Below are 121,896 nucleotides of genomic sequence, written 5' to 3'. Positions count from 1 at the left end.
CCCTAAAGTCGTTCGCTAATCCTACCACAATTGTGTTGGTATACGGCGAGCGGGTTACCGCGATATTTTCCGTTGGTCATCTAACCTATCGATATCCATATGTACATATTATGTTCCTCGTACCTGCAGAATCTCAACCACTGTTGCCAAAATTATATTGTATACCTCCATATAACCATTATAGTAAATATTATTGTATATTGTTTAATACAATATAATATATATAATAACTAATAATTAATAATGAGTAATAATCATTAAATAATATTGTGCTCAGACCTTCAGACTTAAAGTTTGGAGGTTTATATAGAAACCAAATAAGCGAATACATGCAATAGTAACAATCATACATATATATTATATTTCCTTGGTGGCTTTTGTACTGAGCGCGTTGCAAAATTGTTTGAAATATCAAATAATGAAATACAGTAGAATCTGCTTATTTGGGACACCATATAAAGGGGATAACCGCTTAATAGGGACAGATTGGCATAGTCCCGAACGAATGTATCGGTTTATTAGTGGTTAATCGGTTAATCGGGACAGTCGGATAATGGGGACGAATAGGTCACCACCCAATGTGTGCCAATTAAGCGGATTCTAAATCAAAATTATGGTTGATAAAAATTATGATGAGTGATATCGGACATTGGTAAGAAATGTGATTCTTCTGTTGACTATTGTGAATTCGTATACAATTTGATGTCTCTTGCCCGTCTCGTAACCCCTCCCCTCCAATGAACGCTCACGGGTACTGTTGAGTACTTTGTATACCTCTACTCATATATAAATGAATAAAAAGCAATGTTTGTATGCGTGTAACTGTGTAAGTGATCAACAGACAACAGTCAAGTATATCGCACTCGTGGTTCTGATATTTGGTACAAGCCACATGGGTAATCTTATAAACTGACGAAAATGTGACTTGAAGATAATTTTTTAAATCGTGCATTTTAAAGAGGAGCTCACACCACAGAGATTCATAGTCTCAAGAAAAATGAATATTTTTTTGATTGTATAGGTGCTTGCTATTAGCTAAATAAATCAAAAAAGTGATTATAATTATATATAATTTTTGAATTTTATTTTAATACTTGGTCGAAAAAACCCCAATAACTGTGTTAAAAATGTTTATAGTTTGTAATTAACGGAATTTAAGAGGATGTTAAATAACTGTTATATCTATATGGGCAACGTCTCATTCTGAATCAACTATAGTATTTAATGAAATTTTTAAATACTTGTTTTCTTTAATTTTAATCTAAAACGATATATTAATTATTTTTAAGTCCTATATTATAAATTGTTAAAAACGCACGGTAAGCTGCGACATTAATACATATCACAACAGTATATACAACATATTACATAATATATGAAATTATGCATATTAATATATATATATATTATATATAGTTACAAATATAATATACATAATACATTGAATAATTTATAGGTGAATGGAAAAAACAATATTAAAATAAAAAAAATAAATAAAATACGTATCACAAGTAGTAAATTTAATAATACAATAATATATAAATAAATCAACAAATTACAATAATATATCATAAAATAATAATTATACATAAGTAATATAAAGAAGTATGATAATTTTGATTTTCTAAGTTAATAGTACACACACTCACGGGACAACGGGTGCGTACAAAACGTATATTATAATTAATAGTAAGTACCTATACGGTTATACAATACAACATTATATTATAAGGAAAAGAAAACGATGAGATACGTCGGAATGCGTGCGCAGAGGAATAGTTTGGCGCGCGCTAATGCGGAAGAACGAAAAAGGCGAACGGATTTCCAAACCGTTTCAACGATCGCTCGCTCGATCAAGTAATACATAATATAATACGATATTATAATCAATTAATGGTGCATTGATTTGTAATGTTTGTTGAGCGTACAATAGTATTAATTATGTTTTGTAAATATATTATGATACACGCAGCAGGTTGTGGCTGAAGGGATTTACGACGCTCTGTAGTGGAAGAAGACGTCTACGAAGGATTTTCCTATACCTCGCTTGGGGTTTAGAGTTTAATGATATTGATTTCACAAATCATTTTATTTTGAATTTTTGCGACAAAAATTAAATCTCTTTAGTCAAAACGACGGTTAAGCCGGTAAATGATAACAAAGAGTCAACTTAAAAGTCTGGGATTAAAATGACGACAAATTTCAGAGTGGTCATCGTTTTAAAACAATTACAGCTCTAAATTCATCATTCTTCCCGATGACATTAATTTTTTTTTAAATTATCAATTACAGGCCAGCGTAACAATTTTTTCACTAGGAGCCAAGTATAAAAAAATTTCTTCATAGTTATTCTGAAATAGTTTATTACAATACGATTTGTCATGATTAAGTAAAAGCTATTTAGCTATATGATTATACAATTTAAAATGTACAAAAAATGTCTAAAAACCTTCATAAAAAATTGTAAAATTCAGAGCAATTTAATGTTTTTTTTAGATAATGTTTAAAATGATCTCACTTAAGGGCCAAAAGACGTCTTCGGAAAAGTCGCATTACATCATATAATCGTACAAAATAAAATGTCGTTCTGCGCGGGTTATCCACTCGCTAACCAATACACCGTTGACAGTAAAATGATAAAAATAGTTATAAAAATAATAATAATGATAATGATAATATTAATAGGTTCAGCGCCACCAAATTGACCACTGTAAATCGGTATGAAAATATACACAGTCGTAAAGTCAACATCGTATTATAAAATAACATTATAATTACATAGGACCTGCGCCGCTTTAGATCTATCGTATAGCATCTGATTTGTACATAATATTATATAATAATCGTCTGGTCATAGAAGCAATGAAAATAAGCGGCGACGCAGCCGATCAGTAGGGCCTCCAGACGGCCAAGTCGGTGTGCTGTTGCTGCTGTTGCTGTCGGTCGCTGTACCGGCCACCGATGGTTATGATGTCGCTCGCTTGGTGGTGTTCGTCGAGCGATACGGCGGGCGGTGGCGGTAACAGGCCGATTTCGATGCCACGCGCGTTCGGTCCTACGTTGCCGGCCGCGCTGATTGCCAACTGCGCAGCCGGATTACCGGCGGCCGCTACAGCCGCCAGCGCAGCCACGTCGTCCACGACGTACTGGTGGTGATGGTGGTCGGCCGCGGCCGGGTCCTTGATGCTGTTGTTGTTGTTGTTGTTGTTGATGTGCAACTGCTGCAATTGGTGTTCGGCCGCGGACGACGGCGCGTGCAGGTGCAGGTGTATCTGGTTCTGGTTCACCGTCGAGTACAGGTGCGGGTACAGCACCATCGTGGTGGGCGGCGGCACGGGCGGCGGTTCGGCGGTCATCTGCACCGGGTGATGCGGCGGAGGCGGCGGCGGTGGCGGTGGGACCACTGCTGCGTTGTACTGATACGCGACCGCGGCCGGATGGTGATGGTGATGATGGTACGACGACGGATGATGGTGGTGGTGGTGTTCCGCGGTCGGCCAAGACGACGGGTAATAGCCTCCACCGCCGCCAACGCCTGCTTCCACTGAATCCTGATGATGGAGCACCGGTTTTAAGAGGTCCTGTTGGTGTTGTTGTTGTTGATGGTGCTCGTGTTGTTGTTGTGGGTGGTGGTGTTGGTGTTGTTGGTGCGTGCCGCAAAAGTCTGTCATGTGATTGTTGTGCTGGACTTCCTGATGACCACCTCCGTACACTGCAGCACAGACGAACAAGAAAAAACGTTTTTTATTAATAACGGGCGAATACAATGTACATAGTTTTATTAAAAATGTTTAAAATAATTGATAAAATAGTTATTAGAATTTACACGATGAATGAAAATAATACGACTGTAATATCATCATAAGTGCAGCAGAAATATATCTACAGCAGTCGTAGCAATATTGATTGACGATTGTCGAGTATATGGGTATGTAGTAAATAAAAAAAATAATATTATTTAGTAACTTATATGTATGATTGATTTTATTTACCTATCTATACTTCAATAAAATAATATTTCAATAATATTTACTTTGGTATTTGAATATAATACGTAAAAGAATTTTTTTTTAATTAATAATGTATGATACTATAATTTCAAAGGATGTGGTGCGTTGTGAAAACAATCTCGGTGCGCGTGTTAAAGCCCCGAGGCCCACGCACAGCCTGGGTATCAAAGAGCTCTTCAATAGTTTGGATAGTACATATATATAGTTACATCGTAATTGCATGGCCGTAGGCGCCGAACAATTAATATGGGCAAATTGAAAAACACGAATTAAATAAAATAAACGAAGCTATGAGAAAAATTTAGTCTAAATACTAAATGTTCTGTTATTATTTTGTAGTTCTTTCCGTTGTCTATAAAATAAATTATTATTCTGATATATTTGATTTCTTTTAAATCAACCGATTTTTTGGATACGAGAGTTTCAAGTTTAATAAACATAAATATTGTATTATTTCAATACTTTAAAACATGCTTATTATGCAATTAACTATTCTACAGCCTAAAAATAAAAAGCTTTGAAGTGCCGAAGACATAGAGCTCTAAAAATTAATTAAAAGTACAAAGATATAAAAAAAAAAAATTTAGTGTGAATTTCGCAAAAAAATTATACTATTATAGTATTTGAAGACATACAATTTTTTTACCGAAGAATATAAATTATACAATGTGGCAAGTGTAATACACACGGTAATAAACCAAACTTCCCTCTCATATTTTACTTTAACCATAAACAACAAACTTTGATTATTTTAATTTTTAAGAATAATTAAAGACCATATTTTTAATATTCAAGGAATTATTTCTGAGAACTTCTTTCAATTTTCTCATTTTTATATAACATAATATATTAAATATGCACCTAATATGTATATATAAAATTATTTAAATTAAATTTTGTTAATAATTGTATCTAATTTCAAAATGAGACTTTTGTCACCCTCGTCATACTATGTTTTTTCTTTTAGGAAATACTGACACAGCCGTATGTCATTGAATAAATGCACACATAAAAAAATGTACGTACATCATCAATATCGTGGTCATACAATACCAATTTATATGATTGATGGATCGTCAATGAACAGCGTTACAATGGATAAACTCCATATTTATATATAAATTACTGATCTAAAGACATAGGCATATATCTTGTTAGAGAATGCATAATATTTTATAAAATAGGTAAATTAGGTAGAATCTATTCCGTTCGCACATACTTATAATATATTAAATAGCTATAGCTATGTAGGAGACGATACCAAAACATTATTATTGCTCGTAATGATATACGCGTGTAGGTTAGGTATAAGGGTCCTTTGGGACAAACGTATATATAATAAATGACGTTGACGTACTTATGTCTTATTATATTGTATATTATAATAAACCACATATATATGATATGGGTAATAATTTAACGCGTTAACGTACGAGTCTCTCGGCAAGTTTTAATTCCATCACCGATAATGTTCCCTTTTTTTTTTTTACAGGGACTCGAGTAACTATCAGGTACATGTGGGGTCGCAGATAACGACGAAGACAATCTCATTAAAATTTATAGGACGCTTTCGGTTTGTGTACCTACAGATACACGTTACACGCGGTCGTAATAGATGGTTTATATAATAATAACGTATTATTATATCATACGAAAACGACGTAAAATATATTAATGACAGTAATGACACCCTTCGATTTCGATAATGTACCACACACGGAAATTGTATTCCAGGTATACAGGCATCAAATACCAATCGCGTTGGTAGTAGTAGAAATCTGGCGGTCGATTATATGATTTCTTAACGTAAAATATTATAATATATTTTATTATATATGCCACCGGATACTTATAATTGGTTATTATCAAGGCTATGGATTTAATAAAAAAATAAAAAGGTTTATTCGGGTTAATTCAAATTTTGAGTGTGCCGTAATTGCAGAGTAAAAAAAAAATTAACAGATATAATATTATATGCCAATTTTAAAATTATATAATCATCGTAAACGTCTTAAACCCGAGACTATTATCAGATATTATTTATTCGTATACGACTATACGAGTATTATTTGCAAGCGAAGTAAATACCGACAATAAACCGACCTAACCTAAACGACTTTTTGTCTATGGTAGATACTGTACAATATAACATTTTCGTATTTTCGTATACGTCCATACTGCCCAATAACTCCAACACTAACTATCCAGTGCCCACGATGATGGATTGAGCAAATAATAAACATTTGAAATAACGAGCCACGCGTCGAGCACGTCAGCGTGTCAAAACCGTATACTAAGATCTACGCCCAAATATTTTTTTTAATAGTGAAATACACCTACATTGTTATTACAAACCATTCAAATCCATTCGACAACAGAAAAGTATCTAAACTAAATGTATATTACTGTTCAATTAAGATATTATATTCATAACAAATGTTGTGTGGGGGAGCAGAGTAGGACATTAATTGGCTACATATTTTGTAATTATTCGAATGAAAATATGTTCAACGTTTTTAAATACAAATTTGTCAAGTTGTGGGTGGAAGGAAGTGTTAGATATATTTATAGTTATTATCTATACTATATCTTAATGACTGAATCAAAAACTAGTATAATCGATCAAAAATCGGTTCATATGTACAAATCATTCAATCATACAAGAACTCATTTAGAAAAACAATCGATTTGCGACAAACCATGTTTAAACGATATCTATACAACTTGAAGCATTTTTGTGGTTTGTGAAATAATATGTATACGAATACATAAGGCTATTTAAAAAGTAATCAAATTTTTTAATAAAGAAACAAATCAAAATTGTCGAAATTATTGACACCGATACTTCACAAAACAAGTAGGTACATAAATGCACATATTTATATTAATTTACGCGGAGATAATCTTACAAACTCTGTATGATTCATAATTATAGAAATTCAAAAACCGAAATAATTATGACTTATGTTATGACATTTAAACACTTTGACCTACTTATCTTGATTCTGAACTAATTTATTATAAAATATATTAAATAGGTTTAGGTAGAAATTAAATTACTCTAGATTTTTAGTTCTTTTCATTGTAAAAACCTAAGTTAATTCGTTATGATTTATATTTAGATGAAGAATCATAAGTAAATTTAAATTAGTTATGAATTATGATGCATTTTATGAGTTAATACATTAGATATCAATGAAGTATTAGAATAAGAAAAAAATAAGTTTGTCTATACAAATGTATTACAATTGGATAACCATGAATTCATTTTGCATTAAAAATATTAATAAATTTGTTGTAAAAGTTATAGAAATGCATAGATTTGATATTTGTAGTTAATGAGTCAACAAGTTCACATGTGTTTTTTTTTTGTTTTTTTTGAACGATTTAATTAAGATTTTCAAAGATTTATAGAACAAAAAATGATAAATTTTCGAAATTTGTAAATTAATAATTTATGTACCTATCTGTAGAAGTTTATCATGTAGACACCTATGTAATTTTACACTAAAGTAGTCAATTGCGATGTGTTGTCACAATTTTCGTGTATACATTTCAATCAAGTCTACATTACAAAGTATAAGCATCCACCATCTACCTACCTGCAGTGTATAATCCAATATTATATCATTTGATTCGAACGACTGATCCGAGTTTTAGGGTGAACTCAGAGGATTTTTGCAATTTGAGAGCTTCTGAAGGTATACATGTATACATATAAACATATATGTATATATAAAGACCTGGTGTATATATGTGCGGATACACGTAACCATCGCGTGACGAACACACACGACGTCGATCTTCCTCAAGTATACGTATAATAATAAATATGATCTTTTCGAACGCTAATTCGCAGTAATCGATGCGCCCGTCCACATTTTATATATTGTTTATCATTATAATATCTATATTATATATATGGTGCATAATAATTGTGTCATAATATTATGATATATATATATTATATATATATACATATAGATAATATAACATATTTTTACTGATCTCATACGTTCATATACGGCTATAATACACCCATATTAATATTATTTGTAATTTTTCCGAGTGAACGAAAATCGTATGTTATAGTTATTATATAACATCACTGAGAATATATTCACGATTAACATAGTCTTGAACGCAGTGGAACCTACTAAAATATACTCCTCTACTCGTTTCGTGTCTATAGAATATGTAAGGGTACAATATTCATTTCAAATCAAAATAATTTGACTTTTAAGATAATCACACCATTGAACAATAGTTTTGCAGTATGCTAACTAACTACGTGTAAATTTATCTCAGATTCAGTATATGAAAAGCTAAAATCAAAATTGGTTGATTCTAAATCCATTATGATTTAACAAGATCGTCCAGGTTTGGTGTGTGTACATCGTACAAAGATAATACTAACAGTAATAAATTGAAAATTAGGTAGATACTATTGATATTTTTGTAGTCAAATGACCAAAACTGCATTAACGCACCCCGAAAACAGAAAAACAAAACACTTCGCAATAAGTAAAATATATTAATATATTATTTAATAATATAACTTTTAGTTGTCTAGTATACCGCCTAACTATATACAAAGTAGAAAAACTCCATACTTAACAACCGTTCAGATTTTGATTCAAAAATTAAAAAAAAAAAACAAAAATAATATATTTAATAAGAAAATAATTTGTACCGTTACATCCTGGCAGTACGTATATAAGACCTTACCTCTATTTATGTCGTAAAAAATCAGAGTTTGAATAAATTCATTGTTTAAAAGTGAAAATAGAGTGAGCAATTACTACACATAAGAAGTCACGCCAAATATATATTTTACAACATTATTATCGTTTATTATATTTTTATATAAGACATATACTCACTGGTTGAGGGAGCTTCCATTGCCATGGTGGCGGCAGGTCCTGTGGCGTCCGGATACGCGACATATGCAGCTCCTCCGAGTGGAGCGGCACTTGGCGAATACGACGACGTCGAATAGCTGCACCAGTTGCTCGACTCAGTTACGCCAACAGGTATATCTGAATGTTCATCTGAAAATTTTATAAAAAATTAAAATCATATCCATCGAGATAACACATGTAAAACCATGTATTTATATATTTATAATAATTATGTTTAATATGAATTATAACAATTCTTATCATAAAAGTGTATAATATGCACGTAGATACAAAAAAAAAATGCATTCTTGACTTTACTCATATGTTATTTCAGGGGTGCAGTAGTCCTGGGCCAGTGGGTAAATGTAGATGGTGGCCAGGAAAACAAACAAAAATTAGCGGTCGCTACAATATCGCAATAATTCTTTTACAAATCGCAGTCATTCGAATTATTTAAAGAACATAATAATATTATAACAGCAATAATCTTTAAATTAACTATTTGTAACCCTAATTCCCGTATAAAGTGATGACTAGTGTTATAATATACCTAAGTACCCTTGATAGTGGGTCTTAACTCTTAAAGTTCAAGTATTTTATATAATGTACGTAGTTTTTTAGACAGTTAAACACCTATACGATATTAATCATATTTCGGTAAATTTTAGAGCTGAACCTTTGACATTTTAAAATGCTTAAAGTTATTAAAACTAAAAATAATTAAGAAGTGTATCAATTAGGTTGTAAAGTAATTATAAGTACTCCGGTACTCGAAATAACTTCTTTTACAATTTTCTTATAATATAATGTACCTATACATAATTAAATCAACATACAAATTAATGATTTATATTTCAATGATTACTTGTGATATATAGATAATTTATTATAATACAACTGTTATAATCGCGAATAACGTGCCCATATTACTGTGAAATATGAATGTCCGTAATTGGTGAATGCTGACATATTGATTAAATTTGTACTGTTAGTGAATGTCGATATTTATATAAAAATGTTGGTGAATGTTGGTAATGCTGATATTATTTAATCTAATTTAGGGATAACGAAAAAGTCGCAATAATAATACAGTATCTTATACTATCTAGTACCTATGCAGTTTTAATTTTTCAACATTCATCAATTTATTAGGTGCGTCGTGTAGGTAGACATTCACGGTAACGTACTATAAAATACTATTAAATACTGTCAAAACCCAAATACTAGAAGCGTCCCAGTGGGGCATTCGACATAATATTATATGCCCACCTGGTCAACAGTCTGTTAGTTCATCCCTGGATGGGACGCAATACGCGTTAACTACACTTTAGACTATAAGTGGTGTAACTATATTATACTGTATATATGCGTTGAAATCACGGTGGCGCTGCGGGGGTGATTCTGTGACGAAGGCGCGCGTATAATATCATCAATCTCATATATTGTGATGGTAATAATGATGTTAATATAGTATAAATATATAATTCACACGAAACGGGCGCATTATATTATTATGATAATCGTACGCGTTCGTTAAAAAGGCGTCTCGCCCGAAAAAGAAGACGGACGACAAATTGAACGAGACTCGAGTGAGTACATTATAATAATTATTATTGTTATAAGTATGAGACGTAGTACCTACTTGAAAACACAATTGTGATAAAGTCGTCGGAGCGTGTGGCGGCATCCACGGGGGCAGGAGAAATGTTCGCGCGAGCATATTAAAATATATTTGTAATAGTATAATAGCTCATTAGTCATTGTCATCAAATCGGAATGATGCACAGGCACAGGCGGAGAAGAAAAGAGAACATGTTAATAACAAAATATATTTTTATAAAAAATTAATATAATCACTGACTGCAGTAACAAGGCGACGAGAACCCGTTGAAGTCGGTACACACACACACACACGCGAGAGTATAGTCTCATTCATTGTGCGCCATAATATAATGCGTATATGTATATTGTATACAATAAAGTAGGTACACAGGTATAGACCATGTATACGCGTGGTAGATATTTTTTCGGCGGTAAATTAATGGCCGACTGTGCTAAGGACATGCGATATTTCACGCGTCGAATGGATCTTCGTCGTCGTCGCAGTCGTCGACGTCGTCCTCTCTTCATACATCGTGTGTGTGTGTGTGTGTGTGTGTGTGTACGAGGGCGCACGCGAGCGTGAGGACAATGCCTCAGGGCGAAAACGAAACAATATAATAATAATTTAATATAATAAAACGTTTGGAGAATAACACGCACGCTTGTCGGCCGCTCGTGTACTTATTATTATATTGAAGGCATTCTATATATGTAGTGTATACATACCTAATATATTATAACATAATATTATAGAGTCGTTTTGGGAGAAAAATAATTTACGAAAATAAATCCTAATATAATAATGGAAATCGTTGAGTTTGTGACCGACGGGCCCCGCGGAGATGTGCGCATACTATTATTGTTGTACGCATATATGTGTGTGGTTGAAAAATCGACGGATGTATCTTAATATAGTCCGCACCGTGATGATGAAGTTGCGTCCGTAATACATAATAGAATACGACGTGTTACAAGTGTTCGTGTATACTACACCTATTTAATATGTGTACGTTTTTTTTTTTTTAGTTAGTTAAAAGTGTGCGACCTGTGAACAGTCGTTCAATATCCACGAGTCGAAGACCAGCGAGAAGTTTTTTACTGAGATTTATGATACCACTTTCGATTTTTCTAATACTTCGAAAACGACTATAGGTATAACTACACGTGAAAAGCATTCGTCAAAAAGTTTAAATACCGTATATTCATAATAATATATTATATTATAGGTGTACTAGGTGATCATTAATCGAAGCGCGAACGATATATTATAATATCTTTTATACGTATACGGTATACACTATACACTGCGTTTATGTATACCTACATTGAATATTCGTACATGATATATTATAATGTACAAACAACAAGCGTTCAATAATATACTGACTTTAACACCTACGATTTAACAATATAATTTATACCCTGGTACATACACAATAATACACATGTGTATTAACATGTTTAGAAAAATGTGTACTTAAATTTTAATATACTGATTTGCAATTTTTCAACAAGTTGGTTTCGTATTTCAAAGAGGAAAAATTTAAAATAAAGACACAGTTGAAATCTTATTTCCTAAATGTTGAGCTTTTACTATTTAAAATATCGATTTCAGAATCATTTGGTACATCAGTTTATAATAATGATATATTAGCTACTAGAATTGTTCATCTTCGACCAAATAAAACGGTATACTCTTAAAATGACAATAGACCAATATAGAAGACAGTCAGAAGAAAATATATAAAATTATTTTTTCAGACGTGCATATAGCATATTGTAGTAAAACTTATAATAATCCGCATACATGATAAAAAAAACTATCCTTCTTGGCGCCATATTTATTTTTTTAAACTCAAACTTACGTCGCCTGCGGATAAATTCGCAATACGCATATACCTTTATTAGAACCTATATCCAAATATTACAAACTAAATCGGCTACAAAACAGTACATTAAAAAGTTAAGACGTATATTTGACCTTAAAAATAAGAACCAGAACTACTACCCGTATAATATATATTTACAAAGGTAGCACGTAGTTACATAGCCCGTAATTGGTCAGACTACATGACGATCTGTATAATATGTAGTGTTGCAAATAATACTTACACGAAAACCACAATAATATAATGTGTTATGACATTATGTATAACATATTGTATTGCATAGCAAATGAATAATTCTGTGTAAACAAAAATAATGATTTTCAATATGTATTCAAACTCTGCTCAATCGCTCTCGTACATATAGGTATAATACTATGCATAGTATGTGAGATAAAAATATAATATATTATTATATTGTGATCAGTTTGTTGATGGTGACCATTTTTAGAAAAGCTGGTTAATTAAACTATAATTCGTATTTCATATTTTTTACTCATTATGAATGCCGATATATTCAATTTTAACAAGCATTAAAAATTTAAAAAATTTAACAAGTTTAAAAATGAATGATACTGTGGTATCACTCTTCATTCTAACGATAGATATAATAATCAACGATTAGTAAATGATTATATGTTGTAATATAATGAAAAAGTTGAATAAAATATTCGATAAACATATATCGACATTTTCAAAAAACTACCTTTAAGTCCAGAATATCAAAGTAAAAACAAATGAGTAAAGTTATAATGTTATAGAAAAAAAAAATAAAAATAAAATGAAAAAAATTAAATGCACCTGTCATACACTTCTGAATCACGATGTATGACTTACTGTATTTTTGCAGCCCACCCAGCCCGTTGAACTACGTTACTATACATTACATAGTACCCGTAGTAGGTATATTATATTATAAAGTATACGATTTTATTGCACCAAAAAAAAAGACACCCGATAGTGTGGCATAGAAAAAGCAATATTAAAAAAAAAAACATCACAGCGTAAAATATACGTCGTATAATATTATACCTCATATAGGTACTACTTAAAAATACATACTTGTATGAGGTATAATATTGTACACCGTCTTTGGATGTCCGGAAATCGATCACAAGGGATGTGGTTTCTCGCGTGTATACACATAAACATAATTTGTTTATTATCATTATATTATATAGTGTTGGGTACCTACCTATACGTTTTATTACTCGCAGTACCGACGAGTCGCACGTACCTCATCGGGGACCTATATTGTTTTTTAATCCACACTGCACCGGCGCGTGCATAGGTTGCATTTTACCGCAAGAGTGCAGGACATAATATACCTTTGTGTATATTATAATATACTCCAATATATAGCTGTATACCACGTGCACTTCAAGGGTAATGTTTCATTAACCCGCTGTACAACAATACGAATAATACAATTTATTACATCCTATATACCTACTTAGTATATTATTATTATATTGTATTAACTAAATAATAATTACACGCACTTGTAAATTTTTATCTCAAAAATGGCCCCACGGATTTCGTCAGAATTTCTTAACTAGGGTTTTTTGTTTAAGTTCAAGGTTTCATCTTCGGGGAAATTCACGTTTTTGAGTTATGCTAGAACTTTGAAAAATTTACAAAAATTTGAAATACTAATTATTCGAATATTACAAATAAGATAAAATATTCGAAACACGTATTTCTAAAAATACAAAAAGATACAATTACAAAATGATCAATTTTGAAAATAGAGTTTATTACGCGGTACTGTCGTGACAGTCGCGATGTACAAAGAAGTAAAATAAATAATTATAAAATAGTAATTTTGATGATTTCCCTTTATTTCTCGTAAAATTTTTAATTTTTTAAGTTAATATTTATTTTTATGTTTAGCTAATTGCACTTTGTAATTCATATAGTTGTATTTATATGTATTTGTCAACTACGCTTGATTGTAATCTTATTATAGCATGTTCAATTAGCTATCTCTAGTTATAAGGATTGTACACTCGTACCCGTTTACAATTTATAAAATAAATAAATAAATAATCGGTTGACAAGTATAATAATTATTATACTATTTTGCGCCCGACAATGTCTTCTGCCGAGGAACACCTGTTATAATAATCTCCATTATACCTATTGTTCTTAATCTCACGCGGGACTAGTTATATTTGAAAAACGATAATTCCGAATATCACTCACTCCGTCAATTAGACGTTACAATATATATATAACACAGTTCGATGAATCACTATAAACTATGGATCATTTATTTTTTTATTTTCTTCCTCACAGTTCGGGTAATTGGCCTCAGCTATATAATAATATTTTATCCGTGACCCGTAATTAACCGAGATTATACCTCTGACGAAAAACATATAATAAGGTACATATGTATTAGGTATATACGGTAATAAGAAAAAAATATACATCTAAATATGTTATTTGTAAAATGTAAAATATTATTTTGGGCTGAACGTACAATTACAATTACCTACGTGGCTACGTGTACCCAAAAACATTTGACACTAATAGTTAAAAATATGTACTCTTATTATACGGTAGTGAATAATCATATTATATAACAGTGTTCAATATACAAGTATTTTATCATATTATATCATAATATGTTAAACTGCACATATAAGCGAACATTATATTTCATGATATAGTTAACTATACTATCCGGTAAGATTCATCAAAATATAACAGATAAATAATTTAAACAGCTTATTTTGAAACAAGTTGGCAATAAATAAATAAAAAATATATTCTACAAATTATGACTAAAACAACAGCTTAGAACCTTTCTATAAAAGTTAAAATATAAACTGTTATTTATTAGTCTCACAAATTATTAATTACATTAACAATCAATAAATAATTGTGAATAGTGTTACGAATGGTACATTTAACTAGTAGGTTAATACATACTAGAAAAATTTGTCTTACTTTACCATGACTTTTTTTCCTATATTACCAGCTACTATTATACTCACTTAATATTTTGATTAAAAACCTACTCTAAAAAACGTTATCGACAAAATATCAGATATACTATTTAGATGTTGAGTTTATCATGTTTAGTTTAATAATACGAAACTATATTTACACATCACCTATATTATAATATAAATAATAATATATTTAATATTAAAATAAAAAATATTTCGTACGAATAGAAAAACGAATTTGTTTGACCAGAGTTCCGGAACAATACACGAGCGGTTGATTGATACGTATATACTGTATAAATTACACATAGTATAATAATATTATATTTACATACAGCAGGTTTAATACTATCATTCATTATTTCGTTGGACGGAAAAAAAATTTTAAAAAGAGACTGTCGTTTCATTATTTTCTTCGATTCATTGGGTTTAAACCGAGTCGAGCCTTGAATGAAAAAGCTTAAAAAAAAAATACTATACACTCACGTGTCGCATAGTGTTTACTACAGATATTATACACCGCGCGCCGCAATAATAATATATGTACACCTACAGGCTGTAGGTATATAGAAAGTCATCAAAATCGTTCGGATTTCGTAAACTGCGCCACCTCTATAATACATACACATTAAAATTTACAACGATTATCTGTAGCCTACTTGCAATATTCACCACATAAATATTCATTATATCCAGTTGACGAATATTATACCGTATACACCTGTATAATGTGTGTGCACCGTTCTCATATTCCACGCGTGCCTGTCTCCCTCCGTCTCTGTCGGGTTCACTAGCCACTGCTATAGCTATATAATATATTATATTATAAGGTTGTTTTTTTTTCTATCGTATTATATCAAATAATATATTCCATCGCGTTAATTAATTCGTACGTATCTCCAACGCGCTGGAAGTTGAATGTTAGAGGGGGAGGACATTAAACGCGACGACGGTGGTCGTTGGAGACTGCGAGTGACTGACGCGGACCAAGTGTGCGTACACCATACACCTATTACGGGTTGCGTAACGTCCGCATGTGCATGTAAATGTATACACGATAATAATAATATTATTATTATTGTGTGTAATATAGTCGTCAGCGCCGGGATGACTCAAAAACAAAAACAAAAAAGTAAAACTGGTTTTATTCATTTTTTTTTGTACGTCACCCATTCATCCGTCTTGCGGGGTTTTCGCGTGACGAAGGACCCTCTTGACCTCAATATAATAATAATGTGTATCCATAAATAGGTATCTTATAAGTTATAAGTTATAATATATGAATACTATAACAGTCGATACAGATCATAAAGAATATGTGGGTAAGTAAATATATCATGGATATATGCCGTACAGGTATGTGGGTAATAATTTATTAATATATTGTGTTTTAATTTCTAACGATTTATGATTTATTGCTGCAGTTTGACACACATATGCCGTCTGTACACAATATTTTAAGTATATAGGGTTATTCACTAAATATGCTAACATCCCTTTTTTTTTAATAATATAGTAATTTAAATTCTGATTTTTGACCTAAAGACCATATTTTCGAATTCTTGTAACTTTTTTGTGTTACTTAAGAAATGGCTCATGGAGATACAAACTCCCCCTCTCCCCATCTTTTTTATCTACTATAAATTATTTTACAGACGAATTTTCAAATTTTTACATATCAAGATCAAAATTCGAACAAGTAATTTTTAAATTATTATTATTTTTACATAATACTATAAGAATAAAAAAAGTTCAGGAAATATGGTGGCTATGATAATTTAAAAATGCTGGTAGATAATTACCTAATGTTAATCTATCAACATTTATAATTTGTAAATATGGTTCAAGGGTCCAAGTAAATAAATACTAGATCCTAACATGATTAAAATTATTATTGTATTTTTACCGTATACTTAGGCCTCAAAGAATGCATTATTTCCATGCAAAAACTAGCTGCATCACCAGCGCTGACTTCTAGCCTCTAGGTGCAATACTGCAATATCTGAACAGGCTGAACATAATAATATTGTTACAGTCTTACAAAATGTATAGCAATAGACATACCTATAGATGTTTACTATTATATACTATATATAAATGCATGTATCATACATTATAATACTACACACAAGGCGTGTATAAAATATACAATCGATTTCCGGTCAACAGACGCATGTATATCATTTCTGGTGCGCATTATTATTCCAACAGAAAAGAAATATAATAATAAAAATTGTTATTATTATTATACCTATAGTATAAAATGAACGTACTGTATTATAATATATACCTATAGGTGAGGTAGACTTACTACCAGCAGCTACTCTACGTTCTACCCATATATACACGTATATTATATACTATATAATCGTATGCGTTATAGTACACCTAGTGTGATAATATAATAATAATATTGGAAGCAGTCGATTGGTCCGTAACGGTTGATGGGCGCCCAACCGCAATGTAAAGGGCCACTTTCTAGACGGAACGTGATCGTTCTGCCGATGAACACGCGGGAAAACGCAGCGACGGCAAACATGATAATAATATACATATAAGTTTAATCATCTACCACCGATCTATATATATATATATATATATATACTGTATTTCACGGTGGTTCGAGAAAAAAAATCGGCAATACGACAACCCTTATTACTTTTATTCATAATTATCTTATTGTGTTTATATCTACGACACGTCTATACCACGCAAACAACAATATTTAAGATCCATTCATATTGATAAATGATACATATACTCGTATTTAGTATACAGTTAAAGTTAATGATAAGTATTTATCTAGGATTATAATATATTTACTCAATTACTCTCTTGGTATGCCAAAATCGGAAAATACAAAATATTTAAAATGTATCATGCCACGTATACAAACGTCAAACAAACGCAGTGAGCAAGTGAGCTTTCGGGTTTGTATGAATTTATTACTACAATATATTATATTATACATAATAAAATATGGACCAATATGATATTTAAGTTGTATTGCAGCCATTGCAGGTTGATTTCAAATAAACGTGTGACTTTTAGCATTTCTATTAACTATTATTAAACAAAATCATATTTTGCGATTTATAATTTCATTAATGTAAAACAAAATGTGAATTAAAAATCAAACTTCCCGATATCCTCTTAGCAGAAAGGGTTATAAATTTATAATAATAATATCAATACAATATTTGAAAATTAAAGCATAAAGTCATTATGTAATATGAGATACAAAATCGTATTTTTAACAAAATGTATAATTAACTGCGGTCAAACTTGTTTTGTGTGTCCGATTCTAATTTATATAATATACACAATAATGTTCCACTACAATATAACGAATTTTCCGTGACATAAACATACAGTCAATTATATAATATAGGACATAAAAAATATAATTTTTATTGATATGTGCTATACGTGATACGTATCTATGTACTTATTTAATAATAAACAATAGATTTAATGTTATGATTAATATTAATTTAATATCATAAATTAAAATTGTATGACACGTACACGATGAAGATTAAAATCAAGTGCAATGAAAAAAATTGAAGATAGACTCGATATAAAGTATACTGTATAACATAGTAAGAAATATGGGTATATGGTATTATGATATATGTTTTATACTTAATTTATAATAAATTGTATTGACCGAATATTGGTGTGCACACTAACTCATATTCTAAAAAATATTTATAATGAACACATTTAATTAACATTTAATATCTTGATACCTATTTCAATATTTTAATATAAATATATAATATCTGAGTAGAGCTTTCAGAGCTTTTTCATAAAATCAATAATGTTAAATCTCCTAAAACTATTTATTTTATGATAATTAAAAAAAAATATTAATCGTTAAAAATTGAAACAATTAAATATTACTAAAATATCAAAATGTTGAGATTTGAGATTAACTTTAATTTTAATTCATAAGCATTTAAAATGTTATGATTTTTTTTATAAACATTATTCATTTATTCTTATGTTAATAATAAATGATGAAAATCTGGCATTTGCCAACGACCATACCACGTTGAATACACCAGTTCTCGTCCGATCACTGAAGTTAAGCAACGTCGGGCGTAGTTAGTACTTGGATGGGTGACCGCTTGGGAACACTACGTGCCGTTGGCATTTGTTTTTTTTATTTACCATCCCTTAAAACTTAAAATAATCATATTTTATTGCATCTTAAATCTAGATGAAGATGCAAACCTAAGTAGTAAGTTTTGCATTACACATACTATACAGCACAACAAATGTCTGGTTTTTATTTACTTTGAAAGTATGAACAACATTATAATTATATAAGTGATACACGTTTGCAGAAAATGAAGTATAATATAGTGAAGTAAAAATATTTAATAGTGATGTTAGTAGGAAGTTAGTAATTACCAAAAGAAATAATTCATAGCAAAAATATTTTATTGATTGTTCATGTATACGTATATATTTTGTTAATTTATGATTAAATAAAGAATAGTTTATTTAAAAAAAATAATACATATACAGTAGTGTGAGATTAAAGATGCTCTTTTAAAGATTATTAATTAATTTTTTTTTATTATTTATCTTATATACATTGGCAACCAAAGCCATTAACAAAATAAAAATTAATTTAATTTTAATTTTTATGTTATTTTTATTAATAGTATATCAATCCTATATTCCTATAAAGGATTATTTAATATTGAGAATGAAGTCGAACTAATAAAATGTACTTCTAAATTTAATTAATAAATATTTCAAATTATTAAAATATCAATGAACTATTACGACTTTACGGTTGTACTTAAAATAAAAAAATTATATTTCCGAAATTTAATTTAAATATAATATTACATTATTGCGTATTAGTTAATGAATACGCGCAAGTAGGTAGATACATATGTATATACAATGCAAATGTGCGTATATAAAATGTAAGTGAACACGTTATTCCACCGTTTAATCGATACGATTAAATTTCACGGTCCCCATAAAAGTTTAATAAGACGTAAAAAACGGCAGAAACATATTATTATATTATTATTATTATTACTGTTAATATTAAAATATTATTACGGCGAAAATCCAAAGTTTCGTAAACGCGCGCCCTTTTGACACTTCGGGGGACGTTGCGCCCCCTATAATATCCGACGGGCGGACCGGGCAAATCGAAAAGTTATTAATAAGTTTCGGTTGTTGACAGTGCTGTTAATTTACGCGACGCCGCCGTCGAAACGTCAGGAGCCGCACACGCACGCACACATGACGCGTTACGTGAGCGGCAGCGGGCGATTGTCACAGGTTGTGCGCGACCATGTGATACGCGCGGCGACCGATTCTCGCAATTCCCACCCCCGAGGCCGCCGCTGCCGCCGGCACGAAGCGATACTGTGCCACCTCCCCTTCAACCACCGACCACCGCCGAAAGGAGTATGTGTGTCTCTGACAACGTTATTAATTAATACTGCTCCGGCTACTATATTATATATATATATCAAAACTGTGTGATTCAGGATATTGTGTGTATATATAATATATTATATATATATACCTATACATAATATATATATATTCCACCGCCGACAACCCTTAGTAGTCCGGCCCTTATACATATATATATATATATATATATGTATGTATACATATCACACGATGTGACTGCACGCGTCACACAAACTGGTCACCGTTCGAACGCCTTTTAATTTTCTGGATTTTATATTATTATTAGTTGTTTTCGAAACGTCCGATGACACCGCGTGACGAGCGACGACGATACGATATTATATTAGATATGACGGAGACAGCACGGCTCTATAGTCTATATATGCAGCGCAGTTCGTACATTATTACGTTATAAAATGCATGATAATAATATATAATATTATATTATTAATACATAAATAGTGGCGTAGCCAAGGGATACTTTGTGTTAAAACGGTCGTATTAATGCCAAAAATATAAGTAGGTATACTAAATATGATTCAGATTTCTATACAAAATTTTTTGCCGTGTGGTTCTATTTCACGCTTGATATTATTAATATCTAGATCAATAACTACAGTAGAGAGAATGTAAAGCCGAGATCCTCTACTAGGGAACGGATTTTATTGCAAATATATATTTTTATCGGAATGAGATATTTTAAATCTGATAAAAAATGTATATGATTTAGATCATTCTAATTGAAAAAATCCAAATTTATTTTACATATTTGGTGAATAAGTACCTACATATTTTCATCATTTTTTAATTTTCAAACCTACAACAATATGTTGTTTCTTATTGCCTTGTTCCAGAATAATATTATACATAATTGTTTATACCTACATCATTTGTATTACTTTTATTTAATATTTATAATTATAAAATATTTATTTTTTTGTAATTTTCAATATTAATACATTTTTTTCAATATTTACATATTTTTGATTTATTATTCGATATTTTAAAAATAATTGGTACATATATATGTAAATATAATAAATCAGTGTAATAATTTGTATATACATTAAAAAATCTCGGACTACAATTCAGTAGACATTTTTACCACGAGACGCAACTATACTGCAGTAGTTAGTTGCTACCCGTGTATGGTGTATAATGTATATACCTAGCTCTCACGTATACTATAATCATATAACTACATGAAAACCATTTTAGATAATCTATAATAGCAAGATAATATTCTATGAGTTTAATATAAATATAAACTTTACTTTTTAAAATAAAACTTTAATCCAAATTTAATTGATTAAAATAATATTTGAGTTCATGCTAGATTGTATATATTGCAAACAAAATATAGATAGTAGTATAAATAAAGAAGCAGAACTTTTACTCAGTCTAATAAAAAAAAATAAAACCAAACAATAAATAATATTACTATATACTTGCCTATGATTTATAAAATAATTTCTTCTTGATATATTAGACTTTGTTACAGTATGAATATTTGTATAAAATCATTTAAGCAAAGGTAATTTATTTAACTAATAAATCGAGACTAAAAATCAGATCTTAGGATTTATGTAGAACAATGCTTAATGCTTATGTAATAAAATTGCATTACAAAATATACATTAAATCATCTATTCAAAGAAATATTCACCAATTCCGTGTATGCTAAGGATTTATATTCTGAAATATTCTCCATTCCCAGGAATGTTCATATAAATACATAGCTAAAATCCCTTCGGTGTCATAATATCACAATGATTTGAATATGGTATATATATAAGTATATTATACTACTCCAAATAAAATAATCATGTTTACATTTTTATTCTCAGTACGTTTAAAATCTACATTTCCATATTCCTATACATGCAGTAGTATAGATATACTAGCACTACGGCAGTCTGGAACCCTCGACAATTCGGCACATTCTTACCTCATCTAGCTACAGTTTTATTTTTGGATTATCACTTTATAATTAAACAAAAATCATAAGCTTGTTGATGATATTAATTATATCTACACAAATAATTAATTTAAAGTATTTAATGAAAATAAATAATTTTAATTTTTGCCCGATTTCTGTTTAAATATCTAGTTTTTTTGATAATCCAGCCATACTATGATCTATATGTGTCAAATTAAGAAGTCTCGACTACACTATTGATAATATAATACATATATTTGTGTTTAATGATTAACAAATACATTTAAAAAGTAGAAAAAGTGATAAGATTACACAGGATAAACTACATTAAATAATTAAAATATTTTATATATTATATTTTTGTAACGTATTAGATTTTAAACAAATATGCAGGAAAAAGAAGAAATTAAATTATTAAAATAAATATATGCATTAAATTATTCTAAAATAACGATAATATCTCTCAATAACGGAAATTATTGTTTGTGGTCTGGCTAATTTAACTATAAATTCATCGTAGACGGTTTACATAAATACTCAGTGTATAGTGAAAAGTCACTTTAGTGATATATAATATTAAATAGTAGATATTCGTTAAAATGTGGTATTGTATTTCAATATAAACTTACAAACTAAATGGTCTAATTATATAGTAATTAAAACATGTATCTACTTCCTATCTATACGTATATAGTAACAAAACCACTAATTACTATAATTGAGAATAATTTTTTTTTACAAATTATTTAATCATTTTAATAATAATAAAATATGTATTAAACTGGCCATTTTCGATAAATTCACAACATTAATAACTTGTATATTTGTAATCATCTAGATTAATTTAAAAAGAAAAATACAATAGAAAAATCCTTACATCTATTAAAACATTACTTGAAGAATAAATAAATATAAACGACCAAATAAGTCACACTGCAATATAGTCATCATTAAAACACACTGTTACAATAAAAATTATAAAATAAATATTATAAGACAAAAACGCACAGCATTGATACTTGGCGTCCTTAATTTTTCTTAACTTCTATATTGTATTAATATACGTGCATATAAACTATATACTGTCGTCTGTTACAGTGTAACATTAACATTTAAATTCAGAGATGATTAGAGGTGTTATGGATAGATGATAGTATTTACAGTTAGATTGTTATTCAAATTTTTAATTATACAATTTTTTTAAAAATGCGATGCCTGTAATATAGTTGGCGACAATATTTAAATGCTATTATAAAGAATAAAGATGCATTTTAACAATTTACACAAATTAAAATTACATCACTAGTAAAATACAATACATAGAATATTTACACTGACGAAATAAATATTGTCACTGTATGATGATAGTGCAGATTGAATTTTTGTCACTATTCTATCCATTTTGGTCGATTATTATTTTAATTAAATTACCTCGATAATTTTATTTCGTTTCATCGTAAGTTGCAAATTATAATACAGGTCAATTTTACTCGATGATTGTCGTTAAATGAAACGTGGAAATTTACGACATTTATTTTAATAATATCCTGTCAATAGTCCATAAGACACCGTAATCAATGGGATATTTAAACGTCGTTTTTGTACACGTTATATATATTAACCTATATCATATTAATAATAATGATGATATTCTAAATTTCTAACAGTCAAGTAGAATAATAGAATATCACTGTATTTTCGTCCGTTAGTCGATACCCTTTATAGTTTATATATAATACCGCGGTCACGGTGCAACGATACCACTGAAGACAGCAATGACGTTATAATATAGTTTAGTGACAATAATAATAACAATCTACTGTACAAGGTACAACTATTAATTACTTTGAAATTTATATATATATATATATATATATTTATTTTGATAACACGTAAACGATAAAATGTGAAAATGGACAAAAAAATAATAGTAATATGGCATAATATAACTTTATATGGATCTTTGTAAGGTTTGGAAGGGCAAGAAAAGTGGAATATGCTTATTTAAAGTAAAATTATCCTCATCTAATAAAGTTTTTGTTGCATATTATAGAAAAAAGGATTAATGGACTCGGTACATTTTAATTTTTTCAATACAGTTATTTTAACTGAATTAAATGTTAATAATAAAATAAATTTCAAAAATAAAGATTTTTGTATTGTAATAGCACACCTATATGCCTACCAATTATTGCAAATTTTTATTATCAAGCATTATGAACTTCACTATAATTTAGCATGACATAAAATACGCAAACGTATACCTACGTATAAGACGTATAGGTATTGTTTATTAGCTGTAAATATACGACGACGTAGCCCACATTATATACATGTAATACCTACGCATTCCAAAGAAAATTATTATTATTTCCGGGGGAGTGCGAACTGAGGGTTAAGTATTGTTGTACGTCGGAAAACGTTATTAAATCGGCGGAAAAGCAGCGTTCTCGCCCGGCCACCCACACCCAGCTATAACATATTATATATACTCATCCCCTACAACACCCCTTTACCATGGATGAGTTAGCGTATGTATAAAATACGTCAACTTTTTGTCAAAGACACACTCGCGCGTGCAACAATTAATTGTTATTTAATTATAAACGGATCCTACAGAGATTGGATGTATCTACTGTTTGTACAGAATCACCGTGTTTTCATTAATACGAGAATTCCAGAAAGTTTATCAATCGGTATATCGTACATAAGTCAATGATTTTATTTTTGATCACTCATAAAATTATTATAAACCATAACAGTATTATACCATACTTATATAATATTTATACTTTTTATTAATATAGTGTTGTCTTTAAAATAATCGAAACGCAATATATTATTATCTGCAATTTTAAAGAACAACGCAAATAATAAGCTCCAAGGTTAAAAAAATAAAACATTAATCAAATTTACTCAAATGATGATTTGCTTAAGCTTTTAAGTTACTTATATATTCTTACAAAACTTCGGGATTAATATTAGGTCATTACTTTGTTTATCCAGGTAATATGTGTTTTAAACTAAAAATGAATAGTCATTACTGATTAGTAATAGTAGGTAATATTATATAATACGAGAATTTATATGTAAATAAAAATATAATAGTTGAAACATTGACTCATAAAATCCATACATATATTTGATAGATCAATAAATACATAGTATCTCAGCGTTTTTTTTTTTTTTTATGACAATATACAATATAAATATAACCAAGCTAATCAACAAACCATAGTTGAGATTAAGAATTTTTTAGTCACAATATAATCGTCATATAATAATAGGCATAAAATATAATAATAGGGACTATTTTTTTTAAGTGGCTAACATTTTATTTTTATATTAAACGTAGACTTATTGCCTCCAGGTAATTAATGGAAGATCGATATTCAGTTTGTGGGTTACTGTACAAGTTTTCTAAGGCGAACTATCAAAGTCCTTATCTATGACTTCGAATGTAAACCGGCGATATTTTAAGTTGAACATAAAAAATATTTAAATGACATTTTGCAGACGATGAGAATATAACATTATTACCAATTACCATCACTACAACGGTGACGACGGTATGCGCATCAGAATAGGCATCTATACATCACATGATTTATACGGACGGTGGAGATTTGGAACGCGCGAACACCCCGCAGTTCCCCGTAGCTAGTGTATAATATATTATTATAATAATAATGTGTACAGTTTACAGACTACGACGAGACACATTACCGGAAGTGCCTACTTTACAGCCGGTCGGTGGAAGTCGAATCGACATTGGAAATAAAAAAACCGAACGAACGAAAAAAAAGGACGCGTTTTGTTTCTGATAACCGTTGATCCGTAAACGAACGGTTAGGGAGGCGAGAAGGGGTGGGGAATCCATAACGCGTTCACGGTTCGTCGAGATCCATAGAAGCAAGACAGCCAGAAATCACGGAGCAAAATTATAAGACGAAGAAAAAAAAACATCGAATAATAATAATACACCCAGCACTACTGCTGCAGTATAGTACGAAGAGAAACAAAAACGAATCGGAGAGAGCGCGAAGATACACATACATATGATATATACTTAGTCGAGTATATATACATTTATATTGCAGGTACCCAGTACATGCGATGCTGCAGAAGACGTGCCCGCCGGATCTTATTAGACTACCATCGTCCAAACCGGCAATCACACACGAATCTCGGCGGACCATCGTCGGAGTCATTTGTATATATACGAGATCACAAATTATCGCTACACATAATCACGCGTCTGTTATTTGAATATAATATAATATTATCATTATATACACGACGGATCAGCGTATATACGCGTATTATATTCGGACGCGGAGCAGACGGAAAAATACCTATGTATATGTATATATATGATGGGCATATACAGGTATATAGGTATTATAAGGCGCAATGACTCCTCTCCGCGCCGTTGATTGCTTCACGACTTCACGACCGAATATCACATTTATATAATATTATGTATCGTATATATATATATATATATATATATATATGTATATAAGTACGGACGAATTATACGTTTCGAGGAAAACGATTTATGATTTCGTAAAAAAAATACAAAGTATATATGTATAGTAATGTATTACATATAAGTATATATATACACGCGGACACGTGTGCGCTGCACGCTGCACGCTGCAATTTATCGAGCTCATTGCTGCAGTGCGTTATTGTATATTTATATAATGTAAGTACATATAATACTGTAGCTGATATCATATTTCATTATAATAGGTGTACCGTGTGCCTATATACGTACGTTGTTATAAGTAGAATAGAACTGACCCGTGATACGAACAAAATAGCTGTACTGCATTTTGTAGGTAAATATATATATTGATATATATAGTTTATTTAAAATACCTTTATGTAGATATACATCCGAAACGAATTATTGCTTACTGAGAGGATTTATAACTAAATTCGATCGAAACGTCAGCGAAAATCGCATACTTTGAGATTTAATTTTATATTATGTATTTATATAAAATGTATGAAATTTAATGTTCTGAGTTCTGACGTAAAGGATAAGAAAAACCAAATATACAGTATACACTGATAAATTTTATTTACATTAGATTACAATTATTATTTAAAGTCTTAATATATTGATATAAGAAATCTAAAAAGTATATTTAATTACCTAAATAATAATTTCAACCACCAATACATAGAACTATAGAAGTATAATAATTATATTATAATATTGTTATGGTGTTTCTCACCATTACAGTATTTATATTTTACTATGTATTATATGTATAGGTACTAATATATTTTCTAGACGCACGTATCATCTTACTTTCATTCTTTATTATCAATTATCACAGAGCCTCACCATATCGGTATTCGGTATAACTATTTTAAATTACTTTAAAAAATACTAATAATAATCGTTTTATACGGTATCAGAGATAGATAACATTTTAATTATTGTTAACGCGTAAACCACATAATAATAATGTGCACTTTACTTGAGGTACGCCGGTACGCGTACCTAGGCTGAACTGCCATTATATGTTCCTCCTCATATGATTGGTTCTGGGTATATAAGAGTTTCATTAAAAAAGTTTTATAAATGTATCGATATAATTAGTAGGTAGTTATGATGTTATATACATATTCAAATAAAATCCCATTGATAACTAATTTTGACGTTTGTCACATAAAATATTGAAAACTAATTCAAATGTTGATTTTTTAGGTACCTATGAGAACTGACAACCGTGATTTACAGCTATATAGTCAATGCTCAATTGTCATAATATTATATATGTGACATACGTAGGTACATATAGTTTTACGTAACAATTGTGTATCATGTATAGCAATTTCGACGTGTTGTGCAAAAACTAAGAAATCCCGGTGAGTCGCTATACAGCGGAATCAAGAACTAGAGAAGGTTAATTGAAAATAAATGTTTTATCACAAAATATAAAGATACTTTCCCTCTCGGAGCTAGTGTGAATGTGTGATAATAAAATGCAAAAAAAAATCCATAAATTATAAACTCTTGTTGTCCTTATATACATTGCACAGTGACCTTGTGGTTTTTACCGTTATAATATAAGTACTCTATAGTTTAGCAAATAGAAAAAAAACAAAACAAAAATCACAGGTCCCTATAGAGTATAAACTATATACTTTGATATCGGAACGCACACACGTTTTTATTTTTTTATTTTACCACGCTACTGCAATGATGATAATAGGAATTAGATATATTATATGGATTAGAGAAACCGACCGCAAACAATTGCGCGAATGACTATTACATTATATATTAGCACAGTAAATTCATAATGATATCTAATAATATATAGCTTGGTGAACATGCACAGGATTTTTTTTTTATTATTGCTCAAAATTGTATCAAACGTTACGAACTCAATTTATAAAATGCTTTCATAAATATAATGTATCAAATATTATGTTATGTTGACTTGTCATTGAAATGCTATTGTTTATATTATTATACATATTTCAATACCCACCAATACCCTATGCAAGCCTATATATAACATGCAAAAATATAATATTAAATTCAATGAAATTAATTTCTCACTTTAGTGGTCGTATCTATTGTTTTATATTCATGTACATTAATATCATAATAAAATTTAAATTTAAATAAAATTAAAATATTTTAACTGGAAATAACTGAACATTTTATTTTGAGTAAATTAATTCTATACATTTTTTGTTTAAACAATTATATTAATAAATTACTCGTATCAACGATGACCGATAATGAAACATGAGATTAATAATATTTTAAAATAAAGTAGGTAGGTTTTATAGGTATAATCTAAAATATTAATGATTAATTATTTAATTATTATAGTATGCAAGGAACTCATTTAAATAAGAATAATGATACAATTTTTAGCCTATAGAATGAAAATTTACTTATTATTGTCAACAAATATATGTATAACAAATATAATATACATTTTAGTGCACTTGTCAGCGACATTTTTGACGTGTTGCACAATTGAAGTTTACAAATAATTACCCAGGTAGAACGGCGACACGTAGATTTAACCACTTTTCACGGTTTATTTAATTCTATGCAGTTGAACAATATGGAAATTCATCCACGTGATAAAAAATAATAATAATTTTGTCAATCTAGCTTTCATTTCTTTCCTCGCTATTATAATAGTTATACTAACTATACAATCACAATAGTTATACAATAGTATATTATAGTATAGTAAGACATTCAACGAACTATTATTGCAGATATTTCAGACGGAGATATCATGAAAATTTAAATAAATATATTATTATAAATCAAATAAAATATTATAATGAATGTTTTGTTCTCATATACGTGTGTATCAGATGTAGAAAAAAACCAAATCTGTATAATATAGTGAGAACATATAATACATATCGGTAGCATAGTCACGATTCTATCACCGTTTCCAACACATGATTTATGTCTACTGCAGTAACGTATGATTATAGAGGACGGACCGGGGGATTATGAATGTTATTGAATTTTACCGAAACCCCATCAACCCTGTATACACATTATATACGATTTTGTAAGTATTTGTTTGTGTATAACGCCGAGGAAATAAAAATAATAATCAAATAACCGAGTGGAGACTTTAACGACTATATGTATCTACGGAAACAATATGATTCCCAAGGATCCGGCATTAGTCAAGGTACCAATTATTATTGTCAGACTATAGTCGAAAACATTGTTAACGGGGTCTAAATATTTTCATCTCACTTTTTATTCTATTTTAATGGCGTTACCTACGAAATAAAAGAAACTCGTTAACGTTCAGCATAATACATATATAATATTGCAATGGCAAGATTTATTATACATAGGTATAACACCTGTTGGATATTATATACCTAGGTATAGCTGTTATGCATACTTATATATTCATTGTTGGTTTTTTTAAACTGCATCTATGTATAAGATCATTTTAAACCCTGTATTATTCAATGTTTACAGTATCTATGATCTTTAATAAGTATTTGATATCGTTTTACAGAGCACACAACAGTGGGCACGTTAACTTGGTCACAGACGGTGTAATATTTCGTATTGACTTATTTTTTTTATCAATAATAGACATACACGCACACACGCACTCCAAACACCACGAGGTACATTGGGTCAAACCACATTTTCCGGTGTTCAATAGGGTGTCTATCGGGGCCTTAGATTTCAGTGTCAAATTTATAACCTCTCATACAAAAAAAAAAAACTACACATAAGCGTGAGAAAATTTTGACAACTAACAAGTATTGTCCTAGTTAATTTTTTTTAACCAGTAGCAATCGTTTGATCGATATACTTAATTTAATTTTTAGCGAAATCATAAACATATTATATTTTGTAAATAACAAATATCCTCCTTATATTACATAATTACTACTAAATAATATAAAATATAACTTTAAATCAACAGTTTGTTATTTTATATTCCCGTATATCACATGAATATAATACCCACAGTGGTTCTGCAGAGTGCAGTTTTTAGGTTATATCCCAAAAATAAAATATTTAACTCACACCTTAATACCCTTATACTCGTATTATATTATCACTGACGACAAAACATAATTTTTATTTATTGTATTGTTTTATGGGGGAAAGGAACTTACTTTAAGCAAGTATATATTATAATATATTTTAATTCCAATTAATATAATAGTTTTATTAATTATTAGTATTAATAAAAGATATATGATATAGATCGGAGCTGTATTACATAAAAATATACATTATTGCTATTTTCAATAATGTAATTTACAATACATACAATAATAGTATGATTGGTTTAAATACAACATATACTTTATAGTAATATTGTATGTAAAATACCAATAATACCATACAATATTGTTAAATTTGACATAAAAATAATAGAGGAAGTAATAACCACTTGAGTGAGAATAGAACACATTCATCTAACTCACTCGTAACTTATCATCAAAATACCCGTGTCTGCATGTGACGTAGCTCATAGTAAATGCAAAGAAAACCTTATAAAAAAATGCATAATGATCAACTGCCCTAGATATACTGAATTTTGTAAAATCTTCAACGATCCAACATCACTACAATAAACACTCAATAAAAAAATTCTTAAATAATTAATAGATTTTTAACAAAATAAAAATTAAGCCTAAAGTTGTAAAAATTATTATAGTTTTAAGATGCTATTTAACTTTAATTAAAAATAGGTTAATTGATGTTTAAATCTTATAAAACAAAAAATAAATTCTTTGTGATCAATGAATAATAATCATAAATCCATATGAGAACTAGATGAGTTAAAAAATATAAATCCTCACAACCTCACAATAGTATAATATGATGAGCACAGAAACAAGTGGTTTTGAAATACATATACTGTTTTTTTCTTTCTGCGGACAAACAGTTTCATTCATTCTAACGTTTGATTACTTTAATCCATTCATTAATATACAGTGCACGGATGTTCTACACATTTTAGGTAAACCAGAACCATGGTTAATCATGTTTGAAAAAAGCTACCGGCAGCTCCTTAAATTCTGCGGTGTACCTCAGAGCTGCGGTCAGCCCTGTATATAGTGCGGTCGTCATCGGGTTCACTATATGTATTACATACGAGCGGCGTACTTTTGATGCATTTTTTTAACCAAAATAAATTCAATATTAAAATATATGTCTTACCTTGGTTGTTTGTTGACCGATACGACTGTTCGAGGACGGGTGATTCTTCGGTCTTCACTCGACGATATGTATCCAACTCCCGCAAATGATTGGAAAATGATGCATTCTCCATAAAGGGCCTCTGACCGAGGCCCAATCCACGGAATTGATGAGGGGGGCCTTGGTGTACAGGAAAAACAAAAAGCACAAAATTTCCAATATAAATATGAACATTTTTAACTGTAATTAATCATTTTTAAATATTTTACTGTATAATTGTTATATTTTAAATGTATAAATATTTAGTATACCTATATCTTCTAAAGTAAAAGCTTACTTTTTCATCTAAATATTATAAATAAAACGTTATACAAATCAAAAATTGGTTTTTCTATCAAATCTACTGTAGTTTAATGAATGGCACCCCTCAATTAAACCATTTTAAAACAAACATTATAAATTTATATTTAAGTATTTATTATTATTATATTCTCATCCTATTATTTAATAATAATACAAATAGTAATATTTATATGTATGTATATATATATATATTTAAAGGTCAATAATAATATTAACTTTGTGAAGATAAAATTTTATACTATTTTAGTATACATATGAACAAATGATAACTAAATTTAGTATAAGCTTAGAAAATATAGTCTTATTTTAATTTACCACTAGTGGTTCCCACGGATGTTAGCGGTCGAGATAAAATATATTATATTGTATAATGATATGAAAAAAACGTTCAACATATTTTGCCGAAATGCAAAAAAAAATATTTATCATCAACTGATAAAAATATGTATTGGTTCTCATAGACCAAAATAAAACATATTTATATGCACACATATGTTTGATTGTCATTTTATCCTATCGATTAACATTATTATTATTATTATTTTTTTCGTTATTTTATTGTAAACTCACCGATCACATTCGAATAGTAAAACGACTCAAATTGGTCTGCGTGTTTAAATAATATTTATAATTATAATAATTGAGCCTATATACAGTTGTAAAAACTACCCGGAGGTCTGCCACATGGTTTTCCGGAACCTATTCACATCAAAGTCACGCTTTTTGGTGTTATTGTTATACCCACCGATATCAATAAAATATAGATACACGTATAAATGAAATTTAGTAGAATTAAGCTGAACATAATTGAGGGAAGTCAAGAATGCATGAATATAAAAAACTCTTTCTGTGGATAATAGTTTTTTTTCATTATTACTATTGTATTACAGACAAACACATGTTATCTTCTAAAATATTCGATTTCCGCAATTTAAATAAAAGTAATATTAAAACATGAATAAAATCGTAGATATAGTCGTCAAGTATTTACTACGTAAGTGTCGAACTTAAAGTTATATGTAATTTTAGATTTAACTACGGTTAGAACAAATTGTATCTTTCAATATTAAGATACTTACGAGATTTTGATCGTGGCTCCCGAGGTCCGTCCACAGTAACTTTGATTGCTTTATTATACGTTGCTACTTGTGGTGGACACGTCGAAACCGTAATTGTGATGGTGAAACTTTTCCCTAAAAATTAAAACATATTATTTTAAAATATATTTCATCAAAAACATATTTTATTCTTTATGGTCTATATTGATCAAAGCTGGCTCGCTCGCGCATGACTATCTAAGTCAATCTTTTAATAATTCATACTTCTTATAATAATAATAATAATAATAATAATATAGTATTGTTAATACTTAAATCTATACCAATAAATTATTAACAAACATAATATTGTAAACTGTTAATGGGTATATAGTATTTATCTAATTTATATTTTATATTTAAGTTATAATTATATGTCCTTAGCATTAAGTTCATGTGAAAAAAAGTCATGAAAACTTGAAAAAATAAAAATATAAAGTTGAGAAAACGAGTTAAAATATAACCGCATCGTATACTTAAAACATAATATTTATATTATGATTATATATATTTACTAAATAAAATAATAAATTTACAAAGGTGGTAAATGTATTGCATATAATATACACAAATGTATTTAACATATATAAATAATTCATTTTTTACAGCTTCAAATTTTATATGGGGCATGACCATGATATTTATGACTCATTTAGCATACTACTTACATACATGACACACACAATTCCCTCATAATAGTAATATTATCACAAATATATATATTAGAAATGGCACCAAAAAAGAAATAATCAAGTCCGATGCCTGTCACCATCGATTATTTTAAATTATTATTTGTTAGTTTTTAAATAATAAACTGCAAGAATATTTTTAAATTCTACAAGTTACAACTATGTTATAATATATAATAACTATATATATATATATATACACATAAAAACACGTATATGAAAACTCTATTACCTACAGCACTTGAACTGGTGGAGAATGCGAGGGACAGAATATTTCATCTTTTTTAAAAATATTTTTATTATACCCCTTATATAATCATATTTAATCAATAAGAAACTTTAATTTTCGGGTACATAATATATTTTATATCTTTGTATCCCCCTTCTACTTTTTCTAACTCAAACATTGATTAGCCGTGTATTAATTAGATCTGTTTTTAATTGAAAAAATGCTAGACCCGATTCATATACTAAGATTGCCTTGTATCACTATTTATTATTTTAATTTTGAAAACAATGATAAATCATTAATTAATAATCCTATTAGGAATTATTGTGAGCAATCAGCAGACCTTTATTAAAACTGCACTTGCTGATAATTTTGCAGTTGTTTTTTCGATAGTATTCATCATTTCTTACATTAAATTACTAAACAAACAAAAAAATTATCTTTTAATAATTAAGTATGAACTATGGAGATATATTTTAAAGTGAATTATATACATAAAATATGAAATTTTTAACAAGTACCATAAGTTAAAAAAAGAAAAACATATAAAAAATAGTTTTAAAATTATAGCTTAAACCAAAATCTGAAACAATGGAAATTGGTACTTAAATAATATATTTTAAAACATTTTCAATATTACTCATTTTTACCTAAAACCTAATTTTTAAATATCAAATTTAAGTTAAGAGTTCCCGCCTTATTACCAACAACCAAATAGTGATAAATTGTGACTTTCTGTTCTTAAAATTAAAACGTAACTCGTCTCTAATTTTAATTTGTGAAAAATCACATCCAAACATTTTTTAACTAAACTACAATAAGTATACTGTATAGTGTATAGTATTAAACGTTATAAAATAGTATATGTTGAGTAATTTAACCGCTATTATATTACTGCAGGTGCTGTAGGTGTTATAGTTATATAACTATTCCACATGTCTGCGCTATCCGCGTGTGATGCCACAGTAGTATAAACTAGAAAGGTCGAGGTACCACACGATATGACGATTTACTCAACGGGACACGTCATCTGCAGTTTAACTAATTAATTGCAGGATCAAGGGAAATAATGGATGAATCATATACATAATTATTAATTATAATTTGTGTGTAAGCCGCGGTTTCTGTTGCGCATTCTGCTGTAGCAGGACTACGTGCGTATAACTTACTCTAAGTAGCTTTGAACATCAAATAATTGAATACGCGTTTAATTTCAATATTTCAATACAAGATATTGTTTTCATACAAACATACAATCTTTAGTTTCTGCATGTTATAATATACATAATATTATAATTTTTAATTATAATTCGTAGCAATATAATCTACAGTCTACACAAACTGACCAACCATTATGTATTAATATTAAGGAGGATAATCATTAACTTTTTTTTTTTTTTATGTATTTTATTTTGCGCTTGTTTTATGGAAACGTCAATAATATAACATTATAACATTTATAGCCGATTATTAGTTATTACTATTACAAATACATACACGCGGTATAAATCGCGATGGGCCTGCACATATTGTGACCACAAAATCCTGTCAAACGCGCAATACATCAATAGGCGAGTTTTTCTACCTTTCCCCTCTGTAGTTGCTGTCGTCAAAGTAATTGCACGCGTCCGGCAAAGGAAGACGAGTGCTGCCATCAAAGAGCGGCGTAAATTAATATTATAATATAGTGTCGAAATGTGTCTGAGTAATTGTACATAAATGATAATAAAAAAGATTTAGGGCGACAGTTATTGCAAATTGATTTTTTTGTTTTTGCATCTTCTGATAGGAAATAAAAAAATCATAACGTATATACCATATAATTTCCAAAGAAAAAAGAAAAACATCTTTAACCCGCCATCTGATAGCGCCGCGAGGACTCACACGGAGTAAAATGTCGGCGAAAAATCATAAGAACAAAGACTCTTTGTCCTTTGTCTCGGTACTTTAAGGATGTTAAATGACATCAGGTTAGAAGTTTCAAGCCACGGTTTAATTACCTGCAGCCGTACAATATTATATATATATATATATAACGCGAAACACTCGAAATTATATCTCAAAAACCACACAAAAAAATAAAAATAAAAAACGACATGCACTGAAATGCACTTCAGCATAATATTTCTTCAGCCTAAACCCTATTGACAATATCGGTGCAAATATTTAAAAACAAATGTATACATATTTATAAATTATAACTATTTTTTTTTATATTTATACTAACGGTGTATGTAATTGACAATTGTATATAATAATGATTAGTCGTATATAAACAATTATTATCGTTTTATTATGTTGTATTGTTGTGTGTATAATATTTAGTAATTACCATTTATCTGTTAAGCTTATAAGTAATTATTAAATCATGTAATATTTTCAAGTTATATAGACAACATATAATAAACGCATTTAAAAGTAAAATATAAATGCTTTTATGAGATTTTCTGCTGACAGAAACTGTTTGGAAATTAATCACACATTCAAAATAGAAATCTATAATGCAGAAATTATTATGAATTCATATACGATATTTATAATATTTCCAATTTCACGTTAAAACTGTAATTTCATTAACTGTATAACATGAAGATAAATAAGTTATATTAACAACGAGTAATGGCAGAGTTAATAGAATTTTTTCATTAATTTAGTACAATATTATACCCTAATTTGTTAAATTGAATATATCTTTAATTTATACATAAAAAAAAATCAATTTGATTTTTAGTTTCTTTATTTATAACACTATACTAGTATATTATACACTCGGTGAACTTAGTTCTAATTTACTTTATATTATATTTATCTCACATACCAGTTTAATAAAATGCTTCTTTTTTTAATGTATTTACTATTTTAAACTTGAACACATGAAACAAAACAACAAATGGATGCGTATTGCGTATTAACATATAATCTATATAAAATAATTAAAATTTACTAGAATCTTTATTTCCATTTATGCATATTACATTATTAGATACATTTATAAAATTACAAATAATTATTTTCAGATGTATAAACTTTCTATTTAATTCCATACTACAGATATTGTATAAGTATATTAAAACTAAGAACCTATTTTATATACCCATCGATTTTATAATAAAATTTGAAAAATAACTTTATATAAAAATGTACCTATAATTTACGCATAGAGACAAATAATTCTTCTCCCGGACAAAATATTTTTTTTTGTGAGTGACTTATTTATACTTAGGATAATCCTATAACTATGTATGAGTTTCCCTTCAAATAATATAATCATTGCAGATTATACAGTAGGGACAGATATTAAAATTATACATAATCAAGTAAATTTTATCATCAGTAATCACTATATATAACAATATGACACATTACTACATTAGACATTTTCAATTAGTCAAATATTTAATTATATATTGTATATTATATTATAATTCTGAACGATTTTTCTATGCATGAAGTTTATGAAGAGAAAAGCATTAAACGCATTTACACGGTCACACATGCTTTTTAAATTCATTCTACACTCACAAATAAGTACTGTTCAGTTCTGGACAACAGAACGGTTCTAAATATAATTCATTATCTGAATGATAATTTAATAATTATAGTTAATACTTTAATAATAGAACGAGTATTTTATTTTGATAAAAATTTACTTGTACGCGCAATGGTTATACTTATATAATTTATCGTTTGAATAAAAAAAAGAATTATAGAAGGATAGTCTATTAAAACACCGTACCTATATAGAATCCGAGTATTCGAAAACACGCGCGATCTGTATATATAAATAAATATTTGAAAAGTCAAAAAGCAATCATAATTATTTAAATATATGCAAAGACTTAAGTATACAAATAAAGGAATGTGCGCTTATAAAAATCTCTATCATATGTAAGACAATGTTAAAGTACCTACTCCCAGATAAATGCTCTCGTGCAATGACAGAAAGGACAACATTTATCTTTAGTTGATATAAAAATATATTTACTAAATCCAAATCATTATCTAGATATTAAAAATAGATCCATTGTTCATATATATATATAAAATAATAATATACGTAATTTCAAATAGTTTTAAGTTTCGACGATTAATATTTTTTTAATTAGAGATAAAATCTTTAGTTTTTTTTTAATTATTATATTTGAAAAGTTCTAGACTTTTTGCTGTCAGGCCCAAATAACCAATTAGATCAAATTTTCTACCCAAAACCATCCTTCATGTTGAAGATTAACGCAAATTATTTAGTCCAAAACATAATGACATAATGACAGACATGCACAAAAAACATAAGTACACAGCATTTTAAATGTAACTCCGCTTACGATTTAATACAATTGTCAATTATAATCCTTAATATTACATATTATATAGTACCACTTTAAGACGCTATTTATAAAATGATAAAAGTTCGACATACATCAGATGAAAATGAGTATCGAATCAATAATTTAAATTGTTCTTGTTCAAATGTCTTCTACAGTATAAGTTGACCAGCTATAAAGATAAAACCAGAAAAATCGTGTGAATTTGTCATCACTTGGAAGGATTTCGTCCCCCTTATCAATCGTCGCGCGCAGGGGGCAAATGTCCCGGGGATGTTTTTCACCATATCAGCAATGATAACTACAGAATTATGTGGCGTGAACACTGAACATATATTGTTATAATGACATAATAATATATTGATGCGCGTTACCTCTTCCGCTGCGCCCGACGAACCTCAAGTCGTTGAACTTGGCGATTTGGTTTTTGACAAGGGCGGAACAGTTGCGCAGCTCTGCTGAACAGTTCTCGTCGTTGCCGGCTTTGAGCGTGACGGCCGTGCCGTCCGGCACCTCGGACAGTATGACCACCTTGAACGCGCCGGGCAGCGTCTTGTTGGACCGCCAATGCGTGGGCAGGGCACTGCACAGCATGTACGGACACCCGGTGCGGACCAGCTCGCCCGGGTGCTCGGCGGTCACCTCGTTGACAGCTGCCTCGGTCCACCACAGGTCCTCGGACGGAGGAGAGCACGACGACGACGACGACGAGGCTGTGGCCGCGCCGTGCTGATCCGCCGACGACGGGCCTCGGCGCCTCTTCTTGCTGTGGTCCGACGTCATCCGCACCAAGCGCATATCTCGGCTACGGCGGCGGCGGGAAAATTCGCGACAGTTTTTTAAACGCGATATTATGATATTTTTTTATACCGATCGGGTCGATTTAAGTTTCGCGTTTCGATTTGAAATTATGCAAATATTTAAAATTATATATCGTCTCGTCTATATGTCGAATTTGCGACGTGCTTATTTCGATCAGTTTTTATTCGATTCGTTTACCACGGGGTGACAGCGCGCCCGACGTTATATACAAGGTTTCGATCGCATCGTGCGCGTCCGGACCGCGGATGTGAGCCGACTACTACTACTACAACTGCTGCGGGGACGGACGGTCCACGGAAGCCCGCTCGACGACGCACAGCCCGACGCGCCCGCCGACGAGAGGCGCGAGCGTTTCGACGTCTCCCACCAACGGACGTTCGCAGACACTCCCATCGGTCACTCCCACTATATATAATATTATATTCATCCCGCCGTCCATCCTGCGAAGTATACTAGGCGTGCTCAGGTACCTGCGAACAGGTGAGATATAATATTATTATAATATTATTTTAAATCTTCGGTGATCGCGTATTTAATAAATATGAAATTTACAAATATTATTATAATAAGGGTTAATAAGTTCGTATGATGAAAAACGCATGCCCAATATAGGTACAAATACCTGAAACATGCACTAAAATATTTTTGTAGGGATGGTATACAAAGATGAAGACTAACTAATTATACTTAGAAACTTATAATTAGTTGGTTTTAATTTGTAACAACTTTCTAATTTGACTCTCTAACTCAAAGCGTAGTTTTTTTTACTACAAAAATGTCTATGTTCCGTAAAACATAAAACTGCCTAGTACCGACTGTATGATAATTAATTTCTTATCATTTTATTTTTTATCAATCCCTTGTATTTCTTGTAATATTTTAAACCATATTATTATGTGGTTGAAGCTAAATAAATATAAATAGTTACTACCTACTATATAATATTATATCTTTATTATTAATTTTACTTTATACTGAAGAAATGGTTTTTTTGAATTTATATTTTAAACTAGGTATGATAAAAAAATTCTTTTTCAACCATTAATAAGCTATTAATTTTACCAATTAATTTCTAACTAAGTTAGAAATTTGGTAAATTTCAGAAACTAACTTATATTCTAATTCAGTTAGTTTTTATATTAATGTAATTTAACTTTAACTAGTTAAAAAAATGACTAACTTGATCAGTTTTGAATTTATATGTAGTGTTATGAACTATTAGCAACTACCAACTGTAATGATAATCGATAATGTATATACTGACTATATAGTTTAATTATATATTATACAATTTATACCTACGTAGATAATATGGTTATTCTGTTAATGTCTATAGAAGCTAACCATATTATTAAATATGACTGTATAAGATTGAATATTGATATGCAATCCTATGAACTTACGAGCGACAAAATGTAGGTATGGGGTAAGAATGTACAAATCCGTACAGCTTAAACAGTAGAACGTATCATCTTGTTTACTATAGTTCTAGAAAAAATATGTAGATTTGACTAAATTTATGTGTATGACGTACATATTATGTATAATACTACTGATGGTAGGTAATGAATAAAATCAATCTATTTTGAAACATACGCCTATGTCCTATGTATATGATATATATATATAATGTATAAAAAGTCCAGTGGCACCATGAGAATATTCTGTTACTCCTTGCAATATACGCACCAATATTGTTATTTATCTCATTCATGATGGGTAAATGCATGAGGTGATGTCAATGGTTGAAATGGACTGGATGCAAGAATTATATATTGATAGATGGTACTACAAATGAAAGATAAATAATATCTATTGTAGTATACTATCTACATAAGAAAATATGAATATATTGTTCTATAACTGATATAATAGCTTCTTACATATATTATGTCCTATGGAATATAGACATATAGATGATTTCAAAATTGTCTATATATATATATACGCACAAAAAAAATATATAGTTTGATCACTCAGCCCTGAAATGGTTATTTTCCGGTAAAATAATTCATTAAATAATTCTGTCATTATTTATAAATAAAACACCGCAATAAATATTATAAATATAAGTAGGTACATACCTTCTAAATAATTATCAAATTGAAAACAGCGTGGCGCCGCAATACAATCCGGATGTGCGCCGATTTTACACTCTACCGACGCGGCTTCGACGTTCAATATGATAATTTATCAATGACCAAATGATCTTCATTCTTTAAAGTGCATTGATCGATGAACGACGATCAGTGTTTTAGGTAAACAGGTAAATAGGTTAAGGTATTATTATTTATTATAGGTAAGTCTATTCGGCTATTTATATGTTTAATGTATTTATATATTATATAAAGGTATGTTACTTTCGTTTTCATTTTAGATTTTAAATGAAAACAATGATTTTTTTTTCATCACCTTTTGAACACTAAAACACTAAAAGATATTTGAGTTAAATTCAACATAATATATTTTATATGAACGTTTGAAGTTAAAATGTTGATGAAATATAATATTTATTTACGTGTAAATATTAACGATTTTTTGTTTTTTTTATGTTGTTAATTTAAAAGAAAATATAAGTTCTTTTTTACTTAAATTATCATTTCTGTAATAAATTATGTTTTAAAATATTTAAACTAATTCTAAGCTGTTTATAAGCTTAATATTTTTAATTTTTACTTGATTTTTACGAGAAATAGAAAAGGCGGAACTACTGTTGAAATTGACTCTTTTAAGTTGACATGCATGCTTCTCCTGTTGGCATTGCTTCTTATTTTTAGTTTTTATATACCTACCTAAAAATTGTTATTTATTAATTTTTTTTTTTTTTTTAATAACTAATTTCTTCCAAATTTAAACTTCAAATATCTATAAAAAAAAAATTGTGATTTTATATTTTTAGGTTCAACAAAACTACTTGTGATTTACCTTATGTAACATTTGCCAGCCTTATAGCATAAAAATATAATATAATTATATTTTATAAAATATAACTTTCAAGTTTTCATAATTTTGATGAATTTTGTCAACATTTTAACTTGCATATCAACAATTAACTTTTGACTTTTTTTTTTAACCTAAAAATTCTTTACAAATGATTTTTTGGCCAGTTGTGAGTTTTACTAAAATATGATATACTTAGTGTGTCATAAATTCGCCATCTCTTATTCAAGGGTTTTCAGTGTAGTCACTCCACATACCCATCATCTACCACAAAATAAATTACACTATACATTTTTTTAAAACAATTATTATGACAACAAAATTAGTATATAAATGTGTATTGTATTTATTTTTAAGAATAGAGCATACGCTTTCAAAGAAGGATGTTTTTTTATTTACGGGAATGTCACTCATTAAAGAAAGTATAAGTACATTTTGATAGACAGATTTATTCGATAATAATCACAAATATAAATAATTATAACTTATATAGTTAACAGTTATCAGCTGATAAAGTGATAACCACAATCTGACAATATTTATAGCTTACAGAAGCAAATCCTGCTGCAAACTATAACTGAATTTTGTATAATAGGTTTAATGATAAGTTTAAAAAAATTCTTGTCATGATAAGAAATTTTAAAAATGTCTTATATTATATTTTAAATAAAAATGATTTTATTTTTTAAAACATCGTACAAAATATAGGAGAGTTAATAAAATAAACTCCTTCTATCATCCCCACAATTGTGCTTAGGACAGTAAGCTAAACTACTCATTTGAATTCAAATTATGATTTGAATATATACTTTAATATTTTCAAAATAAATCATCTATTTAACAATTAAAAGAAAAAATGGTAATTTTCAATTGGAAAAAACCTGTTTACGTCACTGCACATTATATAAAAATCTTAGTATCCGGAAAAAAATCTTCGAGTATAATTATAAAGTTAAAAAATTTAAAAACTACATTTCAAAAATATTTATTTAATGAAAAAATGGATTTAGTATAATGTATATGCTTGATGGAATCATAATGATGTATATTATGATTCGATATAATGATTGATTACTACTGGGAAATTATCGTTGTGTGTTAAGGATACCAGATAGTCAAAGAACGACTATGGTGTTATGTGACTCCTACTTCCTAGTAATAACTACTTTATTTCAGCAGTCAGCTCCTTACTATGCATGTGAGTATGTGACACACGTCCAAGGCCGTACTTCGGAGGGGGATCTGGAATTCAACCCCTCCCCCACGTTTTATTATGTATATAAGATTTTTACTATTTATTATACCAAACAAAAATATTAATCTCCTTATCACCAAAATATCAGGAAAATGATATAAAAACACAAATTTAATAGTTATTTCAAAGATTCAATTAAGACTTAAAAAAATAGTAAGATAAAACATCACCTTTGATTTGTAAATTCGCGTAGGTTTATAATAAAATTATTAATACCTATACGGCTATACGTATGAAATGCAGTGAAAATGAAATCGTATCACTCAAACCAGTAAGAGCTAAGTACTAACATACCCGCATGCGTGTTGTCTCCTATTTACAAAAACGTAACATAGCAAATTTACGCTAAGCAGATCACGTTTAGCTCTATTAGTTTAAAATTTAAAGTTAATCGATTTATTATGAAACTTGATGGTAAGAATATTATCAGTGTTCGTATTCGTACTCGTATGTTAGTTTTTACTATATTTCAATTTTTTAGCAAATTATACGCATAACGCATATAATATATAGCATTATAGCGTAAATTAAAAATGCTCATAACTCACCTGAAAACTGAATAATCGTAAAAATCCAACATACAAACACAAAAATGTTACCATCAAGTTTCATAATATGTCGATTTACATTTTACTGTAATTTTAAACTAACGGAGCAAAACGTGATCTACTGAGCGTAAATTTACTATGTTACGCACTTGTAAGACGAAGACGACACATGCGGGTGTTGCGTCCTTTTAATACATCTATAAATAAATACCCGATCAACACCGGTGTCTGTTACATTTAAAAATTTTCAAACCCCCTCCCCGGAATTTTTCCTGATTATTTATATATAGTATTTAATATTTATACATTATATTATTATATGTGCTAGTATACATAACAAACTTTAATATTTATTGTAATCAACAGCTGTATAATAAACCTAATAAAAATTATTCTTAAGTAAAGAGTATAAAGAATATATTTATTGCTTTTGGTTGTTAGGTACTTAGATAATTACCTAGATCTACATCATCAAGCTCGAAATTATTTTATTTAATTTAAAAGTTATAAGTTAGGTATAACTTATATTGGCGTTTAGTAGACACGCTTTATAATAATGAATTTGAATAATGTAAAAAGTTTGAGTATTAAATACATATTTAAACAATTAATTACTAAGAGCTAAGAACATAAGGAAATGCAGGAATCCAAATAGTAGGTAATAGGTATATGAATACGTAAACAATTAATAAACAAGTACACACTTCAACAGAAAATACAATATTGACCAGTTAGTAAATAGAGCAACTCAAGTAGTTAAATACTTTTCCAATATTTAATAGTCCTACAAAATTCATATACCTAGGTGGCTAGGTAGTAGTAGGTTTAGTAGGTACCAATAATGTATAATATTTTAATTAATCTAAAATAATTTTAATAATATTTGTTCGTTACATAATGTATCCAATATTATAATACTCGAATACTGAGAGCAAATTTGGATTAATGAAATTAGTGGCGTTGTGCTAATTTATTTTTGGGGGCCCTAATTTTACAAAAAAAATAATATTTTTATAATAATATGTTCATTTATATTTATTAGTTAAATAAGAAAAATATTTTCCCAAGAAGATCAAATTTACACTACATAATTAATTTATTAATAAATATAATTTAATCAAGTGTTAAATTATGAAATATATGGTAATAATTAAATAATATAAAAATACAAACAAATGATTATTTAAAACATTTTTTTCTAGATTTAGTTGATACTAAAGAATCTAAAACGTCATCAAATGAGAATTTTTTACATATGTAATTTTGAATTGACATAATGGTTTTAGGTGGTCAACCTATCTTCAATTATTCAATCTGTGTACATCTTTAGTCGATTTTTAATTTTAATCCAACTTTGAAAAATGAACGTTTTGCTGTCAACGGTATTGTCAGGTATAATCTCAATGCAATATATAGAAACATTCAAACATTAGAAAAAAACCAATAAGATTTCGTTCATAAAAAAGTTTTGCTATAACATCACAATTGTCCAAGGGCGGGTACAGGGTAAAATAAATATCATATATTCCAACAAAGTTTCTTTTTTTAAATAGATGATGACCTTTTTTTAGTTGATAACTAACAAATTGCCCCCCCCCCTTTAGGACCACTGTGTCCGCCCTTGCAATTGTCAATATCCGAAGAAACTGTTTTGATATAGGTAATGATAAATATAAGATATTTCTGTTTCAAGTTATCATCGAGGTCGTTATGGTAAAACACTAAAACAGAATACAATTTTTAATGAATCGACTCTGGTTCATTATTGTCAGTTTTAAAGTTAACTAAAAATTTGAATTGAGAAAAAAAAAGGTTACAAGAATTTAGTCTTCTGTCAAGTTCATCAGTCATCTACAATAACTAAAAAATATCGACTCCAAACTTTTTTTCCCACTTAAAATAGTTTGATATTCATATTATCATCTTTGTTTTCTTTTACCGATATCTTATTCATAGTTGTTTATAATGTTTGTACTTACAGTCTAATTAATATGAATATATCTTTAAATAAATATTGTTAAAATCTTTTTTTTTTTAATTGTATATCTATAATAATAGAAAACCTACAAGCCTGTACTATTTTTTGGGGACCCCTATTTTTAGGGCCCTGGGCTATAACTCACTTAGCCCTCCCCTTTAATACGGCTCTGACTGAGAGAACTAGAACAACTAGGTACTTTATTATATTATTATAATAATGTATATAAAGTCCATTAAATTTAGATCATTCAACTCAAGACTGAATATTTGTGAAACCAAACATAACCTAAAACATTTACTGATATACAGAATACAAACACAAAGACTAAAAAATAAAAATAAAACGTAATTATAATTACTACATATCACGATTTGAAGTACGAGTAGGTTCACTATATTTAAAATTTTTAAACCCTGTATTATGTTATATAATATTATCATTATTATCAATATTATCACAAAGATTAAAAAGTAGATATTCTGTATTGCACTGTAATTATTATTTAAACAGGTAACTACTAATTATTATATAGTTTATAAATTATAAAAGCATTACAATTTAATCGGTTTATAAGTTATTCAATGAAGTGATTTACTACTAATAAAATGCCGCCGAAACAGAGAAAAATCGCTATTATGGGTTATCGTTCAGTCGGTATGTATACAAAACAAATTAAAACTAATAAATTAACTACTAAGTAAAAAAGAACAAATTAGTTTTTCAAAATAGTTTGTATCCAGATAATTTTCATTGACTTTTTTGTCTAGGTAAATCGTCATTAAGCATTCAATTTGTTGAAGGTCAGTTTGTCGACTCCTACGATCCAACAATTGAAAATAGTAAGTATATTTAGTTGAGCTAAATAGAACCAGCGAGTTATCGCGCTAAATTTTAATTACCTATTAAACTTAATTGTACTGACACATGTTAATAGGTTTTGGGGTAGTAAAGATTCTAAAACTTTGTCAGCTAGTGCTTACCCTATCTGACATTGTATCTAGCAATTTTATTATCATTTAAATACATGATACTAAGAATTATATTAAGTATATTAATTAGTAGGTAATTGTATATTAATTTATTTCCACAGCTTTTGTAAAATCGACTAAAGTAAACAATCAAGAATATGAATTGAAATTAGTCGATACAGCCGGACAAGACGAGTATTCAATATTACCCACACAATATTCTATGGACATTCATGGATATGTCTTAGTCTATAGTATTGCATCACCAAAATCTTTTGAAATTATACAAATCATTTATGATAAATTATTAGATGTGACAGGCAAAGTACAGTAAGCACATTTAAGTAGATTTGTATCTGTTCCGTTAGCCAGTAATCACCTATGTATTAATTTTTTTTTACAGTGTTCCTGTAGTATTGGTAGGTAATAAAAAAGATTTGCATATGGATCGAGTTATCACACAAGAAGAAGGAAAGAAGTTAGCAGATTCATGGAAAGCTGTATTTCTCGAAGCTTCGGCCAAGCAGAATGAGGTAACATCAAAAAAAGTTAGTAGTTAATTTCTTTTATTATTGTAAATTATAAACTTGTTTTTAATATTATTTTATTTGTTTATTTACATTTTTACAACGTAAGATTTATTTTTTATTTTATAATATTTACCTAATATTTTTTATTCAACTTTATCATCTTATCCAATATTTTAAATAAGTGTACTAAAACAAAATACATTTATCGTTTATATAAAATATAGTAGGTATTGCTTTATATTATGCAATAATATAATTTAATACTGAGTTGACAACCCACTGAGGTATTTGCCCTTATGACCAATGGGGTATTTGAATCTTGAAATTTAAAATATTTAAAAATATATATAAAATGTTTATATAATAAAGAAATTAATTTTTGTATTATTATTATTTTAGTGTGTAGCTGATATATTCCATACTATGTTAGTGGAAATTGAAAAAGCAAATGGAAATACTGTTCAAGAAAATAATAAATGTAGTATTTCATAAAATGTAAAATTATATCAACGACTTATTTATTTGAATTATTATGGATTATGATGCTTAAAATAATACTCATATGTGTGTTGTTAAATGTTCATTTAGTTTGTTATTTAACTTTATATTTTTGATATTTTCTAAGTTATGTAAATATTTACTAATTCTTTGTTCTAAAATGTATATGTTGTACAATTGGTGCTAAATTTAAATAAAAAAAATGTATTTGTATGCAATTTAGTGTTTCAAATTAAATTATTATAGCAAATAAACAATAATATAACTAAGAAAATAATATACCTTTATTTACATACCTACATACAAAGTGATTTTTTTCTATGGATTATATAAATAAAATGTATTGCAAATAATAAATGTTAATATATTTTAATTTAAAGGTAGGTATAAAAACAAAAATATAAGTTATAAACTTCATCAGATAAAAGATTATTAGAGTTTAAATTTATAGCCCGATCACCAGTTTAGCTTTAGGGTGCTGCAATATTTAAAATTTAAATTGATTATTTATAAAATGTATAATCTGTTATTGTTGCAATAAATTCATTATTATTAATATTATTATATATATTTAATTCAGAACTATAAAACAACACTTTAAAAATCTCAAAAATATATATTTAATGTTTATACATAAATATTAATTACTCTATTGATTATATTTTTTACATATAATATAGGTAAAATTACTCATATGTCGAATAACAAATTAAGATATTAACATTTTTTTTTTTTTTTAACTTACCTTTCTTAATATTTTTATTTTGAATTGTTTGAAACATAAATAAGTAAGTAGTTACAAACTAATAACTAAGAACATAAATGGCAAAAGTTATGTTTGAATAGAAATATTGTGATATATTTATCAGAAATTCTAGTATTTATTACAATCGTAATTTTGTAAAAATAAATAAGCTCAAATGAAGTTTATTGTATTGGACATGTGCAATGTGATTAATTTGAATTCAATGATTAATCATAAATCGAAAAATCGTCCATAAATACTTATAGGCTTAATATTTTATTCTATATTATACCTACATCTATTTATAATATTTTACTAAAAAAATAAATAATAACGTAACAAAAAATGTAAAAGAAATAATATTGTAGGTAACAATTTTAATATTTTTTAAATTTTTAAAGAATATACTTTTTTTACATTTTAATTAATTACCTGTATAATTAAACATTTCGAGTTATAAGAAAAAATAAGATTAAAAATTTTATTATCGTTTATATATTTGAAAGTCAGATGAGATAATGTATTTCACTTACTACCTATTTAAACTTTAAAGTTACAACTGCGGTTTAAACGTAAATATTAAACCGATTAGCATTAAGCATTAATGCCAATCTAAATTCTAAAATCGAAGATCGAATCTACAGCAGCTGATGTATGGACGTATAGTATATATTGTGTTTACCGAACCATACAAACCGTGTAAAAATATCCATTGTGAAGAATTTAAGAATCACAGGTTCGTTTTCTGAAAAGAAAAATAACCACAAGTCGGTTTTTTTTTCCATGAAACGTCGTAAATGTGTTTTGTGAACGAATGTTGGTTGTATAATCTACGTACACTACATAGTGCATAGTACATAGCCGTGTGCTCGTGTAGTAAAATATTGTGCGAGTAATCATTAGGCATAGTAATTCACTATTCATTATTCAGTTGTATAACACATATGACATGATATGGGTGATGGGTCACGAATGAATGAAGTGATCACAGTCTGAAAAAAAAATGCCGCCGAAACAAAGAAAAATCGCCATTATGGGCTACCGTTCAGTCGGTAAGTAAAATAGAAATATTATTTTCTTTTATAGTAACAATTAATTATTCGTCCTTATTTGTAGTATAAAGTGTACGTTACCAGATATTCCCTTATTATTAAAAAAATTAACTATTTGATTTTTTAGGCAAGTCGTCGTTGAGCATCCAGTTTGTTGAAGGTCAATTTGTAGATTCTTATGATCCAACAATTGAAAACAGTAAGTTTGTCTGCAATATAATAATACAATATTTGAAATTAATAAAAGTCTAAATTGAAAATTTTTTAATATCTGTAGCTTTTGTGAAAACCACTAAAGTGAATAATCAAGAATATGACTTAAAATTAGTTGATACAGCCGGCCAAGACGAGTACTCTATATTGCCAACACAGTATTCCATGGACATTCATGGATATGTCTTGGTCTATAGTATAACCTCGCCAAAGTCTTTCGAAATCATTCAGATAATTTATGATAAATTATTAGATATGACTGGTAAAGTACAGTGAGTATTAATATAATTATTTATCATTAATTAGTATTTCCTTGTGTTTATTATTTATATTTATTTTCTATAGTGTCCCCGTAGTATTGGTAGGTAATAAAAAAGATTTGCACATGGACCGAGTTGTTACACAAGAAGAAGGACGGAGATTAGCAGATTCTTGGAAAGCTGTATTTCTTGAAGCTTCAGCCAAGCAGAACGAGGTAACATCAAAAAAAGTTAGTAGTTAATTTCCTTTATTATTTTATTTTATTTTATTAATTTGTTTCCTAATCTTTTATAACATTTGTATTGTTTTCTATTCAATTTTATTTTCATCACATAATATTGTATGTAAGTATTAAAATGTATTTAATATAAAAAAAAAAAGATTATTAATAAATTATTAAATAGCATTGTAGTTATTATTTTTTATTAAATAAGTGTTTTTTTTTTTTTATTTTAGTGTGTAGCTGATATATTTCATACTATGTTAATGGAAATTGAAAAAGCAAATGGGAATACTGTTCAAGAAAATAATAAGTGCAGTATATCGTGAAAGCATATAACTGTTAATTTTATTTTTATTTCCATAAATGTTAATTTGTATAACTAATGTGAAATGAACATGAAAAATACCATTGAAGCCAGAAATGATTATTGTTTAATTTAGTCGCATATTTTTTAAGTAATTTTTAATTTAAATGCAACTAAAATATATGTTTATATATTTTCTTCTATCTTTATGCTAAACTATTATTTTACTTAATATATTTTGTAACATATTATGTTTGTTTTATTATTATTTTTTACATTCAATTTTAATTTTAACTAGTTTCTAAATTCAATCATTTTATTAGTATTGTACAGGGTGGTTCTTTTATCAATAACTTAATAATTTTAAAATTATTAACTGATAAAATATTATATAATATTGAATATTTTTCATTGGTGCTGTTTTTCTTTATATTTGTTTGTCAAACCATAATCAATTTGTGATTCTTAAATTGCAACCTATATTTTTGTTAAATTTTAATCATAAGCTATTACCAGTAGGTAATTTCTTTTTCGCACCTCTTACTTATTATTATATATTATAATTACATATTTTACAGATTTATTTTGATTAACATTTTTAATAAAAATATTAATTTAAATTTTAAAGTACCTATAATATTTTTTATTACATATTATCGTAAGTTAGGTGTATGGAGTAATGTACCATTAATTTTACAAGCATCTGTTATGTCATTGTTACATAATTTCTCTAAATACAATTTTTATGCTTATTTTCTTTTATATTTTTCCCAAAAATATTCTGCTTCAGATATTAAAAATAAGAATATAGGTTACCTTTTAAAAATCAAAATATGGTTGTCGTTTCTCAAACAAATATAAAAGAAAAAGGGCAACCAGAAGTGTAAGAATTGTTCGTTCATGCATTTTTGAATAAATTGATGTTCACTTAAAAGCATCATCTTGTATATTCAATTATAAAATGATAATTATTATAAAAAAAAAAAATGTATAAACTAAGAATAAAATAAACATTTTTTTAAGAATTTAAATGTGTTGTATTGACATTTATGAATATTAAATAATAACAAAGACATAATCTATATATGTTTTCTCATTATTACTCATTTCAAAAGCACAGTTGTAATATTTTTCATTCTACAACTTATTAAAATATCAGTTATTTTCATGTTCAAAATATGCAAAGCTGATTTATTAATATTGATTATTATTTATTACACTATTATACCACAACTAAACTTAATAAACCTAACTATTCAAACACGTATCAATGTGTCATCAGAACCCGGGAGAAACTTTATAACAATATAATATATTGTAACAAACAAAATATTATTTAAAATAAACCAAGCATGTGTTATTGCACAAGTTTATGTCTTAATTCATCAAACAAGTAGAGTATTACCTAATACCTAATTGATATTGTCTCAATAAAGGTTACAATTTAAAAATCCTTATTTTTATGTATAAAAATCTTCAATTAGTTCGAATCTGATTAAACCCATAAAAAGGACAAAATGCAGCTAACCTGCTGTACCTATATAATTTATGGTTTCTAATTACTTTCAATAGGTAAGAATGTTAATTATTGTATCATAATGTGGATTATAGGCTCGAGTAAAACAAAATAAATCGAAAAAAAATTCAAGTGGTAAATAAAAAATGTCGAACGGAGTTTTTGAAAGTTCATCTGACAGACTATCATTTACAGTACAGCTAAGGCTAACAGCAGTACAAATAGTACAATGTTACAAAAAACGACATTTTTTTTTATTGTGAATACATTATTTCGTCGCATTGCAGCGCCCGTGATGTTGGCGCGTGTGGCAGATGCAAGTCCGGTCATCATCATCCCCCTCGCGGCGGCGGCGACGCGACCCTTTCGCCAGAGGGACGTGCGCGTGGTGGGCGGCCGCTGGGCGCATGTGCACTGGGAGGGTTAAAAACGTCAATAGGATAATATGCCGTTTGCAGCAGTGCACATCAGCAGCGTCCTTCCGATTTTCCCGTCGGTTTTTAGTTCGGAAAACGAATAAAATTCTACGGGGAAAACGACAGTGCGCACACATCGACATCGACGGCACCACGATGGTGGAACCGGAAGTCGAAGACGTAGCCTTTCTGACAGCCATCAACCATTACAGTGAGTACATTTAATAAAATATTATTTACTCATACACAAATTTGCACACACACAACGATAGGTACGCGATAATGTCGTTTGACTAAGCTTATATATATAACCTCGTATATATGACTATTTACGGATTATTGTTTTCATGATACTGATACAGTATAATAAATAGTTGCAAACTTTTATGATTTTTTTTACCAGGAGATAATCAAGACATGATGCACAAGTCTGGAATATACGAACACACGGCCGTCACGGCATGTTCTCGGAGAACAGCTTTGATCATGGCCGGCACCACTCTGTTTCTCATGTTTCTGTGTTCCGTAATTATCGCCTACGCCGGACCTCAAAACGGTTAGTTTTTCACCATCAAAAATAAATTGTTTTATATACGTATTATTATTAACACACTTACCTATATACAATGATGGGTACATATTAAGATTTTACACGATCGATGGACACTTGAAAATAATCCACCCCTTGAAATCGGTTTCAACTTATTATAGTACTCTATCACTTTAAAATTAAGTCGCCGAAACTACTATGTTGTTTAGTTTGCAAACAATGTCAATAATTTACCGTAGACATGCACGTGGATAAATGTTATTACGTTATATCGTTTAAAATAATAGTAATTTAATATCGCTGTTGCATGTTCCAGTATCTAACAAGTGTTTATTTTTTTACTGCCGAAGTTTAACGATTTGTTTTTTCCCCGGTATATCGTATAGGTATCTATTTATTTTATACTACACGTATATTATTAAATTGTTTAAATGGTAACTGATCAAAAACAGATAATAATAATTAACAAATAATTATTATTATTATAATCGCGTGAAATGTTGATCTAATAGGTACCTACAATAGACAATAGGTAATACCCTATATTATTACTATTTTAGATTCTGATCAGAGATTATATGAATGTATACCTATAATATATTAATATGACAATAATATATGTTCGTGTTGATTTTTCGTGTCGAAGAAACTTTTTATAGGTAACATAAATACATTTAAATCTCAATTAATATTGACAATATCGAATTTACGATACTTTCCAAACTAGTTATAATCGAAAAGCTTAAAAAAATAATATTATAAAGTTTCTCACATTATGTTTTTCTTAAAGCAATTAAAAAATATTGAAAATACGTGGTGAAAATTGTTTTGAATTGCAACATCAAGATTTTACTTGAAAAGCTATTTTTCTTTAAAATATCCAATTTCGTGAAACTTAGAATTTCAAGTATCTTAAAAAAAAATCTAGGTGATTTGACGCCCGGGGCTAATAAATATTTTTCATGTACTTAAGAGCGCCTTTATACCTACAACGCCCGGGGTCAAGGATATACCCACTTGCTCCCCCCTAGATCCAGCACTGGATATTGTTAGTATCCGAGTATGTTAAAGTCATGATGTAGAGTACGATTGCTGACGTACCAGGGAGCATTAGAAAGGACAGGGCACACGAAAAGTTATTGGTTGAAAAGATTAAAGTTTATTAGGTTTGAATTTTTTGAGGTTCTCCAGAATTAGATGTCGTATTACGTCATTGCGGAACATAATATTTGTTTGTAAATTAGTGTTTTGTTCTTTAGAGATTTTGGATCGGAGTAATGGTTAGGAGTGTGAAGTTAGCGATGTTGTTTTTTATTTAATGTGGTTATAGCCTAATAACCTAGGTCAGTCTTTTGTTGAGGTCCGAGGAAGACACCTAGGTATTTAATATACCTAATTATTATCTTTAGAAATAAAATATAAAAAAGCCAACTTATGAAGAATATATATTGAATTCAATTTCTGAACTATTTTATTCAAATGTTTTATCAATCATAAAACGAAAATATATAAACTAAAAAAGCCAAAAATTGTATATGTCCATAAATAGCTCAAAAACTTAAATATTATTTTTTAAATGTTATAATAGGAAATACCAATACAAATATTTGATGAAAATGCAAGTCTCTTCAGTAATAATTAATTTTTGAATTTTCACCACTGTTTAATTAACTGCAGTTAATCTATAGTTTGAACGAGGAATTAATTTAAGATAAATAAATTTCAAATTAATATAACGATGCTATTATTGCCTAATGCCTATTGACTATTGAGCACTTTAAATACAAACCATAGAGAAAAAATATTAAATAAAAACATATTATACTATCGAGTATCGACTATCATAGACACATACAAGAGCCTATAAATAAAATATAATAATAAATTAATATAAAATATATTATGATATTATTTTATTATGTTTAGAAGATTAATTGCGTAGCACACATTTCTACCAAGAATAATAAAAATAAATTAAAACTAAGGCCCCCCTCAACCAAGTTTCTACAGCCACCCCAGTACTAAGCTACAACACTACTACACAGCTATATTTATAACTTATATTTTTATAAGTAACTATAATAATAGGTATATTAAATAAAGTACAAATACAAGTCACTTTATAATGATGGTTTCTCGTTTATTTTCCACTTTTATATTTTTGAATGGTTCTATAGATATCTAACAAACAAGACAACACATAAACTCGATAATAAATTATAACATTAAATTAATATAAAAATAAAATAAAATAATTTTCTAGACTGTCCGTGTATTGGTGAAAAGCCAGTATTTTTACCCGACGATGATGGAGTCAATAGATCTCGATCAATTATACCGATCGCTACCAACGGTGATATATTTCCATGGAATAATGTGCGTTTACCAACATTTGCTAGACCCTATAGTTACCACATAAAAATACATCCAAATTTAACCAGCTTAGACGTAAAAGGTATGAGCAATATAATTTAACTAATTTGGTATTTTTAGAAGTATAACGTAAACGATTATTTGTTTTACAGGCCAAGTATTAATTAACTTCAGACTTGTTAGGGATTCCGATTACATTGTTTTTCATAGTAAAAATCTTACCATAGTTGAAAAAGTGAGTTATTAAAAATATAACAATAACATTAACAACGTATGATTGATTTTTATCTTTTTTTTTTATCGAATAGCGTGTTGTGAATGCGGAAAATCATGATAAGATTTACGAAGTGTCCAGAATGTTGGAATACTCTGCTGGCCAGCAAATACTATTGGAATTCGAAGAAACATTATCTGCCGACCGCAATTACACACTGATTATAAGATACACGACTCGGTTGAGCAGAGAGCTGGAAGGATTTTACATAAGCAGTTACACAACGAGCAAAGGCGAAAGAAGGTGAGTTACCTACTGCAAATAGACAGACTATAGTATAGGGGCAAATAATATCAATAAAATCTAATATTTGGTAGTCGATAATAATTTTGCGAGAGATCAAGTCTCACCCACGTCCCCCTTCATCAATTGTTTGGCGTCAATGTAGCTGCGAGTTGGTAGCAATAAACGTTGGTCTTTAAAGTGAATAATAATTTTAGATATTTGGCAACGACTCATTTCGAACCGACGTACGCTCGTTCAGCGTTCCCGTGCTTTGACGAACCCCAGTTTAAAGCTAAATTTCGCATGTCGATCTTGAGAAATAGATTCCACATAGCTCTGTTCAACATGCCGATTAAAGAGTCCGTGGACGACGGACTTTATATGGGAGTTGGACTGGTACGGTTATAATAATTTATTTTCTTAAATTTACTCATTACGTATAAAGAATAATAGGTAATAATAATCATCATGATTTTTAGATGCGCGACGACTTTGAAGAATCTGTAGAAATGAGTACTTACCTTGTGGCATTTGTCGTTTGCGATTATCAATACGTGCACGCGCAAACATTACAAGGAGTAGCTGTGCGAGTATATGCTCCGCCTGAATTGTTATCCCAGACTTCGTTTGCTCTGAGCACTGCCACTAAAGTCATGGACCATTATTCAGATTTCTTTGGAGTGCCGTATCCACTACCGAAACAAGGTATAATATTATAATAACGGTTAAAATAATAATTTTACATCCTCATGTATAATAAACTTTAATTTATATAGACCTGATCGCCATACCGGATTTCGGTGCCGGAGCAATGGAAAATTGGGGTTTGATTACATATAGGGAGACTTCAATACTATACGATGAAAAAGAAACTTCTGCGGCCGCCCATCAGTGGGTGGCTGTGGTGGTGGCCCACGAATTAGCACACCAATGGTTTGGCAACTTGGTGACGATGTGTTGGTGGAACGACTTATGGTTGAACGAAGGATTCGCCAGTTTTTTGGAATACCGTGGAGTTGATCACGTGATGCCAGGATGGTCGATGATGGCTCAGTTCGTGTTAGATAAGACCCAGCAAGGATTAAAACTCGACGCGTTGTCCACCTCACACCCGATCAGCGTTAGTGTACACGATCCGGTAGAAATCGAGGCCATATTCGACTCTATATCTTATAGCAAAGTAATGCTTGTTCATACAATAGTATATATTTTACATTTTTAAAATAACATTATAATTTTAAAAATCGTTGTATAGGGAGCAGCGATTTTATATATGTTAGAAAAATTCCTCGGATTGGAAACCTTGCGGAGCGGACTGAACGATTACTTGAATACACACAAGTACGGAAATGCAGATACGACAGACCTGTGGAGCGTTCTAAGCCAACACGCTAAAAATACTGTACAAGTCAGAGTAAGCGAATCATATTAGACGACTAGGGGTAGTCACCCAATTCCATTTCGTTTATAATGATTTCGTTTTCAGTACATAATGGATACTTGGACGTGTCAGATGGGTTTCCCCATGATCAAAATAAGCAGAGAAAACAGTTCGTCTTCAAACAATGCAGTTTCATTCACTGCAATGCAAAGTCGATTCCTTTTAACCTCACAAATCGCCAGTAAGGTAAAACATCGAGCCGCACCGTCTCAGTACGACTACAAGTGGTACGTACCGTTAAGCTTTTACACGGACATTACAAGTTATCGTGAACAAGAAGTAGTCTGGATGAACATGACTGATGGTTAGTTATAAATTACCACATATATATTTTTTTAATTTTAATTATATGATATATAGGTATATATTATACATAATACATTACATTACTAAGTACCTACATAGTACATACCTAGACGCGCACATATACACATATAGTATAGTGTTTATGTAAATTATAATTTGTTATAATTACATATCTGTTGAACATAGCAGAGTAATAAATACTTATACTAATAAAAACTTACTTTTTTTTTAACTAATAAAAAATTATCAATACAAAAGTTTGAAAATTCAATACATTTAAATAAGATTATTATATATTTTTTTTGCATATTTGAAGGTATTTTTCTATGTCATTACTTATTACGTGAATTAATTATCAAGTCAAAAACATATTGTAATTTTCTTTGCTTCATTAATAAAAAGATCGGCCCTATCCGGTGGCCATGGTTACTGCGAGGCAGTATAGCGTGCTAAAAAAATGTCAAACTTAAGACAAAGTACTATCTGACCACCTTTACAGCTTTTAATTAAACTTGAGTTTTTTTTATCACTATATAGTATAATTAATATTATTATTGAAAACTTTTTACTATTTTGATCTCGAGAGAATTATCTCAAAATAGCCTACTTCAGCACGCCACTGGACCATTAGGTATTTATTTTTAAATTCACAACCAAATATAAACTACCTATGGGCGTATAGAGGGAGCAAGTCCTCTCACCTTGCACTTCAAACTAAATTATATTTCTTTTACCACACGTCGTAATGCAACGGAAAATTCTAAGCAGATTTTGCGAAGACTCTAGACCATTGTCATTGTTATAATTTAAAAATAATATTATAAATAAATACTTTAAAAAAAATTGAGTTTTAATGATTTAAAGATGGCTACGCTACTGCCCCCCCCCCTTGATTGAAATCCTAGATACGCCCATGAAATTACCCATGATGTTTTATTTATATTTTATTCTCATGTAAATATTAAAGCATATAATTTTTTAAAATAACAAATGAAAATGTTTTTGTTAAAAAAAATGGTTATTTCAACTTTTTAATGCGTATAATTACATTTATAGGAGCATATTTTATCAATTTTACTAATTTTAGTGATGAAAATTCTGAACCTCGAATTAATTGTTAACCGTTAATGAATTTTTAATTACAGTAAGATTTGAGGTTGATCCAAAGGTACGGTGGTTGAAAGCCAACGTCAATCAGTCAGGATTTTATCGTGTAAATTATGACGATGGGTTGTGGAACGAAATAATTGGACAACTTCAATTAAACCACGAGGTGTTTAGTGCAGCAGATAGAGCTTCTTTGATTGACGATATATTCACTTTATGTAGAGCAGGAGTACTCAACGTGACTATCCCTTTGGAACTGTCTAAATATTTGTATAAAGAAAGAGATTTTGTTCCATGGGCGACAGCTCTTGAACATTTCGAAAACTGGAGCAAATTTTTATCAGAATCGTCACCTTATAAACTGTTTTTGGAATACACGAAAAGTCTTCTCGGCCCCGTGGCTCGATCTGTTGGATGGGACGACCAAGGAACTCATTTAGAAAAGTAAGTATCTATTATTATTTATTAGGGGTAATGGGTGTACATATAAATATAAGGGGATGCTGTATTGTCAATTATAAATTACCTATTAAAAAACAATGTATTTATTTATTTAAGCTGCAAAGATACCTACCAATATAAACTGTGTATATATCTATATCTTTTTTAATTGTTGTATACAGCTTATATTGCTTATAATAAGTCATAACTCAGCTTATAAAAAAAAAATTAATATTTTAATATTTAAAGTATTTTCAAGCTAAATCTGAAATTTAATAATAAAATTAATATAATATACTTATTCTTATTGGTATAGGTTTTAATATTGTGTTACATTATTTATAATATATTACAGATTTCCTGTTTTTAGACTTAAAAATGTAACACAACATTTTAGATGATAAATTAAACCAAACTTCACTGAGAATTGTTTTAAAAATGTTGAAAATTTAAATTTATTATTGCCTTCAATCTGTGTAAACATTAAAAAAATAATAATAAAATAATGAAAATTGCTATATTACACAGAAATATTTTGCAAGACTCAAATTTAAAAAATATGAATTAGAGAACAAATAATTGACAAGGAAACTATTTTATACTTAGTTATCAATAGGTGTATTATAATTTTATAGCATAGTTGAATTGACTCGGTTAAACATACTAATTTTCTAAGTTCAGTAATGGTGCAGCTTTTGATCAATAGTCTGTATTTTTTGTCACTAGAAAAGTAGAAAATTAGTTATAATTTAATATTTCATACGACATATATGAATTTTTAGATTAATGCGATCGCAGATTTTGTCTGCTGCTATAATATGTGGAATAGAAGATGTGGTAAAAGAAGCGAAAAGTAGATTTGAAGAATGGATGTATGAAAACAAACGTATACCACCAAATTTAAGAGAAGTAATTTACTTGGCAGGTAAATAGCACTAATTCATATTTTTTTAAGTATTTGGTATTAAAAATATTTATTAATAGGTATCATATATGGAGATGTCAAAGAATGGAATTTTTGCTGGGATAAATATAATCAAAGTCGTGTGCCAAGTGAACGTCAATTACTCCTTACAGTACTTGGTGCTTCAAATGATCCTTGGTTACTTCAAAAGTAATATGACTAATACTTAAAATAAAAATTTTCATTATCTTTATAATTTAATTTTTAGACTTTTGTCAACCACACTGGATAGCTCAAAAGTTAAAGCACAGGATGTAAAAATGGTTTTTGGCGTGGTGGCTTCACAAGGATCACAGGGTCAGCTGCTGGCATGGCGTCATCTGAAAGCTAATTGGGATAATCTTCAAACACTTTTTGGAAATGGAACTTTTACATTGGGAGGCCTAATTACAGCAGTTACATCTCATTTTTCAACTGAATATGATTTTAAAGAAGTATCCGATTTCTTCCGTTACATAGATGTAGGTTCAGGAACCAGAGCTTTAGAACAAAGTTTAGAAATGATACAACTCAATGTGCATTGGGTTAAAAATAATGAGGCCCAAATATATGATTGGCTGGTAAAAAACTCAAAAACAAAGAATAACAAAAACTAAAAAAAAGATTACAGTGTAACATATAGTGTGTATTTTTGAAGTAATAAATCAAGCAAATATGAAGACTGATATGATAACAATGAGAATATAGAAAATAAATTTGAAATAAATTATTTCAAATTTATTTTTTTAATTTAAAGGAATAGAATATTTTGAGTATGAAAATGAAACATAAAAATGATACTTAATTTAATAAATAAATTTAAATTTGCTTCCCAAGTCAATAGTAATAAAAATGATTTAACCTTTTCTAATGTCTGCCAATATGTATACATTGAATATGCTTTAGAACTTTAATTGTTTGATTTATAACTATTAATTTTTTTTGTATGTACAATTAAATATTAATTTTGAGTACTAAACTTCAGGGTTTTTGAAACTGAAAATCTTATAAAATTATTGAAAATCAGTTTGTGTTTACAGGGTTAATACGTATAAAAAATATACATTTCTACGTATTTAACCTTAATATTAGTATTTTTATTAGCTCTTTAATTGCCAAAAAACTAATTTGCTAATAAAGCCATTTAAAAACACACATTTGCTTTGTTTTAATTATATTTTTATATTATAAATTATAGAGTATTAATCAATAAGATGAAACAATATTATAAATATTTATCATAACAATAATAATATCCCTTTTATTAATTTTTAATTCATGTTTGTACTTAAAAACATAATATTATTAATTACAAATAATGAATATGGTAACAACAACATTTTTAAATACATAAAGAAATAATGTAAGACTATTTAACAACTTAAAAAGAAAAAATTGCAGTGAACATAATGTTAGAGGATACTTTTTTGAAAATGATGATGTGTTTTGTGAAATCACTGAGTACCTGGGAAATTGGATTCACTTAATAAGTGTATAACAAATAATGACATTATAAAAAATGAATGATAACTCACTAAAGTGCTTATTCCATGTATCCATTGCCAGTTCACTAATATAATTGCTTGTATCTGTGATTAATATTTTTAATGTAGTTTTGATTTTATCATTTAATATATCATCCTTACTGTATAATAATAATACACTATATAAAATTATGTTTAATAAATATTGGATTAATTATAAATATAACCATACTCTGAAATTGAAGTTATCATCACATTTAATGTTATGACTAAAGCATAGCGAACATTTGGATTTTCGTCAGACTGATGGTACACAACATGAGGAAATAGCTTGTTTAACATCAATTGATCACAGATTTCAAAAAAATTCTAATAATTCAAGTAATTCAAGGTTTTTGTAACTACTATTAGGAACCCATCATATAAGTCAGTTTTTGAGATATTAAGGAATATCTAATAGCTAATATTTAATCATAGAACATTGGCTTATTAAGTGTCCAACAAATCATTATTCCACTGCATTCTTTCTCATATTAATATTTAGTGTTCTAAATTGTATACACATTATTGTTGCACATACTTTAGCAAATGATAAAAACGCCATCTTGTTGTAAGTATTTCTCGAGTAAGATAGTTTTATAAGGTATGGCACAATATATGTTTGAGCCCAATCCATTCCAAATTCTGTAACTAATAGTTTGAACACATCCATAGCAGTTTGCTGAACAGTTGGTTCTAGAAAATATTAAACTCTTTTGTACAGAAGCAATCAATACAATAATTGAAAGATAGCAATAAATAATATTTACTTGTGTCAGTTAGTAATATTAAAAACGACTGTTCTAGATAATCTTCAAAAAATTTGAGACCTTTTTGAATTGCCAATATATATAAATAAATTGCACCAGTGTTTCGCATTTTCCATGAATCATTTATAATAAATGCTTTCAAACAGCATATTAATCGATCTTCTGGTAGTACTATCAAATTCTATATATATATATAAATAGATATTTTAATAATAAAAATGTACAGGGTGAGCTTTTTTTAGAACATTTTCTAGTAAAAAAAAATTATATTTTCTAAATATTTAATTTTCAGAGCAAATATGTCAAGGACTTTTCTTTACTTAAAAAAATCAAGTTATACTTCTCTTTACAAATATATTTATTATATTGTAAAACATAGATATACATTTAATTATTTTTTTAAATAAATGTTATCCTAATGTATATTTTCTCTGCAATGTAAAATTGAATTAACTGATTTCTTATGGTAATATTATTAAATTACCTATTTATACTTGATTATTGATAGGTATTAAAGTTTAGAGTACTAATGTACCTAATACAATGAAATATTTAGATAACAATGTGCAGAGAAAAAATATATGTCTTAAAAATAATGTACTTATTTTAGGTAAGATGAGTATTAAAAATAAAATGTGCTCTCTAATATAATTAATAATTAAATACAATTATTATCACATTAAATTTTTGAATACACTGTATTTATATTATTATATTTACATTGTACTGTGATCCTAAAATATCCTTCATATATTTCACAACATTAAATATTACATCAACATTTTTGTCTTTAAGTAATTTGTTTACCAAGTCCACAAAATAATCTTTAATTCTGTAATATAGGCATATAGGCGTATAGGTACATAGTTTGTCAAGCAGTGGTAGCTTGTATGTTTAAAAAAAGAGCTTGTAAATAGTTTTATTATATTGAATTATAAAAAATTAAAATATATCACATTGCTTACATGCATTTGGCACATACACATGAGCCAGCCACTCATTGTTATCAATTTTAGTTGTGGGTATATATAATTTACTGGGCGTCCCAAGAAATGATTTTAATCCAAAAACTATTGTTTATTTTTTCTCAATATTATTTAAGTAATTGTTTATGTTTAAATGTATAATGAATTTAATTTTAAATACATATTTGTTTACAATGACATGTTATACATAACAATATTTCGAAATAAAATAAAATGACATTTAAATTTTTTTTTTTTATTTGGTTAGTTTCAAATTACGAGTATAAAAAACATTTTGGCACGCCCATGATAATTAGTTAATATAATAACGGAGTTGAAATATTATATAAAATGTATGCACATTATGTAACTTACATTACATCAGGCATTATTTTTCCAAATTTTGCCAAAACAGCTGGTACCTCCAATTTACATTTAACATCAGAATCATGACTTAAATTGTATAATGTTGGAATCAAAAATTTGGTTACCAATTTAGTAGCTTCTAGGTAAGTCAAATTTTCATAAAGGATAACGGTACAATCATAAAGAACACTAACAGACTGTAATCGAACTTCTATTTGTTGGTCTTTAGCTAATGAAATAAGCATTTTCATTATACTTTCAGTAAGCTTTAAGCAACTTACACAAATTTCAAGCAACTATTTAAAAAGTAATTATTAATTAATATTAATAGTAAAATACCATATTTTTAGTAATTATTATTAAACATTTAATGTAAAAATTAATTCAAATTTAAAATGATACCTTTGTAATATTCTTGATGAGTATTGAACGTACTCCACAGGAAGGGTCATGTATTGAATTCAATGCAATAGGAAGAATTATCTGTTTAGTATAGGAAACATCAAATTTTTTTGAAATTGTTATTGCTGTTGATAAAGCCAATATTCTAACATGCTCCTGTTTATATAAAAGTAAATTAATTTAAATTTATAAAAATTTGATAAAGTTACATTTTGGTCAAAACTAAATTGTTCCAAACGGGGAGTTAATTTACTGTCAAAAATTGACATATGAACAACTTCACTGAAATCAACCAAATTATTTGCTGCATTTTGACGAACAGAAGGTAATGAGTCCAAACTTAAGAAACAATGATAGTCGATTAAGTCACCTATACATTATAATAAAACAATTATAATATAAAAAATGTATAATATCTTAATATTAAATACTAGACAACATTTACTTTGATGTTTCGGACTGACACGCATATAAACAGAAGTGAAAAGATGACTAACAGACAAACGTTTAGTACTTCTATCATTCATCGTCAAACTAGCAATAAAAGGTATGAAGTAGTTCTCCAGATCAATTACTTCCATAATATCAGCCAATGTTTGCAATGATTTTATGGCGGCCATTCTAACATCACTTAATTTAACACCAGCTAATTCTTCTAGAGGTAGCTAAAAAGTAGATAAAATTCTTGTTAGTTAAATCCATTGAAAATAATAGATAACAATTTTATTTAGCTTTGTTTTTTTTCTTTAAATATGGTAGCTAGATTCTAGTAATTAGTACCTATACCCGATACTTTATAAACCTAAAATAAATAATTTCATAAACTAAATATTTAAAAAAATATGAGAACTGAGAATATTATGGTAATTTAAATATTTGATTAAATCATTAAAATATTAAATATTTGTGAAATAGATAGTATTTAAAACATGGATAAATAATAGATATTATTACTACTAACTAGATACCTAGTTAAATCTTAGATACAGTGTATCTTAAAAATTGTTCAAATATAAATTATAATAAATCTACCTATAAAATGCCTAGAGAACAATAGAAACGTCATTAGAGACAACCTCTATAATATAATTAACGTTGTGCTATGAGACATGTCTCACAACTCGCCGTTAATATTTCTGTTTTATTTTATTTTTAAGTAGGTAATTGATAATAATTATAAACCCCTATAAACTCGATATTGTGATTGGTTTTTAATTTAAAGTTTGTTTATTTCTGGTGTGATGGATATTGCCTAAATACGAGTATTTTTCAAAAATATGTTAAGTGTTGTTGGTATATCTGTTTAATTTTTTTTCACCGCCTCCTCAATTTAAAAATTCATGCCTTGCCAGTTGCCACCATAATAAGGTTTAGACGTTTAGTTATATTTATTTTTTTATGTATAAATGGTTCATACCTACCTATTTAATAAATAATAATAGTGTCTGCATATCTTACCAATAAAATGTGAGCATATTTTGGTCCTCCTACATAATTTTCAAATTCGCCAAGAACTTCAGCTAAATTTTTCAATTCCGGCAATTTTTCAGCAACAATAAGATGAGTAAGATATGGTACTAAGTGTTTACGAGTATTTTCTGCACCGAGTTTTAAAGCGGCATCCCGTAAGAAATTTATTGATTCCAAACGATTCTATTGATTCATAATAACAAAATATGTGAATATGTCGTTAGTACATTTAATTCAAATCAAATAAGTTATATTATAATGACGAAGCTGATTAAGTATCACAGACAGCAGTATACCTATATAATTTAATACCTGCATAATTAATATACTACAGTTACAATTTGTAAGTATTATTATAGTATTATACATTTATGATTTTTACATAATATGAAATATGAAAAATAAACTAAGAAATTTTTAGTGATAAAAATGCGTCCACGAAAAAACGAAACGGTATTAAAAAATAATTTTGTAGAAAGCAATATTTCAGGACCAACCTCGTCAGCACTTTTCGAAATATTAATTACCTATTTAAAAAGTTACAGTTATTTTAAAACAAAGATCTTTACTCTTCGTAACTTAATTAATAGGTATTAATTATTAGGTACCTATCTACCTACTAACATTATTTAAAGTAACAATATATTTATTCCAAATCAAAAGCACAGGAACTACTTTACACACGGGGGTAGGGTCAATAATAAATGGGCAAAAGGCTTAACCGCTTAACCACTCTATTTGTTACTCTTCAGTCAGTACTTGAAATATTAAATTTACAGGTTACAGGAAAAATATGTAAGGGGTACCTACTACTTACATAACAAACTTATTATACCTATCATAAAAAAATAAAATAATAAAATAATAATATTAATAAAATACATCAATTTTAAAATAAAATTAAGCAAGCATGAACTATGAAGTAATACAACATAATAATAATTAATTATGTCAAAATTATAATCGATTTCGTCAATTTTTTTTAAACCAAATATCAGTTAGGTATACCTATATGTTATAAATCAATCAAATACCTTGTTGAAGTTATTTAAAATTTTAATACTAAATATTTTTTTTTCCCGAGGAGATTGAGATTAATAATTAATGTTAATAAAAATGTAATTTAAATATTTGTTTTTTTGCTGTGAATAGTTTTGTCTGATTTGGAGAGGAAGGAATGGTGAAATTATATTTTTGCCCTTCCACTTGTTCCAAATCGTTTTAATACCCCCACGACTTTAAAAAAAAAATAATACAATTTTAAAAAATTGGAATGTTCGTGAAAATATTTTATTTTATATAATCATCAACGAATTTCTTATTTTTTAAATAATAACTGTAAACGCTATATAATTTTAAAAATATTCCTATGCATTATTTAAAATTAGGATATAGGTACTATGTAGTTATGTACCCCTGACCTGGTATTTTTTTTGTATGACCTGGTGCCTATGCAAATAGGTATAAAATAATATTTTGATCAAAATAATACGTTTCGCCAACAGCCGGAATCTTACCACAAGGCAATCACAATTGATGGCAGTTTCGATAAAAGAGCGATTGTGCGAATGACCATCATTTAACGTCAAATGGTTATCGTCGCGATAGGTTTCGGACATTCCTTGTTCAATTCGTTCAGCCATAGTAGGTAACTACTGTCTACTAACCAGTAACCACTCTTCTCAGTAGTCAAATTGGAAAATGTAAACGAACTATTTTTGTTATTTTTTTTTTTTTATTATAAAATGTTGATACTAGAATTATGATACGAATTGTGTAAAATAAAACAATAGGTAATGACGATACTCGACTACCAATGTTTTATCATGAATATTATTTATCAACGACTGTGGTGACCTAAATCATGACTAATTAACTATTTAATACTTATTTAATCATGGTACAAATGTCAAAATAAAAATGCAAAAAAAGTTATACGTATTGAAATTTGTCTAATTCATAAAACTTTACTCGTACAGTCATTACAGTGATGCATCGCTGGTCTTATGCGATTTTTTCCATAGATATTTCCGAAAATGAATAGCCATCAATCATTATTCATCAAAGATTCAAAGAAGTATTATAAAATAATAAATATTACGCATAGACATATTTTTTTTTTTTTTTTTTTTTATTTTTATTTAAAATATAATTACAATCTATACAACAGTTTGGTACAATAAGTAATTGAGATGAAGTATTTACATATCGAGAATAACAGATGGGGGAGGGCACTCAGTAGTGCCACCCGACAGATTAAATTAGAAGGTCTCTAGGCCAGGAGCGTTTTAAACGTCTCTGGGGGTTATCAGGGATTGTTAGAGAAGATATGCGTTTTATTAATGGATTGTAGTGTTGGATTAATTTGGAATGAAAGGAGACGTAGTGAGACTTTGTTAATTGAGAGAGCAATGGTATATTTAGATCTTTGTGCAGATTATTATTTGTGATAAACCATGGAGCAGAGACAATTTGCCTCAGACAGATAGACTGGAATGCCTGGATTGTTCTCGTGTTTGAGGGTTTGGCAGAGCCCCAAATCTGGATGCCATAGGACCAGACAGGTCTGATGATGGTTTTGTATATTAATAGTTTATTTTTTAATGATGTCTTGGATCTAAGAAGTGGGCGGAGTAAATGGAGTCTGGAGTTGACTGTTTTTCTTTTTGTTTTAAGGTGTTGGGCCCATGTGAGGCGCCTGTCAAAGATCAAACCTAGGTATCTTATTGTCGGGGTGATTGGGATTTGGTTATTATTAAAAGATACAGAGGGGCAGTCACCTGGTCTAAGAGAGAAAGTGATAAAGGATGATTTAGCTTCATTAATTTTGATCTTCCAGCGGTTTGACCATAGTTGAATCGAGTTGAGATGATTTTGTAGTCGGAGAGATACTACCTGGGGGTCATGGTTTGAAGCCAGGATTATTGTGTCGTCAGCATATGTACCCAGTGATGTATGAAGAGAGGTCGGAGTGTCGTGGGCGAATATAGAATATAAGAAAGGAGCTATGTCACTTCCTTGAGGGACTCCAGCTAGTATTTGGAAGTTTGACGAGTAGCTGTTGTTAACGCGAACACAGAAGGTGCGATTTTCGAGGTATGATTTTAAGAGAAGGTAGTAGGGGGCAGGGAGGAATTTTTTGAGTTTGAAGAGAAGTCCCGCATAGACATATAAAGAGATATTTTATGTCTATATGATATTACGCCTCCTCCAGTTATAACTTGTAGCAGTGGCTCCGATCCCTATATCTATATGTTGCGACTGCAACACAATATATTTGGGTGGGTGGGTTTTTTTGGTAGACAGATTAAAATAGATGTTTTAAATATTACACAAAAAAATAAATAATATATTTTTTACACATCTGATTATGAATATGATGTACGTTTATAGTGTAGTAGGTGGTGAGTGATTAAATTAATTAGGTCTAGTTGGGAACATAAAGTTGTTGATACATCGGCGTCACTGACTTTTAGTTATATTTTGTACACTCCTTTAAATTTTAATCTAAGTCACCATAAATATAATACAAAATTCAGGATTTCCAGTTATTCCGGAAGAATAAACCTAATTTAGATAGGTATTGAAAATAGAAATTACCTACCTTATGTTTACGTTGATAGTTTTTTTAATTTTATTAATTATATTAAAGGAAATTTATTTGAAATAACCTTTTAACTATTTTCTATAGTATCAAATGTTTTTCTAAATTCAAATAAACAGTTACACATTCTTTTTAGTTTCAAAAGAATTTTACTATAAAATATGTAGCTTGATACTGTACTAATTGCTTGATTAGCGCTTCTACCGAGTCTGAAGCCTGTCATCGCCAATTGTTTAATTTTTTTAGTTAGATGATATTTTTATTTTTGAAAAATAGTTATTATTTTCTTTATTTAAATAATGGCTATAAATTTATTTGTAGCATAATTTACATTTGAATTGTTCAATATTTATGACCAATCATAGTTCTTTAATGATATATGTTTAACATTGAATATTAGAATATATAATAAAATAATTTGCTCTTTGCAAGTACATTAAATAGTAAATATTAATTATACATATTATTTCAAGCAGGCATGGGTACAGGGGTTAAGCAAAATGCCCTGCTCACAGAAAAAAAAAAATATGGTTTCTGGAAATTCTGTATTTGATATCCTTCTTCCAATTAGATATCCTGGATCCACGCCTGATTACAATAATTACAACATATCCAAATGTTTATCATATTTACATTTTATACTGGGTACTAAATACATTCTTAGGAAAATTACACTTGAAATACATTTTCATAAATAATTTTGAATTGGTAAGTTTCATCCTTTATATCAAATGAAATTTTAACTTAAATAAGTATATATTATAATCATATATTTACTTCAGAACATTATTTTGCCTTCGTAATTGTACTTAATTTAACAAGTATCCTTATTTTTAACTCATTACAATTTCTTAAGCAATTAGCATATTCTTAAATCAAAATTTTAAAGTATTTATTTACGCTTTATCTCACTCTTACCAGTTTACAAACTGACGGCTATATTCTAAACATTCTAGATGTTCATCTCTTGCAGCAGCTGTGCACGTGTTAGAGGACATAATACAACCATGATCATGGGCATACATGAGACATGATAAGTGGCCACCAGCTGCAGCTTTGGTGCACACATGTCTTCCCCATTCACATCCAATTTTATGGCAAAATTTCAAGCATTGCAAGTTCCCGTGTTTTGCAGCAGTAGCACAGGTTAATCTTCCTATTTGACATCCTAATTTATACAAGTATCTCATACAATACTCGTTTCCTCCTATTGCAGCCTTTTCCAAAATATTTAGACCCAACGGACATCCATGTTTTTGTGCATACACTAGACACTCAAAATGTCCGCCAAGTGCGGCATTATTTGATGTTTCTTCGTCCCATCTACATCTATTTTTATGTGCATATTTTAAACATTTCAAATGTCCACCTCTTGCTGCAGCTGCACATGTTTTTGAGGTTAAGACACTTCCGTTCTTATGTGCATATTTTAAACAATCCAAGTAACCACCAGCTGCAGCTTTGGTGCATGTTTTTATTCCCCATGGACATCCAATTTCATGAGCATACTTTAAACATTGTAGAAAACCACCTTCTGCAGCAGCAGTGCATGCAAACATTGTCAACTTACATCCAGTTTCATACAAGTACTTCATACACTCTAAGTGTCCACCTTTGGCAGAGTCTTTTAAAACATTATTGCCATATGGACATCCATGCTCATGGGCATATTTTAAACAATCTAAATGTCCATTTTTTGCAGCTCTCTTGCATGTTTTATAGTTCCATTCAAATCCATTTTCGTGAGCAAATCTCAAACAGTCCATATGTCCAACTCTTGCAGCTTCAAAACATGCTACTCTAAAGCTCTCTCGATATACAAAGAGACAATCTAAATGAGTTGGATCATATGGCAAATCAATGTTTCTTTTAATGGTATGAAATATTTGGCGACAACAGTTTTGTATATCGACTTCTGGTGCATTCCTAATTCTGTTATACTCTTTTCTTTGAATGTCAATACAAGCATAATACGCAAATTTACTTAATGTAAATACAGTACGCTTATCGCAATCATTGGAAAAACATACACGGTCCTATAAAAACAAAAACAGGGTATTAAATCAATAGAATTTTAAAATGATAAAATAAAAAAAATATAAACAGTAATAATTACTTTAGGGTTTTCAATACGCACACATGGACATAAACTGTAGTCATCCATTTTAAATTTTTGTTTAATTCTGTAAAAATATATGTACATGTAATGGCCAATCATAAATTATTAATATTAATTACAATTTATGATACATAGTTTACATTAGTTACACATGCAGATTGAATATCATATATAACACCTTAAACTAAGTATGTATAAAGAAGACTTTTACCTAACCTTCGAAAACCAGTTTCACCAGCCCCTAGTTATTTAACATAAAATTATGTTAAAACCAGAAAGTATAAACTATAAATATTTATATTTTTAAGATTTGTAAAATCATAGTAAATTTTTAAAACTATCTCAAAAGCAAAATTTAAAGTACAATGTTTCAGGAATTAATGTTTTTGTCAGACTGAGTAATTTGATCACAAATATGTGCAAGGAACTTATTTGAACCAGTCACAGTAAATAAAAATATTTAGGCAATTTCCATCAAAAAATTATCACTAAGATTAAGAATTTTAGATACATGGAACCATTCAAATTTCAAATTTTAAAGTTTAATTTTATTCACCAGTTTTGTAATAATATATTTGAAGGACTATGGGTACATAGTACACAGCAAAACCTATGAATAGCAGGCCTTTGGTCACCAAAATTTTGTCTGTTATTTGGAGGTGTCTGCTATTCAGAGGGAGTACAATTTTGAAATTCATTAAAGGTAAAAATGTACAAGGAAAAAATATGTGCTAGGTTAAATTAAATTATACTTAATATTATTATTTAATGTTTTAATGATAGGTATAAGAATTTTAATATGCATTTATACATACATAAAAATAATTCAACTTTGTTTAAAACGACAATTAAATAAGACTCCTTCTATGTTTCAAACGATACACTCCATAATGACCTCTCCATTCCAACAGTATAACACATAGCCAAAACTCTATAAAAGCTTCCACTCAAATCTATCCAACCACTGCAATCCTCTAATTTCAAACCTATCTACTCTCAACAACCAAAGTGATCCCAGAAGACAAATAAAACACAGATGGTGCGACCATCTAACTGAATAATAATAATAATAATAATAAAAAAACCACTTCACATCCCATGAAGTACCAGGATGGATTCTTCAATTAAGCAAACAGTTTCCTTCCCCCTCCATATATTACGTATACTTATTGTAAAAGTATATTATATTTACAGATTGTATAAATACAAATAAAAAATAAAAAACTGTAAAAAAAACTGTTTTTGAACAAGTTCATTATTGTTACGCTAGTATAAGCAAATTTTTTCTGTTGTGTTTTTGTTATTATTTTTAAATTAAGTTTAAAATAGATGTTTCTCCATTGAAAAGCAGTAAAAATGTCTCATTCCAAAAAAGACGTCCACTATTGGGGTGTTAAAGGAGGTTTTACAAACTTTTAAAATAGTTATGAACGCATCCTTAAATGTTAGCAATGGCGGATTTTTTAGGAGTAGAGCCAAAATTGTTCATATTGTTATATATCATATCATATAATTTTGTAAACACAATATTTATGATTTGATGTTAGGCCTTACAATTATAACTGTCAAGGGGGGGCACGCTCCTTAGCCCTTCCACTTAAATCCACCACCGAACATTAGACAATATGAGTAATATTGATTACTGTATAAGTATAACTAAATATGTAACTATATTTTTAAAAGTATAATTTTAGTACAAACTGAAGTACCTTAGTGTCAAGAAAAAAAAGAATGATTTACTATTACCCATCTAATATTAAAACTGCACCTATTTAATATTTGAATATGTTAATATTTATTTTTTTTTTTTTGAGGGTTTAGAAGGTGAAGTATCCTAACATCGGTAGTAAAAAACTTACCAACTTAGTACGAACCAAGCGGCAAGTACTGATCAGTAGAGGCAATAGGTCTGCGAACCACACTGAGTATCGTCGACAGAATTGAACCATACGTCCACACCAATTTACGTGTAGACTAGGGCAGACTAGAGTATGCTGTCTGGGCCAAGTGATCTTGCGATGAAATTAAACTCGATTTATCACACGCGATATAATATATTAATAGGTGTTTGAACCACGAACTGATCGAAATTTTAAAGTAACAATCTAGATGAGCTAAAGGTGAGTGGTTCGTTACGAATATCAGCTATAGTTTCATAAGGCAGTGTTCGGCGATGATCGATTGAAAGACATTTGGAAAATCATAAAAATTTCAATTTACAAGATGAGATGAGCTCGATGCGTCGGCGCCGACAACGCTTTGAACGACAGAACTCAAGAGTGACAAGAGTCCTTAACAAGAAAGCCCGTGGCCTGTTGACAGTCTGGGTCCTGAGAGCAATCCGACCAAACCGTATACCGAAATACCGACCATCACGATCACGGCGTCACATGATAACAATTTTGTGATATCACATTAATTATAATATTTATTATTTATTTTATTTTATCGTGGTCCGTCATTCGACATTTTACGTTCAACACGTTACATTAACGGTTACGTATCACCTATATCCCGCGACAAGTAGATCCACGTACGTCAACTGGATCCCATTGGATATTTAGAACCTCAAAGACAATTTAGATTTCATATTAACTATAATCTCCCACGTCATTTAGGTACCCAGAAATAGGCGGTAATTTAAAAAACTTGTCTAAAAAAAATACTTAAATAACAATTTAAATTTTAAAAATATTATGAAATAGTATGAAGTATAAGTAAGTTACATGGCGTTCGTAAAATCTCTAATTCCATTAATTATGATATTAGATTCGATGTTTTAAATAAGTAGTAACGTTTCATTATATTCTAATATACACGATATATGAATTATCGATTATGTTAATGTAGAACTTATATATAATTTTTAAAAGAACTTGCTCAAATACCTATATATTATAATAGGTAAATACATTAAAACCTAACCATTGACCTGGGTGACTATACTTATTTACAAGCATTGTATGACCACTTATTCCTTTAATGTTAAATTTATATTGGACTTATTTATAAGTTTATAATATTTCTCGTTTCTTAATATAAATAATTATTTAATTGGTATTTAATAAAAAAAAATGTATGCAAGGTAACTATAAGATAAGAATAACAGTGTTAGGTAATTTTCCACACCACCTTTATTATTAAACGACGTACAATAACATTGTCCGTATTGTTTAATAACTTTATGAGGTATTACACGAGGCGCGTTTTTTTATTGTGGTGTCCCCAGTAGGCCTAATCCACATCCTAAGCGAGAACGCATCATATGCAGGGGCGTATTTAGGTAGGGGTTTTGGGTTCAATTGTCCAGAACGGCAAAATTTTAAAGATTTAGAGGGGCGGTAAATTTTTATTTCGTACTGGCGCAGTGACGTCAATCATTAATAATTTTCACAACACATGTGTGCCATAGAGGTATAAAATACTATAGTATTTATATAACATGGTATTCTATGGTATTAACAGTTTGACCACTATTGCGCGGTGTAGAAGTTTTTTAATTTTTTTTTAATGGGGGGAATGCGGCAAAATATGTGTTGCCCTTATCCTAAAATTCCTAAATACACAACTGATCATATGAATGCATTCAAATAATAAAAAAAAAATATACAATAACTTAAACTATGTAGGTATTAATAAAATTATATAATATAAAACGGGTAATGTGTATAATATATGTGTGTTGCCGGCCGGCGTAGTCAATGTGTTGGATGAGTGGATGAGAGATGAGCGCTAATGCGTAAAGGGGGGACAACTAAATTAAGTGATCTTCTTTTTGATGCTGCCAATCTTCCTCCGGGTTGAAACGAAGCCGAGTGCCGACACATTTCCCATCAGCTTTGTGACAACTTCTTCTTCACTGATAAATATTATATATTTATATAAAGTATACCTATACCTACTACGATTCTAAAAATTATAATATATTACAAACAAACCCTTTCGACAGTTGATTATCAGTTGAATTTCTTTTTGATGCTGCAAATCTTCCTCCGGGTTGAAACGAAGCCGAGTGCCGACACATTTCCCATCAGCTTTGTGACAACTTCTTCTTCACTAATAAATATTATATATTTATATAAAGTATACTATACCTACTACGATTCTAAAAATTATAATATATTACAAACAAACCCTTTTGACAGTTGATTATCAGTTGAATTTCTTTTTGATGCTGCAAATCTTCCTCCGGGTTGAAACGAAGCCGAGTGCCGACACATTTCCCATCAGCTTTGTGACAACTTCTTCTTCTTCACTAATAAATATTATATATTTATATAAAGTATACTAAACCTACTACGATTCTAAAAATTATATTATATTACAAACCAATCCTTTGGACAGTTGATATTAAGATGAGCTTCTTATTGATGCTGCTAATCTTCCTCCGGGTGAAACGAGCCGAGTGCTCGATGACCAATTCTCCGTCTTTGAGTAGTCCATGATCCAGCCAAATGTTTGGTTCCTATAAAACTTCAACTAATGTGCTGATTAAATGTAATTTAAACTTATAGTAAAATTTTAATGTTTAAGAAATCTATGTTGGTGTTCTTTTATTTTTGAATTTAAATTAATTTGAAATTTTATATTCATAATTTATCAGTTAAAAATGTAAACAAGAACTAAAAAGATTATAGTATATTGCAGTTTAACTTTCTGTTCGGTGGCCACCTTTTTAATTCCTCGCTCTCTTTTATAAGAAAGTTAAACAGCACAATAACTATAAAAAAATATAAATTTAAACATACACAAAGACGAACTAGCTTTGTGATAAGAAAAAAAAATTGAAAAAATTGGTAATTTATCAACGTATTATTAAAATAAAAAGAACACCTAAAACCGTAGTACAGTATATTATCTGAAAAAAAAACCATAAAAATTAAATATAATTTAAGTAAATATTCATAATATACTGTACTACTGTTCAAAAAATTATATTATTAAACAAACACAGCCTTGCGACACTTATTTGTGTTATTCAGATGAGCTTCTTAATGATACTGCCAATCGTCCTCCGGGTTATAGCGTAATTATTTCACTTTTTTTGTTTTTCCGATATTATGGCAAGATCTGAAATTTTTTGTTTTATTTTACTATTTACCACCCAAAGTACCAAATAGATCCATATTTGCTACAAGAATTCATGACAAACAAAAAATAAACTACATAATTGTAAGATCATTATACATTTTTCGCTACGTCCACGTCCAGGATCTAAGGTGTACTATTCTACTACTATTCTAATATAATATAATCGCGAATAATACAAATAATACATGGTTGTTATTTCTCACAATTTTTTTCTACTATAACTAATGAGTAAAATAAGTAGGCATTGTGTACTATTTTTTCATTGGACCCTGGAGAATAAAATATGCGTCTACATCAACTACATCGTCCGACTAGCGCGGATTGTTCATATAAATTTGTATATTTTATTTTAAGTTTAAAAAATAATTTTAATCCCAAAAAAGAAAATAAAAAAAAACTTACTTAAGCGTCGACTGTTCCCGTGAAACCGAGTTGTGTCAATCTTCAGACTATACGTAGTAGTGCACCGCCGCCGAAGAAAAACTGCAAATTTTCTTCATATCGATCTTCATCGTGATTCTAAATGAGAATAAAAATTCATTTTTATGAAAATAAACAGCACGAAATTAAAATGAGAGTACTTGTCATGTACTTCAGTACTGTTCATTAAGACTATTATAGAATTGTTAATCGTCTTCGACGAATGTCATCGATTGTCGTATGCCACAGATGACGAATATAATAATATGATAAACCTATGGTTTTTTTTTTATAGAACTCTTTGTGATATTATACGATCTTTTTTTCTATTTTAGCTGTTTGACATATGAACGTAAAATTGAAACATTTAAACTATAGACCAAATCTTTATAGATATTGCAAAGTATTAATATTTTATTCTAATGAAAATGATTACAAATTATTTAATTTAATCTATAAAAATAGTAAACTAAACAAAAATAATTATATTATTATATATATTTAAAAAAAAAGAATTATGATTAATATCGTTATGTTTCTGAGTTATTATTTCTGCATTCTTTTGGTTTAAATCACGCAGTGCTTTAACTTAATCTTACATATTCTTACATGTAAACTTATATATATATATCTGAAGACACCTATCATAATAGAAACAAATTCATACATTTCCTTTATTATGGTTTCATGTAACAAATAGTACCTAGTCAATGCTTTGAGGAATTCAATTTTCAGTACCATTTTACAAAATAATCAAAAATTACATTAAATTAAAGATAAAGAAGTAATTATATTACAGTGTTGGTTTATACATTAGTGATTATAGTAAGTTTATTACTGTAATTAGTGTGTGAAATTTGAATTTGAAAGAAACAGTCAGTCAATCTTCATTAATAAGTATAATTTTGAAGTATTATGACTTATAATATTATATGTTGATTGATATTGCTAAGTATTTTATTTTTTTTTTTTGTGTAAAGTTTGACAAGCTACATTTTTTCCGAAAACATTGCATTTATCATAATTATTATTATAATATTGTATAAATAATAAATATAATTTATACCGTATTATATTTTTGTTACATACTTTTGAGTTAATAGGTACAACCCTTTCGTAAAATAATTTGAATAAATAATATCTTAAGATTAATCTATACGTATGTCAAAAATGTCATTGTGTCCGTATAGTATAACATGTAAAAAAAACTTTTATGCCCCTACAAATAATGTTTTAAATAATAGCAAAATATCGTAAATATACATAATTTCAAAATATTTTGAAAAAATACTATTTGTAAGAAATACTCTCATAAGAATTTAATTAAGGTTTTAAGTATCTAAAGACTAAAATTATTCGTTTTTGAACTATAACAAAATATAAAATTTATTTGAGAAAAAATATTTATTTTTAGGATGGGTGTATTAATAAACATTTAGTAAGTTATAGGTATAATACTGAACTTCAAATAGTCATAAAAAATAATGTGACTTTCCAGTAAACATATTATTTTTATTTTAGGTTAAAAAAAAACTAATGAGAATTCCAATATAATATTTTTAAATTGTAGATATAAAAAGAAAATATTTATATGAATATCTAACGAAAAAATTAATGTGAACATTTTATAGATTTAGCCGAATACAATCAAAATTTTAATTTTAAACGTTTATAAAATATACCGTGACTATACATTTTTTATTGCAGTAAATTAGTGAACGATTGATGAAGAAGCCTGTATTAAATTTTAAATCATATTTGCATATCTATAATTTTTTTCGGCTTAATAAAAAAAAAAAAATGTTATTGTTTTAAGTAATGAAAATAATGCTTTTAAAATTATACAATTTACCTATAGAGAAATCATAATGTAGATAAGTGGTAAATTTTTCAAAATTTTATAATTAGTATTTTTAATTAAAATTAAATTAATAAATTAATTTTGTCAATATTATACAAGTATATAGCGTAATAATACATTTGTTTTTTTTGTGTTTTCGATATTATGACAAGATTCGAAATTTTTTTTTTATTTTACTATTAACCACCCAAAGTACTGAATAGATCATATTTGCTACAATAATTTATGACAGAAAAGAAACTACACAATTGTCAAATAAATATACATTCATTGCTATGTCCAAGATCCAAGGTATACTTGACGACTTAATTTTATTCTTGGCTATTTTATACATTGGACCAGTGGTCAACCTTTTTGGACTCTCGGGCCACATTCACAAACTAAAAACTGTTTGCGGGCAAGAAAAGAATAAAAATTTAATATACTTAAATTATTTATTATGCAAAAAAATATTGTTTAGAACTTTAAATTAAATAAAAAATTCGTCGTTTTAGAATTTAAAGCGGGCCGTAGACAATAGCTCACTGGTTGCCGGCCATTGCATTGGACGATTGGAAATAAAATATAAGTCTGTTATCCAAGTATAGCAGCTTGTACACGTCAATAAATATTTATTTTAAGTATAAAAGATAAATTTAATATTCCATAATTATGGGAAAATTAACTTACGTAAGTATTCTTCGACGCTGTTCGGCGAAATCGAGCTGCACCACATTTACAGTTCAAACGTGCACCATCACCGCCGAAGAAACAGCTAGCTCTTATTTCTTCATTCGTCTTCTTTGAGCTTCAGAATGAAATTATTAAAATATTCTATAAAAATGAGAGAACTTGTCATACACTAAAGGCTGTTGTTTAAAGACTGTTCAATAAAAATATTAGAATTATTAACGGTCTTCTACGAATGACGACGATTGTCGATTGCCACGGATGATAATGTGATAGATTATATGTTTTTTTTTTATAAACTCTTTGTGATATTATAGGATTTATTTTTATATCTCTGTCTTGCATACGAAACTTTTGGTATTTAATTAATTTCGTACATAAAACCATAATAATTGTATATTCTGAATTTTTTTTTTTAATTATAATTTTATTATTTCAATAGACAATAGGTTTTGGTAAAATTTTTCACCAAAAAATAAAACCATATAAATATGGTAATATTTACAACTTTTTGTTTTTCCGATATTATGGCGAGATCTGAATTTTTTTTATTTTATTTTACTATTTACCAACCAAAGTACCAAATAGATCATATTTGCTACAAGAATTCATGGCAGACAGAAAATATACTACATAATTGTAAAATCATTATACATTTTTCGCTACATATCCAGGATATAAATTCTAAGGTGTACTTATAACGAATTTATTTTAGTCTTGGCAATTTCATCATTAATGCATAATCGGTAACCTTTTTGAACTCTCAGGCCACATTCACAAATTAAAAACAGTTTGCAGACCAGATAAAAATGAAAACTTTATATTCTTAAATTATTTACTATGGAAAAAATATTTTAGAACTTTAAAATAATAAAATATAAATAAAAAAAAATGTCAGTGTTTTAGAATTTAAAACGGGTCGTATATATAATAACCCGCCGGTTGCTGACCACTTTATTGGACTGGACGATCGAAAATAAAATATAGGTCTGTCATCGGGGTAACAGCTTGTAGAAGTCAATAAACATTTATGTTATGTATAAATAGTAGATTTATTACTACCCCAAAATTATAGGAAAATTAACCTACGTAAGTATCCTTCGACGCTTTTCGGCGAAATCAAGCTGTGCCATATTAAAGTTCAAACGTGCACCGTCACCGAAGAAACAGCTATAGTTTATTTCTTCATTCGTCTTCTTTACGCTTCGGAATGGAATTATTGAAATATTTTATGAAAATGTGTGTACTTGTCATGTACTGAAGGCTGTTGTTTGACGACTGTTCAATAAAATTATTAAAATTGTTAATCGTCTCCTACAAATGACAACGATTGTCGTTTGCCATGGATGAAAAATATTATAATAATGTTTTTTTTATAGAACTCTCTGTGATTTTATAGGATTCATTATTATATTTCAGCTGTCTTGCATACGAAACTTTTGGTATCTTATTAATTTCATACGTAAAATCATAATAATTGTATATTATCCTGAATTTTTTTTAAATTATAATTTTATAACGGTTATTAACGGTTTTATACGGTTTGGCAGAACTAAATGATTAATAATTTTAAAAATATTTAAAAATTTAATCATTAAACTGATATTACATACTAAAAAGTTAATAGATTATAATCTATTACATATAATAAATATAAGGACTTGCAAAATTACTAAAATTAATTTCTAAATATTATTCATATTAAACTCATTACACACATATAGTCACATATCATTTCCGTTTCAGTACCGTCCTGTTTAGGAATAATACATAATCATACTATTTTTACTGTTTTTAAAATTAATCGATAAATTCTAACTAATATGCTCAGATAATTTGCGATATTAATATATATATATGTAATAAATGCATCTATTTATGGTATTATGCTATGTTTATTTTATCCTATAAGTGTATTGTTAAAATATTTAAAAAATTATAATATTTATAAGAAATGCAAACATTAACATTTGTTAAAATTATCAAATAACTACAGTTATTCGTTTTTAAATTAAAAAAAAACAAAAATCGGTTGAGCAGAAATAGTTTTCACAGAAATATGAAATAAATGTCTAATAATGTCATAAAAATTCAAAATTCAGACAATTATAAAAAAATATTAATGCGTCTTTTCAGAAAACTTTTTATTTTTGTTAGGGATAAAAAAAACTTATATTAATCAAGTACTCGGCCAGTTAAAAATGAAAAATGCTATTTATCAATTAATATAAATATAAATTATTATATAAAATAGGTCTGGTAATATACTAATATGACGATTATGTATTTTTGGTTTCACGTATTTTATGCATCGCGCGTTCGAGAATAAAATATGCATACGTATACGTCACACGGCGTGAATAGTAGAATAAAATATGTGCTTACGTCGATTACATCGTCCGAGTAGCCGATTGTTCATATAAATAAATATATTTTATTTTAAGTTTAAAATGTAAATTTAATTCTAAAAAAGAATAAGAAAAAAACTTACGTAATCGTAGACTGTTCCCGGGAAACCGAGTTGTTTCAATCTTCAGTCTATACGGAGTGGTGCACCGCCGCCGAAGAAACTGAAAATTTTCTTCATATCGATCTTCATCGTGATTCTAAATGAGAATAAAAATACATTTTATGAAAATAAACAGCACGAAATGAAAATGAGAGTACTTGACATGTACTAAAGGCTGTTGTTTGACGACTGTACAATAAAATTATTAGAATCGTTAATCGTCTCCTACAAATGACAACGATTGTCGTTTGCCATGGATGATAATATGAAATATATTATAATTTTTTTTTTTTTATAGAACTCTTTGTGATTTTATAGGATTTATTATTATATTTTAGCTGTTTGACATACGTAAAATTGAAACACATAAACTAGACCAAATCTTTATAGATATTGCAAAGTATTAATATTTTATTCTAATGAAGATGATAACAAATTATTTAATTTGATCTATAAAAATAGTGAACTAAATAAAAATATTTATATTTTTAAGCATTTAAAAAAAATAATTATGATCAATATCGTTATGTTTCTAAGTTATTATTTCTGCATTATTTTGATTCTAATCACGCGCAGTGTTTTAACTTAATCTTACTTATCTATTACATTAGATGCAATTACCTCTGTCTGTAGATATTGTGTCTGAAGACACCTATCATAATAGAAAAAAATCATACATTTCGTTTATTGTGGTTTCTTGTAACAAATAGTACCTAGTCACTAGTCAATGCTTTAGTTAATCAATTTACTTTTTAAACTTAAAATAAAATATATTCATTTTTATGAAAAATCCGCTACCCGGATGATGTAATCGATGTAGACGCATATTTTATTAATTTATATATAAATTATATAATATTGAACTTCAAACAGTCATAATATAAGTTTCCAGTGAGCATTTTATTTTTGTTTTTGCATTAAAAAAACTAATGAGAATTCCTATAAAACATTTTAAAATTGTAGATATAAAAAGAAAATATTTATATGAATACTAATGAAAAAAATAATTTGAACATTTAAAAAATTTTAAAAATTTGTAATAATAAAAAAATAAAGAACATTGTTTATATATATATAGTTTTAAAATATTTTTAAAATAATAACATAAATAAGAAATACTCTCATAAAAAATTAGTTAAGACTTTAAGTTATCGCTGTATAAGTTTATTTGTTTTTAAACTATGTATAGTATTATAGTCTATAACACAATATAAAAATCGTTTTACAAGAAATAGTTTTTTTTGGGGATGAAAAATTAATACTCAATAAGTCATAAAATATTGAACTTCAGTCGTAAAAAATAATGTGACTTTCCAGTAAACCTTTTATATTTATTATATTTAAAAGAACTAATGAGAATTACTATATAAAATTTGTATATAAAAAGACAATATTATATATATAATAATATCTGATGAAAAAATAATTTGAAAATTGTATAGATTTAGAATAAATTTGTCAAAATTTTGATTTTAAACGTTTATAAAAATATACTATCGTGACTATACATTTTTTATTGCAGTAATTTAGTGACTGATGAGGAACACTGTATTAAATTTTAAATCATATTTGCTATCAATAATTTTTATCGGCTTAAAAAAAAAATTTAATTATTTAAAATTGTTAAAATGTTTTTATAATTATACAATGTATAGGAAATCATAATGTAGACAGTTGGTAAAATTTTCAACATTCTATGATTAGCATTTTTGAATTAAAACTTAGTAAATGAATTAATTTTGTCAAAATTTTACAAGTATATTATAGCGTAATGATTCCAGTTTTTCCGATATTATGACAAGGTCTGAAATTTTTTATTTTATTTTACTATTAACCACCCAAAGCACTAAATATTTCATATTTGCTACAAGAATTCATAACAGATAGAAAATTTTAAAATCAATATACATTCATTGTGCTACGTCCAGGATCCAAGGTTTATAATTTTTTATGGAAATGAGAGCACTTGTCATGTACTGAAGGCTGTTGTTTGACGACTGTTCAATAAAATATTAGAATGGTTAATCGTCTCCTACAAATGACGACGATTGATGTTTACCATGGATGACAAATATTATAATAATATGATAGATCATATGTTTTTTTTATAGAACTCTTAGTGATATTATAGGATTCATTTTTATATTTCAGCTGTCTTGCATACGAAACTTTTGGTATCTAATTAATTTCATACGTAAAACCATAATAATTGTATATACTGAATTTTTTTTTAAATTATAATTTTATTATTTCAATAGTTGTTTGGTAAAATTTCTCACCAACAAATAAGACCATCTTTGACCAGCATAATTTTACATTGTACACAATGTATTAATGCATTATACATTGAAAATTGAATTCAAATTGTACAAATTCGTTATAGTGACATACTTAACCTAGTCTACATGTAGTATTGTAGTCACCTACTATAGTAATTAGTAGCTATACAGCAGTTTACGGGTGGTTGAATCATTCAATTAATATTACATACTAAATAGTTAATAGATTATGATCTACGTATAATAAAGAAGGACTTACAAAATCAATAAAATTAATTTCTAAATACAAGTAGTTATATACATTCGACTCGTTATATACACATGTGACTATATCATTCCCGTTTCGGTACCGTCCTGTTTAGGAATAATACATACCTACTCATACTATTTATATAGGTTCTAATGTTAATATGTTCAGATAATTTGCGATATTAATATATATAATGCATCTATTTATGGTATTATGCTATTGTTATATATTATCCTATAAGTGTATAGTCAAAATATTTTGAAAATTATTATATGTATAAGAAATGCAAACATTAACATTTGTTGAAATTTTCAAATAACTACAGTTATTCGTTTTTAAATTAAAAAAAACAAAAATCGGTTGAGCAGAAATAGTTTTCACAGAAATATGAAATGAATATCTAATAATGTCATAAAAATTCAAAATTCAGACAATTATAAAAAAATATTAATGCGTCTTTTCAGAAAACTTTTTATTTTTGTTAGGGATAAAAAAAACTTATATTAATCAAGTACTCGGCCAGTTAAAAATGAAAAATGCTATTTATACAATTAATATAAATATAAATTATTATATAAAATGGGTCTGGTAATATACTAATATGACGATTATGTATTTTTGGTTTCACGTATTTTATGCATCGCGCGTTCGAGAATAAAATATGCATACGTATACGTCACCCGGCGTGTAGCAGATTGTCCGGTGCAATAAGTATGTATTTATTTTATGTCTAAAAAAGTAAATTAAAGCTCTAAAATTATAGAAAATCAAACTCACGTAAACATCGATTTTTTTTGTGAAACTTAGTTGTGTCATATTTAATGTCCATACGTTCAGTAACCACATCGCCGACGCAGGAACACCTTTCCTCGTCCGTCTTTACCACGTTTCGAATTGCAGATATTGAGATATTTCATAAAAATAAGCTGAACAGAACGGCATATGCGTGTAAAATGTTATATATATTAAAGTACGGTTTAACGATTTGTACGTCTATTTTTTTCTCCGTTAAAATTATTATAACCGTCAATCGTCTTCGACGAATAGCGAAGATTGATGATTACCATAGATAATATATTAATATGATAGATCCATATCCATAGATTATATACTGTATTATTATGTTGTAATATTATTATTAGCCAGACATTTAAATTTATTCGGGAGTCTGCCGTTCGAGAGACTCAATTGTGTACTTATACAAATTTTATATGCATGACATGGCGGAGGGCGGGGTAGATTGTATTGATGTTGTTCAGGACATTGAGACTAGACTCATTCAAAGTTTCTGCCATTGGCATCGCATAAATTAGTAATTAGTTGTTGTTATCGATATTTTTCGCCCGTATTATTATTGAATGACACCCGTCTTCTCATTATTAATGTAAAAATATTAAAATATTATCAATAATCAATATTAATATCGAAAACCATCATAATTATTTTCCAAATAGACAAAAATATTAAATTATAGGTACTACAATTTTCTTCAAACTTTTTTATTGCTTTACTACCTTTTTTTATGGTGAGTCCGCCATCTCAAAGACCCATGACGAGCCGCCACTGCAGGTGTTAATAAATTTATGGCATAAACAGCTTAAAACTAATCTACATAATATTTTAAATACTTCTCTGTTAGTGTTAAATAATAATACACGAATTGGTGTCTTTAAATAATATTTTTGTAATAACTTAAAACAAAATAGATAATTATACCTATATAATCGTTATTTTTCGTTAAAATATACAGTTTTGTCAATATTCAAATTTGGTATATGTACTAACAGTAGCGCCGAACACGGGTATGAACTGGGGAAAATTCCCCAGAAATATTTATGGGTGGGTGGGTGATAATCAAAAATAGTTTGTTATGCAGTATCTTGTATGTATATAGTTAGAAATAAATATAGTACCATTCGATCGTAACTAACTAGACATTTTTTTAGTAGGTGGGTCTAACACCAGCATTTTTTTTCCCTAACATGAAATATAGATCGGCGCCACTGGACTTACGAATAACCTCTGAGACTGGGAGTGAGAATATGAATAAAGTTAAAACTTTTAAGCAATAATAATAATATAATAGTAGCTATAGCTAGTTATATAGTTGTACTAATAGTTATATAGGTTTCTGATTAATATAAAAAAAACATAAGATGATGACCAGACATGGGTTATGGCTATTTTAACTGAGAAGTGAAATGTTCAGTAACTTCAGTTACTAAATTTTAATTTTTTATTAGATGTATAAACAAAACCAAACATTATGAAAGCTTTATTTATGAAATAATTTATGCGTGTATTATTAAAACATTAGGTTATAATAATAGAAAATATTTTTTAATTGTCTATTAAACAAAAATCATATGGTTTATGCTAGATAACAACTGTTATACTAGTGTTACTACGATGTAATAACGTAAAAGCATTTAAATACATTGATAATTAAAAATTAATAATACTAATTACAAAATTAATTAATTTGTAAAATCCTTATGATTATTTTAATCCCCCGTCAATTAGATCCTCATGCGTGATTTTAATCTCGCGTCAATTGTATCCTCTTGCGTCAGTTAGTCACCGGGATCTAGCTGTCGAGGGATCTATGTGACCGTTCACCTACAGGCTACACAGGCAACAGCGGTGCTTCAGTGCAGCCAAGTCGCCCTGAATATGTCATGAAAGGTGAGTAGACGTGCCTACGCTATCGCTATCAGCGGTGGTTGTCCAGTATCGATGTGATAACGAGAGTCCGCACTTCCGTCCGTGGTACGACGTTCGAACCATGGCCAAATATATCGTGCAAATAATAATCATCGGCTCTCAGATTGTCGGCAAGGCCCTGACCAAAGCTCTTAAACAGGAATACGCCGCAAGCCAGGAGTCCGCTCGTAGGGCTGGTGGAGGACGTGCGGGCGCAGCTCACGCCGCAGCAAATGCCAAGGCCGGAATCACGTTGGAGGAGGCCAAACAGATATTGAACGTCCAAGGTACGTGCTTTATTTTCGAGTTTGTGTTCGTCGTACATCTGATTTTCTGTTTTAAAATTTAAAATTTTCCAATTATAAATGATCGATCCTTTTTTCTCAAACATTCTTCCCTTCACTATAAAGTATAAGTACACAAATGGATCAGTAATATATATAGTACATAAATACATACAATCATACATCAAACAAAAAACATTTTTCTCAGCTGTCTTTCTTGGCAAGCATTTGATCGTGTTTGGCACAAAGGGTTTTTATACAAATTTATCTTCCTACCCTTCTATTTAGGTAACAAAACAATTCTAATAAACAATGCATTCAAACACCTAGGAGTCATGCTTAAGAAATTTTTGTAACAAACTTTAAAAAAGTCATAGATTTTCTTTATTCAATAATCAAATGAATATATTAGAGAATAAAAATGGTTGTTTATTCAAAAACTGATTTTTTAATGTTGTCTAGCTAAAAATTATTATAAAATACTTTAATATATATATTTATTATTTATATATATATATCATGAAAAATAATATTGTTTTTATTTCTAAATCATACAATCTGTAAATATTTTTTTTATAAATAAGTATAAGTGATGGTAATAGTATTTAACAATATATATATTATTTAGAAAAATAAAATAAAACTCTATGATATATATAATAATATAAATATAGTAGGGTTGTGTAAAGGAGCCAACCAGTGTTGAGACTTCAAGTTTTACAATCAATTTACTATTTAATATTAACTTCAATAACATTTTACAGAATAAAAAAAAATATATAATATCGATTTTGTTGTATTAAATCAATTTTTATATTTGTGTTGCTTATGAAATTCTTTTATTTTTTAACCATAGGTACTTAGTTAACTCATAAATAATCATATTACTAAAGCTTGAAGTCTGTGTAAATTTTACCTATTTATTATAAACATATTTAATTTTTAAATGTACAATCAATTTATTTAACACCAAGAAATTGTTTATTAATATTTAGATTTATTGTTTTAGATATGACCCAAGATGAAATCCAGAAAAGATATGAATATTTATTCAAAATAAATGACAAATCAGTAGGTGGTTCATTTTACCTACAGTCTAAAATATACAGAGCTAAAGAACGACTAGATAAAGAAATTTCCAATAAGAGTAGTGAAAAAGCGTAAATAATATAGAGTAGGTAACTAATATATTATTTTATGTGTTAATAAACATGTATAATTTTGTTATAATAAAATAAAAACAATTATTTTTTAATTTAGATATTTAGTCAATTGTATCAAATTATATAATAAATTGTAAAATTGAAAATGTTTAGTGTTTTTTGTAATATTGTATCTGCAAGGTGGCATACAAAATCATTTGTTATTGCTGGAGATATTAAGATTGGGACTGGATTTGGGGGATAATATTGAAAGATGTTATTATGGAAATGAAGACTTACTGTATTTGGTGTTGAAACCAGATTATTATATTAAAGAACAGGTTTCATATTTTTGAATTCATCAGCTAAATTTTGCAAGAAATGTTGATTATTAAATTTAGCAGAACATGTTAATTTTATGTTGTGGGAGATAAAGTTCAATGTAGTTTTATGATCACAGTTCATATTAAAACAAATTATTTACCTAATCAATGTACTGTGATATTAGGTTAAGTTATTATTATGTTCTGCAATATTTTGTTCAAAACTGTTAAAAGAATAACTTACTGCATTTTTCTAAGTTAGAACAAATAACAAACATTAATGCCAAAATTTATAATGGATTGATAAGAGCAATAATTTGTGAATGACTATAAAGTCGTTTTAATTTTGTTGATATAACAGTGTAATGTAAGTCCTAAAACAAACGAACATGGTCATATTTGTGATCTGTGAAGTCATTAATTTTATGTTATTTTTGTACTAAGTGTAAATACAAAATAAATAATATTTGTTTCAAACTAACTTCATTCAAAAAAAATTTCTTTGCAATATTTTGCACATTTTAGTTAAAGTATTGTAATATATTTTTTAATTTTTATTATACTTATTCATTGTTTGTTATACTTTTTGTGAAGAAGTAATAAAAATGTTTTTTTTTTTTTAATTAATGAAGACAAAATATGTATTTACATTGAATGTGTTTATATTTTCATTACTAAATAAAACTTATAAAAATTAAGTATTTTAGTGTGTGATTAATAACTATAGAAATCCTATGACGTCTTTCGATTAAGAACACATATTAAATTTAGATAACCATGTGTTCAATTGATTCAAAATAAACCATTTATAAGCTTAACAGAGCCTTAATATTATCATAGGTTCATGTGGGGTATTACAAGTACCTATAGGTTTGGTATTAAATCTAAGGTACAGTAAGACTATTAAAAAATGTAGCCTTAATGCAACCTGGCACAGCAAGTCTCGAATTATTCAATTGTTTGAATGTTGGAAAATAACAAATATTAGTTTAGTCTCAGTGAAATTGTAAATATCTATGTGGTGTTACACCTTCAAAATTTTAGTATAATCTAATATGGTTAATTTAATTTTTATTGTATTATAATAAAGACAACTAACATATGATTTTATAAAGAAAAAAAGTATTAATTTTATTTACTCAGGTATAAACATTGTTAATAAATACTGATATAATGTATAATCAAAAGCGTTAGGTTTCTAACTTAAAATGTTAAATTGCCACTGGGGGTATATAGTAAATACCTGCACGAATTTGAGCTAGACCTTTAATTTAGTAATTAGATACACAGGCGTGTTCACACTTAACAATTAGCTGAAAAAATATATTAAGATTTCATCTTGGAGTGAAGAAGCAATATTTTCACCAAACCAATAACATTTTGTATGATTATTATTAATAATAACAATAAAAAGCAACATCTAATGAGACTTAGAATAATATTTTACTTTTTTTTTAATCAATATAATATTATATATTAATGTAATATTTAATTAATGCTTTAGATTTTATAGTAAAAAATTAATAAACTCAAAGATAATATATACGTCTTAAATTTTTCAAATAATAAATATTCATTATTAAAAGAATAATTTTTTGTTATTCATACTTACATATAGATCTAAAATATTAGAGCTATAGCCAGTAGCCACACAAATAAATATCTAATTTAATTTACTTACCTTCATACAAAAAACTAGGACGTCCGAGTTATTTTCATTTTTTAAAGTAGCAACGATACTTTTTTTTATTCACTTTTAATCAACAAAATAAAACTAAAATATTGGACGATAACCGCCACAATGCCTGCATATTTAATAGATAAAAATATTATTATTAAATTGTATATTGCAAAATAAATTTTAATATGTAATATTTATAAACTATACTTTTGAATAATTCTCCATGTCATATTGCATAAGGTGTATTTCAATATCGTATGCTTAAATTATCTTAAATAATAAAAAAATGGGAGGGGTTAAACTTCCTAGTCTGTCCAGCAAGAAAACACAGATTCTGCACAATCCCCCGCGTCACCATGCTATTAAAACTGGTTTGCTTATAGCTGTGTATCATTGGAGAATGCGCGGAAAAACTGATTTTTGTCAGTTTGTGGCACATTCTCTCGCTGGACAGAGTGTATAATTGTACATACAGCACTAAATTATTTAGATATTAGATTTAAACAAAAAAAAACAAACCTTCAATCTAAACAATACTACCATAAGTTTTGTTATTAACTTGATTTGTTGACTTCAAAAAATGGTTTATTATTCAAACAAATACAATCTTCAACTATAAACAACTCAGCTTAACCAATTGAACTACTTAATTTCTTCAAGAATATATACCTAAAAAAATGTTTACCTTTGGAAGAAGATAAATTATATAAATTCTCTATACTATTCACTTTTTATTTCATTTAATGAATGCAATCAACAATTTCAATAGTAGAAGTAGCACTTGACATTTCATAATATTATGAAATTTTTAAATTACAGTAGACACCATAAAAAATGTGTTAAAGATACTTTTTTTTTTTTAAACATTTAAGTTATTATAAATGCAACCTAGTCTCAAAGGAAATAGGTATTTTATTTATAAAATTAGAAAATTAAAATAATTAAGTTTAGATTCAAATGAAAATTATAAACTAAAAAATAAATATTATTTGTGGTTAAAGACAGATAACAAACCTACTGTAATAAGTCTTTCATTTATAAAGTAAGGATATATTAAGGCATAAAAATAAATAAAGATTCTCAATTCTCCAATAGGTCAAAATATTGTATTAGAAAATAAAAACATTTACAAAAACAGGTTACTTCTTTCCTGCAGCAGCAGCAGCCTTTTCATCTTCTCGTGCATATGCAGCCAAAAGGTCTTTCCTATTTTGTAAAAATCTTGCTTCCTTACGTTTCCTAGCTTCCTTAACTTTTTGACGTCTAGCTTCAGCTTGATCACTAAAATATTAAATGGTTATTAATGAAACAATTATAATATATTATATTAGAGTGATTATAATACCTCAACATCTTGGCACGGGCTTTCTCTGCCTTCTTTTTGTGAATGAACTCCATCAATACACGCTTGTTTTTGAATACATTACCCTTTGCCTTCATGTACAACTGATGGTAAAGATGGTTGTCAATTTTCTTTGCTTCACGGTATTTCTTCAGCAATCGCCTCAATACTCGCATTCTTTTCACCCAAAGATCCTATTAAAATGGAGATTTTAGTAAGAGTAATTTAAAATTTCTTAATATAAGAAATACACAGTTCATACTTTTTGAGGTGTTCGAGCATTAGCAGTACCCTTCCTTTTACCAAAACCACAATGACGACCTTTTCTCCTGGCTTCAGCATTTTTACGTGCACGAGCCCTAGAGTGTACAGCTACTGGCTTTTTGATGATTAAACCATCTTTGATCAACTTACGAATATTTTGTCCTGAAATTTATTTAACAAGCATTAATTAAATATATTAAGTACTTATGCATGTAAAATAATTTGGATTTAAATTACTTACTGGAATTGGTGTTGGCAATCTCATTAATTTCATTTGGATCCAACCATACCTTCTTCTTACCGCATCGCATTACCGAAGCGGCAAGTCTTTTTTGAAGCTTTAACGAACTGCAAAAATAAAAGCACAATTTAATATTTTAAGATTATAATAATATAGGTATACATATATACCTAATAAGTAGGAGATAAAAATGTTTTTTTTTTTATAATTTTAATCATCAATACATTAAAGGGGATTATGTAAAGTCATACATGAAAATAATTATTTTCAGTAAAGTTACAATGATGACAAATACTAGATTACTGAAAATGTTACCAAAGAAATTAAATCTAAGCCAAGTCGCATGCATGTTCCGAGAGCAATATTGGACATATTTTGTTGGACGCTATTGACTTCCATGCTTAACTATTTGAACAGGTGGTGATTTCTAAATGTGAGGGTTCTTAAAGAGCTCAGTTGTCACCCATCGACAAAAAATATAACTTTACGGGGAGAATTGAGGGATGAGGGTTTGGTCCGATCCTTCAACCCGCCGATTCCGCGGACTATAATACGTATAACGTACGGTCCGGGTATGTTTTATGATCAAAAATCGTACGGCAACATACTGGGTATCAACAACAGGAAACTAGTGATGGTGTGAAAAGCATCGTCACACACATGTGGCACGGTTCTGTGTCGGCCATAGCGGTCGACGAACGATACGAGACGGCGGTCGTCTGATTTTCGTGAACAATGTACTTATATGTTATGAAAGCATCAATGACGAACTTACCTCATTTTCCTGGATTGACCCTAGCGCGACGGGAAACGACGTAAAACAACGCCACTCCAGAAATCAGAAACAGAGACTTCGAATAGTCTCTCCTCGTTCACAAGTGAAAGAAGAACGATTTATGTATGTGTTTATAACCTCAAACAGCATGGAGGAATGATACGAGCCAATGAGGACGATTGTCCGTGAGCGCTCGCTACTCTCTTCCATGACACGGTCACAGAATACATGTCACCGTGGTCGCTTTTATTTTTTAACCTATCTTTTTTTGACGCCGCCGACCGCCGTACACTTTAAAATTCGCCAAGTTACAAGTTTCGTCGTGTTTATATTAGTTTCGAGTTTTGTCATTGTCGTCACACGTTTCGTGTCCAACAGACTTAAAAGTATGTTTTATTATTATTAATAATGTTAACTATTCGTTCATTTGTCGGCATTCGTTGTCATCGTCGTTTCGGTCCGCGCGAAAGTTTATCAGTTTGTGTTTCATCTTCCATCTCTATTCCTGTTAACGCATCAGACACGAATATTGCTAGTGAATGATTGTCGAATTTTAAATGTATTCTTGTTGGGGTATGCCGTATATATGTCTGGTTCATCGAATTCACTAGACACATAGTACATTTGGATTTAACTACATTCGCTCATGATTTTTGTCCCAGATGAATAGGTTTTTCAATAAGACATGCTACCACGATTTAAGATATGAATGATGTTGATGGATTATTTTGCAGTCGGTTTCATGTTTATAAGATCGTTGGTATTGAATACTGATACATGACTCTTGATATTTGTTTGGCTGGCCTTTGCCCATTTTAATGCTGATGGTATTCCATAATTTTACTTCAGCAATGAATTTTTCTGTCATAAATCTGTCAATGCATATAGAACTTACCTATAATGATCTTAGATAATTAAAGAATAACTTTAAATCTTCTCAATCTATTCTATCATAATATTAAATATGCGTGCTTCGCTATTCTTAAAATTTAATTCTTAAAACCTTAAATATAAATGTGTACCTAAGTGATGATATATACCTATTATCACCATCTTTCGACTGATAGTTATGAATTTATGATGAAAACAATTTTAAATTCCCATGACACTATTTACACTTTAAACGTTTAAAACATATACATAATTTAGATTAATATATATACAGTAAATTACCTATCTAATCTAAATATAATGCAGATTTAGTAAATACCAACTTGTGGTTTAGTAGCTTTAAATAATTTATCATTATTTTGATTTGAATCTTGATTTCAACTTTTGTATCCTGATAATAGTATTATGATGTTTGATTACATTTTTTATGATTTACAATACATACCATCAGGTTTTAAACCTGATACTTATGTATAAATTGGATTTATCATTATAATTTTTCATATGTTAAAATTATAATCAGATCAAATTGTTGAAATTAACTTATTACAAATATTTTTTATGTTTAACAATATTTCAATACCACTTTTACTTTACTTGTTGCCAATATGTGTACTGAAATAAATTGATTTATATAATATAATAGCTAATAAGTAATAATAATTTGTTAACATATTTCAAACTTAAAAATTAATTTTATTCTATTACATAATTTAAACAATTTAAAAAAAAATAGTTTTTTGAGTTATTTAAAATTTTTTTTATCAAAAAGCTTAAAATTTGAATATAAGATAGGTATCTCATATGTTTTCCTTTTAGGTACCTTAAAAATATTTAAAATACATATGCTTAATTTATTTTTATAAGTATTTAAAATTCAAATGTTTACTTAAAATGTATTAAATTGTTGTTTTTATAGCTAAGGTTTGAAAATGTAATACAAAGTTTCTTCTAATTCATTAGTAATTCATATTGAAACTAAAGAATATAAATTGTTATTTTTTTTTCGATATCTAGCTTAAATTTTTAATTTGAACATAATTACATACTTATATGGTAAATATTATGATATAATTCATAAACGACATAAACATTTATGGGACTTTAATCTTTTATGTATATTATAAATGCGTGTCTTCCATTAAAAGTTATCCACTCGACACCTGTAGTATCCACCTTACATACCTTTCTTTATTTTACTTCATTAGATATTTGAATATATATGTATCCCTCAGATAATAAAATAATAGCATATTTAGCAGACTTTTCCGATTGAATATTTCAGTATAAATATCATTGATCAGAAATTGGTAACTTACTGCAATAGTATAACTAACAGTTGTCCGGGGACATTGCTTTGTAGCAACAAGCCTTCAAGCCCATCTGTACATTTACAATTCATATAACTTATATTGTAAAATTAATAAATCTTTAATATAATTCTCTTACAACTTAAATATAATGATGCTTAGTTTTTGCTAATGATGAATAATTTTAATACCATCTTTCGGCTGAAATTTGATGATTAATATTTTCTGAAAGCAAACAATAAAATGTGTTTACATATCTAAAATATTATGAGTGTTCTAAATTTTTAATTATCATTATATTATAGAATGCGTTACGTGGCTGCATATTTGTTAGGTTCCTTGAGTGGAAAAGAACCATCCAGTGATGAAATTGAAAAAATCCTTAGTTCTGTTGGTATTGAATCTGACTCTGCTAAAGTTAGTCTCATTCTCAAAGAATTGAAAGGAAAGAATGTTGAAGAAGTTATTGAAAGTGGTAAATATTACTGATATTTTTTTTAGTATATTAAAAACAAATTTACTATTTAGACATCCAGAATTTATTAAATATGCATATTATATAATATTTAGTTATACTTAATAATATATCTATAGTTACTTTAGACAATTTAATAATTTGTATTGATTGTAATTCTATCTGAAAATTGATAAGTATATTAATTTATACTCTATGCATTATATAATGTACCTAATATATGCATAGTATTTTATTTTTTTATTATTTTTAAGCTTAAGTAATAACTGGTTGTAACTTATTAGTAAATGGTAAAATCTTAATTAATAATTATTATTTTTTTTTTTAATTATTATGTATTGTTTATACTTATAATTTGTTTTACTATTTATAGGCAGGTCCAAATTGGCCAGCGTACCTACTGGTGCTGCCGTAGCAGCATCTGCTGGAGCTGGAGCAGCAGCACCAGCAGCTTCTGAAGAAAAAGGTTAAATACATTTTTTTTTATCAAGTAGATTTATTTTATTATTTAATAATCCTAACCCATCTTATTTTTATTATTATAGCCGCCAAGAAAGAGGAAAAGAAAGAAGAATCCGATAATGAATCTGATGATGATATGGGCTTTGGACTGTTCAACTAAGATTAAGATGTAAGTGTTGAATCTGTATATTATTAGTTTTATCAATTACAATAATGCAGACTTCAGGGGTTATTGATTATTAACATTAACATTTCTAAGGGCATGCTTAAACAATTTCAATGAAAAATCTAGGGATACTGAAGTCCCTTATGTTTTTAGTTAGTTCACAAATGACATACATTATGAGAGTGCTGATTACCAATATACCTACCCATCCCTATTTGCGCCTTTAGTATTAAGCTTTAAAAATGTATGAGTATAATAAATTTTAATTTGGATCTTAAATGCATTATATTTTAAGTAGTACATACGTCTTAATTGTTGTTAAATATTAAAATTTTATTTTTCAGATTTTCCTGAATTTTTTGTGCACTTCAGAAACTGATGGTTCAATAAAATAAACATTTTAATTTTTTATTCTTATTGTCTTTATAACCTATATATATCTTATCTGAATTATCCTGTGTATTGATTGGTCAAATTATTCAAAAATTCATTTAGATATAATTAAATAATAGGTATAACTTTTTACTTTTTAGTGATTAAAAATTTAAAATCCTGCAAAATAAATTACTAAATAATGCTCAATTTAACAATGAAATATTTTAATGTTATATGCATATACTTCGGGTTTGGTTTGACTTATTATTAGGATCTGTTTTTAAGTTCTTTATTACTTTAAAATTGTTTCGAGAGTCCTAAAACATTTGAAATAATAATAATTAAACTTAAAACAAAAGATTGTACAATTATTTTTATTAAAAAGTAATTGTATTTATTTATTGTTTCTAATTTTTAAATAATGCTTGTTGCATTAACTTGAGTGAATATAAATGATAACTTAGAGATTACCTAATTGTGGTTATATATATAAAAAAAATATCTTAACACAATAAACTAACATTCATATAGATCCACAGTTACTCAACAGTTTATTTATTCATTTGGTTATGGCACTGAAAAGCAGAAGTACAGTATTTAAAATAACAAAATATTGAGATGGACATCAATGAACACGAACAATGTTATTTTAAAAAATAAATTGTGTTAAATTTAACTCGTTGAAATATTAGGTCATCTTTGTTTATTGTTTGAAACTTAAAAGTGTAAATACTGAAATAATTACTCAATAGAACACTAATCTAACTTATTATAAATGGGCAATGAGATGAGTCAGCTATATTTAATTAATTGTGACTATTAGTCACAACTTAAGATAATATTTCAGTACAATATCTTAAATTGTGGTATTATAATAATACTCAGACCTTATGAATTGGAGTATATACTTAACTACTACATTTCTTGTATAATTTACTTATGGTAAATTAAGTGTATTATACCATAAATTTATTTACTCTGTAAAATATTTATAACGAGCATACTTTAACAACTTTTATACCGGTAATTAATGGTTTAATAATTGTTAATGTGATTTTCTAACTTTTACAATTAACTATTGGAAAGGCTAATAATGGTCATTATCAGTCATTTGGTAAAATTATTTATGGGTTTTAGAAAAATTATAGTTGTTAAAAACTTAAAAAGGTTTGCCAACAAATATTTTGTATACCTATGCACCTATTAAATTCATAATGATAAGGTGATAAAATATTGAAATTTCTCTGAGACTGAAAGTTAACTTAGATTCTTAGATTAACTTATTCATTTAATTTTAATAAATTATGAAAACATGGATTTTATAATAAACAGGTAATTAAAAAATATAATTAGTGGTCCAAAGGTGTTGTTATTAATTAATTAATAATTAAAATCATAGCTCTTGCGCAAGTGCCCTCTATGGCTCTATATCACCTATATTGGACTTGAAAAGCTGACTAATTCCTAAGTATTTTTCAAAACAAGTTAGTTTTAAAACTACAGTCCTTTATCTATTTATTATTTTATGTTACAAAAAAAAATTAGGGTAATATACAAGTATGCGAATGTAAAATTTTGAGTACTACACCATTGCGTATGTTAAACAATTAACTTTAATATTTACTCCAAAAGTAAAACGATTGCAAATGATTTGTTGTGCATTGTTGCCACATTTAAGTTTTTATTTGTGATCAGTAAAAATTAAATTTGGAAGAGTTGACCTTAATCATCAAAATAATAAAAGGTTAAAATAATGAATTGTAAAAGTGTACTAAATTTAAAAGTGTATACCTCGGAGTAAACCAATTTTTGACAAATTATTTTTTTTATTGAAAATCTATACACTTACAAAGTTATAAAATAAACTGTTCATTTATTATATTCTTTCATGGTTTCTTTTATAGGTACAAAGTACCAATTAAATACAAAATATTAATCCGCGGGCTTTCTTTGTACTTTGTAGTACTCATTCATTGAACCTCGTTGTTAATGACGCTGTTAAATCATCAAAAGAAGCTATTGCATTTTTTGATATAATTCAAAAAATGTATGTTTTTTTTCGTCATCAACTCATCGTTGGCAAGTTTTATTAAAATACATTAAAAACCTTACTATTAAACCATTGAGTCATACACGATGGGAAAGCAGAGTCGAAGCACTCAAACCTTATCGTTACCACATACGAGATATTTATGATGTTTTGTTTGAAATAACACAAGATACTAATTTGGATTCTATGTTCAGACATGAAGCAGAATGCTTTTGCAAGCATATTAAACAGTTTAAGTTCGTATGTTCTGTAGTTATTTGGCACGATATAATCAATCGCATTTAAGTAAACTTTTGCAAAAAAAAAAAATTTGACATTAGTACAGCTAAGCAAATCTTAGAAAATGTATTACTATATTTAAAAGAATTAAGATCTAATAGTGATGAAGCATTTAATAAGTTCATTTTCGATGCCACAGAACTATAGGAAAAGAAATTGATGTAGATCCAATTTTTGATTTTTCGATTGGTCGTATTGTAGCACGACACGTGAAACGAAATTTTACATATAAGAACGTGGATGAACCTGTAAATGATCCTCAAATTCATTAAGTCAACTTTTTTAATTATATCCTTGCAGATGTTGCTGTAGTCTGTAAATAGCATCAATGAGAGATTTGAACAATTAAAAGAACACAGTGATAATTTTCTATTTTTATACGATATTGAAAAAATAAAACATATGAAATTAATAAGAAGATAAAATAAATTAAGAAGAATTAATGAAACGCTGTAAGGACTTACAATTGTTATTAACAAATGGAAATTCTACTGAAATAAATGGAATAGATATGACAGATTAACTAAAATTTGTAACATCAATGATTAATTAAAAATTATCTTCATTAGATCTTTTAAAATTTATTGTTGATACCTATAGAAGATGACCTTGCTCCGAATGTATCTATTGCTTTACGTATACTTTTAAATTTACCTGTGACGGTGGCCAGCGAAGAAAGAAGTTTCTCAAAATTGAAATTAATAAAAACATACCTTCGTTCAACGATGGCAAATGATCGTCTTAGTGGATTGGCAATAATAGCAATCGGGCATTAATTAAGTCGTGAATTAGACGTTGAACTCGTTGAAGAAATTATAAAAGACTTTGCAAATGCCAAGGCCAGGAAAATATTTATATAACTAAATTTATTATGATTATTTATTGACAATGTTTGTAAAACTTTCGCAATTTTATATTTGTATTAATATTATTAGTACCTATGACTATGAAAATAAATGTTTTTAGATAAACCAATATTATTGCATAATTTGTATCATGATTATTTAATTTTTTTATTTATTTAGTTTTAACAGGACGGCATTTATAATATTTTATAATTTAGCCCAGGGCGGCAAAATAGCTTGCGCCGGCTCTGTTGACATCTATTTATTTAATTTTAAGTTTATTTTCTATAAATGACAATAATAAATTATTTGCAGTCAAAATACTCAAAATGTTATTTAAGATCCTGCATAAGTTACTCTCATGTATATTTAAAAATATTAAAAATACATATGCATATTTTTTATACATACATTTGAAATTCAAATTTGGACAAAATTACTTACGATATAAATTGTTTTTTTTTTATAATTCCAAAACATTATAGTTGGGGATCGGGGACTTAAACTTGTATGCATAATTTAAATTTGGCTATATATAATGACATCTTGAATATTATGTAGATGCATTTTGGATCTTATACTGATAAGTAATTTAAAGTTTTGTATAATAAATTCTACGTTCTACTGTTGTAGAGTAGTGGTCGGCAACCTTTTTGGACTCTGGCCACATTCACAAATTAACTTTAAGTTAATAATAATTGTATTTGTATACCTACTTAAATACCTAATTGCTTAATAAAATAAATTACTTTAATTGTAATTTGTAGTATAAAATACATATTATAATTATACTTAATAAAATAATAGGCTCTCCTTCTATAGTCCGTCTTTGCTCAGAATCGTTTTTCGTACCTATATATATTATAATGATATATCATTGAATTAAGTGGTGCTTATTTTGCTACCTTTTTATTTATATAATATAATTACAGTTGCTACTTGTAATACCGCCATTTGTAATTATATATATTATTTTTATTTATATTAATCGACTTCAACATCAATTGGATCGATTCCCATTTGTAGTACTAAAATATTAGCTATATATCTATTTGAATATATCATATATGTAGGTTGTAGGTACTTACTTTAAAAGTTTAAACATTGAAGGTATTGCGTACCTAATAATTAATGAAATCAGAAAAATCATATATTAAATCTATTACAATTTACAAGTTGAATGTTTAGTAATATTATCGTTATGCGACTATTATGTGTACACAGCTGGTATAGTGGTAGTGGTATAGATATTAATATATTATAAATAGGTGCGATGGACGCATATAGGACATAGGTCATATCATATTTGTGTATTTTATTATCATTTAGATACATACCTAGATTATTTCTTTTTCGTGGTCCGCGGATACTGATTATGTATATGTAACGGCTACACAGTTCATTAAAATTTAAAACGATTTTGACAGATTTATACATTCCGGCCGTATAATAATAATAATAATAATAATAATTGGTAGATAAGTAGGTACTACGCGCTTACCTACAAGAACAGTCAATTATACACTTAAATATAATGAGAGAAAATTTCATGTCATTTATATAAAATAAAACGTAAGTGCTAAAAACTATGGACATTCATCCATAAATCGATCGAATAGTGATCAAATATAACACGAAAATATTTTGACAGTTTCTAATTTCTATTATTCGAGTTAAAAATGGGTTTTCTTGAAAGATATAGGTAGGTGTCTACGGAGGAATGTAATATTAAATGACTTTCTGTATTATGTGCATTTTCAATTATCTCATAAGTATACCAAAGATATTATGAGTATTATGTCAATATATATATACATATTTATTAGGTGGGTATGTCGTATATGTCTATACATATCATAAAAGTTTACAATTATCAGAGTCTGTTCTAACTAAAAAAGTTTAATGAGCCAATATACACATTTTTATGTACAAGAAATACACATACGCGGGTAACTTAATATTTAATACGTTAATAATATTTTATAAGCGTTCCTTATTCGTTGTATAAATGTTAATTCGTCAATTCACCGAAAAATTAAAATAATATGAATCCAACCACCAACCACGGCACCTTGGTGGATTATAATTATTAACAAATTTTCAAATTATTATAAAATTATCTTAAAACGACTTACCTAATACCTGCTCTGTAATTGAAGCAAACACCTCAAATTGCTAATCTGGTTAGATTCTACCGTTTAATCGATAAACTTTCATATTCGCTGAAAAAAGTTAATAAACACCGATGTACCTATTTCTAGACATGGCTCAGGTCTTTGATAAAGTGTGGCACCAAAGTCTTCTTTTCGAAATAAAATCCATCTTCCCGTCATATTACTAACTATTATTTAAATCATACGTCGAAGATGGACATTTTGTTGTGCTCCTAACGCTCTGGTTTCGACATATTATCTGAAACCAATCTCATCCACGCGGGTGTCCCTCAGGCCTTAATAGCCAAGTTGCTGTCGCAGTCTCGCTTTATATTTTATTTATACACTTCGGATCAACCCATAATCAACCCTACAAACACTGCGTGGGTTATTAGGTTGCAGATGATAAAGCCGTTATATCTCAAACTACATAAGTACCTATCCATTTCATCAGTTCAACATATAGCCACCTGCACTCTCTAAAAACGCTTTCACTCGAATTAATCCAAACACCGTTATACTCTAATCTCATACTTATCTGTATTCAACATTTCAAGTGATCCTAGAAAACTTTTAAAACGCAAACGGTGTCGCGAGACCTTCTGAATAATATAATAACTCGCATTCCCCACTGTCGTGAAGCTCCGTCGTTGGATTGATTCTTATTTCTTCTTCACAGGTAGTCAGGTCTGTAGTCACTATTATCTCTATTGGTCAATTATGATTATTGTAAAGAATATAATTTTTTTTTTTAAATATATTATGTTTATTGTTTACAGTTTGTACACATTTTTAATAAAAACAGAAAAAGAAAAATAATAATGAATATCATTTATGTGTAATTATGTTGAGTTTCAGTAAATATTTATTGTACGGGTACTATATTTTTTATTATATAAATAGGTAATATTATATTTTATAGCCCTAAATAAGTACCTCTATTACTGATTTTTATAATTTGAATTATTTATCTTTATTCACACATTCGCTGATTAATCTAATGACTAATTGTAATAGATTGTGTGTATCTAATATATATAAAAAAAATATATTTTATAGTACTAAATTAATTAATATACTGCAGATATCTACATGTGCATAATATAGTGTATATATATTGAGTAACTTTGTATTAAAACGTAAAGTGATACTTATGTATCCAAATTTAATCCGATAAGCAGTTAATTAGATTTAAAGAAATCTAGACAATTAGTTGTTATAGGTAGTATTTCAAAGTTAAAATCTCTGTAGAAAATTTGACGAACGGTTTTCAAAATGTTAACTATTAATTATTATGATTATATAGTATACATAACATTAAATGTATAATTAGTAATTACACAAAATTGAATTCGTTCATGGAAGTACAAAAATATAATATGACGGATTAATAAGAAAAAATTAAAAAATTTGAATTTAAATTATTGAATAATAACAGTATATATACTATTAACATTATGTTATTATATTCTCCTGTACACGAAATAAAAATGACAAAATGTCAAAAATATTGTATGGAAAATATAATGAGCACTTAAAGAAAACGTTCTATATGCTTAGTAAAACACCACAGGTGACAAGTACATTGAGCGCAATAAAATATATTTGAATTGTTTACTACGCGGACGCACACACAAAATTAAAATAAATAATTATTGACGAGCATTTCGATTTTCAAGTTTAAATTTTTATTTTTTGGATCTTAACATTACATCAATGGCATATTATATTTTAAAACGTTTTTTTTAATTATCAAATGTATTTAACATGGCTCTCCGAAGAATGAGTGTATAATACCTACCTATGTCATATTTAACGAAATCACCTCGTGCAATTGGAGCAATAAAATACATGTCTGCAGGACATAATATATTGTCACGTAAGCACTCTGTTGTGCAAAAAATTGTTTTGTATAGCAGATGAAAATGGGTGGTCCAGAGGAGGGCGCAGATATTTTGACCTCATCATTGCAATGTATTTTCCACTTCAGGCCTGACGGAGATAAAACGTTGATTCTTCCATGGTTTTCCTATATCTGATGTTTACGATAAAAACATAATGTGTAGGTATAATTATTATTAGACGTACAACGGTCGAGTGTATACGATATACAAATCATAAATTAAAAATATAAATTTATATGCAAATCGACGACGCTCCAGTGGAAAATCACGGCCGTGGCCTTTTATGCTTGTCGGGTCGACGGTTTGCGGCGTACGTATATATTCATAGTATACTGCAAGTACCTATATATGTCGTGTATATAGTACGATTTATGCCTAATATTTTTAATAACAAAATATATTATGATATAAATTCTTTGCTCTATATAATATACAATATATATGTAATCTATAATAGTTACAATACACTACACATATACATACATGGGATTTCGTCGTTACGTAGTTCGATGTATATATAGTATATTTTAATATATTAATATATTATATTGTAACGACTTGGGCTGTATATATAGTACACCTATATAATGTGCCGGTCAATAACTCCAGGTCGACGTCAATTCGAAACCCAGCAACCACTGCTGATACGCGCGGAACGTGCGAATTCACTCTCCGTTGCACGTAATATTGTCAGATAAATAACCGCTGTGCACTTACTATTCGGTTACTTCTCATTACGGTTATAAAATAAAATAATATTATTTACACACACACACACACACACACACACAAATATGTACGATAAAAGTGCATTGACCGAACCGATGCGTGTGATCGCCCGTAATATTCGCGCGCGCGCGCCCGATCACAGTTTTAACTGCGCAACATATAAATAAGTGCATAATATCTAAAACGCGGCCGATCTTAGTCATTTATTACGATTATTATTATCATCACTGTGTATGCGTTTTATATATTTTTTATTAAATCAAATTTTTCCGAGGTCACGCGGTGTCCGAGCATAATAATATCGACAGTCACAACGGGTAGATTATTATATTTAATTATAACTCATAATATTTATCGGCACCTATATTTCTAATACGATTATTACGACGGCGGCGGCGGCGGCGTCAATGCGTAATAATAACAATAATAATGCTGCAGTCACCATAATATATTATAGTCGTGGTTGTGGCGGACATAATATGAAGTAACATACCTAATATTATAGCGACGACGATGGTTTGCAGTATTTTTGTGCATAACGTTCTAAAGTATTATAACTAATTAAATAACTACTACAACGTAATGTAATTACAACTGCCGATAAAGGATTTTGTCGTACAGGTCTTTGCGGGGACGGAGGAATGATCTGATCCTTACTCCTCAATCTTCAGTTGTCTCCGAATCGCGCTTATGAGTTAGGTACTATTATGTCCTTCAGCGCCAACTGCAGAAGAGCAGAACGCCCATAATACGCACACACTCACCATATTATATAGGTTTGAGAATTAACCCCCATCATCGATAAAGTACTGTCTTGAACGATTTCACGGGTTTTATTTTTACCAAATTCTTACATCGTTTATATGGTAATAAACTAATAAATCAACTCCTAATGACTATCGAATCGATTGATCGATAGCCGGTTCCGCGATCCCCTGAAAACCACAAGAGCGTCGTCAATCAGAATATTAACGAGTGACCAGTGCGCTTGTTGTATTGCCTATGCATTTACGCCGCGTTCATAACAATCCACCGAAAATATAATATTATTATTTATTTATACATATTACATACATGTAATATAATATTAACAATTTCAAATATAATTATTATTATTATAAGCCGAGTTTATTTTAAAAACGGTTTGAACGCCATTTGTCATTTCCTCGCGGAGAAAATATCGTAGGAATATTTCGTAATATAGAATATGAAAATGAAGATAAAGGAGGGGGAAATAATAATATATTCTACGTTTCGGACTTCTTCGCATTATTCACTGAAATCAAAACAAAACGGATTGTATATCTTTCCACCATATTAAATATTATGTTTTGATATTCAAGTAAATTACGGCGTATATTTTTCTGAACGTTAATTTACAATTTATCTGAGTTCATAAAATTATTGCAGATAAATAAATGATATATATCTCTATCAATGCATTTACGAGATAAAGAAGAAAAACAAGACCATATTGGAATTAATTTGTAAATTATTGCAGGAAACAGTGATACGTAGCTGCCAGCTGGTATATTAGTACTGAAGGTTTATACAGTAGGTACAATACTTATAATATTACTTATGGTAGTATTTTATTTAAATTTAGATCATTTACAATAATACATATTGTTATTGTTATTATCGGTGAAACACGATTGCGTACGGTCTTTATCGACTTACGCAATCGTAAACATTTGATTTGTAACCGTAATCATACGCAATCGTTTGACTTTTGGGGTAAATATTAAAGTTAATTGTTTAACGTACGCAATCGGGTTCCCAAAAAGGTGCATCGTACGCAAACGTGTAGTGCTCGTTATTATTATTATTATTATTGTTTATTTCTTCAAAATTTTAACGGGCCTCACGAGATTATAATTATTTATAATATTAAACTCAATATAAACATCCACGAATTTAAATTGTAACTGTTTTACAATTTTAGACTTATTACGTATGATGAAACTAATTAAAACATACAATGTGGGTAATAATAATTAATATAAGGATACTAATAGTGTAATACAATTTTTATAATAGATAACTTGTAAGAAACACTATATATTGTGTAAGCAACTAGATTAAATGTATACTATAGAGTATTTAAAACTACATATTTTCTTCATTCTGCAGCCAATTAGTTACTATTTTTTGTTGTAACTATAAAAGGATATAGATATATACCGGTGGTCCTTGAGACTGTCATAGACGATCTGCGGTCCCGTAAAATATGTAACGTAAAGTAATAAAAATACACATTTTTTTTTTTTAATTGGTTTGTTGTGTGTTTTTGGCGATCCGCGGCCTATAACATATTATCAAGTGGGCCGTGGTAGTAAAATGGTTGGGAAACACTGATCTAAAGGAAGTACACTTATTTGATGAGAACGATTTGGACCAGGTACGTACGCAGAAAAAAGTTTTAGGGAGTGTTTTTGAAAATCAGTTATTGAAAAGTAGAATTTTTTTTAGTAAATATACAAAAAAATGTTATGAAAATTAGGTATACTTAAAATACTTTTTTTAAATACAAACATTGATATAAAAAAATTAACATTAAAATTGAATAAGTAAATAACCATACAAAAACCCAAGTATTTCGGGGGGTGTTTGAACACCCAAAACATACCCCTGTCCCTGTGACGTGCCTGGTTTGGACAAAATTTAGTATGAGTACAACCCCTCACAACAGCAACTTTATTTGCACCTATGCGCTTTACTATAATGCAGGTGCATATTTACTAAGTGGTGTATGTATATAATTCGATAAATTGTTAATATAGTGAAAATAAGTACTGTCATTTATTTTGTTTTTGATTTTTGGAATGTGTAAGACAAGTCGTTGAAAAATGCTTCTAAGCGCACGAGATTCCTGATTTTACGACGAAGGTGTATAATTTATCATACTTGTAAAGTCGTAAACAACTACAGTTGCAAACAATATTCGGTAGTAAATGAATATATTACTTGTGGCAACGCAAACTCTATTGTAGTGTAAAATCACAGATGCAGCATTATGATCGAACGCCTTACAAGCCCACGTTAGATTTATCATAGTTTGTTGGTACATTTACTTGCTTATAGGTTGATCGAAATTCATCGTCCCGTCCTATATATTATACTTTATACTTTTGTACATTTAAATATTTAAATATATTAATTTTTTTTATTCACGATAATGAATTCACACCGGTATTCTGAATAAATTGTACGGACCGTCGTTATTAGTTGAAATTCACACAGAAGTTAAAGTGTTTGCAATAAAATGCAATTCGCATGTTTAAATATATACTATTCAACACAGATTCACTCGGTCTTCTCGTGCTACCGTGCGCATAATTCATGTACACACGACGATAGTGTTGAAATAATTTACAATTTTTTTTTTTTTTAATTATGCATTTTTGGAGTTTTATCGTTGATTATAATATTTCGATTTTTGACGTATTAAAATTAATTTTGACTTTCGAGTCACGCGTTTAATAAAACGCCATACGCCGTGTAACACGTTAGATTAACTCCTATAAACGCGCGTTTCTTTTTAATATTATAATCCTCTCTAAATAAATGTTAGTATATTAAAATCTACCACATGGTTAGGTTCTTATTTATGTTTTCATATTTTATAAATATATATTTAAATTGACAGCAAATGGGTACAGGCGTCCAAACCGCGGATGGTTTTATTAAAAAACCGCATTATAATATGTGCTTGCTGCGATCGGTTAAAAAAAAAATACGTAAAGCCAGCAAAAATGTAATCACAGAAAATTAAATAACTCATTAATATACTAGAGGTATATAAAAAATGACATATTATGATATAAAATATTATAATAACGTATTATTATGAATAATATTGTCAAACAATATATTTTATTAAAAATATTTTGACAGTTGTGTCTAAGTAAAACATAACAAATAAATAAAGTGTGTGAGCTCTTGGGGGGGTACCCTCTCCAATACACCGCACTGACGCGTAGGACATCGAATACACATTATATACATATATTTTGTATAATACGTCTTGAGCTTTAAAAAAATGTGTGCTGTATGCAGTTTCATTTAAATGCATAATAATATGATCGATGATCGTTGATCTGCATGTAAGCAGTAGAATATAGGTATTGACCACTTCTACGTAATACAATTATAATGACCAAATGAGTTGTATGACTTGTCTGTCCGTTTGCCATCTCACATGCGTTTGGAAATAATATGATATTAATCAAATTACTTAACCGGTTATTCATTTTATATACAAATAATAGTATAATTTTATGTGCTACGTTACTCTACGACCAATAGTATTATACTATTATTATAATATATTCGACAAACACGTGAAGTAAATAATAAGTGGCGAATGGCGATGCGTCGAGCGATGCAGTGTCACCTGTGTGTAAACTCAACTACTATATATTGTATATTAACTATATTATATATGTGTGTGTATTACACATGTATAGATATATATATAATATGATGATAATAATAATAATAATAATAATAATAATAATATAATAATAATATTATAGGTAACTGCTGCAACGCACCGATTTGGCTGAATTTCAATTCGAAAACCAGTTTTGGGATTTGTCCTTTACACTTTGTTATAACACGCGGTGTCTCGTCGAATCGGCGCACTGCTGTTATAATACTATTATAATAATGTTATTGTACACACTTGCGTTTTTTAATAGACATAATATAGTACATATTATTAAAGTTAAAGGTACGCCATATTATACTTATTCGTGTATGAGTAAGATATTATAATACGTGTATTTGTTACAATATGATAAAATGTTCTTGTGCTAATACTGGCAAAAATCATCTCACATTTCCCGATGATATTGTAAAAAATATTAATAATAATAATAATATTTATATTTTAGAGGTCTTCAATATTTGTAGACTTGTAGTTGGCAGTTGCACTCAGGTCTCCTAAAACTTATATCCGATACTATTTCACCCACAGCATAACAGTATTATAGGTATACAATGGCAGGTGGATGATTTTGTATTTTTTTTTTTTACGGAGGGGGGGGGGGCAAAATTTTTCCTATTATTATATATAATATCATATAATCTTGTATTCTTGTAAGTAAAATATTTAGGATTTGATGTTAGGCCTTACAAATATAATATAAATGTCGTGGGGAGCCCGGGCTCCTTGGGCTCTCCTCTTGAATCCGCCTCTGCCAGTAAATATGTTAGCGTAACGTTAAAGTATAAAATAGTGGTATTTCATAAAATATCTAGGTGCCTATTTTATTATACTAATCAAATAAAGACGATAAACTATATAATTTATGATTTAACTAGATATTGTATAAATTCGTTATAATTATTTTATCTTAAGTTTTATTAATAAACTTAAGTTTCTGCTGCGTGTGAACTAGTTGGTGTCATTTAAAATCTTTAATGTTGTAGTTTGACTTTGATATTGATATAAATTATAATGGGTAGATGATAGACATTAATGAATCACTCTGTACATAAAACATAATATGTTTAAAAGATATGTTCACAATAAATAGTGCTAATAAGTAATAAAAATTGCTAATGTGAAATCATATTAATTTCCTGCAGTAATAATAGTAATAATAATAATAATAAAATATCAATAAGTGCTTTTTTGTTTTTTTTAAACTCATAATTTTGCGTTTTCAAGTGTATACTCGTAGTTGTATATTATTCATATATATATATATATATATATTTATCTATATTAAATATTTTTTTAGAACGTTTAAGTTTGATCTCTATAGTCTATAGCCATAACGTAATATGTATATTACTGGACCTTTGTGCATATTATATATATGTTGAATACGCATGCAGCGCATTTGGTGGCAGTAAATTATACTCGTGTTCGTCGCCACTCGTTTGGGTCATAGGCTCATATAATACTTATATATTTATATGCAATTTAATATAATATAGTCCTATAATATATATATATATATACTTAGTATATGTATATAAAGTATATATATTATATAGGTATAATGTATATAGTGTTATACGCTTGCACCTATAAATATATGTATATATATATATAATTTTGTAGTGAACTCATTGATTTCCTAAATATATGCAGAGTTTATGACCCACATTTTCGCGGTGGAGGCGGCGGTATGGAAGTTCCTCATCTATACGCGCATTCGTCCATTTCGTCGGATTCATGCAAAGTACCATAAAATATATTATTTCCATTTCGGTCAGCGAACCGAGTAGATTATTTATAAGTTATAACCAGTGAGTAGAGTAATTTACAAAAAAAAAAATCCGATATGATAAAATCAAGTGAACCACTATACGCAGATGCAACATTAAAATCTCGATTTACGATGACAAATAAATAATGATATATTTTTATTGTACACGAAAAAAGCATTGCTAAATGTCTTCATTAATTCTTTATTAGAAAATGTATATGGTGATAATATATACCAAGTATGTTCGCCTATTTTTTTTTTGCAATAATGCAGTTGTTCGATTGTTGATTTTAAAATTTTGAAATATACGAAGACCATACGAATAACCTTTTGTACTATTCATTGAGCGTTTTTTGAAGCTTTTGTTTATCAAATGAGAACTTCTCTCTTCTCTTTGTTTACAATTAATTAACTAATGATGATTTAGCTGATAATTTTTTTGAAAATATTGACGTATCTAAATCAAAATTCGAATAAATAAAAAAATACATTACTATAAATGAAAAAATAGGAGCAAACATGCTTGATGATTACCCTGTATAAAAAGCACAGCAATTTTTTGCAATTTACCCTTACTGGCTACTACAATGCCTGAAATGCTTGAATAGTTGAATTATAATGTATGTTACACTGTCTATATTCCACGGGTTATTCAAATATTAAGTAGCAATTTGTGTGGAAATCGCTTGTAATAACATTTCAATTTAATACGTTACATGTAACCAAAAATCTATAGCGCAAACATTTCATGAACTTGTGGTATGTGCTGCAGAGAATCAATGAAATCGTCGGAACAAACTAACCACGCACGGTTAGGATAGGTTTTTAATCAATCTTTCCGTATACAATTTTAGCTAGTAAAAGAGCCAAGAGGGGATTGTTAAGGCTTCAGGAGGCTTTATAAGTTAAGTACCCAAAAGTCACTAACTATACATTTATAAACTTTTAAATGTTATTCGTGTCTATTAATGTCAACATGCGGAATTTCTATGGTTGGGTCTATACAAGATATATCACAAACGAATAATTTGGTTGCAGGATAATATCATGCTTTCTGCTCTTGGTACTTGGAGCAAATCACGTTAATATGGAAATTCGTACGTTTTTTAAAACAAGAACAAGTGTACAAGAGGTATTAATATTTTATCAAATTTAATCAATAAATAGAATAATTACGCGGTATCAGGTTCGACTGGAAAAACGTTTATCAAGAGAATCAAGTCCACTACGTAAAAAGTACAAGGATCATAATAATAAAAAAAAAAATTACTCTGAAATATTAACAGTTAAATATTTAAGAGGTTTATCTTATAATATTCATTATTGAATACTAATTTTAATTTAATTAATTAAGTTTTTTAATAATAATAATAGATATTAAATGTATACTGTAATATTATAGTTACAGCTAGTATATTAATTTAATAATATAAACAGGACTATAGGTATATAATAATAATTGTATAATTTACATTTAATATGCGTATGACAATTTGTTAAACAAAATACAAAAAAAAAAAAATTTTAAAAATATAATTTTAAAAGATATTTTATTCAGATATTTTTGTTAAAGGATATTTTGACCAAAGATATTATTCCGAAGATATTATGGCACGGTACATAGGTTGTCATGGTATGTCGTCTACATGGACTGTATTTACAGTTAATACATTATTCTAGTTTATGTGATTGGACATTTTTCGGTTCAAATATGTTGGTTCAAAATCTCCAATAGTTGGAAATATTATACAGGAATACAATATATATATATATATATTTATACTTACTTATATTATATTATTATCATTAATTACAATTTTATTATTAATATATACGTGTATGCGTGTGTGTGTGTGTGTGTGATTAGTGATTACTACTAATTATACATAGTATATATGTACAAAAAGCGACTTAATAACAAATTATCATAATGGTAAATAAGTTATTAACGACCGCGGCATTTATGGTACGTGCCGGACCCGAGAAAAAGTGTCAGCGGAAAAATTGAAAAAATAAGACTCGCTGTGAAATCAACAGCATAACATTCCTATCGTTCCAGTCGCCGCGCATAATCAATCGGAAGAAACGAAACGAACACACGAATCTTTGGCGATGACAAAAAGCGACGGCGCGCTGACGTTATAGGTACCATATAATATACTCACCAGGCCAATATAACGGATTTTTCACGTGTACGCGCACAGTAGTCGTCTCCTATAAATAGCATATAAAAAATAATATATATAATATATATATATATGTACATGCGTGGTCGAAATAAGTGTCCGATCGAAACGTAGTTAATTTTTAACGTCCTTGTAATATAATACTAATATATTATCATGTTTAAATGATATCGCTGTGTATTGATTATATTTATTTATATTTATTTATTAATTATTACAAACGAATTTATTGCGATCATCCGCGTGGCATCGTACCGGTTTCGGCGTTAGACGCAGCGAGAGACCATATTATTATTATAAATTATAATATTGTAATATAATATGAATTTTATGTGATATGTATAAACTATATTGTGTAGGTTGTAGGCATCTATAGTCTATGGGAAGGGGGTATGGGTAAGAAATAGCTATTATATAGAGTAATAACTGATAACTCTCAATCATCAAAAAAATTATAATTATATTCGACAAATTTCCGAATCTAAAAAAAAATTTCTTAAAGAATTAAACAAGAATGTTATCGGTGTGTATAGAGTTAACCGATCGCAGAAAAATATTTATTCGAGTGTTTGACCCTTGACGATTGCTATCATAATACCAAGTAATAATCTTGAAATAATTTGTTGTCATTGACAATAAAACCTCAAAATTAAAATATATATATAATGCTGAAATTAATTACAATTTTAGTCCTTGCGTATACCTTTTAAAATTATAATTGTGACGTTTTATTCTGTAAATTTCTGTTGTTTTTTTTTATCCGTTTTTACCGATTACCACACGAAACACGTTGTTGTAGGTTCTAGGTATCAGTATTTACTATTTAGTGTTGAATTTTTGTGGCTAACCGTTTAAGTTTCCAGAAAAAATGTTATGTTATAATAGTAGTTTTTCGAATACACGGACTTGTGCATTATTTACAAAAAAAAGTTTTTAATTTAAAATTCATTATCTGAAATACTTCGGTATTATAATATTATTGTAGATACTTAACAAGTCGTTTATTTCATAACATTATAACAATTAATGAGAGGAACGAGGAAAGTTATATGATATTTTAAGAGGAAATCAATGACCGTTCTAAATGATTGGGCAGTGGCCACCCGACAGTTTCCAAAACACAATTATATTAATATATAATAAAATATTAAGAATATTGAAAGGGAGGAGCCAAAATATATACTCTTACTTACTTTACTCGACATTTTAATGGGCTCAACGCTCAAAATCGCCTATAAACGGAAGAGAGGTCGTTTACATCACATAATCTTTTGTCGGCGGTGCGTCATTTTTCCGTGGATATAAAACATATACTACCTATAGTAAGTGTAAAAGTGCATTCATATTATTTAAGTTTGTCACGTGTCAAACCATTTTAAATTATACCGTGGTAAGCGTGTAGACGACAATATATATTAATCTATTAAGTAGGTAACCATAAAATATCTATTGGTTACTATATGCGATAATGTTGCGCACCGATCTTTCGACTTGTGCGTATATGATAACAACATGGTACAACCAGAAATTAACTAACTCACGACAATATAGTGGGGTATACAAAATTCAATTTATTTTGCGATGACGCGCGTATGCTGTTTGACTGATATTATATATTGTACGATATTGTAAATTTGTAACTGATTATATTATTATTGTGTTATCCCTGAAAATAAAAGAAAAAAAATTGTATAACCACATAGTGCAGTTCAGTGGTTCCCAACCATTTTCATTCTACGCCCCCCTTGTAAATTTACTAAAATCTCATTCCCCCCTCCTATAAAAGTATTAATATAAAATATAAATAATATAAGTAAATTTAATGAATAATTTGAGACTGTTTTTTTCTTACCTTTTTCTAAAACTAATATACTTTGTGATTTCAATTTTATACATTGTAAAATAACATAATTTTTTTTCGTAATTCCATCATCACTATATATTCCCCACGAGCAGACTCTAAATTTCCCTTTTGGGGGGAATTCCGGATTCTCCCCCCCCCCCGGTTGGGAACCACTGGTGTAGATAAATAGGTAGGTACTGCAGGTAATACCAGAAAATCATGTTGAATTTTTTTTCCAAGTGAATACCTATTGCATATATTTTTTTACTTGTCATTTGCAGGAATATATTTCTTTAAACAACTGCTGTCATATACACTTAAAGTATCTTCACATTTTTTTTTACGGATGTGCGAAAGTGTTAAATTGGTTTAACAACTACACCTATTAAATTATATTTTATCGAGGAGTTTAAATACATCGTATCGAAACGTTTTAATCATGTTATAAATTATAATACAACCCAAATATTGATCATCCGGAACTCGCTGCTTGAATATTTTATTTCTATTTACATTATTTCATATTTGACACTTGTTGTAGATTTTATTTGCGAATGAGGCTGTATAATATAAATATATTATTATATATTATGTTTTATTTACAATTTTCAAAAATCGTTTAATATTTCTACATTACACATGCACTTGTAACGATTATGTCGTCTGCGGACTGGTCTTATATTTATGTACTCGAAAAATAAAATAACGTACATAAAAAAAAAAAAAAATTAAATAAATAACTGTAATCGATAAAACATAATATAATATAACCGATGTGTTTTAATATGAAAATGACAGTACACCTAACTGCCGTCGAATGGTGTCGGCGCGATAAAATAAATTAAAATTTGTTCGATTTATCATGCTACAAGTACTAAGTCCCGTGTACCTGTACACAATATTCATTGAAGTATACATAATATACTTAAAACACTTTTTGACACATAAGCGCTGGATACATAAAATATATTATATTGATAATAGTAATAATAATAAACTAAAATGAACCCGGTGAAACGGTTTTAAAAACGGAATATACCTAATAAAAGTTTGGCAATTCTCAATAAATGATTTGCATAAAAATATGTTCTTACGACCTTTTTACGCTTAACAATTAAATTGTCATTTATCGATTATAATATTATACTATGTTTATTACTTTATGTATAAGACATTGACACTTTAATAACTTGATAATACACACGAGCGGTGAGCGTAAAAGAGTTTAAAAAAATGCAAGTTTGGTTGATATTTGACGACCGGCAGTACCTAAGAAACGTAAGTATAATATATACGCATATGATTCAATGTACATTATTGTGTCCTCGATAGCTCGAAATACTCTGCGATTCTTCTGCGTAGATTGGTCCAAATTTAATCATAATTTTTATAGTCATCAAAAAAAAAAAATATTAAGGAATGCATAGCTACTACAGTAACTATAACCTAAGCATACTGATTGGTTATTTTATTTTTGGCAAGTATAGGTATTTAATTTTTACGTTTATGCAATAAAACTTTTTTTTAATGGAAACCATCCATTTTCATCACCAAGTATTGGGATTTGACCACTAAAATTCGTGAACAAAATTAAAAATAAAGTTAAAAAAATAATCGTGGTATAATGGACATAATGGTATATGGACCACCAACGGGACTTGAAAAAAATTCCAATACAATAAATGGTACAGCGTAAATATATTATTGTGTATAATTCAGTATCTCAATAATGAACGCTTAGAATCAACTAAAAATTGAACAACTGTATAACTATACGCTGAGATATCCGGGCTGTGCTTCCAATTACAGCTGATATATGTTATAATATACAAAATAATTAACATATTACATTGGTGGAAAAAAATTATAATTAGTAGGTGGAATACTGCAATGTATATATAATAGCGTATAAAGCGTGTTGTAAAATTATACCGTTATAGACGTTAAAAAAAAAAAATTAAAAAACGTTTTGGATTAAAAAAATAAAAATTGTTCCGTACCAAATGCACACCTATATTATAATAATAATAATATAATATAAATAAGTACGCTTGTTATACTATTATTATATGTTCGCCGGCGTGCCGTTAGTTGGATAAATCGCGCGCGTGCGCGCGTGGTCGTCGCCGTACTTACCTATATAATATAAAGTGTATACGTACACGTATACAATATAATACAATGTATGTTTTTTAATCTTCAGTTCATAAGCTATAACTATGTATGTATATTGTACATATATAATACGATATAACTGTACACCTACATATATATATATATATATTACACGAATTTTATACGATATAATTCGTCGTCTTCATCATTAAATCCCTTAACATTGCTCGCGGCCAATCGCATTTCCGTCGAAAGGCATTCGATTCGTTATTATATACGTTGATGACTTATTGCTATTATTTTTACTATATATATAATATTATGTGTATTACAATGCACTATATACAGAGTGATTCACCAAGCACGTTCGCCCGGAAATGTTATCCTTTATTCAAATTATAATTTTCATTTATTTACTTATTCATATATAATATCCTACTTTAAGACCGGCTGCATGATTTCAATTTTTTTTCAAGTAATTTAAGGAGTGTTCTTGTAGGTTGTGGCGATTTAAACCAGTTTTTTACAAAAGTTTCTAACATATTATCCTCCATTTTAATCTGAAAAATTTCAAGTATATGATTATTTTTTTATTTTTTATCTTATACATTTATCATATTAAGCCTAATATTATTATAGGTGACCACCTACAAGCCTACACAATACTAATAAATAATAACTAAAAAATTATATAAACTTATTTGATAAAAAGTTTGTATCACTTCGGGAAACGCATTAAATGTCATAAAAATCTAAGTGCTTGAAGTTTAAACAAAATGATCATCCTTGATGATGCCATACATCTTTAAGGTAAGTATACTCCAAAAATTATGGTTTGCATGATCATATATATATTATATATGTATATACAATATACTAAATGGCCTGCAATAAGAGCATAAACATATTTTGTTTATCATTTTGTATATTACATTATTACATACGTACATCGTCGTAATTATTTTATTATTATTATTATTATTATTATTAATATTAATATTATTATTGACAGTGCTTCGTGTGCAATAATAGTATTATGATATACAGTATACTCTTACAGTTGCGCGACCAAACAATGACAAATATAATATTACCTATGTATGTGCTAAATGCTAATGTGTTATATTAATTATTATGATGAGCGCGCGCGGCTATACACTGTCTGTGCTGCAATTCAACCAAAATAATATTTATGAATTCGTGATTTGGCCTGCAACAGAAATTGTCATCGTATACGATATTATTATACCGAGATGTTAAACCAATAATCAATAATTGCTAGTATGATATTTACTATTCAGTGGTGATTTTATAAAGATGATTAATTACGTTGCAGCGGCGTGGCTTGACTAAAGGTGTGAGAAACAATTAGTAAAAAATAAACTATTCCTCTCTAATAGTCTAATCCATATAACATTCATTGGCCACTTAAATGTAGCATACTAATAAATTAGAACACTACAATACCCAACCAATCTTGTGTAACTGTACCTAAATTTTATTTAATTGCATTATCAAGAAAATAATTTTCTTTTTTTTTGACGTTAACTTAAAATTGTTTGTACAAGTAAAAAATTCTGATTAATGAATATATTTTTAAAGTGAAATTTAATAAACTCGTGTTAAATAGAGGTTTTAAAGTAATTATCACTTTGTATACTTATATATAACATAAACTATATCTACTGTATAATCTATAAATTCAGTTTTTGTTTTTTTTTTAAATTTCACAAGTTTGAAAAGTGCATATTCATCAGAACAACCCTAACCTGCAAGTAATAGTTGAGCGGGATTTATTTTACTTATTGTTATTGGGGAGAAAAAAAATGGTTTTTTATAAACAGTATATACAAACACGAAGTACATTAAAAAGACAGACACGTACGATATATGTATATAAATATTATTGGTGTACCTTCTTACGTAAAAACCATTTACAATTTTAAATGCCGATATTCTTTACCAACCGAATTATTATATTTTTGTTCGTCGTTAGCTGAGAGTATCTCAGTTCTATTTTTTAATTTTTTATTTCCATACACAATATATTATTAAGTTCATACGATTAAAAATTATACATTTCAATATTTTAGATTTTTTTATTAGTATATTTAATGTTACCAGCTTTTTCGATTGATTTTTATATACTTAAAAAAAAAGTAATCAGTAAAATTAATATATTAAATAAAATATATACATAATCTTATCTTTGTTTTTACAATATTGGTTTATTATTATTTTTTTTGAACATAAAATTATGGTTTTTTGTATACTTGATATTCGAACATATAGTACGGCATTCTAACTAATGGTTTTCAAACACGTGATACGGTACTAAAAATAAGAGATTCTGGAGGCTTGATGATCAGTAATTAACAATTATAAATATGGCTATAATAATTATGCTATTTAGGTACTTAATTAAAAAACAAACCATATAGATATTGTTTTTATAATATTTATAATAAACCCATAATAGTAGATAGGTGTTTTTTATGGTATAATATAATAATATACATACTGTGTGTTTAGGTAATTTAAACTTAACAACCTATGTACGTATTTAAAGTTTTATATACGTAGTATTATTATAATTTATAAATGAAGTGTGTATTGCTATATGTTATCAATATATAGGACTGCGGCTGTGTAAAAAAAAACTATTTTATTAATGTGTTAAAATCCGTTCAGGAAAATAATTAAACCATTTAATGGTAATTGAATTTAAATGGGACACGATTTTAAACAAAAATAATAATATTCCTAACATATGTTACAATTTTAATTTCATTAGCGTAATTGGCTTTTGTGTTCAGAAGTAATTTAGTAAAAAATGTTTTCAGCTATAAATCGTATACTGTTTTGTCAAGTATAGAAACTATCTGTATTTTAGAAATATTGTTTTATTACTATCACATTGGTTTTCAATGTTTTCATGAATTATATTTTTGAAGAATGTAAGAGGAATATGGTAAATAGAAAATTACAAATGTATAGTATTTGTAGTAGTGTAAATATTCTCTCAGTAAATCAAATTGTGTTACTCAGAAACTGATGGTATATAGTTACATACCATTACCATATTATAGTAAATGGACTATTTTTTTTTATGAATATTACATTTAAATATTACATTCTTAATTTGTTGTAGCAGTTTAATTTGTACATAAGTCGACGAAAAAAAACTTGATAGAAGGAATGTCTTAGTATTGTTGAAATATTCATTTTAATAATCAAATATCAAACAACGATACTTGTGTCGAAATAATATTACCTTGAAAACAGTAATTTAATAAGAATAAAATATTGCATAATCATACTATACAAAAATAATTACATTATAAAAAAAATGTTTGAAGATGTCTTTCAATTGGAATTATGTATTATTAAATTGCATTGACAACCCGACTTATGTTCTTAAACCTATCATATATTTTAAATCAATATATTTTTTAAAACATCGCATTGGTTTATATTAATTTATAGGTACAATTTTTTTTTTTTAATAAAACTTAGTTGATCATTTAATGATTATTTAGTTAATTTTAGTTTTTAATATAAATTCACCTATAACGTCAAAATTAACGCATTCTTAGTAGTATTTAGGAAGGCACGTGATAGATGTTTTTTCCTCATACTTTTTTCTTTACATATTAATAAAAAATTATATATTTGAGATTTTTGTGTTAAATATAGCTGTTATTTAATGAATATTTGAATGTAAAAGATTAGTTATGTTATAAAAAGAATGGGCCATTTTA

At 28.2% G+C, this 121,896-nt stretch overlaps 9 protein-coding genes, 2 long non-coding RNA genes and 1 other non-coding gene across 16 annotated transcripts; 6 read left to right on the top strand and 6 right to left on the bottom strand.

Moving 5' to 3' along the window:
* Positions 1–1,499: 1,499 nt before the first annotated feature.
* On the bottom strand, positions 1,500–40,341 carry LOC132929640 (protein lozenge-like). Of its 2 annotated transcripts, none has more exons than XM_060995132.1 (5): positions 39,518–40,341; positions 33,886–33,999; positions 32,465–32,632; positions 8,894–9,061; positions 1,500–3,712 (listed from the first exon to the last, which is right to left on the bottom strand). In XM_060995132.1, the coding sequence occupies exons 1-5, from the start codon at positions 39,939–39,941 to the stop codon at positions 2,889–2,891; spliced, it is 1,698 nt and encodes a 565-aa protein (XP_060851115.1). In that variant the 5' UTR covers positions 39,942–40,341; the 3' UTR covers positions 1,500–2,888. The 2 variants fall into 2 exon arrangements, with proteins under 2 accessions (XP_060851115.1, XP_060851116.1); XM_060995133.1 differs by having other exon boundaries at positions 32,465–32,623; positions 39,518–40,338.
* LOC132931095 (5S ribosomal RNA) lies at positions 19,396–19,514 on the top strand. The gene has a single exon (XR_009662342.1). It is a non-coding gene; the product is annotated as a 5S ribosomal RNA (ribosomal RNA).
* Positions 40,342–47,055: 6,714 nt separating the features above from the next.
* LOC132930728 (GTP-binding protein Rheb homolog) lies at positions 47,056–48,903 on the top strand. 2 transcript variants are annotated; one of them, XM_060996757.1, is made up of 5 exons: positions 47,056–47,343; positions 47,457–47,528; positions 47,780–47,987; positions 48,061–48,190; positions 48,587–48,903. In XM_060996757.1, the coding sequence occupies exons 1-5, from the start codon at positions 47,295–47,297 to the stop codon at positions 48,677–48,679; spliced, it is 552 nt and encodes a 183-aa protein (XP_060852740.1). In that variant the 5' UTR covers positions 47,056–47,294; the 3' UTR covers positions 48,680–48,903. The 2 variants fall into 2 exon arrangements, with proteins under 2 accessions (XP_060852740.1, XP_060852738.1); XM_060996755.1 differs by having other exon boundaries at positions 47,059–47,343; positions 48,061–48,205.
* Positions 48,904–50,261: 1,358 nt separating this feature from the next.
* LOC132930672 (GTP-binding protein Rheb homolog) lies at positions 50,262–52,514 on the top strand. 2 transcript variants are annotated; one of them, XM_060996663.1, is made up of 5 exons: positions 50,262–50,482; positions 50,610–50,681; positions 50,760–50,967; positions 51,041–51,170; positions 51,413–52,514. In XM_060996663.1, the coding sequence occupies exons 1-5, from the start codon at positions 50,434–50,436 to the stop codon at positions 51,503–51,505; spliced, it is 552 nt and encodes a 183-aa protein (XP_060852646.1). In that variant the 5' UTR covers positions 50,262–50,433; the 3' UTR covers positions 51,506–52,514. The 2 variants fall into 2 exon arrangements, with proteins under 2 accessions (XP_060852646.1, XP_060852647.1); XM_060996664.1 differs by having other exon boundaries at positions 51,041–51,185.
* Positions 52,515–53,423: 909 nt separating this feature from the next.
* On the top strand, positions 53,424–64,579 carry LOC132930669 (endoplasmic reticulum aminopeptidase 1-like). The gene is made up of 14 exons (XM_060996658.1): positions 53,424–53,626; positions 53,819–53,971; positions 56,229–56,420; positions 56,491–56,573; positions 56,647–56,855; positions 57,053–57,233; positions 57,317–57,542; positions 57,614–58,017; positions 58,093–58,251; positions 58,324–58,582; positions 59,730–60,135; positions 60,915–61,057; positions 61,117–61,246; positions 61,305–64,579. Exons 1-14 carry the CDS (start codon positions 53,572–53,574, stop codon positions 61,690–61,692), a joined length of 2,988 nt encoding a protein of 995 aa, XP_060852641.1. The 5' UTR covers positions 53,424–53,571; the 3' UTR covers positions 61,693–64,579.
* LOC132930671 (uncharacterized) lies at positions 63,068–65,685 on the bottom strand. The gene is made up of 4 exons (XM_060996662.1): positions 65,311–65,685; positions 65,102–65,257; positions 63,369–63,549; positions 63,068–63,294 (listed from the first exon to the last, which is right to left on the bottom strand). Exons 1-4 carry the CDS (start codon positions 65,368–65,370, stop codon positions 63,068–63,070), a joined length of 624 nt encoding a protein of 207 aa, XP_060852645.1. The 5' UTR covers positions 65,371–65,685.
* A 56-nt stretch (positions 65,686–65,741) lies between these two features.
* On the bottom strand, positions 65,742–74,677 carry LOC132930670 (uncharacterized). 2 transcript variants are annotated; one of them, XM_060996659.1, is made up of 4 exons: positions 74,154–74,677; positions 72,292–72,358; positions 71,094–72,211; positions 65,742–65,766 (listed from the first exon to the last, which is right to left on the bottom strand). In XM_060996659.1, exons 2-4 carry the CDS (start codon positions 72,337–72,339, stop codon positions 65,757–65,759), a joined length of 1,176 nt encoding a protein of 391 aa, XP_060852642.1. In that variant the 5' UTR covers positions 72,340–72,358; positions 74,154–74,677; the 3' UTR covers positions 65,742–65,756. The 2 variants fall into 2 exon arrangements, with proteins under 2 accessions (XP_060852642.1, XP_060852643.1); XM_060996660.1 differs by lacking the exon at positions 65,742–65,766 and adding an exon at positions 66,649–66,754.
* A 915-nt stretch (positions 74,678–75,592) lies between these two features.
* On the bottom strand, positions 75,593–77,151 carry LOC132930249 (uncharacterized). The gene is made up of 4 exons (XR_009662200.1): positions 76,624–77,151; positions 76,429–76,549; positions 76,233–76,350; positions 75,593–76,153 (listed from the first exon to the last, which is right to left on the bottom strand). It is a non-coding gene; the product is annotated as an uncharacterized LOC132930249 (long non-coding RNA).
* Positions 77,152–77,244: 93 nt separating this feature from the next.
* On the bottom strand, positions 77,245–82,979 carry LOC132930250 (uncharacterized). Its single transcript, XR_009662201.1, has 4 exons — positions 82,827–82,979; positions 80,336–80,479; positions 77,788–77,904; positions 77,245–77,364 (listed from the first exon to the last, which is right to left on the bottom strand). It is a non-coding gene; the product is annotated as an uncharacterized LOC132930250 (long non-coding RNA).
* A 5,104-nt stretch (positions 82,980–88,083) lies between these two features.
* On the top strand, positions 88,084–89,669 carry LOC132930523 (mitochondrial import inner membrane translocase subunit Tim16-like). The gene is made up of 2 exons (XM_060996448.1): positions 88,084–88,363; positions 89,370–89,669. Exons 1-2 carry the CDS (start codon positions 88,159–88,161, stop codon positions 89,522–89,524), a joined length of 360 nt encoding a protein of 119 aa, XP_060852431.1. The 5' UTR covers positions 88,084–88,158; the 3' UTR covers positions 89,525–89,669.
* Positions 89,670–92,590: 2,921 nt separating this feature from the next.
* LOC132929404 (large ribosomal subunit protein eL19) lies at positions 92,591–94,279 on the bottom strand. Its single transcript, XM_060994738.1, has 5 exons — positions 94,129–94,279; positions 93,354–93,460; positions 93,111–93,274; positions 92,852–93,042; positions 92,591–92,787 (listed from the first exon to the last, which is right to left on the bottom strand). Exons 1-5 carry the CDS (start codon positions 94,131–94,133, stop codon positions 92,646–92,648), a joined length of 609 nt encoding a protein of 202 aa, XP_060850721.1. The 5' UTR covers positions 94,134–94,279; the 3' UTR covers positions 92,591–92,645.
* An 84-nt stretch (positions 94,280–94,363) lies between these two features.
* LOC132929406 (large ribosomal subunit protein P2-like) lies at positions 94,364–97,843 on the top strand. The gene is made up of 5 exons (XM_060994739.1): positions 94,364–94,514; positions 96,635–96,804; positions 97,178–97,270; positions 97,350–97,435; positions 97,777–97,843. Exons 2-4 carry the CDS (start codon positions 96,636–96,638, stop codon positions 97,424–97,426), a joined length of 339 nt encoding a protein of 112 aa, XP_060850722.1. The 5' UTR covers positions 94,364–94,514; position 96,635; the 3' UTR covers positions 97,427–97,435; positions 97,777–97,843.
* The last annotated feature ends 24,053 nt before the right edge of the window (positions 97,844–121,896 follow it).

Source organism: Rhopalosiphum padi, chromosome 4, assembly GCF_020882245.1.
Source record: "Rhopalosiphum padi isolate XX-2018 chromosome 4, ASM2088224v1, whole genome shotgun sequence".
Taxonomy (NCBI): Eukaryota; Metazoa; Arthropoda; class Insecta; order Hemiptera; family Aphididae; genus Rhopalosiphum; species Rhopalosiphum padi.
The sequence above is the reverse complement of the archived record's forward strand: the minus strand, read 5'-3'. Positions and strand labels throughout refer to the sequence as shown.

Excerpts from the sequence above, each read along its gene's own strand:
- LOC132929640 (XM_060995132.1), bottom strand. The coding sequence starts at position 39,941 with ATGCGCTTGGTGCGGATGACGTCGGACCACAGCAAGAAGAGGCGCCGA. Across the intron at positions 34,000-39,517 it reads CGTCGGGCGCAGCGGAAGAG|GGAAAAGTTTCACCATCACA; the intron begins GTAACGCGCATC and ends TTTAATTTTTAG. Across the intron at positions 3,713-8,893 it reads AATGGAAGCTCCCTCAACCA|TGTACGGAGGTGGTCATCAG; the intron begins GTGAGTATATGT and ends TCTGTGCTGCAG.
- LOC132930728 (XM_060996755.1), top strand. The coding sequence starts at position 47,295 with ATGCCGCCGAAACAGAGAAAAATCGCTATTATGGGTTATCGTTCAGTC. Across the intron at positions 47,344-47,456 it reads TATGGGTTATCGTTCAGTCG|GTAAATCGTCATTAAGCATT; the intron begins GTATGTATACAA and ends TTTTTTGTCTAG. Across the intron at positions 47,529-47,779 it reads CGATCCAACAATTGAAAATA|CTTTTGTAAAATCGACTAAA; the intron begins GTAAGTATATTT and ends TTATTTCCACAG.
- LOC132930672 (XM_060996664.1), top strand. The coding sequence starts at position 50,434 with ATGCCGCCGAAACAAAGAAAAATCGCCATTATGGGCTACCGTTCAGTC. Across the intron at positions 50,483-50,609 it reads TATGGGCTACCGTTCAGTCG|GCAAGTCGTCGTTGAGCATC; the intron begins GTAAGTAAAATA and ends TTGATTTTTTAG. Across the intron at positions 51,186-51,412 it reads ACGAGGTAACATCAAAAAAA|TGTGTAGCTGATATATTTCA; the intron begins GTTAGTAGTTAA and ends TTTTTATTTTAG.
- LOC132930669 (XM_060996658.1), top strand. The coding sequence starts at position 53,572 with ATGGTGGAACCGGAAGTCGAAGACGTAGCCTTTCTGACAGCCATCAAC. Across the intron at positions 56,574-56,646 it reads ATCTTACCATAGTTGAAAAA|CGTGTTGTGAATGCGGAAAA; the intron begins GTGAGTTATTAA and ends TTTATCGAATAG. Across the intron at positions 60,136-60,914 it reads CAAGGAACTCATTTAGAAAA|ATTAATGCGATCGCAGATTT; the intron begins GTAAGTATCTAT and ends ATGAATTTTTAG.
- LOC132930671 (XM_060996662.1), bottom strand. The coding sequence starts at position 65,370 with ATGTCAATTTTTGACAGTAAATTAACTCCCCGTTTGGAACAATTTAGT. Across the intron at positions 63,550-65,101 it reads TCATCAAGAATATTACAAAG|AATTTGATAGTACTACCAGA; the intron begins GTATCATTTTAA and ends ATATATATATAG. Across the intron at positions 63,295-63,368 it reads AATATTACTAACTGACACAA|AACCAACTGTTCAGCAAACT; the intron begins GTAAATATTATT and ends AATATTTTCTAG.
- LOC132930670 (XM_060996659.1), bottom strand. The coding sequence starts at position 72,339 with ATGGATGACTACAGTTTATGTCCATGTGTGCGTATTGAAAACCCTAAA. Across the intron at positions 72,212-72,291 it reads TGCGTATTGAAAACCCTAAA|GACCGTGTATGTTTTTCCAA; the intron begins GTAATTATTACT and ends TTGTTTTTATAG.
- LOC132930523 (XM_060996448.1), top strand. The coding sequence starts at position 88,159 with ATGGCCAAATATATCGTGCAAATAATAATCATCGGCTCTCAGATTGTC. Across the intron at positions 88,364-89,369 it reads ACAGATATTGAACGTCCAAG|ATATGACCCAAGATGAAATC; the intron begins GTACGTGCTTTA and ends TTATTGTTTTAG.
- LOC132929404 (XM_060994738.1), bottom strand. Across the intron at positions 93,043-93,110 it reads ATGCTCGAACACCTCAAAAA|GATCTTTGGGTGAAAAGAAT; the intron begins GTATGAACTGTG and ends CCATTTTAATAG. Across the intron at positions 92,788-92,851 it reads GCCCGTGCCAAGATGTTGAG|TGATCAAGCTGAAGCTAGAC; the intron begins GTATTATAATCA and ends TTAATATTTTAG.
- LOC132929406 (XM_060994739.1), top strand. The coding sequence starts at position 96,636 with ATGCGTTACGTGGCTGCATATTTGTTAGGTTCCTTGAGTGGAAAAGAA. Across the intron at positions 96,805-97,177 it reads TGAAGAAGTTATTGAAAGTG|GCAGGTCCAAATTGGCCAGC; the intron begins GTAAATATTACT and ends TACTATTTATAG. Across the intron at positions 97,271-97,349 it reads AGCAGCTTCTGAAGAAAAAG|CCGCCAAGAAAGAGGAAAAG; the intron begins GTTAAATACATT and ends TTATTATTATAG.